This window comes from Polyodon spathula, unplaced genomic scaffold (genome assembly GCF_017654505.1).
Source record: "Polyodon spathula isolate WHYD16114869_AA unplaced genomic scaffold, ASM1765450v1 scaffolds_1417, whole genome shotgun sequence".
In the NCBI taxonomy this organism is placed as follows: Eukaryota; Metazoa; Chordata; class Actinopteri; order Acipenseriformes; family Polyodontidae; genus Polyodon; species Polyodon spathula.
The window spans coordinates 1-138,707 of record NW_024472897.1 but is presented as its reverse complement, the minus strand read 5'-3'; the positions used below and the strand labels follow the sequence as shown (position 1 = coordinate 138,707).

The window sequence follows — 138,707 nt, the reverse complement described above, 5'->3', positions numbered from 1 at the left end:
CCCCCAGCCACGCCCTTGTTCCCCAGGCATGTCCCGGGACCCTTGCCTTCCCCTGCAGGATGAGGAGGACTCGCCTCATTTCAGTTTCAGGCTTGTTTTTTTTAACGCTTTGTTTACACACACAACACTAACCTTGGCACCGATCTGGTTGCCGCACTGCCCAGCCTGCATGTGCACAATCTCCCTCATTCTCAGTTTTCCCGTGGAGTCGCGCTCGACAGCAGCTCGCCAGCGCCGGCCCTGCTATACCTCTCACACCGCCGCTGCAATCCTTATATACCGGCCGACAGCGCAGAGTGTTTGATTCTGGAGATCTGATTCGCCTACCCACCCGTCAAACAAAACTCTAAATCCCACAAATCCGACCTCTTATTGGTGAATGCGGCTGCCGCGTACCTGCCATTCTGGCAAATACTCTGATTGGCGGATTTGATGATTGGCGGGCGTTAACACCGCTGGAAGGTTTTCATTGGTAAACTTGTTCGATGACGTTTTCTTGCCCACGAGGGGGAGGGACCAAGTCGATTTGGTTTCCACTAGTTACCGCCTCCTCCTCCGATTCCTGTAAGTATTTACGCTGCATTCATACCGTAAAACCAACGAGGAGACGGTAGTGTTACGCTGATAACGCTATATAAAATGGTATCCTAGCAGCGTGGAGTTGATAAGATGAATAATTTTTCCCTGGTTTTACACAATTAAGTTTGGGCAGGTCTGACTGCGAAACTAAACAGCGGACATCAGATATAAGCAGAAAGCAATGTGTCCATCTGCGCAGTGACCCGGGGAGTTTGAAAACAAAACCGCACAGAAACTAACCAGGCTGATCACCACGGCTGCGGATTGGGTTAGGAGCGACATTTTAAAATTGCCGTGACAAATATCAACAGCAAGCGACAAGGCACTTATTATTATTATTATTATTATTATTATTATTATTATTATTATTATAAATGAGGTCCGGATTTACTAAGAGTTTGCTCCAGTATAAAATTAGCATCACTGTCTTTTTTCTTGAATAAATGTTAATTTATGGCCACAGAACTAAGGATTAGATCGTGCTGCATGCTGTATTTTGCAATGCGATGCAATTGTAGCCTACCAAATACTAGCGTGCATAGCTTGCATTTGTTCAACTGCATATCACTGAAACTGTACACTAGCACCTTTTCCGCAATGCTTGCAGCAGCTCACAATCTGCCAAACAGCAAAGTATGCTCTCTGTATCTGTGCAAAATACCGCACAGAATATGCACCTTGGAAGTAAAAATTAATTAATCTCCTTTAATTATTTTATCTAAATTGCATTTGGTTTTAAAGTAGCCAAAGGCATTATTATCAAATACTTGTTTTTAAAAAAAAAAAAAAAAAAAAAAAAAAAAAAAAAAAAAATCTTTGTTTTGTGAATGCTCACTGCAGTGTGACCCCCGCTGCCCTGGCTGTTGTGGTTGCCATGGGATTCAGGATGTGTTACCTGTCCCCGTTGTGAAGGTGTGACAGTCCTTTCTATGAGAGGAAGTGGATTGTTTTACCCCTCCTCCCTGTGTATAACTGAGAGATTTGCAGCTCATCAGGACTGCAGACTGCCGCTGGGCGGTTATTGTTTGCTGTGTGCTGTTACTGTGTAGGGTTAGTTAGGCCTCCACTGTCCCTCAAGCAGCCAGATAAACATCACAAGTTTTTGACAGCAGATTATAACCCCCACCACCACAATGTCATGAAGCAGCAGATTACAGTTTGTTATTGAGATCTTAGAAAACAGACTATAATGAAATAGTACCCACTTAAATCTCTTCAGCCTGCAAGTTCCCATATGAAAGCTTACCATAGTAAAAGCATAGCAAAAGGGAATGAAACACAGTGAAGCACAGGCAGGCATTGTACAGCTCAGAGAGGTATGGTAAACCATACTAAAAATCATGGAAACCAAAGTAAATTATGGAACTTTTCTTTTCCACTTACCTGAAGAAGGAACTTTTGCAGTCTCTCGAAAGCTAGTGCATATATTTTTTATACAAAAAAACCAAAACAAACCCCTTGTTCACACAACAAATGGACCAAATCAATGTTTCATCAGAACAGAAGAAAAAAGAACTATATAAACAGTATTATACCCAGCAAGAACAGGTTAGACTAAAAATACTTCAAATTGAATCTTAATTAAATAGAAGGCTATTCTTAACAAAATGTTGGTTTTCAATGTGATATGTCCAACTACTGAAAACAGAATAAAAACTAATCTTCCCTTAGCAATGTTATTAGGAACCGGTACTCAATTAATTTAAAGCAAGGTGCTTTGTCTGGGATGTGTTATCTATTCACTCTGGATACAAGCATCCTGGAAACCTCAACCACACCCTGGAAAGTAATGCAGCTGCATTTTTTTCCTTGTTCAAACAGATGAGGTTAAGGTGGTGCAGCAGGTTACTGCTTACCTTTCAGGGGTCTTAGCTCAAACCCAGTTCAGATCACAAGTGAAATGAGTTTGGTTTCTTCAGTGGATAGTATCACCAACTAAACCCACCACACAATTCATCAGAATAAGCACTGGGGAGATAATTCTAAAAGTCCAAGCACAGGACTGGCATGGAGGCTGCACTGGAGCTATACTGTACGATGCAATAGTGATGAAATCCTTATTTATGTATGTACCAGTTGTATATTCAATTTAGAGTAATGTGCTTAAATAACCTTGTTTATTAAAATGAAAACATTGACATTGCCTGTCTGCTTTATGCAAATAACTAAGCAGGGTGATGTAATCGCATACCTTGGGCATGTGACCACCAGCTTCTGGCCTCAAGCCTTAAATCAGCATAATGATCACTTTATTGCTGAAATGTACCACAGGAATACACAGCCAGCACATTCCCATGTAAAGCTGTTAATGCAGCATGAATCAGCAATGCTTCATTCAATTGAACCTTGAAATTCTGTTCTTAAAAGGCTTGGGTGGCATGTGTGTGTGTGTGTGTGTGTGTGGGGGGGGAGGAGATAAAGACACCTTCCCCATTACTTGGAGTGACAATTAATATATTTAGTGTGCCCTCATCCTCATAAAACTGACCCAGGATGAAACAACTAGAAAGTTAAATGCAGTTTTGTTTGCACTACTGACCTGAATGCCTGTAAATACAGGCAATACTGATTTGAGAGAAGCAGTTTCCTATTTAAAATAACCAATATCAAAATGCTGTATTAAACATCTCTAACCTTTCCTTACCCACCCCCCAATTTAAAGAGAACCTCAAATGTTTCAGGGTACCTAGTAAACTAATAGAACTGTTTGAAACTCGCTGTTGAACTATCCTGTCAATATAAAAACCATCTAGCTTGTTAACTGTGGTAGTCTTGACATACCATTAGACAATTAAAACCTCCTGATGGGCTAAATCACAGCAAACCACATTATAAAAAGAATAAACAAATCAGTTAGCAAAAATGCTTTTTATTGATGGGTTTCTTCTTTGAAGCATACAATATGAAAAGGAACACAGGGACAGATGACAGCAACAAACTGAAGGAACAAAAACAAGTTTCAAATGTATGTCACCAAAAGAGTTTGTACAGCTTTGAACATAAATTTACAGACAAAACAATCAGAACGCTTAAGCCAATTCCTCTTCTCCCTCCTCCTCAAACTCTCCCTCCTCCTCTGCAGTGGCATCTTGATACTGCTGGTATTCAGACACCAGGTCATTCATGTTGCTCTCTGCCTCAGTGAACTCCATCTCATCCATGCCCTCTCCGGTGTACCAATGCAGGAAAGCCTTGCGCCTGAACATGGCTGTGAACTGCTCGGAGATGCGCTTGAACAGCTCCTGGATAGCGGTGCTGTTGCCGATGAAGGTGGCAGACATCTTGAGGCCTCTCGGGGGAATGTCGCAGACAGCGGTCTTGACGTTGTTGGGGATCCATTCAACAAAGTAGCTGCTGTTCTTGTTCTGTACGTTCAGCATCTGCTCATCCACCTCCTTCATGGACATGCGGCCACGGAAGATAGCAGCCACAGTCAGGTAGCGCCCATGGCGAGGGTCGCAGGCCGCCATCATGTTCTTGGCGTCGAACATCTGCTGGGTGAGCTCAGGCACCGTGAGGGCACGGTACTGCTGGCTTCCTCTGCTGGTGAGAGGGGCAAACCCGGGCATGAAGAAATGGAGACGAGGGAAGGGGACCATGTTGACAGCCAGCTTGCGCAGATCAGCATTCAGCTGACCAGGGAAACGCAGGCAGGTGGTGACCCCGCTCATGGTGGCAGAAACCAGATGGTTGAGGTCGCCGTAAGTGGGGGTGGTCAGTTTGAGGGTGCGGAAACAGATATCGTACAGAGCCTCATTGTCAATGCAGTAGGTCTCATCTGTGTTCTCTACCAGCTGATGCACCGACAGTGTGGCATTGTAGGGCTCGACTACAGTGTCCGACACTTTGGGAGAGGGCACGACGCTGAAAGTGTTCATGATACGGTCGGGGTACTCCTCACGGATCTTGCTGATAAGCAGGGTGCCCATGCCGGAGCCAGTGCCTCCTCCCAGGGAGTGTGTGAGCTGGAATCCCTGCAGGCAGTCGCAGCTCTCAGCCTCTTTCCTCACCACATCAAGGACTGAGTCCACCAGCTCAGCTCCCTCTGTGTAGTGACCCTTGGCCCAGTTGTTACCGGCACCGCTCTGACCTGTGATCAAAAGAGGAAATGGATCAGGCCAGGCAATCTTAAGAAAAAGCATCCGTTACACAAACGCTGGTACCAGGGTCCAATAGACTGGGCAGCATTTTAAAACTGAGCCTAAAAACAAACCTAACTTACCAAAGACAAAGTTGTCTGGTCTGAAGATCTGCCCAAAAGGTCCGGATCGCACAGAGTCCATGGTGCCAGGCTCCAAGTCAACCAACACTGCACGTGGCACATACTTGCCACCTGGGAAAAAAACCCCACACATTTCAAAATGTGAACACAAGTAGACATGTTAGAACTGATGTATGGTTCAGTTAATCTTTAAAAAGACAAAGGACTCAAACTGAGCCAATGTAAGGCAGTATCAAGAAAGACAGCAGGGGGTGCAAAGGAGCTCTAGTCAGAACTGCATCATGATGTAGATCCTGATACATGCTTTTGTATTAAGGGGGGGTTCCCACTTACTCCAAGGTAAAGCTAGAAGGAAATCTACATAATAGGGCAGGGTTAACTGATACACAGACATCCAGTTCTAGTCAAGCTGGTTTTCATGGTTCCTCAAAGAAACTACACCACAGAGTTCAGACAAAGTTCATTTACAACACATACAGGCTTCATCTTGATCTTCAGATGATTAATTTATTTAAAAAGGGGCGTTGTTTTTGCTCACCACCCAAGACTCTACTGCAGTACCAGCCACAGGTAATGACTAAACCATTTCTGAAGGGCACAGAAAGTGTAAAAGACCAGACTTCAGCTTCAAAAATGCAACCGTCCCATATTGCAGAAATAAGAGATGTATTTGGGAATTGCGGTGCAACTCTTACCTGAAGCTTCATTGTAATAGACGTTGATTCTCTCCAGTTGGAGGTCGCTGTCTCCGTGGTAGGTACCGGTTGGGTCAATGCCGTGTTCATCGCTGATTACCTCCCAGAACTAAAATAAAAACAGCTTGGTCAAGTCTTGCTTAAATGTTTTCATGCAGAATTTGAACACTAGACACGACGGCACCCTTGTCATTCGCTTGAATGAAATGTTTATGGCCTTCATTAACACAGTGACGCACAACGAGAAAAACGACAAGAAAAAACAAAATATGAGTCGTTTAGTAAGAAGAGCCTAGTGGTGCTAACTATCCCGACCGAAAGCTATTTTTTATTCAATATTAAAGACCCTAGTTATGTCTGTCAACCACTGACGCTCTGAAACCCGGTTCAGATGTTATTACAATACTATTTAATAAGATATGAAATATTCCCGCCGCGCCGCAGCTCCCCCGCTCTTCATTGCTCCGTCGCCATTGGCCAGAATCCAACCGAAACGGATTTGAATTTTAAAGCCGAGTCCCCGCCCCTTTCGCGTGACGCGTTCCGAGTAACCGCCAGACACCGCCTCGAGGCGAGACAAGGGAGGGCGCGCCCGCGCTCGAGCCGGACCCCGGGACGCGAGCCAGCAAGAAACGACTCAAAATGAACACCGTGAAAGAGATTAAAATGAGGCGAATAAACCCAGTTAAAACACACTGCCGTACACCGGACACACTGCATCAAAAAGGACGACCCGTGAACGTTAGTAAACGCAGCTGAATATTTATATTTAAGTGTACCCCTTCCCCTGCATTGCGGCGTATTGTAAAAGCGCCGAGCCGGGTGGAGCCAGAAATCCCGTCACCACAAAAAAAAAAAAAAAAATTATGATCGATGCAGTTCTCTTATTGTCACCCTGCCGCCATCTTAATGACAGTGCTGCATATCTTTACAACCGCCGCCTCAAGCAGAACAGTGGGCGGTATTTTATTAACTTGTACAATTTAAAAAAATGCTGATACAATCGCACGATATTAATATACCATATTGATATGCCTATAATTTACCGCAGCTAATACAGTTACTCTTTCCAATAATTTACCAATCATTTTATTAAAGGCCTTATTGTACACGCTCCCGGTACTGATCTCTCCGTGTCATAAAAACCTGAGCCATTGTATATTAATACTTCCCCGATGAATCAATTGTACTTTCAAAATACTGACCTTAGCACCAATCTGGTTACCGCATTGTCCTGCTTGCAGATGAACGATTTCCCTCATTTTCGAGTTAAAATGGCAGACTGTGATTATAACAAACGACAAAATCACAAGCGCGACTAGCTTGAAACTGACTTCCAACCGTCACTGCCCTCCTTTATATACCAACTCGAGACCAGCGCTCAGCGTTCCAGCAGCTCCCAAATTTCTATTGGTCACTGCTCGAAAACCCGCCCACAATAGGCTTTGTATGAATTACTATTCGTTGAAGGTGGTCGTCAAGGGAAACATAAACTCCGCCTGCAAGTAATTTGTAGGTTTTTTATTTGGTCAACGGAGCTGCCACTCTTACTACACAATGACAGCAGTTTCTCAGGCGTCAGCGATTGGTTAATTTAAATGATTGATCTTCTTGCTGGTTTTTTTTTTCTCGAAAGCCTGAAGGGTGATTCTTATTGGCCGAACAAAATGTACGCCGCTGCGGCTCGTATTCCTGTGCATATCTGCGCTACTTTACCAGAGCAAACCAATTAACATAATACAGTGCTACGTTATTAAATGTACGTAAAGTGTATCTTAGCAGCCCCAAACATGTATGAGCTCAAAGTTAATGCCGGTCACTGATCTGTTTACACTTTAGGCTTCCCTTGGTTACAGTCATGTCGAGGCATGTTAGATTTAATAACTATACTGTGAAATAAAATGATGGACTGTTATTATAAACAACAAACCGTGTGTGTGTGGTAACAACGATACACTTTCCCCAGGCTGCAGTGTTATTGTTTCTCAGTTTGCGATTAATATTATAAACATGTTATTAACACCCTGCGCACAAAAGCTATTAAAATAATGCCGTTTACAAAATATTCCAAGACACTGTACAAAAACGCCCTGTGCTGGCGGAATCAATATATTTTACTCGGGTTATAGTAACCCTAAATTCATGACTGATTTGTTTGTCAAAGCTCCCGGTTACATTTTCTTTGGTAGTGATTATTGTGATGTAGTAAAGAAATGGAAAATATAGAAAAGACGATTCGCCAGTTTATGTGTGAAATTTAAAAACCTTTACCATCACCGGCGTGTGTCAGTTCCAACACTAATAATAAAGCCGGATTACTGGCAACAGAAACGTCTGACAACTCTATTTGGCTGATCTGTCAATGACAGTTTATCAGACGAACGACAGCCTAAAATAAAGATGCTTGTCGTTTTTTAAAGTTTAACTTTACAGCATGAAAAAAAGGGGTGCCCCAAATTGTCCTAGTGCACGTGTGAGTGCTTTGCGTCCTATATCGGGCAGTCAGCTGTCCTGCGCAATTCTGTAAACCAGATGGGGCTGGTGTGCATCACCATGCTGCAGCAAGCACTATAGCTCAGGGCGCGGTTCAGTAGCTTGGCAGCCTGGTACCTAGCTTGAAAAGGCATACGAGAGGCATTTGGCTTGAAACAGCGGCGAAGGTACCCGTTATACGCAGAGCTGTATGACTGTATAGCCTCTGTACACAATACACAAATGTTTTTTTTTAAGTCGTTGTCTGACCCACTGTATCATTGCTGCAGTTCAATTGAAAGAAAAACAAAACAACAACAAGTAAAGCACAACACAAAATCATTATGAAAGGAAACTGCATCGACAAAAGGCGATCCAACAAAGGCTGTATGTAACTGTAGACACATTGAGATCCTCCCCCTCTCGCCCCCCCCCCCCCCCCCCGTTGTTGGCGAATGACCGCAGCATGCTCCCCCCCGAGGGGGGCCCGCCCCCCGCCCCTACACTGAGCAATCGAAGAGCGATTAATATCCCACAGTCCAGCGGTAACAACAGCAGGCATTCGCTCCTGGACTCGTGGTTGCCATGGAGTCCGGGATAGTTCCCTGTGTCTTTGTGAAGGTGTGAGCCCTTGTTTTCCAGTCTGGAGGAATGGAGCACTGCTAATCCCCCCCCCCAGCCGTCCCTCGTGTTTCTGAGAGATCTGCTGCAGGGCGTTTACTGTTGACTGCATGCTGCTACTGTATGCACCTGAGTTATGCCTCAATTGACCTCCAGTTTTCCAGGTACTTTACATTCCAATCTCCTCATAGCATACATTTATATTTGATTTAATTCCACGTCCTTAATTACCATAAAAAAAAAAAATATATAATGCGTTTACCATTGTTTCCAGTAACACTTTACAATGCTTCCCTGTGCTTCATCATGCTTTCATTGTGCTTTATTACCCTTTGCTGTGCTTTCGCTATAGTGACCCTTATTGAGCAGAGCCACTGCAGAGATGCGCTGCATGCTTGGAATGAGACCGTCTGATGTTTTTACATGAACAATACCCTCAAGGGCAGGTTGTTTTACCAGGAGAGGTGAGGCTTGATAATCCCTCCAGGCTCTGTCTAATTGAGTTCCACTCCCTATAGAACAGGTGATCATGCAGACAGTCCCTGTGCTCTGTGTGCTGTGCTCCGTGTGCTGTGCTCTGTGTGCTGTGTGCCGTGTCAGCTGATGCTGCATTAGAATATTGGGGGTGCACTGTATTCCATTCCACTGAAGACAGGACCTTATCATATAGTCTAACATTAGCTGGAAATGAGCCATTATGAGTCAAACATTAGCCAAAGAGGAACTGTGCAGAGTTTGCCTAGAGCGAGGATTAGCTCAGCCAATGTTTTAATTTGCTAGTTTCTATTTCAAAGAAGCCTGCCCCTGTGGTGTCATGTCCAGTTATTTTTCATTTTGCTATAAGAGTACCCCAAACGCAACAGGCCTGTCTTTTACTAAAGGCATAAGCAGGCTCTGCAGAAGCAGGTCACCAAGGCAGTGATGCTCAAAGCAGGTCTCTCCTCCACAATCTTCCATGCTCAGTTAAGATGCTGGCCAAGTGTCTCGTGGGCAGCGCTTGCACTGTAGTCTCGTCAGCAAGTCTCACTGCTGAATTGATTCCTGATTGTTCTATTGTTCCTGTGGGTAACAGAAGAAAAATCTTTGCAGGCTTCTGTTTGGAGTGATGAACGCTACAGTGGTGGCTGAGCATTGACATTAATCACATGACTAACAGATCCAGTAAAGACTTTGTGGTTATATAAATATATTATATATATATATATATATATATATATATATATATATATATATATATATATATATATATATATATATATATATAACATACTGCTGTAGTTATGAACCATGGGGAGGGGGTTGGTAACATATTTAGGCATGGTTTTGTCTTATCTCTGGCAGAAAGATGTTTACTTTAATATAGCACAGCCTTTCACACAGGAGCTCCTCAAGGATAGACAACGAGGCAACAGCAGTGAGCAGAAGAACATTTCATTGTGCAATTGAATACGATGGGGAGGTTGCACTGACTAGCTAGTGTAGAAGCCACTGTGTGCTGGAATATGTTGCCACATGGATGAGCACACGCACACACACACACACAGTGACCTGGAGACCAATTAGATTAGCTTGCAGCGCCTCCCGGTCACCGTGGCGACAGTGAGACGCCTGCCACTGTGGGTATCTCCTATCTAGTGGAGGTATATACACTCTCATAGCAACTGGTTGGCGTGGAAACACTGCTGGCTATACAGAGACAGTGGATGTAAACAAACACTCCATTGTTTTAACTCTTTGTATATAGGCCTGTAAATATCCCGGGTTTAGATTACGGAGCGTGGCGAGTTGAAGGGGTTACAGCTGTTTCCGTAGTGACCAGTGCTGTAAACAGAAATGAAAGTTTGCACAGAGCTGTTCAGCTCCCTCAAGCACCCGTGTCAGTCAACAAACAAACTGAGCAAACACCAACCCAGCTGCTCTCTTCAAAGCAACGATCGAGAGAGCCATTTCCAGCCCAAGCTGCTTGCTTCATTGGTCTCTGAATCGGGTGGAACAGATACACACTCCACAATCGGTAACGTTTTCACTTGGGGATCGCTCATCACCTAATTGCACGCCTCGGTTTAATTAAATGATCAGAAGGCGATCATTAGCAGTCACTAAATCATTATCTAAAAACCCAATCCAGTGCAATGATGATCAGTGATCTGCAGTGTCGAGTGCTGCGCAGTTCAAATACCCGATCACATGGTGGTCAGTAGCGGACCCTGTCTCTCCCACATCTTGAATGAGGACAGCATTCGATTTCCAGTTCCTATGAATATATGTTCTCTTCCCATAGGCTTTTTAACAGGACAGTCCAGCATTAATTGGAGTTTTTACCCAGAATCTGGATAATTCCATCTTGTGACCTGCACACTGTGTCACATACTGGACCTCAGAGAACGACACCCTCACTCCCCTGTTACATACTATGGGGGGGGGGTATGTAGAAATGTTTGGGTTGGATACAGCAGCTGCGTTGGGGCGGGTAGCTGCTTGATCTCAGCTGTGTTTCTCAGGACAGACAGTACAGGAAGGAGTGGGGGGGGGGGGGGTATTTATAGTCCATTTCTGTGACAGTGTGGAATTCTGTAATCTGCTGTAACAGAAACTACTCTCTGGAGAGCGACGCTCCCTCACGGCCAGGAAGGAGTGGAAAATATATCTCCTTGAGTCACGGGGGGGGGGGGTATTTATAGTCCATTTCTGTGACAGTGTGGAATTCTGTAATCTGCTGTAACAGAAACTACTCTCTGGAGAGCGACGCTCCCTCACGGCCAGACAGGGGTTCCCCCTGTCCTCAAACTAGGAAAATATATCTCCTTGAGTCACGGTAGTTCAGAAAAGAGACCCAGAAAAAGAAAAAGAAGGGGGTTGCAGTGGAAGGAATTGGGGACTGTGTGGCCTAGTGGTTAGAGCTGAGGGACTGGGAGGCTGTGGGGCATTGTGATTAGATCTGAGGGACTGGGAGGCTGTGGGGCATTGTGATTAGAGCTGAGGGACTGGGAGGCTGTGGGGCATTGTGATTAGATCTGAGGGACTGGGAGGCTGTGGGGCATTGTGATTAGATCTGAGGGACTGGGAGGCTGTGGGGCATTGTGATTAGATCTGAGGGACTGGGAGGCCTGGTTGGTTCAGGTTTCAGGGCAGTTATTATACTCATACAAGAGGCAAAGTCGGCAAGACCAGCGCTCTCAAGACTTCTTCATTGCACCCTGAACGCACCTCTCTGTGCACAGAGCACCTGTCGTCTGTCCTGCAGAGTCCAGGCTGGTCCTCAAGGGTTTTCAGAGCTGTGCTGAGTAGGGTTTCACTTGAACTAACAGGAGTGGCGGGAGTTGGGATTGATGCGCTATGTGGGAAATATTTCTTATGGAAACGAAGCGGGATCGTGGAAGAGCCAGGGTGAGTGATCAGCTGTCTGTAACAGGTGGCAGCTGAGCCGGGCAGCGCCTGTGTGTGCCTGCAGGGAGATCTCTCGCATTCCACCAGGGTGAGACACTGACCCTGCAGGACCGTGCAGCTCAGCTGGGATCAAACCCTCCTCTTGTGCTTAGACACAGGGCAGGAGGCACTTAAACAGAGAGTTGGGATGGGACAGAACAGTTCAGCACGTTAATGATGCTCGGCCATTGGGCTCTAAATGTTTTTAAATCAATCAGCTACCAGGAGCAGAGCGAGCATTGCTTTCTTGCGCCTTCTTAGGGTCTTAGAAAGTCGCACGCTGACTCATTCTGGATTTCGAGGTGCTATTCCAAACACGAAAGGCACTAAGACACTGGAGAATGCAATCCTTGAGGAGCGAACAGGCACGCCCTCTCTCTCCTGCAGCCCGGGCCCCAATTGAACGCGCTGCCTGTGAATTCAGAACAAACCCCTTGCCAGCTGATCCTCTGGAAGGTAGGGGGAGCAGTGGAGGGGGAGGTGCTGTGATACTGCCGGGGACGCACTGAGGTTTAGACTGCAGAGCTGCTGCAGAACGAGAGCAGCTGGCAGCCTGATTCGCACACCCTCCCCCCTCCCGTTAGCGTATCAATAATGCAGGGAGCAGGGCGGGGCAGGAGGCTGGCTCAGATTGCACGCTGACATCAGCTCTTCTGATGCTGCATCATCTCCCCTCCACTTCTATTAAAAAAGATCAAAGACTGAGGATGGATGAAAGATCCCATTTTAAACACAAAGGAGACCCAGCTTTGTATTACTGTTATCTCACAGTTTCCAAAGGCTGGGTTAGAAGTAGCGCTGAGGCCAGCATGGGACAAGGGCTTCTCATGTTATTTCAAAATGCAAACTGATGTATTCTTTTACTGGGAGTTAGCCAGTAAAACAAAAGTATAATTCGGAACGATTTCTGCATGATATCATTTATATATTATTACTTGGCAGTGAAAACAAGGCACAGTGAACAAGACTTCTCCCCCCTAAGACTGTTTGCGTTAGATTTCATCCACACAGTTGCCATTAGAACGGTTATCCAAAACACTTGATTATACAGAAGAGGCTAATCACACCAGCACGTCCGATTAGGAGGATGAATGCAGGTGTAAGTGCCAGGGCTGCTGCGTTTGCTACTCGTACGGGCAGCCTGCCTCCACCTCCCTCCCCAGGCCAGCGCTGTTCATCTGGGCTCCACTCTCACAAGGAAGGAACTGTAGCTTCTATCCCTGCTCACCTCTCCCTCCGCTCCACTGAGGCCGTCAGTGAATCACTTAGCAGCCGATGCAAAGCCCGCTTACTGCAGACCGCCACCCCGGGGACAGAACCGTCTCTGAAGGGAACGGCGCAAGATCAGGGTCACTCAATCTCAGCAGCCTCTTTTAATATTCAGCACGCAATGGACTGCCCTGGATTCCCTCACTTTGATCTCCAGTGCAGAGGCATTGAAATTCATCCTGCCAGCCTGCTTCCCCCCCCCCCGCCCTGCTCTCTCAACGTCAGGCGGAAAGAATTCAGGCTTCAACCAGCGGGCAAGGTGACTCTGCAAATGCCTGCATGAAAATGCAACCAAATGAAACGAACGAGCCTGAAGCTCACACCAAGCCTTCCTGCTCCTGTGGCTGATTCAGCGGAATAAGTCTTTCCTAAAGGCGCGGTAGGGCACGGTAATGTGGTTCTGTGCTGCCCTCTGCTGGTAGTTTGTTGAACTTACAGTGTTAATATCCTCAGCTCAGCGAGCTGGTTGCTGTCATCCTCCCAATGGGATTTTTTCTGCACAGGGCTAGAGTTACAAAACTAGGTAGAAGCAACCTGAGTGCTGGTAGGAGCAGATAGTGCAGCACTGTTTCTCACTTCCTCTATATTCATCATACTTTATTTGGACAGGGGAATATTGCGCTTCAAGTGTAATTGTTTTTATTATTGAGTCCTGTGGGTAGATTTTATTATTTATAAATAATAAATATATATTTTTGTTTTTTTATTATTTATAATTTAATGGCCCTGCCAACAACTTTGACAAAAACAAATATATGCATTACAACACAGACACATAGCTAGGAAACTGAACAGGGTTCCAGTTGCACACAGAGTGACTGAAGGAGAGAAGCAATGGGTTTCAATGTGTTACATTACAAATAGAGGTTTAGATTAGATGAGGAAATCACACAGCTGCTATCACAGGGGTTTTGGAAGGGAAACAGGGAAACTGTGCTGTTTAAAACAAAGCCTGACAATGTGATCCTGGTCCGTGCTTCCTCAGCACACTCCCCGTCCTGCCTCTAGAGAACGCTCCCCTTGGGAAGCACGTTGTCCTGGAAGTAGCCTTCGTTGGCGATGTTTCCGGGGGGATCGTAGAACGCGACGGCGATGAACATTCCCTTTCCGTCCGTCGCCACTCCTGTTCCCACCTGCAACGAGGCCCTCCAGATCATCTGAGTGAAGTTCCCTGGGGAGAGACAGAGAACCGGTGCATAAGGAAAGGTATACATACTCTGTGTGTGTGTGTGAGTGTGTGTGCGAGTGTGTGTGTGGATCACACTGTTTGCATGTTTAGTTTGGATTTTAATGAAACCCTTGTTACTCATGTTTGCAGTGATAGACAGTGTCACACACAGTGCCTGCTTTGCTGCTGTGCAGTTCAGTGGTGCAGTTCTAAATCTCAGGGTTCTGGAACGCCACGAAAATAAAAGAGAAAATTCTGGATGGATGGTGCCCTGCTGTGCCTTACCTGCCCCGCTCGTGAAGCCTGGAGAGCTGAAATCATATTTGCTGCATTCTTTATACCAGGACTCTGCCACCTCCGTACCTGCAGAGAGAAAACAGCATTCAGCAACACAGGCTTTAAAGTGCAGTGCAAGTGCATGCTGTCTGTCACCTGTAGGGGGCACTGTGTGAGCAGCTCTGCAATACCATGCTGTTACCTGTAGGGGGCACTGTGTGAGAAGCACTGCAATACCATGCTGTTACCTGTAGGGGGCACTGTGTGAGCAGCACTGCAATACCATGCTGTTACCTGTAGGGGGCACTGTGTGAGAAGCACTGCAATACCATGCTGTTACCTGTAGGGGGCACTGTGTGAGAAGCACTGCAATACCATGCTGTTACCTGTAGCTGTCACCCTACTGCTGTTGTTAGGTCATGCTGTTATTATAGGAGGGTTGTGCTGGTGCTGTAATTCCATGTTGTTGCCTTTAGGAGGCACTGTCTTTTCTAATTCTGTGATGTTGCCTGTAGGGTCCCCTGTCCTGCTACTGTTATATCATGTGGTTACCTGTAGGGGGCGCTGTGCTGGAGGCCCAGCGGTACCAGAGGTTCTCTCCGTGCTCGGTGTCGCTGCTCTGCAGGGCTTTGATTTGCAGTAGGTGTTCCGCCCAATCCTGCGCCTCCTTGGAGAGGGCGGGGTTTCGTTTGAGGGGTCCCGCCCCGTGCTGCTTCCTGAACCGGTTCACTGTGTCCAGCAGAGAGAGAGAGAAGCGATCCAGCTCCTTTTCTGCAGGGTAGAGAGAGGATCAGCTGATCAGCAGGGGAGGAGGATACATGCAGTGCCTAGATCCACTGCTGTTTAAAATCATAAAGACAGAAGACGGTTTTGATTTGCCTGCTGCAGTGTTGAGGTGCTGGAGCTTACTGTATGAAGACACTTTGACTTATCATAACACCTCACAGTGGCTTACATAGCTTTCTATTCCAGGTTCACCTCTTTTTCCTATGATGTGGATAAGGATGGCTTTGTTTAGTACGCAGGTATATATAATAGCTGCTTGCTGCTTCTGCTCCAGCGGACACACGCAGTGCAGCTGCATCGCTGAGGGGTGAAAGGTCAAACCTGGTATGGGGGCGACGCTGCCGCCCACGGTCTTCTTCCCAACAGCCTCCTCTTCGGGCTGGTCGGTGACCTTCGACCCGGCGGGCAGGACGTTGCGCGCGTAGAACCCGGGGTTGGTGATGTTCCCGGGGGGCTGGAACTGCGCCACAACGATGACCGTGCCCTTCCCGTCCGAGGCACTGCCCACCCCCACCGTGCGAGACCCGCGCCACACCAGCTGGGTGAAGTGCCCTGAAGAGAGAGACCCAGACAGAGGGTTTAAAGTGCTCAGAGCAGGGCTTGGAACGCACACCTGCCCTGCACCCAGCCCTGCGCCTCAGAGCACCCCCAATAAGACTGAGAGCTCCGCTACCTGTTTTCTCCTGGTATCCCGGTTGGGAAAAGTCGTAGTTCTTCATTTCCTCATACCAGGTATCCACTACCTCCTGCCCTGTGGGAAGGGAATTCAGAATTAGTGCATTCCTTTAGCAGATGGACAGGCTGCAGGGATGAGATGCAGGATCTCATTTAGAAAAAGGAGTGACCCCTCAAATCTCCCCACCCCTTACTTCTAGCATGCAAAGTTTACCATACCCTCCCTAGTGCCCCACACTCCCTTTATCGTTTTAGGTCTTCAAAGCTGGGGTGAGGTTCAAGAATCAAGAACTAGGATCTGTTGTGCCCTACCTGTCAGCGTGGCGTCCGCCCCGCCCATTTTGGCCCAGATGTTCTCCCCGTGGGAGGTGGTGGAGTGCTTGAGCCTGTGCAGGGAGAGGAGGTGCCGGGCCCAGCTCTCCGCCCCCCTGCTGATCTCAGGGTTCTCGGTCAGGGGCTTGGCTCCGTGAGCAGACCGCCGCTCGTTACACGACTCTAGGAAGCCCTGCACAAAGCTGCCTGAGCCTAGACAGAGGGGACAGGCAACACACTATATCGTCTCTGTGATGTCAGCACCTGGTACGATACTCAATGCATATCCTAAAAGGCAATTTCTGACTGGATAAAGGAAGTCCTGCAGGTTCACTGAATGATACAAGTGTTATGAGAAGAATTCCACTGCTATCTGCACACTCAGGGAGACAATACTACACAGTGTTTCTGATTGCAGGTTCGGCAGACGTGAGGCAGAGAGGTGAGTTCAGAGCAGTTTCCTTTATTACCATACTGTAGCACCATTGCAACTAAACAAGATGCCCCCTGCCGCCATCCCATAATCAGCTAGTAGTTCATTCAGAATCATCTAAACTGCTGAGTGCTTTCTCACCTGCCACGCGGCTGTTCCCCGCTGAAGCTGCCCCATTCCCTTTCTGCTTTGGCTCTGGGTCCCCGCTGGCACCCCCTGCTGGCGGGGTACCCTTGGGCAGCACATTCTTCTCAAAGTACCCCGCGTTGGAGATGTTACCAGCCGGGTCGTAGCGAGCCACTGCGATCACCATTCCTTCACCGTCTGTCGCCTTGCCGATGCCCATCCTCTGCGAGCCTACCCAAACCACCTGGGTGAAGTGACCTGGGGAGACAGGGAGAGGCACATTGTTGTGTGTGCTTGGAGAACCCAGCTGGATCTGACACGCGTTCCTCTAGAACCCAATCGGAGGCACCTGTGTTGCTCTGGAAGCCTGGGTGTTTGAAATCGTAATCCTTGCTCTCGTTGTACCACGACTCCACAATCTCTTCACCTGAAAGAACAGATACAGAAATTCAGAAAGTAATAGTTTTGCCAAATTGGGTTTCTCATTTTTTTTAAATCAGGTCAACCCAAGACTTGAAAAAACTATTTCTTGCCTCGCAAACGAGAATTTTTTGTAATCTGTATGACTTGGGTGAACCCAATGTATCTGCCACCACACTGTAAATCAAGAAGTCCTCATTTCAGCTCTGTAATGACACCGTGCTTCTCGCAGGCGCTGTTCAGATCTCTGGGGTGGGCAGACAGTAGAGGTGGCTCATCTCTCACCTGTGGCATCTGTCTTGTTGGAGCTCCACTTGTACCAGATGTTCTCCCCGTAGCTGGTGTCGCTGTGCTGCAGGGCGCGGAGGCTGAGAAGATGATTGGCCCATTCCTGGCTCTCGCGGCACAGCCCCGCATCCAGGCGCAGCGGGGGGGCTCCGTGCTGCCGGCGGTAAGCGTTGTGAGCCTCCAACACCTCTGCCTTGAACCCAGAGCTCTGCCCCGCAGAGGGAGGGGGTCGGGCGGGGGCACTGCCTGGCTTCTTCAGGGCTGCAGCAGTGGGGGCCGTGCCACTGCTGGGCATCTCCTTGCCCACTGAAAGAGAAGGGAGCGCAGAGCTTACACACAGACAAGGAGAGGGCTGGAGTTAGAACAAGACTCCTTCAGTGAATCAGGACCGAACGTACACCCCTGTGGATCGCTCCCTCATGCATTGCCACGCCAGATTTCAAGTGGAATTCAGCGCTAGGGAATTCCACGTCCCCCACCATTCCATACCCTCAGGGATTCCCCCCTACCTGCACACAGCCTATGACACAGCAAGTGTTTCAGCTAGGTGGTGAGCCCCCTCTGGTCTCTTACCTGAGCTGCCCTTGGGCAGGACGTTCTCCTGGAAGTACCCAGGATTGGAGATGTTCCCAGGGGGGCTGTATCGCCCCACCACAAAGGTCATCTTCCCATCAGTGGCCTTCCCCACCCCCACCTCAGTGGAGCTCTTCCACACTACCTGGGTGAAGTGACCTGCAGGGAACAGAGGCACCTGAGCAGGGGGGTGGAGCTTCAGGGAGCAGCCCTGTATTATAAACCTGTTCTGGAATCTAGCTCTGTTTTCTAACCATTAAGTCTATTGTCATTGAAACACAGTGAAACGAGGATAACGTGAAGCGGCCGGGGTGACATTCGCTAACATGTTATATAGTAAGTAACAGTTATATACTGCACGCCTATATCATTGTGCTTAGTAACTGAACATATGCATTGAGAAATGTTCACTTGAGGCTTGCAAAATGCATGACTTGATTAAATGTTGCATCTCGCGCACTGACCTGTATTGAATCCAAATCCAGGTTTGCTGAAGTCGTAGTCCTTAATCTCGCTGTACCAGCAGCCCACAGCATCCTTCCCTGAAAGTAAACGCATCGGCAACGCGGTGAGATTGACTGAGGTCAGGGTCGCCCTCTAGCGGTCAAATTAATTAATTGAGCATCGTTTCCTATTTCACTTCCAGCAAGGCTGCCACCTAGTGGCGAAATATTATTTATTTATTTATTTTTTTCTATTTATTTATTTATTTATTTATTTATTTATTTATTAATAACTCGAGCCTTTTAGTCAATCCGTAATGTCCTTTTTGTAATGCCTGGACCAGAACTGAAGACAGTAGTCCAAATTCGGTCTCACCAGCACACAGTCCCTTGATTGTGGTTTCTGTTTTAAATTGTGTGTCTGAATACTCTCACACACACACATCAGCGCCTGGGACGCTTTTAAAACACTCAGCAGGGTAGTGAATTGCTTTGGATTGACACTCCATTGTAAACATGAGAGAAGGACAGCTTTTCGTGTTTGGAAACCCCCCCCCCCCTGCTGAGAAATACTCCTTCAAGGCAGTTGCGAGTACGAGGAACAGCACCCCCCTGTGGTTGATCTTCTCTAGCGTGTGCAGTTCATTCAGTGTAGTGCAGTCCCGTCAGTACCTGACACCTCCTTGGGCGTAGAGCTGCTGCCGAAGTACAGGTTCTCTCCTGTGGAGCCGTGCTTCAAGGCTCTGATCTTCAGCAGGTGCTCTGCCCATTCCTGCGCAGCCTCGCTGAGGTCACGGCTGAGCTTCAGGGCCGGGGCTCCATGCTGCTGACGGTAATCATTGTGCGCGGCCAGGAACTCCTTCTCAAACTGGGACCAGTATCCACCTGGGGGGGGGTTAAAGCGAGACAACAACTCTGCTTTCCTCTCGGCAACAGTAACCATAGTACCAGATCCATCCCATAATAAAGCACAGCAAAGTGTAATAAATATATGTGGCAAAGCAGGGCAAGCTGAGGTAAATGTTGTGTAACCACAGGGAAAGCATGCAGGGGAACTGCTAAAATACACTGTGGAAATACCATGATCGTTTTATATGAGGGATAAACCACAATAAAGAATTAGACAGCTTACTGAGAGTCATGATTCAGTGATTCTGGAGAGCTGGAAAAAACAAAAGAAAACACAAGTCATGTTAGTTTAACACAGGGGTCGAGAGAGAGAGAGAGAGAGAGAGAGAGAGAGAGAGAGAGAGAGAGAGAGAGAGAGAGAGAGAGAGAGAGAGAGAGAGAGAGAGAGAGAGAGAGAGAGAGAGAGAGAGAGAGAGAGAGAGAGAGAGAGAGAGAGAGAGAGAGAGAGAGAGAGAGAGAGAGAGAGACAGAGAGAGAGACAGAGCGAGAGAGAGAGAGAGAGAGACAGAGAGACAGAGAGAGAGACTGACTTTGTGTTCTTATTTATTTTTAGTGATCTCCTATACAGCTACACATACAACACCCTGAACAATCTTGCTGTGACTATTTTACTACTTTCTCAAGTTTCAAAGTGTTTCTCAAAGTTCAAGCTGTCGCTATTGTTTTTTAGCGCTACAGGCTGAACTGCTTTGAAAGGTAAGGTTCAGCCTCCTTCTGGTAAAGGATGCCTTATAATCAATAAACAAAAAAGATCAGATCTTACCAAAGCCTTTGCTTTTGTGAAAAGAAACAGCAGTGCTTCTCTAACGATCTGTCACACGAGTGATTTTCTTAGCAAGTAAGACGAGTTATTTACCTGTCCCTTCCTCGGGCTGCTGGCTCAGTAATAGCTCATTGCTGCTCTGTGCCTCGGTGTAGTGCAGGGTGTGGGCTAGGATAGTCTGAGTGTAATCTGAGTGCAAACCCATGCTGTACCGGCACAGCACACCAGCACTATTGTTATCTGAGTGAATTTGCAAATACTGTTCACACACATACAAAGATTACATCTGATTCCTGGCTGGGTGTACAAGGAAGCTGGAGATAGAAACAGACACAGCGACACAAACAGACACACACAGACACAGCGGCACAGACACAGAGACACCCCCCTACAATCTCAAGCAGGCACTTGCACAATTACTTTGCATGCATTAGTAACAATCCTGACTAATCATTTCAGTGGAGGGCTATGTCAACATTGCAATAAACTAAACTATAAACAAAGGAAACACTGCACAACAATTTTAATAAAAATGAAAAGAAACAAGGACTATTTTGCCCAAAGCTTTTGGTCTCTTACTTTAACATAGAAAAAACACACGTGCGCACGCACGCACGCACACACACACACACAGTAAGATTCCTGCACAGTACCCTTTTGTGGTGTGTTTCCCAGCGAGTCCCAGTCTGCACTGGTTCCCAGGAAGCCCCCTAGCCCTCCTGCCCCAGTGCAGAGCTAGCAGCACCCCCTCTCTCCTCTCTCTCTCTTGCTCATACACACCTAGATGGATACTGTGTGCTTCTCAGGGCTCTGCTGCAGCTCCTTGTCAGCTGACTGCGCTGGGGATGGAGGATGGTGATTTGTGTTCTGCAGGTCTAAATATTCTGCTCACCCGCCCCCTTCTGCTGGCTTTTGATGCAAACTCCCTCAAACCCCAGAGCGGGGTCCATCCATCTCTGACTAAATGAGCCTTTAGCAGGCTTCCTGATGCAATTAACTGAGCGTCTTAAGGATGGAGAGCCAGTTTATCAGCAGCCTCTGCCGCAGCGATTGTGTGCACAGATCTAGCAGAAAGGATAGAGATCCAGAGGCTGTACTGCTGCTAAAGGAGAGCGGGAGAGACACACACACCGGCTCTCTCAGTGAGGGAGATAGGGAGCACCTCACACATTAAATATTCCTCATACTATTCCCTGTGCACAGAATGGAGATTTATCTTCTCAGAAAGAGGCTGATAGGGTTATATTTGGATATACGGTGCTCTGTGAAAATGCGGTCTCTTTTATTGTTCAAGCTCCTGCATCTGTGTCTGAGTTGCACCATTGCAGAAGAGAAGTGCAAATGCGTTGGTTTACAACAGAGGATTATAAACCCGCCCCTATACGTGACTATCCAGTCATTTTAATGAACAATGCCAAGGGTGTTTCTGTACAGGTCTAGTTCCCTGTGCTATAGTTCCCTGATGGTTCGTCTGTCTTGTGTATTCATGAAAAGCTCACTGGACTATAAACACACACACAGATCGCTTTGAGAACAATTCACTTCTCTCTTATCTTTCTGATTCTTACATCACGTGGAAAGGCTTATCGAGTTTGATATTATAAAAGTTTCCCACAGTATTTCTGTGGTTTTCACTGTGGCTGTATTGTTCATTTTCCCTAGTTTATCTTGGTTTGCCATGTTTATTAATATGCTCTAGCATACCTCTCTATGCTTTACCATGCTTTCACTGTGCTTTCAATGCTTCCCTATGCTTTACCATACCTCTCTGTGCTTTACAATGCTTCCCTATGCTTTACCATACCTCTCTGTGCTTCACAATGCTTCCCTATGCTTTACCAGACCTCTCTGTGCTTTACAATGCTTCCCTATGCTTTACCAGACCTCTCTGTGCTTCACAATGCTTCCCTATGCTTTACCAGACCTCTCTGTGCTTTACAATGCTTCCCTATGCTTTACCAGACCTCTCTGTGCTTCACAATGCTTCCCTATGCTTTACCAGACCACTCTGTGCTTCACAATGCTTCCCTATGCTTTACCAGACCTCTCTGTGCTTTACAATGCTTCCCTATGCTTTGACGATGAGAAAAGGGATTCGAAGCAACATGTTTGTCTTACCTGAGATAAGAGAACGCATGTTGTGGAAGGCTGAAGCCCCCAGTCCTATTCCCAGTCCTGTTCAGAGGGGCTCTGTCTGTCCCCTCAGCGTTCAGGGAGGACGGAAGCCGGGATGGTTTGTTCGTTTTGAGACTGATTTTTCCTAAACTTCAGTTTGGGGACAGGGCGGGATTCTCCGTTCTCTTTCTAAGGGGGTGTACTGCAGTACACTTGTATTGGGGGGGGGTGTCAGAGGTGGGACAGTCCTGTCTGGCTCTGATAAGATAGAAGAGCTTCAGCAGCGGTGGGAGGGTCGATATCATGTGCAAAAAGGGAGGGGGTCATTCACGTGTACAGTAAAGGCAGACATCCCATAATGCACATACAGTCTATTTCACAAATACTTGTTTTTCTGGGTGCATGACTAGAGGCTTTTAGGTTTTAGTCCCTTAAATAATGTTCACTGCTCCCCTCATCATTGTGAAGCGGATCTTCTCCTCTGTAGGAAACACTCTTGATAGAAATCCACAGATCAGTAAATATCAAAAGCAAATGACCACATGTTCACTGACTTTTCATCGAATATTCAGAGAAGCAGCAAATACACCCGCTGTTGTCTGAGCGCTTTGCTTTGCCATCGTTACCAACGTTTCTTTGCAATTCGGGCTGTAAGCGATTCAAAACGGACGCCTGTCATTTACCAACGAAGGATCTTCAGCCTGGACCTCTCAATCGGACAGGAGAAAAGGCAGGAGAAGATGGGCTCCTGTGTAATTCTATAGAATTAAACACTTCTCCATTTCTTACATACTTTGCCACAGCTGGTGCCTGATCCACAGTTTCAGGGCAGGTAAGCTAACAGAACTGGAGAGCCAACATTCTGTGAATGTGTGTGTGTGTGGGGGGGGGGGGGTTTCTCAGACCCAATAAGAAACTATCATCTATGATTGCTGAGGAATACAAAACCATACTAATTAATTAAACATGTCTACTGGCGCCAGAATGTAATGCTGCTGGCGCTATATGAGGTACCCATATGTATATATAAATTGATTTTTTTAACAGGAGCAGCCGTGCATAACAGAAGCAGCTGTCTCTAATTCTCTAGTTTGTGGTTCTTTGTCTCGGCAAGGAATGGTGTCCTGCAGAACAGGTCTTTGAGAGCAGTGCTGTTTGTTTTCAACACCCCTCCCCTGAGTGCCCAGGCGTGTGGGTGTGTGAGTAAGTGCCCTGCATGGCATCAGCAGGCAGCTGCAGTTCCGTGAGTCTTGCGCTGGCAGTGCAACCCTGCAGTAGAGACATTGTGATGTACAAAAGGAGTTAACCCAATTCAGACTGTTTGCACAGGGTCTTTATCTTAGACACACAAAACTACAGCAGTGTGCCAATCATTTCTTTACCCGGGAAATCGGGAGAGTCACTTCAATTCCAGGCTGAGGAGGACGGGGGGTGGAGGGAGTTTAATAAGGACAGACGGTCCTGGATGCATTTGAATCAATTTCAACTCACACGGCTTCTGCTGCATCCAGCCATCTAAACAATGGGTTTGGCGTATGTTTGAATTTTGATTTAAAAAAACGGCAGAACCCCATCGCAGGGTCTGGTAAACTGCTGAAAATGTTGTACAGTCCCCTAATGCTGCAACCAGGACAGCCCTCAAACTGCGGGAGTTTCTTTTTAAATGGTATCTGTAAATAAATCCACTGCCAGGCCCATTGTGAAGCAGCTTGTGGAATTGAAAGTGCGTCGCTAGGGTAAGCCGCAGACCTCATTAGAATAACCTGTTTTGGAACTGCATTCCTCCAGAGTTTCAGGTGATCAGTCTTAGACACAAACTCAAAAAGGGCACCAATCAGCGCCGGGTTCTGTCCCAGTGGTCCCGGATCAGCGAGAGTCTGCTGCAGCTCCCCAAAACATTCTGACTCTTTTATTTCGTCGACTCTGATAATTACACAAGAATTGATTTATTCAAAATTTACAAAATGCTTCAAAACTAAAGCTAAGCAATTTTTATTACAAAAAACAAACAGATGTCAAGTTACTGCTGTGTCTTAAAATGTCTTTTTAATTTTTTGTTAAACCTAAAGCAATAACAGGGTGCAAGAATGAATCCCCATATTTTACTGTACAGATGCACTCTGATTGCACTGTGTACAGGACAGCAACACAATCCTTTCACACAACAATATATTAGCAGGAAGGGACCAGACATCACTTCCTGTAGCTACATGTGCTCCTAACTGTTCCAGTGCGATCAGTGAGCCCCTAGGCTGGGTTTCCTGAACAGAGACACACACACACCCACCCTGTACCACATGGATATAGATAGACACACAAACCCACACACACACACACACACAGTACCACATGGATACAGACACCCACACGTCATTTCCAATCTTGTGATAACAGGAAACCACTGGATTATTGCAGCAATGGCTCCTGGGAAATGTAGTTCCTCTACTCCTCAAACCATCCACAGTGAGAGGTGGACTTTGAATGGGGCAAACTGATCATCACGTCATCTTGAGCGGGCAATGCTACAAACCCAGCGTCAGCAAGCCGTGCCCCAGTCGGGGCTCAATGCACCCCCTTCACAAGCCATGTTTCACTGATCGAGCGGTGCACTAAAACAGTCAATACTGAGAATAGCAACAAAAAACATTTAAAAATAATAAAAACAAGCAGAACTGTTTTCTAAAGCTTAGGCAAGCAGAAGAAAGCTCTGGTCCCGTTCTCCAAGCAAATCAGAACATCACGCGGACAGCAGGACAGAAACGCCAGCCTGCATTCTGCCCACCACTACACCGACGCCAGGCCGAGGTCGAACTCTGCCCGTGAAGTTTGTCATTTGGTCTGGGAAAATATCTGCATTTTTTAAAATCTTGTAACTATTTAAAATCCCTGCCACGAGCCGACGTCATTAGTTCTGAGCCTAAAATGTATGGATTTATTTTTCAATCTGCATTGCTTTCCAGTGCACAAAAAAAACACAAAAAAGTACAAGTCTCTGACATTTTGTAGGATGTGGCGAATACAGAGGACCGCATGGCCATTCAGAATGAGGTTTCCTTTCACACAGGCAGCCCTGCAGTCGACTTTCAGTCCCACAGGGTCCATTGCACATCAGTCCTTTTTTGGCTCCACATTCCCCTGGTCAGTACGGCTCCTATGATAGCGAGGACAGTAGTTCTGCTTCCAAAGTGTCCTTCAGCCAGGGGTCAGGGAAGACACAAGCAAGCCCTACTCCTGACCTTTTACCCTTTAAAATAACATTCATATGCATGAAAACTAAATAATATTATTAATAAGATTACATCAAAATAATAATCATTAATTCCAAAACAAAATAAAAATGACTCCAGTGTGGGAGAGGAATAAAAAGAAACACACACACCCAAAAAAAGAAAACAGCAGTGCTTTACAAAATGAACCACAGGACCTCACAGACAAATCAAAGTACATAGCTTTTTTTTTTTTTTTTTTTTTTGGTGGAAGAATCTTGAGCGCTGGTTCAGTGAAAACTCAAACAATAATTCTGAGGAGGAGGAGGAGGAGGGAGGGACTGCTTGGGGTACCCCAGTCCTTGACTTCAGTTCTCTCTCTCAGAAAAAAAAAACAGGGATCATTTTTCACATCCGCTGTTGTCCAGGAAGGCGGCAAGTGGCACAGTCCCAGGGAGGGATGAGCTGTAGTGGGTTAGGGGGGGTTCCAGTACCCCTCTGGTGCTCTGTAGTGGGTTAGGGGGGGTCCCAGTACCCCTCTGGTGTTCTGTAGTGGGTTAGGGGGGCCCCAGTACCCCTCTGGTGCTCTGTAATGGGTTAGGGGGGTCCCAGTACCCCTCTGGTGCGCTGTAGTGGGTTAGGGGGGGTTCCAGTACCCCTCTAGTGCTCTGTAGTGGGTTAGGGGGGCTCCAGTATCCCTCGCCCCTGCAGAGTCCCGGCAGGGCTAGGCAATGTGCTCCTGTAGATGGCGATGCACCCTCTCGAAGCTGGGCCTGTCCTTGGTGTCACGGCTCCAGCAGCACAGCATGAGCTCAAAGAGAGCTGGGGGGCAGAGCGGGGGGGGCGACAGGAAGATCTGTGTGGAGAGAGGGGGGGTGGAGATAGGGGGGGCAGGAGAAAGAGAGAGTTATGTGTTGTTTGTGTGCTGGCAGCTTCACCTGTGTACATCATCTGCTCTGTGTCACTGCTTGGGGGCAGGTTGCAGTGTGTGGGAAAGCCCCCCCTCTACCTGTGTGCAGGAGAGCTCACCTGTCGGCCCTGGTTCCTGAAGAACTCCCCAGTGTTCTCAATGACTTGCTCGTCGGACAGCAGGCTGTAGGGCTGTTCCTTGCATAGGGTGAAGATCTCCCACAGCGTCACTCCAAATGCCCACACGTCGCTCGCTGTGGTGAACTTCCCCTGTGGGCGGCAACAGCAGGGTTACAGTGCAGAGCTGGACAAGCAACGCGACAGGACAGCCACGATGCACATGAAGAACAGTGTGACAAGCAGGGTTAAAGCCTCGCTCTTCTGCTTTCCTCCAGGGAACTGCTAACTGCGACCCGGACACATGCTCTAGATCAGGGGTCAACAATCTGTGGCTACAGATCTAGAACACCTGCTAATCTTGTCTAATTAAGCGAATAATTGGTGCAATTAAGTAACTGAGAACTGACCTAATAGCTCTCCAGGGCCGGGGTTGGAGACCCCTGCTCTAGACTGAAGATTGGAACCCTGCATAGGACACAGGCAGGCAGGCAGACAGAGAGAGAGGGAGGCAGGCAGGGATGGAGTTAATGGACATGGGAGGCAGGCAGCCAAGCAAGGAGGAAGGGGTGGGTGAAACGAGGGAGGCAGGCTGGCCGCGGGCTCACCAGCAGGATGCTCTCCCAGGCCATCCAGCGGATGGGCAGCACGGCGCGGCCCTGGATTCGGTAGTAGTCTCCGCTGTACAGGTTGCGGCTCATGCCGAAGTCGGCGATCTTGATGGTGAGCTGGTGATCGACCAGGCAGTTCCGCGTGGCAAGGTCGCGGTGCACGAAGTTCAGAGATGCCAGGTAACACATCCCCGATGAGATCTGAGCCGACATGTGCAGGAGGTTCGGGAGGCTGAGGGGAGACGGAGGCAGAGAGGAGCCTTCCATTATCTGGTCAGAACCAGGAGTCAATGTGGATTCAATGTGCTAGCGTAACGTTACTCAGTGGGTTTCATTTGACTTGATGAAGCAAAGCTTTGGGCTCTATCTGTACAGGCCGAGAGCCCTGCGTGGTCCAGGGGAGTGAGGGGGGGCGGGGGCTCCTCACCTGACAGAGGGGATGTTGTTGGCGTGGGTCAGCGTGCTCTCCTTCTCACGCTGGGACAGGAACTGGTTGAGGTCTCCGTTCTCCATGTACTCCGTGATCATGCAGAGAGGGTCCGCGCACACGCACACACCGAGCAGACGGACGATGTTGGGGTGCTTGAGCCGAGACATGATCTTGATCTCCTTCAGGAAGTCGTTCCTGGGGCGCGGGGGCAAAGACAGGAAGTGAGGAGCAGGCCAAGCAGCTTTGCCCTGGACCCAGTCCTGCATCATGAAGGGGGCGATCTTGTTTAAGCAATAATAATTCAGGAACATATTCTATTCCTGTACATGAATAAAACCTGGCTGTGTCGAATCAAAAACTCCCACTGTGGTAGAAATGATCCGTCCCGCCTCTGAACAGCCAGCTTTCGTACAATCATAATCCGTCCTCCAGAGAACTCTGAAACACTCAGAAGTGCCAGATTCACAAATCCGACAAGAAACGACAATCCAGCTGGAAGCCTTTCTCAACGTCTCCTTCCTTTGAAAGGTTTCGTTGTTGAATTTTAGTTTCTTTTAGCATTTCATAATCATATTTAGCCACAGTACGCATATCGAAGATATTTTCAGCATGTGTTTAGAACCTGACAATAACAAGAACATAACACAAAAAACACCTTGCTTTTCTCCTGTGAAAAACAGGGGTCTCTATAACCCCTGTGCCTCACACAGTCTGCTCTATAACCCCTGTGCCTCACATACACTGCTCTATAACCCCTGTGCCTCACACAGACTGCTCTATAACCCCTGTGCCTCACACACTGCTCTATAACCCCTGTGCCTCACACACTGCTCTATAACCCCTGTGCCTCACACACACTGCGCCAGGGTTCATGTACCTGGCGTTTTTGGAGGCGTCGGCTCTCAGTTTCTTGACAGCGACGAGCACGGGCCGTCCATCGGGGTCAGGGAGTGGGGCGTCCCCCACCAGGAACTCCTGCAGCCCCTCCGCCTCACACAGGTGAACCTGCGAAGACAGACCAGCATAAATACAAAAGAGAGCGAGTGAGAGAGACAGAGAGCGAGAAAGAGAGAGCGCGAGAGGTCCACATACTGGAAGATCAGGCAAGTCAGACTGAACTATAGAATAAACAGTTAAACACACAGCGATTGGTTTCTGGTGTGGATAAGGGCTTTGCAATGACGCTCATATGGTGCAGATTTTGGTGCAATGGGGGGGTGGGGTGGGGAGGGGGAACGCTATAATGAAAGCTACAGGGGCTAAAGCTAATACTCCCACACTGAAAAGTGTAAACATTACAGCGTCAGAAGGAAGGTTTTGTCAGACACACCCGCACGCACATGCACACGCAGATCAACGTGTTTAATTGCTCTGCTCACCTCTCCGAACTGCCCCTCCCCCAACTTCTCCCGGAAGTGCAACCGCTGCCGTGGGAACTCCCCGACGGAGATGTCCTTGCGAGTGAGCGAGTCGACGGTGAGTGCCGGCACGGCGTACATGTTGCTCCCGGTGACGCCCTGCAGGCTCACGATGTCCGTCTCGGCGTAGTGCGGCACGCTGCTCTGGAAACCCTGGTGAGGAGTGCACTGGGTGAGGTCCGGCTCTGCATAGTCACCACTGCACACTGAAACACAGTGAGACAGAGCACTGAAACACAGCTCACAGTCACCACTGCACACTGAAACACAGTGAGACACAGCACTGAAACACAGCTTACAGTCACCACTGCACACTGAAACACAGCTCACAGTCACCACTGCACACTGAAACACAGCTCACAGTCACCACTGCACACACTGAAACACAGAAACACAGCTCAGTCACCACTGCACACTGAAACACAGCTCACAGTCACCACTGCACACTGAAACACAGCGAGACACAGCACTGAAACACAGCTCAGTCACCACTGCACACTGAAACACAGCTCACAGTCACCACTGCACACTGAAACACAGCGAGACACAGCACTGAAACACAGCTCAGTCACCACTGCACACTGAAACACAGCTCACAGTCACCACTGCACAGTCACCACTGCACACTGAAACACAGCGAGACACAGCACTGAAACACAGCTCAGTCACCACTGCACACTGAAACACAGAAACACAGCGAGACACAGCACTGAAACACAGCTCACAGTCACCAGTCACCACTGCACACTGAAACACAGCACACTGAAACACAGCTCACAGTCACCACTGCACACTGAAACACAGCTCACAGTCACCACTGCACACTGAAACACAGCGAGACACAGCACTGAAACACAGCTCAGTCACCACTGCACACTGAAACACACAGACAGTCAGCACTGAACACACAGCACTGAAACACAGCTCACAGTCACCACTGCACACTGAAACACAGCTCACAGTCACCACTGCACACTGAAACACAGTGAGACACAGCACTGAAACACAGCTCACAGTCACCACTGCACACTGACAACACAGTCACCACTGCACACTGAAACACAGTCACCACTGCACACTGAAACACAGCTTGAGTCACCACTGCACACTGAAACACAGCAGTCACACTGAAACACAGCTCACAGTCACACTGCACACTGAAACACAGCACTGAAACACAGCTTACAGTCACCACTGCACACTGAAACACAGCTCACAGTCACCACTGCACACTGAAACACAGCTGCACACAGCACTGAAACACAGCAGCACAGTCACCACTGCACACTGAAACACAGCGAGAGATGTTTCCTGGTTCCTGTGACTGCTTGCAGTGCTCACTCTGGCTTACCACTCATGCTAATTGGTTTATTCTTCGTAGTATGCCAGCCAGTCAGAGGAAAGGAAGTAGGGATGAAAAGGTCATAGGCTGGGTTGCTAAGGATGAGAACTAGAGGGAAGGGAAGAAAAGAAAAGGAGAGAGAGGAGTGACGAAATGCAGCAGAAGGTGACACCTTGAAAGTTTAATAGATTTAGTAAAACTGAAAACTAAATAGTATTAAAAAAATGGAACAGAAGAGAAGGTAAGGCGGGTTGCTGGAGAGGGGAAGGGGAAAGGGAAGGACTAGGGAGGGATAGAGAGGGACGGCGAGGGGTGCAGCGCGTACCGGAGTCCTCCGCGCTCTGGGACAGCTCGGGGAGCTTGTGCAGCAGCAGGACAGGCTCCTGGTACTGTGGGTCCAGCAGGAAGACTGTCTCGTAGGTAGGGTTGCTCTGGGAGCTGTGAACCACCATGGTGTCACTGCAGGAAGAGAGCTGCCCCATCACCTCCTCATCCAGAATCTGGCAAGGGGCCTGAGAGAGAGAGAGAGAGAGAAACAGGTGTCTGTCCTGCACCTGCTGTCCCGCTCACTCCTGCAAGAACGGAGGCCCGTCTACCGGTCGGATTAAACTGACTTAAAATCAGGATTGCTCCTCCCCTTCCCTCTACCATCACTCACATTCACCGGATGTGTTTCACATCTATCTTTTCCTGTGCACAACCAGTAAAGTTTGAATCTGGCAAAGGGAACTGGCCTTAGAGGGTGTGTGTCAGCCCCATCACCACAGACAGCATAGCGTGCGTGAAGCAAAGAGAACGAAGGTAGAGGAGAGAGGACCGTACCTTCTCAAGCACCTTGCGCACGTACTGGCACCACAGGATGAGGACAATGATGACCAGCAGAAGCAGGATGATGGTCACCAAGCAGCCAATCAGGATGGAGGTGCTGACGTCGTCGGGGCGATCCACGGGCCAGCTCACCATGAAGGGGGGCGTGGTCTCTGAGGGAGGGAGGGGACAACAGTTACTGCGAGAACGAGCCCGGCACGCGAGAAGACGCGCAGAAGGAGAGACCCCCGCCCCCCTACCTTGGCTCTGAAGCGTGGTGGAAAGCTCTGGCTCAGGATTCTTGGTGCTCAGGGTGGAAGGCAGGCGGGTGTGGACTGGGACCACCCTGGACTTGAACACCTCCATGTCTGTGAAGCAAGAAAAGAGTTTGAAATGTAGCGTGATTCAGGAGTTATTTCAAACCGAGGAGGGTGGGGGGGGGGACTTCTATCTCAAAAGGGTTTGCAGGTATAGGAGCAGAAGAAGTTCTGCACTGTGCTTCCCTCTATCGCTGACTCTGCTTAGCTCTCGGCAGACAGACAGACAGGACAGTTCAAACGAATGCTACCCACTGGACTGGAAGGAGATCTCGCTGAACATCATCCAGGTGTCTGCGAAGGAGAACTGGCAGCGCAGCTCCTTGCCCACGCGGTTGCCCAGCGGCACGGTGACGAAGCGGGCGCTGGGGTTCTTGTCGTCCAGCACGGTGGTGATGCCCACGGGCTCGGGCTCCCAGTCGGAGATCAGCCGCGGCTTGAAGAGGCACGACACCTTCCTGAAGATCTTCACACCCCTGGAGAACATGTTGTTGCAATGCACCTGCCAGCAGAGGGCAGCAGAGTCAGGCGTGGCTTGTGCCAGCTCTAATTCTATTACAGCACACTGTTTAAATAGCTTCTCTGGCTCCATGCTGTGCCTGGGCACAATTCTCAGCTTCTATGTTGCAACTGCACGGGATTTAGGCAGGTCTTTAAGCTTACAGTTCACTATTTAAAAAATACAGGCTGAATCGTTATTATTTAGCTATGCCCTTACAAAACTTTACCATTGTAAAAGCAAAGTGAAAAGGGAAGGCATGGTAAAGCACAGGTAAGCATTGCAAAGCAAACAGCTGTATTCACGTGCTACAGAGCTCCGTCCATTCCCCTGTACGGAATTCACTCTCAAATTGACAGATACCTTCATGGAGCTGAAGTTCCTCTGCTTGTCAAAGAGGAAGTCCATCTCCACGTAGCCTGGGCCCAGGCTGTCGTTCCTCCAGCCCACGTAGTCGTAGCCCTGCCAGGTCCGGGTCTGGTGAGTCTGGAGGAAATCATCCATCCCCACGAGCCCGTCCGTCAGCTGCCCCAGCCCTCCGAACAGTAGCCTGGCCAGGGAGAGGAGCAGTGGTCAGCCCGGCCACAGGCCAGCTCCGGAGAGACTAATGCAAACCCAGAGGGCTTTAAACAACCCCCAGACCTTGGGCAGCCTTGTTTTAGAAGTGCTAGTCGCTGTACTCCCCCCTCCCCTTACCTGCGCTCCAGGAAGCCGTCGTAGGTGGAGTCGTTGAGGTAGGCGATGGGATACCCAGGCACTGCCATGATCTGACCTTCGGGGGCGCTGTAGGACAACAGCCCGTCTGGAGAGTCAGAGAGAGATAGACGATTTGCCATTTCAATTTTTCAAAGTAAAAAAATAATTACATGGTAACGGTTTAGACCTGGGATGGCCCAAGTTTTCTCTTCCGGTCCTGGTCTTTGTTCCCACCCTATTGCTAAATCTCAGACCCTGAAGCAGTTCATCATATCATTTTAGCTGTTAAACCTGGAGTGGAATGGCCTTCCAGAACCGTGACTGGACCCCCCTGGTTTAGAGCATGTTCTGGTTCTGTTCATTACAAGGTATAGCCACCAGTGGGCAGTATAACCCAAGGAAAAGCAGAGGCCTCGCTATAGATGAGGAACGAGAGAGACAGCTGTGTTTTTGTCGTTCTTGTTGCCATGGTAATTTAAAAAAAAAATCTGTTATTTGAAAAGATAACAAATCATACCTTCCCGGGATTTCTTAAAGATACAAACTTAAGACATGAATCTAAGAATGTTGTGGACTGAAGGAAACCTCCCACAATCATCCCTCAATCCAGCCTAGCCGCCACTCAGCGGTACAGCACATCAATCGGATTACTAGAGGTGCCATCAGCAGCAATAAGGGATCGACTGAGGCATCTCTACACTGTAGTCCGCGTGTCGGTTTTAATAAACCTATTTGAAAAGTTACAGTCTGAAAACAGAGATCTTTTACAAGCTACCATTTCTCATCACAAAACAGGTGTACAGGTAACAGGTTCCGATGTGTCTTATTAACCTCATAGTAAAAACGAGGAATGGCTCAAACTGCATTTTCCACCCTGGATTACTGGTTGCGTCGTGACGAGACACGTCTCTAGCAGGGAGGGGTGTGTCTCCAGCAGGGAGGGGCGTGTCTCCAGCAGGGAGGGGCGTGTCTCCCGTGACCTCACCATGCCAGCTGCAGCCGTAGAGCTCGATGCGCATGCACACAGTGCTGGTCAGCTCAGTGACAGGGATGACGCGCAGGTAACGGGCAATGACGGGCGGGCGCAGGTCCTTCAGAACCACGTCATAGACATTTCTGTTTCCTTGGATCACCTGATCAGGCCGGAGCGAGAGAGAGAGAGAGAGAGAGAGAGAAAGAGAGATGAAAACTCCAGTTCATACAGGGGACAGAGAAACAGCTTGGCTTAAAGATCAAACTAAAAGTGCAGATCTCACAAATGAAACACTTTGATCCATTCCTGGTTTTACTACGAGTTTAGTAAGACACACCCGAGCTTGTTACCTGTACACTGTGGCTAATCGAGCTGGCAGTAAAACCTGGAACGGGTGTAAATGGAGTTCTTATTTCCACTCTAGAGCCTTACTGGAAGTGTAACTAACTCAAATCACAAGGTGATTAAACTGCAATGCAATGGGGGAGTGACTAACATGCATGTTTAACAAATGAACTGATGACTTCTCACCTTCTGCCCAGTCTGGCTCTTCCAGGATATCCAGCGGTCTCCATCGCGGCTGTAGTCCAGCCGGTATCTCCTGACGAACTCCTTCCCTGCTCCCCCCCCACTCCGTCCCTGCGTCCCCACCAGAGTCACAAAGCACAGGCTGCGCAGGTCCACCTGCAAGAACTGCTCATCCGAGGGGTGGAGCGGGCCAGCTGGACACCAGGCACCGTCTGCTTCATCCCTGCCCAGCCTGGAGCGAGGGCGAGAGGAACTTCACTTAAAATCCCATTTGGAAATTTCATTGACTCATTATTTGCAGTATTATTAAAAATATATACAAGCATAATAATAGTAAATCCAATTGTTATAATCAATGATGTTAATGAAGCCTGGAGTTGAAGACTTGCTCACCTGGCGTACTTGGGCCCAGTCGACTCGTACCATTGGCTGGACGCGGTGAGGTCATCGTCTGCTATTGAGCCGTCCTGCATGCCCAGTGCATAGCGGCATTGTGCTGCACAGGGGCGGGGATCAGAGATCAGAGAGGTCAGAGAGCAGTCCCAACACTAACATGAGCTGCAACTTCCCCAACCATCTTGTCTATCGGCCTCTGGGCACACATCTCCTTAGAGGTGCAAGGACTGAGGCTTCCTGTTTACAAGCATTGCAGGAATGCCACTGATCAGGTAGGAACAGTTTTTCTCCAGCCTTGGTTTCCTTACCGGGGTCTGTCTGCGAGCGCGAATCTGCAGGGAGGAGCAGCAGCAAGAGGAACAGCATGGTGGAGAGGGGCAGCTCGCTGAGGGCGTCTGTCCGGAGATCGTCCGCGGGACTCGGCTTGGCGTCTACATCCCTGGGGGGGGGGGGGGGGGGGGGGGGGGGCGACAGAGGAATGTCTCCAAACTGCAACAAATACCTTCGGAGATCCCTTCAGCAAATCAGCACACTCACTCTCACTCACACGCCTGGGCCTTTTCTGTATTATTTATAACCTTGAAAACCCCTTGAAACTTGTTTTTGTGAAATGCAGTTTTAGAACTTGTGCTCCAGGCCACACTGCTTTCCTCCCAGTCCCTCTGCTCTAACCACTAGGCCACACTGCTTTCCTCCCAGTCCCTCTGCTCTAACCACTAGGCCACACTGCTTTCCTCCCAGTCCCTCTGCTCTAACCACTAGGCCACACTGCTTCCCTCCCAGTCCCTCTGCTCTAACCACTAGGCCACACTGCTTCCCTCCCAGTCCCTCTGCTCTAACCACTAGGCCACACTGCTTCCCTCCCAGTCCCTCTGCTCTAACCACTAGGCCACACTGCTTCCCTCCCAGTCCCTCCTCTAACCCTCCCAGTCCCTCCCAGTCCCTCAGCTCTAACCACTAGGCCACACTGCTTCCCTCCCAGTCCCTCTGCTCTAACCACTAGGCCACACTGCTTCCCTCCCAGTCCCTCTGCTCAGTGCAGTAAGCCACATTGTCCTCTCAGCTACTCTAAAATCTTGTAATTTTCCCTACTACACTAAAGGGTTAAATATGTTTGTGTGTGCAGAGAGAGAGAGACACTAATCACTCACAGCTGGTTTCATCCAGAGAAATCCTGTCAGAGAAAGAACGAGAGGGAGGGAGAGAGAAATCATGTTACTTCAGCTTAGAGAGAAGAGATGAAGTGAAATTATGACCAAAAAAACTAAATAAACGATGGCAGGGATTTTGCTGAAGCAGCTGTAATGTTAGAACGAGTGTAGCAGTGTGTGCAAATACACAACGAACAAGAGTGACAAGCAACTCAGTCACCTTGATGATAACGATCTATCCCACTGCGTGTGTGTGTGTGTGTGTGTATTGGGGGGGGGGGGGGGGGGGGGGGGGTTAGAATAAGAAATCTACATGGCGTGGGAGTCAAATGCACGCTTCTCATAAACATGTGTTTGCGTGTCACAGGCACGTTACAGCACTCTCTCTGGGACACAGGCCAACAGCACAGGGATAGAGAGAAAGAGCTGAGGGGTGGGGGAGAGAGAGAGCTGAGCCTCCCTTTCCCTTTCTATATCCTTCCTCTTTTCTCAACCCCTGCCCCCCTCCCCCTGAGACTAGGAGTCTGGCTCTCTGCCCAGACTCTGATTGGCGCTGTGCCAGGCTCTTTTCAAATCGCTGGAAGCTGAGCTAACCACAAACACAGAGCAGCTCTCACAGCGCGGAAACCAGAGCCTAAGTGGAGCCAGCGACCACGTCCAGGTGGAAGACTGGGTATCCATAGCAACTGCAAGACCAGTTACCTTCGGAAGCAGCTCCAAGAGAACCTGCTTCTACCCAAGACGGCATGCAGCATGTGGCTCAAGTCAACCCTGCATTAAACTAGGAGAGGAGAGAGAGAGAGAGAGCGAGAGAGCAACTCTGCTGTTTTATGTCATGTTTGACCTGGAAACAGCCCTGTTCAGATATCAAATTCCTTTCCAATTGCTCATATTAACAGAGGTATCACATGACACGCGAGGAACAATAACAGCAAACAGCAATCCAGAAAAAGAAGATTAGAACTGGGGGGGGGGGGGGGGGGGGATCACGCCTCACCCCACTGCAAAATGGACAGGCAGAAACGCACCATGAACAAGCCACTATGATGCAACTATTTCCAGTGTGGGTCAGAATGGATATTGTAAACACTATATGGAGCAATATTCTCATGTGACACTGCAATCCGGTATTTCAACATCAAGGGTATTACTAACCCTGCAAAGAGAACCACACAGCGCCACCTACTGCTGCAGCGGGTGAAGCAGCGTGTGCCCCCTATAGGTAGCCCACGATATGCATGAATTATTGAAAAGAGCTGATAAAACTAAGTAGTTATGGTCATCTAATAAGTATATTTTTACATTAATTTTTTTTCCCAGTGCAGCGGGAGCCAGCTCACACTCAGCAGAGCACAGCTGGGTGAATTCCCAGCTCCGTTTCAACTCTGCATTCCACGAGCACAATGCAAGCCTCCAGAGACTCAGTCAAGGGGCCACGGCTATCATCGCCTGCCTCCGACACACACCATTCTTACAGAGACGGGGAGAGAGAGAGAGAGAGAGAGAGAGAGAGAGGCTCCCTTGCTCAAAATGATCACGTTGGTATTCCTGTGTTCTGGACTCTCTAGATCAATTAAAAGAACAATTTTTGAAAATGATTCACGCCGCGGTTTTGACTAAATCATACCAATTTCGCCACTCTGAATTTAAGGCATGCTACACAAGGTTAATTGCTCCACGCATTTCCCCACACCCCCCTCTGGACTCTCGGGGCTGGCAGCTATGGGGTTAACACCACTCTCAGCTGAATCAGTAACACAGCTGGCTGTACAGTTCCACTTGGCAGAGGGGCAGTGAAACAGCACGCCCCTCAATCAGAGATTTTATAGCTGCCTGTTAAAGACACCTGACATGGGGGCAGGCTGGCCACACAGGGGGCACCGGGGGCTGGGACCCTAGCTTTGGGATGAAGGTGGAGAGAAAAGGGGCCTGAGAGTTGGGGGCTGGGGAGAGCACAGTGTGCAGTCCATCTGGTTTCCATTGTATAGGCTGCATGAGTTATGAGGACAGGTTCAAATTGAACTTAATCTCAACAGTCTAGAAGCAAAAAATTATAATCAGGTGAGGGCCCCTTTTACAGGGGGGGTGACGTATGGTAGTTTATAAAAGCAGTTTACAGGAAGCACTTATGCGAAGGCGTAGCTTAGCTAAATAAATAAATAAAAACGGGCACGCTTAACGAACAGAAAACACACAACCCTGGTGTGCAGCACAGACCAAACACCCTGCTGTCATTCTGGCCATGTGTTCTGTGCCAGTCTATTTCTACCTCCGCTACAAGTTGCATTCCAGGCCAGGTCAGCAACAGGCATATATCCCCTGCCAAAGATCCAGACAACACATCGCAGCTACTCTACATGGCACAGCTACGGTATGTACGCACTGAGACTGCAACACAATCAGGACGACGTGATGAGCTTCCCCACAACTGGGAGGGCAGCTCTCAAGATATGTCTAAAAGGTCTGTGTGCATGCGTGTGTGTTTGTGTGTGTGCGTGTGCGTGTGTACACACAGAAGTGCAGCTGGTTAAAGAATCTGAGAAAACAAAAACGCTCAAATCACCATTTACAGGGCTCTGCGGCTTGTGAGGTCACTTCCTGTTCTGTTCCACCACTCTAGCTGCTGGTGAGAAGAGGATGGGGGGAGAGAGAGAGATGAAAACTCCCAGCCTGGAGAACTACAACCTCTAACTTCCAGGACTAGGGATGGGGCACACAAAGAGTGAACAAAGGCTCTGGATCGTAGCCCTCCAAAGCCCTATGTTCACAAGCAAACATGTACCACACCAGCGACCCTTAAGCCCGTAGATATGAAGCTCTGCTAACCCCTTCTCAAAGATCACCATGGGATTTCTGCAAGGCAATTTTGCAGTTCTCCCCATGGATATTCTATGTGTGTACCATTGTCTATCATACCTCTCTGGGCATGTACAGTACGTTTGCCGACCCCCCCGCCCCTCTCTCTCCAGCAGGTGTCTTGAGCTCCAAATTACTCCCACTTTTGCGGCAAGTTTTCCTGCCCGTCATCGCCACAGGAAAGCCTCAAGCCTACTGTTTTTGGCACCAGGGGCAGCATTTAGAGCCAAGCCTGTCAACTATTCCCCGAGTCCCTGGGAACAGGTGATACAGAGGGGGCCTCACCACAAGAGAGCAGATGGGGAGAGCAAGAGAGAGGAGAGAGAGAGGGAGGTCTGACTAGCACAACAAAGACAGGTCCTCTACCACAGCCCAGCCCTGCAGGAGTCCCCCGGAGCTAAACGCTCTCTGACTAAGAGGTCCAGTCTTTCTGTTCCTCACCCAGTGAGTCCAGCCTGCTCTCTGGCCAGGATGTACACAGTTCCTGCTGAGCTGTTTCATCAGTAGTGTAATCTGAGCAGAGTAGCCTGTGTAACTTGCCACTGGTACAGCGCTCATGGAATCAGTTCCAGGTTCATCTGAGCTATTTCCAGACTCCTGTTTCTCACAGGATTGCTCGGCTTCTCTGCAATCACTAGCTTGGGTAGCAGCAGCCAGACATCAGCAAGTGCACCTGGGAAAAGTGGCTTCCTCCTCGTGAATCTCACACACACACACACACAAGCTGAAGTTAATGGAGCAGTGTGACCGAAGACAGGGGTCAAGGGTGATGTCCACAAACCAGATAGGGTTACAGAGCCTAACCCCATCCTGCTGACATCACAAAGCAACAATCACAGGGGGATGTGCGTGAGTGTACGTTTGAGTGACCAGGTTGTGTGCTGAAGCATGGAAAAACAGAAAGACAACGTTCCTGGCATTCGAAAGCTATGCAGCATGCACTTTATTAGAATCTGCACTTTATATGGGGCTGGGGCTCCATTTGCCCCGATCACAGCCTCAACACGACACAGAAGGTAGGAAGGGGTTTCAAGGGATGTGACTCACTCAGTATATTTCAAGCAGTGGGTGCAGAGAGGTAGACAGTAGGCTGCTTCGTTCAAGTTCAGAACTCGTAGTTCGGTTTGGTTCTAATGTAATGTTTAAACGGGGGCTGGCAGTATTGGGCTCCACTGGGAAGATGGACTGATCAGACCCCAAGCACGCCTCCAGCAAAGACCAGCAGACAGCCTTCTTTCACAAGTTTGCTTTTCACCATTGCGCTGCCCGTGTTTCTGTCCAGCACAACCGTTTGCTTCTGCATTTATTGCTTAAATAAAAAAGGAACAACGCAGAATTAAAATAAAAACCCAATTCTGTTTAAATTTGTAGCCGTGCTTAAAAAAAATAATAATTTGCACGACTTGATATTTTCTTTCGATTCTGGGCCCAGTTTTTCTTCTGGTTTTATGACAGGCCGATTGCCCAGGCTTAACCCTTTTAAAAGCTTGCCCGTTTTCCACAGATGCCGCATTGACTGAAATGTCATCGGATGCTCAAGTTTCTTTCAGCAAGCTGATCAGATTCGTGTCTGAATAACTTATCCTAGCTGAGCGTGTTTGTGTGTTGACATGCACAGGGGCAAGCGCGTTTTTATGTGTTTTCATGCATGTGTGGCCATGCTGTGCGTGCATACCGTGTGCACATGCGAGCCAGCGATAACGTGCGTGCATTGCGAATGCATTCCAGCACTGAAAAGAATAAAGAAGCGTGCTTTAAGACAGCGCCCCCCAGCGCGAAGAAAGACGCAGGGCAGGCAGCGGGTCGTGTCATTTATAATCGTACCTTCTAATTAGCAGCCCTCGAATCACGAGGCAGTTCCTGCACAACTTGAACCCCGCACTCGGGTCTGTGTACCGCTGCGTGAACAAAACGGGGAATCACTTTGATTAGCAAGAAGTCACAGTTTCCAGAAGCTCATAACAAAGCCGCCTGCTCGGTTCGGCGAGACCCTTCCAAATCGATCGTTTTATTTACTTTTTGCGTTTGTTTTTAAAACTTCAAAGCTCTGTTTATTGTCTCTGCGACGCTTCTGGAAAAGAAATACATTTAAAATTAAACTTTTGTTTTTTTAATGTTCAGTTATGGCGCCCAGCGCCTAACTCGAAACCCGCATTTCTTTACCACAAAACCTAATGAATACACGGGGCTCAAACAAAAGAAAGACAGCTTTTTACAACAACAAAAACCCGTCTTTACCTGCTGCGCAACTTCGCCGGTTTTCCAGCAACAATCCGTAAAAAGCCTTCTCTAGCACTTCTGTATTACCCGGTGGAAAACATAAACGGTGGATAAATCCGAGGTTCAGTACTGCGAATAATAACTGGATGTTTCACCCCGTTACAACGTCACAGAAGAAGGAAAAAAAAAGTTTCAGTGTGATTTTTACAACACATCCCCCTTCCGGCGACTCGAGGAGGGGGCGACTGATCATCGGTTTTGGGAAAGAAACCCCCCCCCTGTTCTCTCTTAAAGGAACAGGACTCCCATTGCCAGCTCTTGATCCGGCCGGGGCTGTGTAGCGCAGGGTGAAGAACGCGTTCTCTTTAACTCTAATACCGGCTCCTTTGTGTTTTAATTACCACCTGAACAGCGTTTCCATTGTGAAAAACTCAAGACCGTGCAGAACACGAACCCTTCCCCGTTTCCTTCTCTCACACCCCTTTCAGTCACTGATTGCACGGTTGTAATGTGTTGCGTTTCCTATGTATGTGTCTGTTTTATAATTCATATCTGGTTTTTTTTTTTTTTTTAAGTTGTCAGGGCAACTTCTCGAACTTCCAGAACCCTAACACCGCACCATGCGTTATATCGCGTGTAAGGGTTAAAGTGCTGTTCAACATTTAGCCAGTGGTGGCTCAATTTGCAATGCAAAAATCCCCAAAACATGTAGAAGGCTTTTCAAAACACAGAGTGCTGTTTTTGGCAATAGAAGCAACATCTGTCGCAGTTCTGAGAAAGTCCAGGATCCATGTCAACTGCATGCAAACCCCCCCCCCCCGGAACTCCCCGAGTACACCGTGTCCTCTAGAGATAAACATTGAGCATTGCATCAGCAACAGCTTGAGAAACGCGCTCCTATCTGGCGCGCATGCGTTTGTAACACACACTCCTGTATAAGAAGGTGAGAGGGTTTTCTTTTTGGGATCAAGAAATTCCTTAATGCGGTATTGCAATATTCGGTCACGGGGGGGGGGGGTCAATGCGTGCTGCATGTTCCAGATTTGCACCCCCTCCAGGATGACGCAGATCTGACCGCTCTTGGTTTCCAGCTGGCCAAAGGGAATCTGGCAGTCCCTGTCTTATAAAACTGTTACATTGATGAGTGTGGTTTTAATTCGGCTTTTAGTGATTTCAAATGTTTGAAAGCTTGAGGCGGAGCGCAGGGGAAACACATTTTGCAATCCGAGATGATTGGGTAATGCAGTGCCTCGCTAATGGCCCCCCCTGACTGTCTGTGTTGCTATATTTACCTACTTAATGATCGACGCTAACGGGGCACTATGTTATGCACTGCTTATTACTATAATAAAAGTGAAATAATTCGTCATGTCCAATTGAAAGGTAGTTAAAACAAAACAAAACAAAAAAAAACCCCAGCATTTTCTTTCTTGAAAAGGTCCCGCCCTTCGTTTAAACGGCGCCGTTTAGTTTAGTGCACGGAGTTTACAAATGTTTTTTGAACCTTACTCTTAATTGTACAATGCATCCGCTGGTTTATTCCCAGAGATCGATCACCAGCAGCAGTTTCACCCTAAACGATAAGCCGTGTTTTCATACGCGTCTAAATCTTTACCTTGAGATGGTGAAAGCAGCACCGTCCCGTTCAGGTCCTGCGCTTGCGCGCATCCTCTAATTGCTTATACACAGCGGCGGGAGGCGTGGTCCCAGATCACACGCAGCCGCACGCAACCGCTCAGTGTTCCTGCACTGCACCGCCACCTGCTGGTATTGCTGTGGTACTACAGTCACCTCGGTCTATTTCGTTATACGCTCGCTAATCCAAACCAGCTGGAACACTTTTTGTGATTTGTTTATAATCTGCGTCGTACAAAAAATGCATTTGTTTATTTAAAAAAAATATTTTTGATACTCAACTTTTATGTGATGAAAACACGAGTGATGCAGTTTTGGAAACGTGACTATGCTTTGTAGACAATCCCCACAAACACACACGCATCGAAACAGCTCTGTGGCAATGGCAGAGTGTGGACAGCAGGTGGCAGCACAGCACCACAGCAGCGCTGCGGCTGAAGACGCATTCAAACACAAGAAAGAGGATGTCGCTTCAAACTCATTTGTATAATTGATTTGGTGGTTCCTATCGCAATTATTCGTCTGCTAGATTGTCTGTTTGTTTTTATCAGCCTGTGTTTCCCTTGAGTTCCGGTACTGCTCCTCAGTTCTTGTTGTCTGCCAGAGTTACGTGTAACCCAGGCTGGATCAGCGAAGGCGCCCTTAAAGAAGCAAGAAGCAAGAAGCAAGCACCATTCATTATTATGAAGGTGCTCGTAATGACAGTGCTGAGAGTGTGTAGACTCGTGTTCATTATTGTGAAGGTGCTGGTAATGACACTGCTGAGAGTGTGTAGACTCGTGTTCATTATTGTGAAGGTGCTGGTAATGACACTGCTGAGAGTGTGTAGACTCGTGTTCATTATTGTGAAGGTGCTGGTAATGACACTGCTGAGAGTGTGTAGACTCGTGTTCATTATTCTGAAGGTGCTGGTAATTGCTGAGAGTGTGTAGACTAGTGTTCATTATTATGAAGGTGCTGGTAATGACACTGCTGAGAGTGTGTAGACTCGTGTTCATTATTGTGAAGGTGCTGGTAATGACACTGCTGAGAGTGTGTAGACTCATTATTGTGAAGGTGTGTTCATTATTGTGAAGGTGCTGGTAATGACACTGCTGAGAGTGTGTAGACTCGTGTTCATTATTGTGAAGGTGCTGGTAATGACACTGCTGAGAGTGTGTAGACTCGTGTTCATTATTGTGAAGGTGCTCGTAATGACACTGCTGAGAGTGTGTAGACTCGTGTTCATTATTGTGAAGGTGCTCGTAATGACACTGCTGAGAGTGTGTAGACTCGTGTTCATTATTATGAAGGTGCTGGTAATGACAGTGCTGAGAGTGTGTAGACTAGTGTTCATTATTATGAAGGTGCTGGTAATGACACTGCTGAGAGTGTGTAGACTAGTGTTCATTATTATGAAGGTGCTGGTAATGACACTGCTGAGAGTGTGTAGACTCGTGTTCATTATTATGAAGGTGCTCGTAATGACAGTGCTGAGAGTGTGTAGACTCGTGTTCATTATTGTGAAGGTGCTGGTAATGACACTGCTGAGAGTGTGTAGACTCGTGTTCATTATTGTGAAGGTGCTGGTAATGACACTGCTGAGAGTGTGTAGACTCGTGTTCATTATTGTGAAGGTGCTGGTAATGACACTGCTGAGAGTGTGTAGACTCGTGTTCATTATTGTGAAGGTGCTGGTAATGACACTGCTGAGAGTGTGTAGACTCGTGTTCATTATTGTGAAGGTGCTGGTAATGACACTGCTGAGAGTGTGTAGACTCGTGTTCATTATTGTGAAGGTGCTGGTAATGACACTGCTGAGAGTGTGTAGACTCGTGTTCATTATTATGAAGGTGCTCGTAATGAACTCACCATTGAGTACAAAGTTAAGTCTGCGTGTAGTGCTGAGAGTGTGTAGACTCGTGTTCATTATTATGAAGGTGCTGGTAATGACACTGCTGAGAGTGTGTAGACTCGTGTTCATTATTGTGAAGGTGCTGGTAATGACACTGCTGAGATTGTGTAGACTAGTGTTCATTATTATGAAGGTGCTCGTAATGACAGTGCTGAGAGTGTGTAGACTAGTGTTCATTATTATGAAGGTGTTGAAGATGCAATGGGCCCATCTGTGTATTCTAGTACAAACCTCCTCCCGTCCTTCCTACCACACAGACACACACACACACACCTGAGCGAAACAGACACGCTGCTAATCCAAACAATCCATTTAGAAACGCTGAAACAAATTCAATAACTGTGATGTTTCAGGGTCTTTATAAAGTTATTAAGGGAGACTTGAGCGAAGTCTTTCAAAGTCTTAGAATCAAACCGAGCCACTGCTTTAGGTGTGACAGATAAAGCAGGATCAGAGACACAGGCCGTGAAGTGGTGACAGACAGAGGCACAGGGAGGGGGGGGTGAGGGGGTGGCGAGGGGTACACTGCCACCTCGTTGATGCTGAATCATGATTGGGATCCTGTAAGACCTGACTTGACAAAGTTTGTGAAGACGTGGTCTCGCCTCTTACAACAACCAGAACAGTGTTCATCCATCAGCTTTCTCAAACTTTAAGATTTATAGCAACTGTACAAATAGATTTATAGCCTTGTTACTTTTTTGTTGAGGTGCAGGTAAGATCCTGATTTTTGGGGACCCATATACCTTACAAACCTTTACTACGCTACACAATCGCATGCCACCCTGTTTGCATGCCACCCTGGTAAGTATAGAAGGATCTCCAGTCTTGCGAAAGCATTAGGCGAAGCGATCATGACGCTGAGGAATCTGTCAAGCCTGATTTCACTGTATTGAATCACTTTACTGATGAAAAGGGGAAATCACAAATTCACTGGTGTTTCCTGAACGATTGCGACTTTAGTGGTTTTGAAAGTGAGCACACCAGGGTCAGAGTATACTGGAACACAGGACAGGAAGTGGTTTATCCTGATACAGTATGTGCTTGACAATGGAGGGAATGCTGCCCTTAAATATTGACACTGTGGGTTCCGAGTCTCAATTTCTACGAATAAATTCTTCTAAGCCTCATTTACATTAACAACTCAGACTTAAGCTGAAAACCAGTACTGTAAATGTACCTCCATTTTCTGGTAAATTCAGATTCCCAAGCTGGAGGGGGGTTAGGACCTTGCACCTATCCATGGACCCCCACCCTCAGGCATGTATGAAAAGTACACATCACCCATTCACGAAATAGTTGTTAGGAATTTCACTCTCGCTGTCACACCCTGAACCAATACCATATAACTAATTGCTGGCATGTTTATCTAGTGGTGCTGCACAAGTAGGTAAATCTGACTGCCTCACGACTGAGCAGAGTGACACAATCAAATCGAATGCCGAACATTTTTCAGTGCTTGTCAGACACTGATATGCAGGGTGCGATTGGCTTTGAAACCAGGAATGCCCTTGCTGGGCGTTAGCCCGGAGTCGGAGCTGCGTTGAGCAAGCGTTTGTCCGATAACGATCAATATTTCATCAGCACAGCGAGGGAAGGCTGTTGCACGAATCTTGGATGTGGGTTTGATGCATTTCTTTTGAAGGTTGAGAACATTTTGTTTTTTTTCTATTAAAAACAACAGATAAAGTCCAGGGTTGCTGTTTGGTCTCGCCCTCACGCTCAGTGAATTTGCACTGGAGATTTGATCCGGTCACACCCTGTTTCTCTTCTCCTCAGGGAGCACACCTGCAAGGCCTCACCCCACTGCACTGCTGCCACTTCAAAACACCCTGCACTTCTCCAGGCAACGGATTCCTTTGTGTTGGTTTTGAAAAGACTCGCCATCCTTTACCTCCCTCTGCCGCTGTGCAAGCCGGCTAGTGGAAAGCTCACAGAGGTTCTGGATATCTCGCGCGCTTGTAATTGTGTCTGTTGGCTCTTTCCCATTTCAGTGTCAAGGCAGATTAAGATTAAGGCACACAATAGCTACATTTCTTAAAGCTGCTCAACTCAATAAATATAAGTAATTAGAAGCAGACATATCTGTTGTAATTACGATGAATTTGAAGCAACTCAAACTTATTTAAAGTAGCAATAGTAATCACGCTACTACTAGTACATTGTTTGTAGTTTTCAAGTAATTCTAAGCCATTTCTTTGCTTGATTTTAACACCAATCTACAAAACTAAGGCTGGATGCTTCTGCACCCTGAACTGTGTCAAATTGAAAAGCTGGAACATTCTGGAGAACGGATTTGATCTCCCCCACCTTGAGCTATAGAGGCTGTAATCATTGAGGAATGACCACGTGTTTCTCCAGAACAATTCCAGTACCTTGATGCCCTGGCTATTCACCTTATTGACACTGCTATGGGAGGTCTTTCTATATTGTGTAATTATTTGTACAGTGTCGGAACTAAACAAAAACTAAACAGGAGTGTTCCGTTTCAGAACGGACTGTGACTGGGCACTGGGCCTGGCACGCCAGCCAGTCCTCTCCCTGTTCATTCCCAGTTTGAAGAGTGCCAGCGCTGAGGGAAGAAGGGAGGATAAGGGATATTATTTAATGACTGGCCTCCTCCCCTCCACACCCTGGTCCCTGCAAGATAGGACAGGCCCGTACTGCTCTCTCTCTCTCTCTCTCCCTCTCTCCCTCTGTTTCGGTGCTTTCCCAAGGTTCAGAGCTGAATTTCTGCAGTGTTCAGAATGTTGAGTCATTCCTTGCCATGCAAGGTTGGCTTGGAGACATAGGAATTCAAGAAAAACAGAGTGAGAGACAGAGAGAGAAAGAGAAAGAGAGAGAGGGGAGGGGAGAGGAAGAGACAGAAAATAACTCCAGCTCTCCTATTAAAGGGTTTCCCAAACTTTCTTGAATCTGTTTCCGGCCCCATTCCAGGGATCCCCGAGCCCCCAGTTCCTACAGCGATGCCATTATAATATCATTGTACAAAGAAGGGTTCATCACAAGGACACATTATACAAAGTGAAGCTAAACAACTTAGCTATTCCACATCGGTTGCTCTTAAAGTTGAAAAAAAGAAAGGGGTCTCCTGTAACATTACTAGAGACTCTGAGACAGAATTCCATAAGAGAAAAAAAAAAACACAGGACACGATGAGATCCATTCCGCTGTGCTGGTAATGTCTCTCCTATTAACACCATCCGTTATCGTGGGCTAGTTCCGATCATCACAAGACTAGTTCACATTCATTTTGTGAGGTTTGGGGGTGTTGTTATATGCAGTTGCCTAGGTTTCAGGACCCCACTGTTATCTAAAAGGACACCCAAGGTACAGCCGTTGGTATAAATGAAAAGCTGCAGCATTCCGGTATTGCAGAAATATTGCAGTCTGTGTGGAGTAGAGAAACCGGCCTCACATTTCTTGATTGAAGCTGATGGCTTAGTCTGGATTTCTTTCTTCTCCTCTCATTTCCAGTACTGAAGGTAATTAATCAATTAAAGATTAGATAAATAATGTACAGAGAGTCTATTCCGATATATATATATATATGCGCGCGCTAATGTAACATTATTCAACAGGTTTCATTCAACTTTTTGAAGCCAAATTAGGTAATTCTATAAGGTGATGCTAAACTTTTGGCCAGAGCTGTGTAATCTTTAGCAATGCTTCTCATGCTCATGTTAAGGCATGTTTCCGTGGCATTACATTAGTCTGATTTTAGCACATGGGTGACGTGTCTCTTCTGATTCTGCAGTTTTTCTGAGAATGGCTCGGTAACAGCCCAGGGTTCACACAAAAGGAATCCGGCACACAAAAGGAATTCAAGGTGTGTTTAGTAGCCTTGAAATGAATGGAACGGGCATCACAATGTATATAAAACCACAGAGTGACACACAGCTAAAATAGATTACATTGTTTTACTGTCACTTTGTCAGTATAGGTTTTGATGTTGGCAGATGAGATACATTCTTTCACTCTGATTTTAAATGTATTTATTTATTAAGTGGCTGTGACTAGGTGGAACTCCTAATAGGCAAACATTTGTTCAACAAAAAATAAGTTTTAACTTACTGACTTAAAAGCATACATGATTCTTATAATGTACAAACACACAGAAACACTCTCAATCACAGGCACACACATTGTATATGTACTATGATCTACCCACTGAAGAGTGAGTAGATACTAATAATAATAATAATAATAATAATAACAAGAAGACTTTGTCTGTCACTTTTGTGTTACATTATAAATAGTGTATGAGAAATCAGCTAATTGCCGCTCAGGGGTTATCAGAATTCCTGCACATCTTGTCCTGTGTACAGAGATCATTGTCTGCACAGAACGTACGTCTCAATTCTAAAGTGAATAAACAGCAACACTGAGAGACATTCTTTCACACAGTTACAGTTGCTTTTTGATCCACTCGCCCAAACTGCCCGACCTCTCTTTTACAATAACCTTCAACCCAACCCACAACGTATCGCTTTTTAAACCAAAAAAGTGCTACTGAATATCCTATGATTGATTGCTAATAGTATGCAATCCTTTTACATGTTATCACTGACCCACCCACAGAAACAGCGATTTAAATACTAGAAAGGAACTTGTATCCGTGAGCAAGCTAACCAGTGTAGGACTTTCTGAAACTGAGCTCAGTATCGCATTCAGAGCAGCATCGAGGCAATCGTCATTGTTCATTTTACATACTCCCACTGGACTACCACTGGTCATACTGGGTAGCTGGTCGGTAGAGCTGATCATGCTGGTTTTTAACTGGTCATACTGGGTAGACCATGGATGGGCAAAGTTAGCACTTCCAGTCACAAATTTAAAGGCGCTAAAGTAGGAACGTTAGAAAATGTACGGACCAGAGGAAGCCATTCTGGTCTTGAGAGCTCGTCCATTTCCTAGTAGCTGACTGGTCTCAAAACTAGAGAGCGAACGAGCAGGTACTCGTTTAACCCTGGAGCTGCACTTCACTGCGGGGCTCAGCAGCCTGCAGTATCAGCTCCAGCCTGGTGTTTTCTCTCTGGCTCGCTCTTTCTTTCTGTGTAGGTGCTGCTTGCATGACGGGGTTATTGTGAGTGTGGAGATCACAGCCCCGGTGTGTGAGCACTGCAGAGACGCTCTGCCACCGCGCTCTCTCAGCTCTGAGCTCCACAGCACAACGGCACACCAGCCCGGGCACCCCCCCCCCCCCCCCCCGCGCTTTCAACTAGCGCAGATCTCAACCGAGGGTTTTGCACCAGTTTCCTGATCTCAAAACCCACATTTCACTTAATGTTTCCAAGCTATAGATGCTGTATGCTAAGATTGAATTAGAAATTTAAAAAGCACAGGAAATGACCAAGCACGTTTACCATGATTTTTTTAAAGGAAGCAGTTTACTTTTCTTTTTTCATTTAAACACTTTATTATTCACTAAAGTTTGCACCATTTTTGCAAGGCTGAAACTATGCAAGCCATAGAAATGTGACCTCTGTTTGACTGACCCCTGACCCGAGGGTTAAGAGAGGAACATTAGCTTATCTAGCCACAGAGAGCCTTTAACTAGAGGGTTGCAGGCTGGCACTTGAGGAAGGTGTGTCTAAGCCAAGGGGCTAAACATATAAGATCTATACATACAGTGTATTCCTCACTTGTGCATACCTGTTTGATAGACATTGTTAAGATTCCTTATTTTGCACACACACTATATATAGATATATATGTAACTTGATCTAACTACTCAAGGTTGAAATAAACGTATGGAAAAGAAAAGCAAAGAAACCAGAAGTTATATTTAAACATGTTTTATTCATCAGCATTTTCATTTGTTCAAGTTGGAAATGCACAAACACTAAAATCATTATCATCTCAATATTATTATAATAAATATTAATAAATAACACAGTGCTGACAACAACAGTAGATACAGTTTGTATCCTTAAATAAATCTGCAATTAACAATAAATAGAACGATTAAGAATCCCTGAATGAATGAGTGCCAGCAGGGAGTCTTGCTTCTACACAATAAACCAGCAACACCAGTCCCTCCAACGCTGAGCAAGCAGTGTTGCCTTCAAGTATTAGTGTCTCTAGAATGGGAGAACTTAAGCAAAGCCACCTGAAGCTCTATTTCAAGGCTCTTTGCTTTAACAGTTCGAGTCAGTTGAAGTTCTATCTGTTCTCTGAACAGTTCTGGCAGGAGCTTCCTCCTCTGCTCCGAGGGTCTAGCTGCTCTCAGCTTGTTTCTGCCGGTTCTCTGTCTTGCACTCAGGCAGTAGCAGGATGGTACATGTCCAGACTGCCTGTCTTTCACAGCCTGCAGTAGACGAGGAGCACCATCATACTCCTGCTCTGGGAGCTCAAGGGAAGGGTCCTGGTGTACGGGTTAAGGCTTGGACAGGTGGTCTTGCAGCTTTGGGGCACTCTCTGCCTGCTGCTGCTGCTTAGCCTGCCCATCTGGACCTTCTTGTTGCCCCGAGGGGTGTATTTTCATCTCAGGGACCTCAGCGGAGAAGAAGGACAGGAGCTGGTACTCGGAGAAGGAGAGGTCTTCGGAGAGTGGGGCGCCGGTCGGGGCGGTCTCCACAGTGCCCGTCGGGGTCTCCTGGGTGGGATCCTCGGTGTAGATCTGCAGGAAGAGCACAACGCAGAGCACCAGGAACAGACGCTTGGCCGGGCTCTTCTCCCCCGGGGGCAGATACTTGCGCACCTTGGAAGGGTACATGACCCGGGCCGGTCTCCGCCTCGGCTTCCCCAGGGAGCTCCGGCGCACCTGCAGTGGAAGCTCCTCGAAGGTGAAGATTTCAGGCTCTTTCCTTCCATTCATGACCCTGCAGGACAGTGACTCCGGGAGAGCGGCAGGGGCAGGAATGGACAGGATCACGCTGTTAGATCTGGCGTACATTGTGTTGCTTGTGTTGGCTCGTTGTCTGGTAGGAGCAGCAGTAGTAGTGTTGGATATCTCTTTTCAGTCTGTTCTCTCTCTCTCTCTCTCTGCAGTTCTCTCTGTGCTTCTAGTGAATCTGCTCTCCCTCTCGCTCCACCTCTTCTATATATGCGGCTCTCAGGGGGAGTGAACGCTGACTCGTTAAACCGGATCTGTCTGCTTTCTCTCTCTGTTTATTATTTTAACTCTTTGCATGTCCAGAGTTGCTTAAAACAGGAAAGTTGCGCCTTCTGTTTTTTTTTTTTTTTTTTTTTTTTAAATCTCAACATAACAATTTCCGCTGATTGCAACATTGCTTCTGTTTATCTTGAAATTTTTCCCCCTGACAAGCAGTTTTACAACAGCTGCATCAAGTCAGCGTGCCGCTATGGACAGCGGTTTTGCATCACCTCGAAGTTTATGACTGAGTCACAGTTAAAAATAAATAAATAAATAAATAAACAGAATAAAAACCTATATGAACATAATTTAGATCTTTTATTTAACATAATGTATTCAAAGAAACTGCAAAATGAAATCGCAAAAGTCTACCGGCAACCATAACAGAGGTACAGTATTTCATGTTAGATTCTGAAATGTCACATTTTTCCAAGTATATGGAAAGTTACAAAGCAGTATTTAATTCAATATGTTAATGTAACGGCAGAGTTTATTTGACTTTATGCAGCATAATTAGTTCTTAGTAATTAGTTTAATTTTTGACCATAGCTGTACAATTCATTAATAACATCACTCAGTTATAACCTCAGATAAACGAAACAAGGTGATACAAGGGTTCATAGCGTGCTTCTAGTTTGAAATAAAACCCTCACCCTCAAACACAATCTCACGCACCTGAGAGACATCAAACCTTGTAGACTTCTTCAGCAAGTCTGAATAATTTCATATGAATAGCTCCTCAGGGCACGGATAAACTCCAATTATCAGTAATAACCGCTGGTGCACGCATGATAATTGTTAGAAGGTTCTTTGGTTTCAGAGGAAACAGTGAAAACAACCCACGGGCAGAAATGTATTTTCTACTTCTACACAATACACTTTTAATTGCATTCCGAGTTACAGACTTGTGGTCCGTCGCCGCTGTATTATCTGCTGTAGACCCGCCAGCCTTTCAATTGCTCTCTCACGCTTATAGCCACAAGGGATGCCAGGCAGAAAATAGAAGGTAAATAAATAAATACATTAATAAATAATAATAATAATAATAATAATAATAATAATAATAATAATAATAATAATAATAATAATACAGGAAGAGGTGGAACAAGTTTGGTTTCTTTATTCATTGATTTATGTATGTATTAATTTATTTATGAATTTGTTCGTTGACCATGAAAGAACATTTGAGACCCAATCCTCACCTACAAGAGACGACAGTAGTTTTTATACATCATTTAACACTGTACACAAAATCTCTGTCAAGACCTTCATTCAGTACAGCAAAGACTTGATGAGCAGTCCAGACAATCTGTTAACTCACACAACAGTAAGAACAGACGCTGGATAGGACTAGACTAGCAAAGCTGGCTCTGCTTTTACCCAAAAAAGGAAAAACAAACACGCAGGACTGCAGGATACACGCTACACGCCGGGCACCGTCTGGCGTCAGGCTGTGAGGGGACTGCGTCCTGCTGTCAGGGTCTTTTCACAGCGCTTTGCTATTTGAATTATTAAACCTCTGAAGGCTGTCCACTAGGCGGCACTAGCGTGCTGGTTTCGTAGCACAGTGGCAAAGCTCTTTGGAGCAGAGGAAGCTGGGGTGAGGGAATGGAGATTTATCATCGCTGTGATATCAGACCTGCTGTTGTGCTCGGCTTGAGATAGTTAACAAGGCCTCAGTGAAAACAAACGCGGCTTTAAAAGGTCAAACTGGTCGAAAACAACTGCAGGCTGTTGGGTAACTTCAGCTTGCACTAAACTAACATCATCCATCGGTTTTCTTTTCACCTGGCAAATTTGGCAGAGAAGCAAAAGCTTTTAACCGCTGTGCAACCACCTACACAACAAAACACACTCGTCAACTACAAACAAATGCTGCAGCTATCAGATGCTTGGTAATATGACCTGATTATTTTGTTCACCAGGACTTTTTAAATTCTGCGTTATTCCCTGTAACTACAAACCTAACCTTTTAAAAGAAAGTACTTATTTAGACAGATAATCTGGGTTGAGGAGACTCATAGCGTCACTTCAGGACCCGTGACTGAAAGAGATTGTTTCTACGGTGATGTCTTTTCTGACATTTCGCTGACGATGGTGTGGCAGGTTGCTATTAATAGCTTTTGCTTTTCTTTAATATTTGCATTCCACATTGTCACCAAGTCCTTCTCGGCCAATCAGAGGGCCCCAGACTTGTCATGAACATTCTGGGAGGCTGTTATCACCTGGCGCCACAAACACCCGCAACGGTCACATTTCAGTCAAAGCTGTCAAGTACCAGGTTTGAAAAATGTAATATTTTCAAACTGTCAAAATAACATGAGCTGGGTTGGGACCTATTTCCAAGAACTACTGGCTCTGTATGTTCCTCTTTGTTCTTTGAGATCACAAAATGCAGAACTCTTAGTTGTTCCAAAATCTTAATTCATCTGGAGCCGTTGCTTTTTGCTGTCGTGCTCCTCGTGTGTGGAATTCTACTCCGGTTGATTTTAGACAGGTTGAAACATTGGATTCTTTTAAGTCTAAATTGAAAAGGTCCTTTTTTTAACATGCTTTTGTCTAACTGGTTGTGGCGTACACATGAGCTCTCTACACAGCACTATGGGATGCCACGCTATATAAAATGTAATTATTGTATTGTATTGTATTGTATTGAATAAGATTCTCTGGTATTTTCTCTTACATCAGAGACATTACATTATCGCAAGATAAAGTGTCGTGAACAGACTCCGTCATTTAAAATCAGAGCAGGAGGGAAACTGTAAAGACAATATGAAGTTTGTGATGCCCCCCAGGTCCTCACAGCAGCACTGTGCCACGAAGCAGGACATGATATGTGACTCACACCCTGCTTGCACGCATTCAGCATTGTTTAATCTGCCCACTCAAACAGGCACAGTTTAATGCTGCAATTCGTACACAAAGACATTGAAAGTCACCCTGATAAGCTGAGAAGCCTCTGAAACTCGTTGCGTAGTTAACAGGTTACAAAATGTCAAAAATTCAGCCACAGGTGGTGTATTCTGGGAGTGCAATCAGGATATGAAACATTGACAGCCTGAGTACTATTCTCAGCAATCTCAGCGCACTGGTCTAGACTCTGCGATCAATAGAACAGTGTTCAGCCTCACCTGCTTTATTTTCATAACACCCCAAGAAGAATTCAAGCTATGTGCGCTATTGCAGATGAAACTCCAGAGAAGCATGCCACCTGCATGATGAGCATCATTAATCTTGGGAACCACATGAATCACTGGCATCCTTCACTGTCCTTCATAGCAGAGTCACTGTCTCTCATCCTTTCATCATCGACACATTCACTCCTGTTGAGACACAGGGACACGGCCAGGGTAGTTCCAAGCACACAGGAGTTGATGTTTTATTCGTAGGGTTACCAGGACATCCTGGGAAAACTGGGGTTGATGATACAAAAAATACAGACCACACATAGTATCGATAAGAACTGTGATGTTTATTGCATGTAAATTAAGACCAATATAAAATTAAACACAATAATATATACACTTAATAATTCAGTCCATAATCCAGTAGAAATGTAATATTCATATGCACAGAAGCATGGCCGAAGAAAAAATCATATCTTCAATATAATGAACCCATTTATTTTGTAATTCACTTGCACTTATTATTATTATTATTATTATTATTATTATTATTATTATTATTATTATTATTATTATTATTATTATTATTATGTGTGTGTTGTTATGTAACTTAAATTCTACATTTAAATCACGTAAAAATATTTTCTTTTTTTCTGTTCACTGTTGACTCTGTTATCAGTGCTTTCATTCATAAAAAAAAAAAAGAAAATCTGTAGAACAGAAATGACCTGAACTCGATCCTAGTGCCACAAAAAAAAGAGTGGGTGGGAGTTAAAACAAGTGCTTTGAAATGTTTCCTGTTTGTCATGGAATCAGTACACATACAAATGAACAAACTGCGCGCTGGCACGCGAGCCTGACCGCTTCACAGATTGAAATAATATTTACAAGCGCTAAACACACTCGGAATAATCCATGTGTGAGTCAGTGACGCTTTGTGTTTGTTTCCAAGAGTGGCAGGTTATCGCACAGTCACGGTGTGACTGAGTGGGTCTCAGTGAAGATCACTCAATGACCGTTGCTTTCCATTTCCTAGTGGAACACAAGCAACCCGTCACACGTAGATCTTTGTCTGTGGTTTAGTTTGCAGTTCTGTATTGGACACCCGTGCCCAGTTCAACCCTCTTGCCTGTAACGCACCTGGTCAACACCTATCCAGTTAAGCCAGTCCAGATCTCCACTTGTAGGACAGACTGGTCAGAAGATCCAAGGGGTAGCTGGAGGAGTTTGAAATGTCTCTGTGCGGGCGTATTACCTGGGAAGAGGCAATCATGTCCGTTTCTTTTGTATCAAACCTTTGAATCGTCATCTGCTGCTGCTGCTGCTGCTGCTGCTGGACTGGGATCCAAAACAGAGTTGGGTGAAGCTGGCAGCTTTCCGGCACGCCCCTCCTGTCTGGGACAAAGCACATCAGTCCATGGCTCTCCAAAGCCTCAAAGCTGGGCAGCTGCTCTTCCTTCATGGCTTCCTCGCTGCAGATCTGCAGGAAGACCACAGCGCACAGAACCAGGAGCCAGCGCTTGGCGAGGCTGCCCTTCTCTGTGCGGGGCAGGTACTTCCTCACCAGGCGGGGGTACATCACCTTCTGCGTCCTCCGACTCCTCAACCTGGGGTTCCGATGATCTGTCACTGCTGAGCTTGCTGGATGGGTGGCTGCAGGATTGGGCTGCACCCCTCCATCCCAGTTCTTCATCTTCTCCCCTTTGGACTGGATGAGTCCAGCACAGTGAAGGCGCATGGTAGTAGAATTAAAAAAAAAAAAAAACAACTCCTGAAACCATAAAAAAACTCCTGAAACCATATAAAAAACCTCCTGAAACCAATCTGAACTAGCAAGCCCTCCTTGCACACTTGGACAGGTTGGGTTCTTTTTCCGCTTCTCAGTTGCAAAGAAACAGCCGCTTACACTGCTCTGAGTTTGCAGGTAACCTGTTTGCTCAGTGGATCAGAGCTATCAGCTTTCTCCTTCTGCACACAATGGGTGGTTTGTAGATTCTGCAGTTCTGCCTCCCTCTCTCCCTCTCTCTCTCTCTGTCTCTGCAGTTATTTTGATGTCTCACCCTCCACCTGCTTCTCTCTGTCTGCTCTTCCCATCTTTAAATAGGTTGAGCTGAAAGCTGGGAGGGACTCCCTAGCCTGTGGGGAAAAACCCTCCCTTTCTCAGTACACCTCTCTGCCTTCCTGCCTGCTGTAGCACGCTTTGCAGTCCTTCTCAGTAAAGGAGATATAAATGACCTACTGGTCACCCAGTAGAGACCCAGCCCTCAACACTTCTGCTAGCTACATGAGCAGTAGTCTTAAAACTCTCCAGCACTGCCTTTACCCTGCACCTCAGTAATGAGCATTCATAAATCCTATGTTACCTTACCTGAGCTGCTAACTTAATTAGCATTATCTCTCCAAACTCATGTCTTTATTGCAACTAACTGATTGTTTTATTGATGCGGTTCTCGCTAGCTGGGGGGTATTTTGAAAGAGGTGTTTTAGCGATGACATCTTCTGTTTCTGTTGCTCCCCTCTTAATGACAGTGGTATAAATCAGGGAGCCTTCTAATCTTCTCCAGCAGTTTTTTTTTTTTTTAATACCATGTGTTGATGTTAAATATGCGGTTTGTGAAGACAAGATAATTGGATCCTTTCAAAAACGCTCTGCTCTTTAGACTCTCGGAGCTTGCTCAATAAATGACATCATCTGCAGCTGACCCTGTAAACTACACAGGGTAAGAATAGGTTAGAATAACTCGCGGAAAATGAAACAAACTTAACAGACGTGTCGTATCCTAATGGGAGAAATATTTATTTAAAAAAGCATATGTTATGATTGAATTATATATGGGTTTTTGATTATTGATTGAGTATCTGCTGCTAGAGTATCAGTGTCGGTTCTAAATTCACAGAGGTGCATTACTGGCACTGCTGTGATCGCCCCATGGTTCTGGTTTTCTCCAAGAGCGATCTGGCGACTTCGCTCACCGCAAGCAAGCGCCTTACCCGCTGTGCAGAAGAGCCGGGCTCGTCTGCGTTTGTCGTTATAGAGCCTTTAACCTCATCTCACCTCGCCGACAGGAGACAGAATCCTTTACACCCTAGCACTGCAGTGTAATCTCAATGGAATCTCAATCAGACGGCAGCTCTGAATCACTCGATGGAATGGAAAGGTTAATGTGGAGAATTCGTAAATAAACAAGGCAAGCTGTCCTCCTCTGTTTTGCTTATTTTCCCTTCCAAGGGGCTACCAATCATTCGAATTTAAAAAAAAAAAAAAAAAAAAAAAGAGAGTCTCCTGAGAGTTAAACACACACATTATTGTCAGACCCTTCGGAGGGCGTTCTGGAAGCAGCAGCATTCTTATTTCAAGGTTCCATGGCAACCCATGCTTTTCTCACTAAATATTTACACTAATGGAGAGGTTTGCAGAGTCAGAATAGATCCTACATCTGCAAGGACACATTAGTGAGGTGTTCAGCTAACCACACGTTTCAGACACCCGCCACGAAGGGAGGATGGGAGCTTTGTCCAGCCTAGTTTCCAGTCTTTGTTTTGGCCCGAAGTGCTGTGAGCCATTAAAATACTGCCAAGCTCATGGATTTATTACTCTGAAGAGCTTGGAATCCGATTTTTTCCCCCTTTTTATTGGAAAGGCCTGATTTATGGTACATCTGCGGAATTTCAGACCAGCTAAAAATATCTTGGCTGCAGAGACAACACGCTGTTTTGTTTGGGATTCAATCGATCTGGTTGATGGATCTGCTGGTTAATTTCTCGATCTTTCAGCGTAAACGGAGCAGAGACTAACATTAACGTAGCAGCGTTAACCAGTCTTCTTGACAGTCATTGTATCACAGTGACTTTTTGAACCTCTGAGAACTCTGAGCCCCAAACCCCCCCCCCCGTACAGTTCTGAGAATCATATCTGGTATCATATCTGGTTACATCTGGTAACCACTGCAACCTTTAAACACCCCCTCTTGCTCCTCAGTGGATATAAGAAACATCCCATTCATCCCACATCCCATACTGTGGTCACAGGAGACGCTTAAAACTCTCAATACCTAGCCAGCAGGTCACTGAGGGGTCATGTTCGCTGCTAGAGGCAGACGACTCAGCAGAGGGATGTGTCATTGCTTTTTAAATGTGCATTTCAGAGCGCTTACCTGCATGGAAACAAACTGTATCTATACCAACAGCACCATGTTTCTGCTCAGTATTTACAGTAATTACCAATCACAGTGACTTACCCACCGCAGGTGAAGATGTTAGCGGAACCCCGGGCTGGCTCACACCACCACCCTGGCAACTCAATAATCAAAGAGAGGAAACACTGTTTTAAGAATGGGGCTTTGCAGGAGCAGGATAGGTTGAGGACCAGCTATCAAATATCAAATATAACAAATATATTCTACGCTTGAAACCAACAAGGGTGTGTTAGTGGAGGAGGAAGGAGGGCTATAAGAAAGACGGATTTTATAAAAACACATTAAGATTTCAATTTTGTATCCTGGATACGCAGTTGGTTTTGAGAAATATTTAAAGTAGCCTTGATTATATGAGTATGTCTTTCCCTCATCTTGATCGCGGCTTCAGGATGTTTATATGAAAAATGCATCTCAATATGTCTCTTTTGTGTATATGTGTTAAAAGCGTGGTAGCCAATATTTAAAATCCCAGAATGCAGCTGTTTCAACAGTTTCGCGCTAGCATTTGAAATCAGATTTAAAGAAAATGATATAAAAGCGTTGCTTCATGCAGGTTGGACCGTGTGCCGCTGCAACACTTCGACAAAGACTTTGCAATGAAGTGACGAGAAAGGTATGCAGGAGTTTTGAAAGGAGTTTGTTTTGAGACGGTCACGTCTGCTGCCTTGGACAAGTTAAAGCATGCTGCAGGAACACTCTCACCTGGAGAGGAATGTGGGAGATACGCTGCGGAGATAAAAATATCCTTGCTAATTAAAAAGGGCTGCCTTCAGGGAGCCATGCCGTTCCTATGTCTGATCTGTTGGCTGAACAGAGGAGTCTTAATTGTACATGCATGCATGGCTGGGTTGGGTGGGGAGTATGCTTCAGAGGGGGTGTGAACTGAGTCACTGTGGACTCACAAAGGCTCGGGCCTTTTACAAAACTGCAATTCCACACTTCAATGCTTCCAAGGGCAATATCATCAAAGAACCTTGATTAGGGCATTACCTGCTGCCAGTTGACCGCATTTGGGAGTTACGAGGTAGGCTACCCTAGTCCTAATCCTGGTTTAATTGCGGGTTGGAACTGATAAACAATGGGCTTATTATTATCTGAAACATTACGAGTCTCTAATTTAAAGAATTTAAAGGTGTATTTTCCTTTTCAGTGTTCGGCCCTCCTGTTGTTTCGCTAGGCGTTCTGTCTGAACGTTCCGTGGTCAGCTGCAGTGTGGTAGTGCCCTGCAGCGAAGCCTCCTGATTGGTGGATGAAAGTTCTGAAGGTTTTAGTTCTAATTCTATCTGCCTGACGCTTTTTTTCTTGAATGAATGCATTCATGCTGTTGGAGTGTGCGTGTGTGCGACAGTGTAATGTATATCATTTACATCTCTTAACTACCCTCACCAAATAAGCTTCCATGGCAATTGAATATGAGCTCTGCAATGCAAGGCATCGAATCCGTGCTTAGGGGCAATGGCAGAAACAAGGGGATCTACAAAGACAAGGAAGCTGCCATTAGTAGAATATAAGAGCCTCTGTTGCCTGAATCAGCTTACTAATTATAATGATTGTTATTTATCATGCTGCTTTATAATTACTTCTCTGCTGTATGAAGGCGGTGAATGACATGATGAACTGTGAAAAATTGCATGACTCACCCTGGCCTATGGTTTATGTGAATTAGACAGTATTCAGATTAAATTCATTCCTTTTGTAGGTGGATTTGTTTGTAAAACAGAGTCATCTCCCTCTCCCTCTCCCTCTCTCTCTCTCTCTCTCTCTCTCTCTCTCTTTCATGCTATATATTTTTAAATATACTCCAAACAAACTATATATATATATATATATATATATATATATATATATATATATATATATATATATATATAAAACGAGAAAGGATCTTCCAGGTTGCTTCTCACCTTCTCATGCAGAGGTGATTTTATTTCACTAGCTGTGCAGTGTCGCCTGAGCTGCACCGGGGGGCGCTGTGACAGTGGTTATGTGCCAGGAAAGAATACAGAGCAAATGGAATGGTTTCACGCTCAGCTTCCGATTCCAGCACATTCCAAACATCTATTAACTGGAGTGCAGTAAATCAGCGAAAAGGGAAACTATTCAATCAGCAGTTGCTTCTGAAAAGACTCCTGAAGGCTGGGGGGTATTAACAGAGCACCGCACAACGCTAATAATCTCCGCCACTTCCCCAAAGTGAGTCTTTACGAGTCTTTCAGAAGCAATTCTTACTGCAGTAGTTAGTAAGCATGGGTGATAATGATCAGGAATAGCAAAAGAAAATCATACCGCACACACATAATAGGATTACAATGACAGATTACAATGGAATGCTAGGTCCCTGTACCTATATATATATATATATGTGATCATGGTGTTCTTGATAGAACCATCTGACTCTGAATCATCTTGTATTATACCATAGAAGACCAGGGAATTTAAACCAGAAGTTTACAGCTCTACTTGGTAATGTGTGCCCATTTCCCCCTGCCAGCTGTATATCTGTTGTAATGAAGTGCTGGATGCATGTTGGCTGCCGTACAGTGTTCAGTCTCCGCAGACGTTGTTTGAATGCCTCTCCGGCTCTGTCATTCGCGAGGTGGTAACAGTATACGAGGGTGTATGCCAATGTGAGATGTTGCACTGCACTGCTTTCCTCAAACATGTGAGCATTCACTCAGTTCAAGCTCACACCTCGTATGGGCTATTTTTCTTTTTCCTGTTGCGTTCGCTGTAAAAGGTGCTCGTGGGAGAACTGGTTGAGATCTCTCTGAAAGAAAAAAAGCAACATTCCACAGTTTTTGATTTCATTTATTTATTTAAATATTAAAACAATCATTAAAGAAAGCTGCATTTCTTTATTTACACTCGTCAAAGAAAACAAGTTAGTGCCTACTTCCAATTACATGAAATATCCCTAACCCTTTTCCTTTTAGCTGGTTTGTGCATATATAAACAAATACACCTGAGAGAAAGTGAGTAGGAGGGAGATACTGTAGCTGTCTTAAGATCTTGATTTAACCAGGAATGACACGAGCGCTTTAGTGCCATTAAACACGGCAGCGCTGGAATTATGAATTAATATAAACTGGAGCTGCACTCCATAGCCTGGCCACCAGCTCCTAGTGCTGACCTTCACTGTTCACATTGCAACACAGAACCAGACTGCAACTCTCTACATAGAAATGCCTGCCTCTGGAGGTGTAACCTCTGGAACTAGCTTTGGGAATGGTTCTGGTAAAGACAGGGGAGTTAGTCAAAGCAGAAACACATTTGTGTTGATCTACATCTTCCACTTCGTCCAATTAGATGTTTTAATCCGGTTATTTTAAGAGTGATGGGGTTGGTGAGACGAACCCCAATCCCCCCCACCATGCGGGATCTCCTCTTTTCCTTTTAGAATTGCTTCTTTTTATTCCCGAAACCTCCTGCGTGTCTATCCGCTTCAGCAAGATTCCTGATAATAGGCTGCAATGGTCCCGCTGGGGAGTCTGGGCAAGCAGGATGCAGGCAGGAGGAGGCATAATGATGTGGTTAAGGAATTTCCTGTTTGAAAGGGTCTGTTTTTTTTGGCACTCCTTTCAGTGCAGAAATTAAAACCCCTTGTCTCTTGACTCAATCATAAGAGGTTGACCTTAGCTACCACCTGCTTGCATCCGTTCATGGAATATTCTTTGTCCCCGGCCGTGTAGTAGGATATCTCCCCAGCCAGACGCTCAATGTGCGAGCTGTCGGGGTAGAAACCTTCTTGAGTCATCTCGTCCAGAAAGCAGTTCATGATGTGGGCCTTCTCCAGCAGGGAGAAGGGCACGATGTCTGCCTCCTTCCAGACAGGGTGGTACTTGGACAGGGAGGCCTTGAGCTGCTTCACCAGCTCATGGCTCCCCTTCTGCCTCCCGAAGGGGTCGCTGCTGGAGGAGTTCTGCAGGACGAACTTGGTGATCTCTCCTTGGCCGATGTTGCTGATAAGCACGTAGACCGCATTGAGGAACTCGTTGGTCTGGTTGGCCTGGAAGCAGCTGTGGAGTAAGTCCAGGATCTCCGTGTGCATGAACTCCACCTCGTCGAAGATGAAGACCGGGATCCTCTCCTCCGATTCTCCCTGGTTGACCATCTCCGTGATCCTGCCGGCTAAGTCCTGGGCGCACATCGTGGCCTTCTCCTCTAGGGGGCAGTGGTGCAGTACGAAGTACTGCAGCACCAGCTGGTCTCGCGTGACCGAACGGAAGTGACGCGCCAGGATGCGCCCCAAGTGGCTCTTCCCCACTCCGATGGGCCCGTTTAAGGAGAGCACCAGAGGCTTGTTGTGGACATAGGTGGAGAGGTAATCAGTCAGGAGCTCTATGATATTCTCCATGGCCGCCTTCTGCCCGAAGACCTCCCGTTTAAGAGTCTTCTCCAAGCCTTCCAGGTCGTACTTCTGGAGGTGGTCATCCAGGTTCTCTATGGCGTTGTAGACCTGGAGGAAGACTATGATGCTAAGCAAGAAGAGGCAGCTCTTGGCTCGGTTGCGCTCTTGGGCTGGCAGGTACTTCCGCCCGCTGTTGGGGAACATGACGCGAGATTTCTTCTTCTTTTTTCTGCAGATGCAGGGGCTGGCCGTGGTGCCAGCTGCGGCCGTCTCGAAGGTGAAGATCTCGGGTCCAGTGTTGCCGCGGTGCAGCATGGCAGCCCTGGACTGCTCCGCGGCGAGCTCAGCCCGGCGTGCCTTGAAGACCTGGTATTTGCGTTGAATCCGGACCATGGCCTGCAGCTTGGAGGTGAGGCTGGTCATCCGCGGCGTGGCCTTGTCCGTCTGGCTTTTGCCCTCCATCTCACTTCCAGCAGCATCCAGCTCTGCAGATTAGAATGCCACCCCCGCTAGGCAGCTGCAAGACCCTGCAAGATAAGGCCACTTCATTAGACTGCTGTGGTCTGGACTGTGCATCATTTAGGAATGCTTTTTTTTGGTTAATGAGTCTCTTCTATACAGATAAATACAAGGAACTGAGTTACATTTCAGTGAATTTTTATAAGGGTGAACATATGGCTTTCTCCACTCTGTACACCTCGCTTCTCACACACCTTGTCTCACTGTACACCCACCTACACATTTGGAAGAGCTTGTGATGGCTTCACACGGCCACTCTATTTAAGCCACAAAGCTTTCTCCCTTCGTTCTGCACTTAGAACTCAGCACAAATTCCCAGGAATGCAAATCTCTAATGCAAATCCCTCCACTGTGGCTACAGACAAACACAGCCTCCTGGCGCAGACAAATAGCAAACAGACAGACATACACTGAGTTTAACAGGAATACAGTAGTACATTACCAGCCCAAGAACAAAGAGAGACATCAAAGATTGTGTGATTGATATATATATAGATGAAATATGGAATAGATAGAGTAGTAAGCCATGACAGATCAAGGTTAAATCAGCACCAGTGGATCACTCAGAACAGGGTATTAAACACACAGCAGATGAGACACAACCCAACACAGCTGGCCCATACAGCTCTGGCTAAATGTTTTGCATCCCCCTGTTGAATGAACTAATCGTGCTTCATAAAGTCCAGTGAAACCTGTTGAATGATGTGCCACTAGCATATTGAATTACATGCCACTTTCCAGATACTTAACGAAAAACATTCAAAAATGTGACATTTCGAAATCTAACATGAAATACTGTACAACCTGTGTAAAAACTACCCCTTTCATCCACTGACGAACAACGAAACTTACAACTATATAAACAGGTGTGCCTTGGGTTAATAATAAAAAGAGCTTATTAATACTCCTACGCACACACACACACACACACACACAAAAATACCTTTAACATCTCCGAATCCTTTTCACTGCACTCCCAGTGTGTTTGCTGTACCAACTCCCTGACTCCACACACACACACACACACGCACACACACACACGCACACACATTCCTCACACACACACACACACACACACACACACACACACATTTCACACACACACACACACACACACACACACATTCCTCACACACACACACACACACACACACACACACACACTCCACGAACAATCCCTGCTTGAATTATTGAGTTCCAGCAGTCTCAACCGAGCACAGGAAAAACTGTGCAAACACTTTTTCTTTCTTTCTTTCTTTCTTTCTATCTTGCCCCCACCCCACTTCTTCAAGCTGCAAAAGGTCATTTTGTTTGAATTCAGTCCAAACGTTTGCATACTGGAGTCCAGAGATGCTCCAGAGCTGATGAGTCAGAGCGATGACCTCCCTGATCCTCACTTCGCTCTGCCATAGCATTTAAGAGGCTTCGCTACTTCATTCTCTTAAATACATTTTATAACTCCTCCCCGTACTGTTATAGATCTGAAGCTCTAACGCGCTCCACCTTTCATTTTTGCTCTGCAGTTGATACTGACTCTATACACACCGCCTATCTGTAACCAATCATGCAGAAAGAGCCCTTGGACCTTTTAAAATAAAAACATTTTATTTGAGTTCAAATAAGAAGCGCTCACAAAGATTGCAAACCTCATAAAAAAAGGAGAGTAGTGAGAAAATGCAATCAGCAGCAGCTTGCTCTTAGAAACAGCTGTGAAAGTGGCTCTGTGAAACAGAGCTGTGAAAGTGGCTCTGTGAAACAGAGCTGTGAAAGTGGCTATAAGAAACAGAGCTGTGAAATGAAACAGAGCTGTGAAAGTGGCTCTATGAAACAGAGCTGTGAAAGTGGCTCTATGAAACAGCTGTGAAAGTGGCTCTATGAAACAGAGCTGTGAAAGTGGCTCTAAGAAACAGAGCTGTGAAAGTGGTTCTTCGAAACAGAGCATGCCGCTCATTTGCATAGATACACACTTCAGGTCACTCGCTACTTTTTTTGCATTGGAACAGAAAAAGAAAAATCCCCTGACTGTTTGGAGATTGCAGCCCGCTTGCTGGTCGCTGTGGGTTTGTTCAAAGGGGAGAATCAGCCTCTCTCGGAGCGCTCCAGTGGGTTTTCATTGAGGAGAGCAGAGGTGACTTTGTTCTCTGGGTCGTGGTAAAACGCTGTGCCAGTTTTTTGGTTTTTTTGGTTTTTTTGCACGGTCATTAGCTTTATCAAGCTGCTCAGAGGTATGCACGTAGATGTCCAGTCACATCAGGCAAAATTCTGCGTTATTTCCAGGATGAATCATTTGAACTCTGTGACGGAGACTCAGAGCAGCATCTCACAAACCACAGCCATTGTACAATGACGTGCAATGACTCGAGGAGGGAGCTTCGAAGAACTGTGGCTCCCAGAGACTGGACAAAGTGTTAGAAAGACCTGCAGTGCAGTGTTCACCTCTAGTGTCACCACAATTAGAAGTGCTCCCACTTTGTTTTATTCCACTTTGCTGTGCTTTTATATTTTAGTAGGGAGGTGTTGTTTTTAAATAAATATTTACATTGTATAAGTCATAACTATAAACCCAGTCCTTCAAAAGAGGCCTACAGTCATTCCAAACATTCCAAGGAATTTCACTAGGACTGGAACATATTTTACTGAAGGATAATTGCTATAGCATGCTCCCTCTCTCCCTCTCTCTCTCTCTCGCTCTCTCTCTCTCTCTCTCTCTCTCTCTCTCTCTCTCTCTCTCTCTCTCTCTCTCTCTCTCTGCACAGAACCCATTTCAATAGACATCGCTGCATTTAAAACAGAAGTAACTGCATGACAGTAGCCGGCTGTTTCAGGTTATAAAGTCGAGCGGTTATGAGATGCATCATTTAAAGTATTGTCGTTATTAGGTCTCTGCTCTCTGCAAACAGAGAGGGAGAGAGGGGGAGAGAGAGAGGGAGAGATTCTCTTTAAAAGCATCGGCTTACCTTGGCAAGGGCTGAGTCTCAGGGCTCTGGCTGCTCTTGAAACCTCTGTACAGGATGACAGGCCTCACACACACTGAACAGCTAGCAGGGCCCAAGTGCTCAGTAGCTGCTAGCTCAAACAAATAAGTAGCTGAAAGTGTCGAAGATGCAAAGCAGTACTAACCTCTACTCCCCCCCCACCCCCCCTCAATCGCCACACCCCTCTCTCTCTCTCTCTCTCTCTCTCTAACCATCTATCTATCTAAAGCCATTTCAATCATCTTCAGAGTCAAATATTTGTTTTCCCATACCTGGCGTGACTCAGGTGCATTAGTGAGAGAATAGCGACACTGTGGCAGGCTGGCGAGTGGATAGAGGCCCAGAGACAGACTGCAGTTCAAAAAAATAACTATTTTATTATAAATAAACAAAAATAAAGTGCACAAGGGCAAAATAACAGATACTCAAACACAAATAAAGCAAAAACAAAACTCACAAAAATAAAGTTTCCAGGCTGGGCAATGCCTTCACTGGATTTAGAAAATTCAAAAACCACAAAACAAACACCAACCTGCTTCCTCAGCTCCCTCTCCCCAAATGAGAAGCAGAGGCCTCCTTTTATATCAGGTGGCTGGGCGCTGATTGATCGTTAATCAACCTAATCAACTAATCAACCCCAGCCACCTGAACATAATAAACCCAGGCAGGTAGGGGAAGTTAACCCCATCCCTGCCAATTTAAAGGGCAGAGCTTTGCTCTGCCACAGACACGTTAACATTTGACCTGTAGGATCCCACTCTTTACAGGGAGGTACATCAGGCTTGAACGAGAGCTGGTTCTGAAGGAGGATGAAACTCTGATCAACGTTTCAACCTTCAACACAAATCCTGTCCAGCCAGTGGGGCCGGCAGAGGCTGGCCAGGTTTCTGTCATCGATCCTGGCAGGATATATTCCATCCTGGCAATCTGGCTCACCCGGCTTCTCCAGCAGCAATTAGCCAGGATTAGAAAGTGTTTGATCTTTCATCAAATGTGGAATGAAAATGCTCTTGCAGAGCTGCATACTGTAACTGTCACTCCCTGTCAGGGTTACAAACCTAATCTTGTTTTTAAAAACAAAAAAGAAGGTTTTGAAGAGTATAGTTCAAGCAGTACAGTTTGAGTACGGTTTGTTTTTCGATTCTCCTTTGAAGAAAAAAAAAACTGAAACCAGGAATGTAAGTCGATACTTTGAACCTGCACCCCAGGCTCTGTTTGCATTATTACATTCTTGTACTGGGAGTTACACTTGTACAGTGCACCTTATTGCAAATAATACCAAGAATACTAGCATACAAGAACGCCTGGCAGCAAACGTGGGAAGCTAATGGATACCAAGGCTGAAATGATAGAGAAGCTGTGGAGAGGGGTCCCTCTGTCTACCACCACACCCTTTCACAGGAATGAGGAAGAATGAGAAGGGTCCATATTTGAACAAACCCTATATTTAGAGCATTTGAATGATCTCTCTCTCTCTCTCTCTCTCTCTCTCTCTCTCTTATCACTCAATGCCACGCTTCCTCTTGCACACAGGAACCGAACCGCTCTGTTTTTTATAAAGCAACTGTACCAGCCTACTTCCAAGTCCTTCTGTTCTAATCACCTGGCCACACCGCATCCCAGCCCCTGAGCTCTAACCACTAGGCCACCCCATCCCCCAGCCTCTCAGCTCTGACCACTAGACCAGGGGTAGGGAACCTCGGCATTTCATAGCAGACCTTGTTTCAAACAGGCCCCTAGCTGTAACTGCTAGGCCACTTCCACTCCCTCTACAACAATGTGATTGTATTATTAAATCTCTGAACAGCTAAAAAGAACAAGCTTGTTCAGCTACGACTTGCTCAATAAACCAACTAGATGCTGACCAGCCCAGGACAACTTTCCTTTTATTTTTGTTCTAGGAAATAGCCCCTCCTTCAATTATATTATCTACACAGTATAAACCAATGATCTTTATAGTACAGCTGCCAGGCAACATGCATCCACTGGTGCCCCTCCCCCCAAAAAAATCTCTTATGGGCCCCCATGGATTTAGCATTTGCAAATGTGTGCCCTCCCCAAGCTGTGAGTGTGCACTGTGTTTTAGTTTCCCAGCTGTGAGTGTGAGTGCTCTGTCTCATTGGATCACAGAACTGCTGCAGGAGTTTACTTCCACAGGGGATGTGAGCAAAAAAACAGTTCCTGTTTTAAATGTTTTAATTTCACTGTGTGGTGCTTTTTTTTTTTTTAACTTCAACTGACCCTGCCAGTAAAAACAATATCCCTTCACTTTGTACCTTTCCCTTGTCATCTCGCTGCACTGCCTTGCACATGAATATGAATATGACAGACTCAATGAACACCCCCCAGTCATAGCCTTCACTTTTTGTTCTAACTTGCATACTGTAAGCGCAGCTAAGTCTCTCTCTCTCTCTCTCTCTCTCTCTCTCTCTCTCTCTCTCTCTCTCTCTTATCAGTGATCCGGACCACCCTGGCTGCACAAACTCACATCCTGACAACGTGTAGTGCAAATGAAAAGCGCCCTCATTTGACATTTCACTTATTCTTCTAGAAGCAATGGAAGTATGACAAGTTTCATGAGAACAGCTTAAGCAAAATACAATGACTTACTCACCCTCTCTGAGTATGAACTGGCAGGGCTTCTGTTTCCTGAACACTGCATGCACAAATGTTTCCTCTGGCCGTGGTGTCAGGAATCTGTCTGTTCCTGTTTGAAGGGGGTCACGTACAAACTAGCTCTCTCTCTCTCTCTCTCTCTCTCTCTCTCTCTCTCTCTCTCTCTCTCTCTCTCTCTCTGAAATGCAACCTCTCTCTGAAATCTGCAGCTGTGTCTTTCTTCTAGTTAGATCTGCTAGCTGGCGGCTAATCCCAACTCAAAGGATTTTGGCAACTTTTCATAGAGGAATTAAACAATTGCAAATGGATCTGTTGCATTAAAACTACCACACTGTGCAGAGCTGCCACCGACTTCAGAAAACACTGCTGATATGCACACAGAGGAACTGTTTCGTAACTGTCGCAAAACATTCTCTCTGCCTGTATGAGTGACTAACCACCTGCTGCTTTTACCCAACCTATCTGATCTTGTCTTGTACCACAAGTGGAACGAGAGTGATGCTTCGAATGAGCGAAATCATCTCAGATTAAAATCGTTCATGTCAGTTCATTCTACAGGGTGATGCAAACAGCTGCACTGTGGGGGTGACCAATGAATAGCTTTCTTAAAGCAGAAACCCAGCAGTGTTTTCAGAGGCTTTCACTCTGATACTTCACGCTTACAGGAGTTCAGGTTTAACTAATAGCGTCCTGCTGTGGATTCGATTGTAGGCTGCAAATGGAACAGTGACAGTGCCAGTTTTATGAAGCTCAGAGATGGTTTTATAGGCAGGCGTTAATGCTTTCAAAGGCATTCGGTGCTTTGCATGGATATTACCACAGAACCTATATCCTGGAAGATGTACCTTGTTTGCATGCTGTACAAGTATGGCTGCGGTAACTAGGTCTTGTGTGTATTCAAAGCAGGTCATTCACTGGTCACTTTGATCTTATCTGCTGTCTTTCAATGCATTACCTCATATATACAATCTCCAGGAAATTGTAAACGAGATGCATTGTGCAAAACATTCCTTTGTAACAATGCAGGGTTGCGGTTATAGTTAACAGGAATGAATCATACTAAAAATAACCATTTGGAAGGAAGTTGAAAAAAGATAAGGGGAAAAAATTAACTTTTACTCTGCATATTGGTTTTTTTTAAGGATTTTTTAATTTATTTTTTAAACTGAAAACAGGATAGCAGACAGGGAAGCGGAATTTGATGTAACGCAGGTATTTAAAAGCCAGTGTGTTCTTTAAAAAAAAAAGGTGTTATATTCCTTCCATAGAGAAGCGCATGCAGTCTGTATCTAAATCTGTGTGCTCTCTTCCGCAACTGCTACTGTGAGGAACTCAATACTGCTTAAAACTAAACAACGAAAGGAAGTCCAGAATTATATGCCATCAGTGCGCTTTTCATTCACTTATTTATAGAAAATACATACGCAGTATGCAAGCAGTTCAACCCTCAGCAATGTCAAGTCTTGTTTCCAATCTTATCCGCAGAAGTGTAGTTCGTTGGAAGCCATACCAGGAACGAAGCACACCAGGATCATCATGTAAGAACTGTACAAGGAAGAAGCACAGAGAAGAAAGGACCGCATGCATGCCTTGCACAAGAAAAAAATGCCCTGGTCCTGCTTGGACACGAGGGAACTGCGAGATTTTAAAAGTGAGTGTAAGGATTAAGCAGGTTTTGTGCAGAGGTGTGCATGCAATCCTGCATCACCTTGCTTTAAGCGTGTTTGTTTAGGGAACTGTTTCATGGCCTGATTGTGTTTTCACAGCCTAACATCAGAAAGGCTGTGGACTGTATCGGGCGCTAGACTTTGCATGTTCTATAGGAGGCTGTAAGATTGATACTGGGGATGATCTAATTACAATTAGATCTAAAACTAATTCGAAGCAACGTAAGACGGCAGTGAAGCCCCTAAATGAAACGTCAGAGTCGGTTGCACCTGGTGACTGGTCACTGGGTGTGTGCTCGCTTTCGGGAAACAGCGTGGGACTGGAGATTTGGAGCAAAACGCTTTGAGAATCTAGTCTATAATGTTTCTTGCTTTTACACTGTTAACTAGACCTGTCCCCCCAGAAAGGGGGGGGGGTCCATTCGCACTTACACAGTCAGAAATTTGAGAAGGATGATTACAATCAAAACCTCAGCTTGGTAGACGTATGATAAGAGCATTGGGCGCTGACAGGAATGAGCTGTTTTGAGAATTGTTTCTTTTTTTTTTTACCCATTTGCTCTCTTTTGTCACTGTCAAACCAGCTGATGGTTTTTAGGCACAGCCAGGCAGTTCTGACTCACCGATCTAGATCACGGTTTACCCACTCCGGAAAACTACTCAAACTTGACCTACTGTTACAAGATCCTTTCTTTTACTCATGCCTGTGGAGAGCGTCTGGCTGTTAACTTCATTATGGGAAATGTGCATGAAGCAACTTAAAAAAAATGATGGTGATTAAGTAGATTAAAAAAAATGCACGAGAACTTTTCTTCAATCAGTTGCCAGGTTTATTGAAATATGCAGGGAGTCTGGTCCCAGGTACAGGACAAACAGAATACTCATCATTACAATGTTTGCATGACATTAAATACCCTTCTGTATAGATGGTCCACCTCCCCTTTCTCTGACACTTAACCAATGGTCAAGGTAATTTAATTTATTGTGTGAGTGTGTGTGTGTGTGTCTGTGTGTGTAGTCTAGTGTCACAACCTCTGAACTCAGTGCATTCTTCACACTCCTGGAGACAAAAGGTCCATACATCTGCCTTTTGTTATCTTCTTGCGACCCCCTTTGATCCTAGTGGCATTATCTCTTTTGATTTCTCTGAAGTCTTTAGAGTCTGTTTCCTTCTAGTCCACAGCATTGTTATCTCACTAGCTTGCAGTCATTGTTGGGCAGTTTATAGACGCAGCGTCTCTATCAGTGGTTAGCAGTACATGCAATTTGAACCAAACAGTCTGCTATCTGCAATATTAGTCTCTTTTCAGAAAAGAACACCAGTATAGCTCTGCCAGTCCACATGCGTAGCAAACTGCTAATCAATTCTCAATCCATGTTTTCCAACAGTGCATGATTCACAAAAGAGACTTTTGGGGCTTATAACCCTTCAGGAAGGTTTAGCGCACTGTACCTGCGCAGCCTAGCATGCTAACACGATGCGTTTGCACGTCTGCATGGTTGACAAGGGTGCTTTACAACACTGGGTTGTTTATCTGAGTTCAGATCTGTTCAGAGAGGGGGTGTTGTTGCTTCTCAGCTGCATTGCATGAAATGTTGTGCTTTGCAGTGGGGGTTGGGGTTGGGGGTGTCACATTGTTGTAGAGCAACTTCCACTTCAAACCTGCTGCATCATTTGTGGTTATGTTGCGGTCAGAGGAGGGAATTCTACAGAACTCTTAGAAAACTATTCCATCTCTTCTTTCTTCACCCTGTGGTTGAGAGTCAGATAAAGATAACGAACAACACTCCTACTCGATTCTTGTAACAAGTACTGCATTTTCAGTCTTCCACACTGCAGCCCAGCACTCTCACCACTGAGCTACTGAAACCAACTGCCTTCCACGCTGCAGCCCAGCACTCTAACCACTGAGCTACTCAAACCCACTGCCTACCACTAAAACCTGCTGCCCTTCACTCTAACCACTGCAGCCCAGCACTCAAACCCACTGCCTTCCACGCTGCAGCCCAGCACTCTCACCACTGAGCTACTAAAACCAACTGCCTTCCACACTGCAGCCCAGCACTCTCACCACTGAGCTACTGAAACCAACTGCCTTCCACACTGCAGCCCAGCACTCTCACCACTGAGCTACTGAAACCAACTGCCTTCCACACTGCAGCCCAGCACTCTAACCACTGAGCTACTCAAACCCACTGCCTTCCACACTGCAGCCCAGCACTACTCAAACCACTGAGCTACTGAAACCACCACTGCCTTCCACACTGCAGCCCAGCACTCTCACCACTGAGCTACTCAAACCCACTGCCTTCCACACTGCAGCCCAGCACTCTCACCACTGAGCTACTGAAACCAACTGCCTTCCACACTGCAGCCCAGCACTCTCACCACTGAGCTACTGAAACCAACTGCCTTCCACACTGCAGCCCAGCACTCTAACCACTGAGCTACTCAAACCCACTGCCTTCCACACTGCAGCCCAGCACTCTCACCACTGAGCTACTCAAACCCACTGCCTTCCACACTGCAGCCCAGCACTCTAACCACTGAGCTACTGAAACCAACTGCCTTCCACGCTGCAGCCCAGCACTCTCACCACTGAGCTACTCAAACCCACTGCCTTCCACACTGCAGCCCAGCACTCTCACCACTGAGCTACTCAAACACACTGCCTTCCACACTGCAGCCCAGCACTCTCACCACTGAGCTTCCACTGCAAACCAACTGCCTTCCACACTGCAGCCCAGCACTCTAACCACTGAGCTACTGAAACCAACTGCCTTCCACACTGCAGCCCAGCACTCTCACCACTGAGCTACTGAAACCAACTGCCTTCCACACTGCAGCCCAGCACTCTCACCACTGAGCTACTGAAACCAACTGCCTTCCACACTGCAGCCCAGCACTCTCACCACTGAGCTACTGAAACCAACTGCCTTCCACGCTGCAGCCCAGCACTCTCACCACTGAGCTACTGAAACCAACTGCCTTCCACACTGCAGCCCAGCACTCTCACCACTGAGCTACTGAAACCAACTGCCTTCCACACTGCAGCCCAGCACTCTCACCACTGAGCTACTGAAACCAACTGCCTTCCACACTGCAGCCCAGCACTCTCACCACTGAGCTACTGAAACCAACTGCCTTCCACACTGCAGCCCAGCACTCTCACCACTGAGCTACTGAAACCAACTGCCTTCCACACTGCAGCCCAGCACTCTCACCACTGAGCTACTGAAACCAACTGCCTTCCACACTGCAGCCCAGCACTCTAACCACTGAGCTACTGAAACCAACTGCCTTCCACGCTGCAGCCCAGCACTCTAACCACTGAGCTACTGAAACCAACTGCCTTCCACACTGCAGCCCAGCACTCTCACCACTGAGCTACTGAAACCAACTGCCTTCCACGCTGCAGCCCAGCACTCTCACCACTGAGCTACTGAAACCAACTGCCTTCCACACTGCAGCCCAGCACTCTCACCACTGAGCTACTGAAACCAACTGCCTTCCACACTGCAGCCCAGCACTCTCACCACTGAGCTACTGAAACCAACTGCCTTCCACACTGCAGCCCAGCACTCTCACCACTGAGCTACTGAAACCAACTGCCTTCCACACTGCAGCCCAGCACTCTCACCACTGAGCTACTGAAACCAACTGCCTTCCACACTGCAGCCCAGCACTCTCACCACTGAGCTACTGAAACCAACTGCCTTCCACACTGCAGCCCAGCACTCTCACCACTGAGCTACTGAAACCAACTGCCTTCCACACTGCAGCCCAGCACTCTCACCACTGAGCTACTGAAACCAACTGCCTTCCACACTGCAGCCCAGCACTCTCACCACTGAGTTTTTCAAATCCAATATATTCCAGCATTCTCTAAACTTTGCAAAGCGCATATCAAGCAAAACTAGTCAAAGCGCGGTTAAACACAGTGGCATTGTGAAACATGAGCGTTTATGCAATGGAAGAATCCCATGGCAGCTAACCCTTCTGAAGGCTGCCCTTCACCTCCATGCTGAATTCACTTTTTAAAGGTTTTCCTCTCTGATCCCCAGTGAAATGCCAAACAGCAGGGAAAACGTTTCAAGCATTCATTTTCTCCGCCAGCGCAAGAAGTTAGTCTTTTCACATCACTTTTATCGGCTGATTTATTCTGACGTAATGTTGCTTCTACAAAAAATCAACAGTCCTTGATACTGCTGCTTGCAACAGAAGTTGCCTGAAGCGTGTAGCTTGCACGTCACTTCCTCGTGTCCCCTCGGTTTTACATATTCCAGAATATTTGCACGGCCGGACAACCTTGCCTCCATTGGCTGTGCTCCGTCACATGCTCCTGGAAAGCATGCAGTTTGGCTCGAGTTCCACTGGGTGCATGTTCCATCCTCTGAGCCTTCCGTCTAAACCGGTGCCAATGCATCCCTCTGCTGGCTCTAAAGAGCAATGCACCCAACACGGCCCTCGGAATTACAACGTTCGGGTCGTGATGAAGCAATAATACTGCATTGAGAAATGACCCACCCACCGCCTTTTATCATTTTATTGCGCACGGGCACTATTCCCAAAACTTTCAACTCATGATGCAACAGACGTTGTGCAACACCCTCACGCAGCGTGTGTAAACACGACGAGCAGTGGAGAGGACTAACTCAGGCAAATAAATAAATAAATGCAGTCAGCTCTTGTTTGGACCAGAAGGGCTTTCTCCTGAGTCGCCCACTCTCTCCCCGTGACCACAGCAAGGAAGATGAAGGCAAACACAGCGGCGAGGTGCCAGATTCCGAGGCCGTGGTCTGGAGGAAATTTCCATCACAGAGATAAACAGAAGCAGCCGTGCAGTGCTTCAGAGGAGCACGAAAACCACCCGACCTCACCCCTGACTTCGTGAACTCATGCGCCCTGAAACAGCTTGCACCTGTATGGATCTGTCTGCGTGGGCAACACAGTCATACCGTAACGATGCATCACACGACGCCCTTCTGCTGGGGGTGTATCTGCCCCGTCCTGCCGAGGTGAGAGGATTACATCGAGGAGCGACTGCAAACACCGCGGGCTCCTGACAAAGCTTTAGCATGAGCTGTTTAAAGATTGTGTTTTATAAATAAAGTCAAATGTGACATCGCTGAAACCGTTCAGGGTTATTGGCGGGTTCAGTAACAGTGGCGTCAAGCAGTTTCATAAATGCCAAACTTGTTTTTTATTGATACATTACATCTTTAATCACTGTTTGATTTGCGGTGTGTTTTATGTTCTGTGATTTAATCTGTCCTGTACTGAAATGTCTTGCCTACTCTTCATTGTTTATGTTTTATATATATATATAACTTGTAATATACTATCTTAATCGCTTACAGCAACGTCTCATGTTGGAGCACAAGGATGTTAAGTGATCAGCGTTAAACGCAGCGACTGAGCTGGGATTTGAACCGGGTTCCTCCAGGTTCCAGCCCTTTTCTTTAACCACTGGATCACACAGCCTCGGTTTGCTCAGTTCTCTGCTGTATATCTCCTGGGGTGCTGTATGCAGGAGATGGTGCAGGCCTGGGCAGTCAGTCTCACCTCAGTGGCGTTCAGACACACAGTCCCCTCTCCTCGTCCTCAACGCAGAGCAGACAGAGCAGAGCTAATTCCACGCTGACTAACTCCCTTCTCCTGCCTCCTCTCACTGTTCCCACTGTGTCCACGCTGTCTCAGTGCGTTGGGCTAGTTCTTCAACCAGAAATGCAGACAAAACCAAACAAAACCTTTCCTGCCATTCTGTAAAAGAGTTCTGAACTTTATCGAGCGCGCTTTATTTGAAGAGAGCGGTTGATTAACTGTTCATGACGCGCTCAGGAAACGTTAGCGTTTGTGTTCAATAGTGTCTTGTCTCTAATTCGAAGGCTTCATTTAGCAAGCAACTCAAACAGAACTGCCATATCCGGTAGAGTCCAGACTGTTTCTCTGCCGACAGCGTTAATAACTTCCCCAGACCTCCCACAGTACAGATATTAGTCACAACTGTGAAACTGCATGAGCGAAGAGCACCGTAATACCCCAGACAGAAAGAGAGCGATACACAGTGCATCACTGTATGCCTGCATACGGGAAATGGGTAGAGTTTCTGGTGTCCTGCAGCAGGTTTATTAAAGGGACACTTATTGATGTTTCTGCTGAGGTCAGCTCATTAAGATGGGTCTGTTTTAAAGACGGGGGGTGGAAGTCACAGCTGCACACCCCCTAGCACTCAGGTTTGCATTGCTAGGAAAATGCCGATGCTAGCTCATAAAGGATCTCTTTAGGAGACCTTTCAGACTGTTTGGATTGCACTTTTCTGGGATCCGTCTAGACCAGCCTGCAGGTGCGTTAAGTCACCGAGCGGCTCACAGTGAGAATTCTTCCGCTCTGATTACTGATGGAATCTGGCTCAGCTCAGTGGGAGTTCCGCGCTCCACTGCAGTGATGTCGTACTCGCGATGACACCAGGGAGAACATTCACACGGGAACTCAGGCCTGCCACGCCATGACAGCGGCCGGTGGCATTGTTCCTTTAATCTCCGCGAACCCGAGCAAGCCTCTGAGACAGGCCTCTCCACATGTTTCAAAGATGAGTCGCTGAGAAAGCCACAGCAGGTATGAATGATGGCTAGGGATGCTACTGTGGAATAGGCTCAGTGCTGCGCACAGTAGGCAACACGTTGCATCCACTGAGTCATGCTTCAGTAATCATTCTCACATACGAGTAATTACAGGTTGGGGCGAAACTGACTCAACCTGAATCGAAGACAAGTTCAGAAGTTCAGGAGGGAGCGAGCGATCAGCACTGGAAACCATCAGTGCAGCCCCTTGAGGAGTTTCAGACGGGGCTGTGTTCAGAGCAGGAGTTTGCACGTTCTTATTGAAGAGGGTGGATTGAAGCAGCCAATGTTGTGAATTCAGAAGACATTTTGACGGGAAGACCCTGAAGTGATGTGACGGGAAAATAACGAGTCACATTTATGACCAGGGATGTGTTAATAAAAAATATCGATATTCTGTGGCCGGGTCTGAGCCCCTTCATTAGAGCTGAGGCTTTTTTAACTTCCCCCCTCTTGTAGATCTCCACTCTGTTCTACCTGGCTTCAACTGAGTTTGAAGAGCAGTCATTCGGCTCACCTGGTCACACAAAGGCAAGGGTCACGAGTTCCAAACCACAGCGGGAAAATCCGCTTCTCCACTCTGGTATCTCATCTCAAGCAGCAGGTTTTGGGTGATACTTACCGCACAGTGTGTCAGTGCTGTTATTACCTGTACCAGACTACATGAGATGACAGAGTGCCCTGAGGAATCCGAATGCACATTTCAATACAATGGCATGCTCAAGTTTGGGGATGCTTATGGTATCAGTTCAATCCCTCACATTCGCTGGTTCTACAGCTATTTGTCCTTTTCTGCTTTCACCTCCGAATTCTCCTCCAAGCCTGGCCCGGAACACTTAAGAAACACAAGAGCAGTTCAAAGACTGTAAGCAGCCTCTAACTGACGCTGACAAGCGCAATCCTTAATCTGCAGTCAGAGATCACTGCCTGGCATCCTGCCAGCGCCTGTGTGCAGCAGGCAGGGATAAACTGGTACACAGCCACTTCAAGCAAAGACAGGCCTGCTTACCTGCAGGAACCCCTATGCCTTACACCGTGCGTTTCCTATAGTGTGTGTTTAAAAATAGCATTAACATCACAGTGATGTCACTGACCTCTATTTAAATATATCTGGGGGGTGATTTTGGATGAATATTAGGGGTTTTAATCTTGACCTGTTCTATCGATCGATTAATCGTCCAATACAAAGTATTAACACAGTCCGGTTTACTGCAAAATGTTCATAATTCTCAGCTAATGTTTAATGTACAGGTGTTTGTTTACATGTGCTTTGACAGTTTGAGAATATTTGCTTACCTGTAATTGGAAGCTAGCCAGTTCAGGTAGACAAGATTAATCGATCGATTATTTTTTACACAATCAAAGCCCACAGGTGTGATTAATCAATTAGTCACGAAAATAATTAATTTTTTGTAGTTTCGGTGTTGCTAAGCAGCAGAATACTTGTCTAGTGATGACAACCCCCTTACCTCATCCACAGCACTGGTGCCCCCACGCAGTCACCAGTGCAGTCACCTGGGAGCAATCGTTACATTATTATCTATGATATAGATTGTTACATCATTAACTGTGTAGTCAATGACATGACAAGCACATCATAGATTTAAATAGAAATAAGTAAGTGTGGTTACCAGCTTTATAGCTAAGGAGAATCTTCATGAGAGCCCTCATTCAGTCACTAGCAAAACTTAATGAAGGAGAAAAGTAAATGATAAGCTGAAAACCCACTATTTTAATATACAAGTAATTTTCACCGGACCCTGGAATGTGGATATGTGTTTTGCATATCAGTGGCCCCTGGCGGTCATTTGGGGTACTGCAGTTAACCGCCAGTATGTGTGGAATGGTTCAATGTACCGTACATTATTAAAGCTTACAGTGCCATCTGCTGGTTGTATAACGTACCTGCCCTGTAAAGTGATTACATGTGACATTATCAAAAGTTGGATTACACAGCAAAAGAAATTGTATTATTTGTAATTTTTACAAGAATACTGTCAATCAAGCCTTGCCTATGTAAATCCATTTAAATGAACAAGTTCTGTTCATATATTCAGTCTTATTTCATTTAAGGAAATTGTTGACCAAAAGATCAGAAAAGGTCCGTCTCCACCTTAAATCTGATAGCTTTCTGGGCCCTTTAATAGGCTATTTATAACCCCCCAACTGCTGCAAGTAGTAAAAGGAGCATACATGGATTTTATGTCTGTAACAAATACATTTTTCTTTGAAAAAATCTGAACGCAAGCTGCAATTCGATACGTTACATTTAGACAAAATGAGAGTAAGTTAGTATAACGATATAGTGAAAGAGATCATTAAAATAACAGGTAGATACAGGGTGGTTAAACATGCTTCAGCAAAATGAGAAAGTAGCCTGCCTATATATCTCTATAAAAAACAATGCTGTTTGTACAGAAGAAGAATAGCATAACCTCACCTAAAAAAATTAAAAATAAACATTGTTTTGAAACATAACCTATCCGTGCATTAGCATTAATAATGTGCAATTCAAACAGGTTCTAGAATACAGCAATAGCTATTTTGGCAAATTAAATCCAGCAGGATGCTTTAAATCTATTAGGTCTCGACAGCCTTACGGTGCATCCCCTTGGCACAGCCCCCACCCCCACCCCCACCCGCCTGCTTTAAAGCAAGGTGGAGGTGAGGAGGAGGAGGAAGCATACAAAGAGGGGCCTCAAATCTGTCCGCAGCTGCATTTGCAAGGTGTTGCCCTACTGGCTTCTGGAATGAGGCAGGGTTCTAATTGCAGTGTCCCGGTCCTGACTGCCTGTTTTCCGGGCTTCCTTCTACTTCCCCAGGAGACAGGTGTGTGGACAGTCTGGTTTACTTGGTAGTGTAATGTCAAGAGCAGCGCTCGCTCTACAGATCGGCTCAGAGGTAGCTTCAGGGATTATACACTTGCCAGCTAATGAAGTTGATTGAGAGAGGAATGGGAATTTGCTTTACAGTTTCTCTCAGTTCTTACACAATCTTACCTGAGGTGGTGTTACACTGTTACCATGGCAATGCAGTGGTTCTGTACTTAAGGGGGGGGGGGGGGGGGGGGGGTTGCAGCAACAAAAGACCAACTTTTTTTTTTCGATAGACGTAAAATTGGTTATTGCAACAGTATGAATTTCAGTACCAGACAGATATACCGTTTGCTAACAGCTTTCCTCATGGGACTGTGATAGGATCCCATCTCCCCATGAAGTTGCCTACGGGCTTTTCTTGGTAGCATATGGCATGACCAGAATGATGCAGCAGATGAGCAGGACCAAGGTCACCACCACAGACAATATGAGGAAAGTGCGACAGCAGGGTCGGCTGGTGAGCCGCAGGCAGCCGCTGGTCTGGGAGGAACCCTGCGAGTCCTGGCTGGCCGGCAGCCCCACGTCCAGGCTGTGGCTGACCGTGCAGAGGGGGGGCAGCGGCGAGGAGTCGGGGGGCTGCTTCACCAGCAGCCGGCCCTTGCTGCGGTTGAAGCGGATGCTGTAGACACGCTGCATGGCCTCGGGGAGGTAGGACAGGATGGTCGGGTTGTTGTCCAGTTTGGGGAGACCCAGGACAGGCAGGGTGGTGAGGTCCCGGCACAGCGGGCACAGGATGGTGTCTGGGGCCAAGGACTTGATGTTCATGCGCGCCAGGCACTCCAGGCAGAAGGTGTGCTTGCAGTGCAGCATCTTGGGAGCCCGGAAGATGTTGTTGAACTGGCTGAAGCAGATGGCACACTCCAGGTCTGGACCTTCCACCTCCTCCTGGGGTCTGGGAGGATCGCACTCCATAGTCAGAGCCGTCAGAACCGCAACGCTGCACTGTAGAGACAACAGGGAAACGATGCTGCATTTCATGTGCTTGGTCTGTTATACTGTTATTATTATTATTATTATTATTATTATTATTATTATTATTATTATTATTATTAGTAGTAGTAGTAGTAGTCGTAACACAGCTGTGGTCAAAAGTTTTGCATCAGCTACAATTTTGGGATTGAGAAAAAAAAAAACTTGATATGAAGATAATTTAGATCTTGTATTTAACATCATGTAATCAAGGAAACTATAACATGATATTGCAAAAATCTACCAAGATGCCATAACAGAAGCACAGTATTTCATGTTAGATTTCGAACATGGACAACTGCAAGGCGGTGTGTAATTCAATTTGATAACATAACATTATTCAGCAGGTTTCATTCCACTTGATGAAGCAACATTAATTAATTCTATAGGGTGATGGAAAACTTCTGGCCGTCGCTGTACAAGTATTTATGTGAAATTCATGCCCGAAAAAATAGTAACAACAAGGCCAGCACTTCTGTTTCAGAGCTGATCTGGATCAACAGTATTTATTTTTCAAGTACTCCTTGCTTTGCTTTTACTGTCCTCTTCTACCGGTACATATCCCAGGAGAAACAATCTCAAAGCTGGATCAAGAGGTCACTGCAGCTGTGTGCACTTTGATTGGGTTGATGTGGAAAGTCAGCCACAAGCCTGCTTCTTGCATCTCAGTGTGACTGTGTGATCAGGAGCCACAAAGCATGAAGCAAAACCCACAGGAGAGATGCTGGTTTTGGGCAGAGGAAAGCCGTGCAAAGCAGGCTCACCTTGCACTCCCAGTGCTCTCTGAGGCTCTGGATATGTGAATCTCATAGTGCTGAAATACTGACCGGAGCCATCTCAAAGCATTGGGGCAGGGAGTCTTCAATCAGCAGGTACCTGTCCCTGTGCTGTGATATATATGATTTGTGTGTGTGTGTGTGTGTGTGTGTGTGTGTGTGTGTGTGTGTGTGTGTGTGTGTATATTCTCCACAGGGTTGTATAAGTAACAAGCTCGGGCGTGTATTATTAAACTCATAGATAAACCAGGAATGGATCAGACTGCTATGCAAGGGGAGTCTTATTGCCGTCCCTGTAATAAGATCGCTAGTGGGTCATTTTGGGGGTTATATGACATCATGTCAGCTGATTCCATTCATTGGGCAGTCCAGCGAGGGGACTATAAGTCACAACCACTCAGGTATACAGTTTAAAAACACTGTGAAAAAGCAAAGGGAAACAGCCTTCATATATCTAGACAGGGTATCTATTGAATAACGTTTTTAAATCTAGTTACTCTTTAAAAGATTAATTAATAATTGATTCCTGTTTTCTTTGTTATAACAGCAAGCATGAAGAGAAGGCACGGCTGTACAGTGCAACATTCGCAACAAGCTGCTTTAAATGTTAAATGTCAGAGCGCAGGGCTCGGAGAAAAGAGGAAATAAGCCTCTCCGTGGTGTTGTACTGCACTGTGAAGCATTTGCATGCTTCAGTTACTGAACAATACAATGTCTGTGTTAGACTCCAGACCAGAGTGATTTGACTTTCAGCTGCCATTCTAATCTGAACTTTCCTCTTGCAATACTCTAACTGGACTGGGGGGGGCAGCATCACTGCTTCCTCCCCTTTGCTGTGGCACACCATGACAAAAGCAGTGCGTCGGATAATCTATTATACTGCAGAGTGTAGAATATGCTGTTAATATTTCTACATACCCGCCACGCACATGTCTGGACCATAGTTTACTTTTGCCATGCATTCATGTATGAAGTGTCAAAGCGGACAGAAATATGTATTTGAACCCCATTTCAGAGCTGTGTACAGTTTTATTAGATCATTACTTTATCGTGGACAGTGGTATGTTTCTTTATAGATGGTGCTGCTGTGGGTGCTAGCCTGCTAGCCTGAATCTTAGACCACAGAAAACAGCTGAGACTATTATTATTATTATTATTATTATTTATTATTATTATTATTATTAGTAGTAGTAGTAGCAGTAGCAGTAGCAGTAGTGGTGTTAGTCTTAGCAGTATCCTTATTGTTCTTGAATACCCATCAGTAATCGTTGTGCATTGCCAGCTGCAGTGTACTCACCCCCTGATGGAGATCTGTCTCCTCCACTCTCTGATCCGGACAGGTGGAGGTCCTGGTGCCAGCAGGCAGGTGAGGTCTGTTACTGCCAGAGACAGCGGTGAGCTCTGAGACGAACGAGAAGCGGCACCTTCCCTCCCTTTCTCTACCACCACCCGGGCAAAACAGAGCCAGCTCTTCTCTTCCATTTGAATACTGCCAGCATTTAAGGAAACATAAACAGCTTAGGCAAATGAGTGTCAGTGACGTGAGCTGGTACAGTATAAACTAACACAGTGTGCTCTGAGATACCATCCCCTTCAGCATCTAATAGGAACTCTCGCAATGCCAGCACCATTTACTTACAATACCCGAATTCATTGTGAATGTGTAGCCATTTAACAAAGATCTCCGGGGCAGAAAAATCGATTGGCAATAACAACCAAACAAGTGTTATTCAGATGTTACTCACATGCAATCCTGCAGAAGATGCATCTGTGCTACCGACAGCATATTTATGGTTATCGAAGACCCGGTCATAATAGCAAATAGATTTGAAAGTTAGATTTAAACAGAGCCCAGGGTCTGAATATCTTTTAATATCTGCTGTGCCGGGCTGCAAAAATCCTCCCCACTAGGGCATTCATTTTTACTTCATGCTTGCATTTCTTTGGTCTTTTTAGAGAGTGGCATCCATCTGCAAAGAGGGTCAAATGTTGGACTGAAGGGCTCTGCGGGAACGGGTCTGTGGGTTTTAGGAAACTGTCTTGTCATCGTGACTGTCGTGGATGACAAGGATGCTGTGTGTAATACATTCAAATCATGTTTATAAAGAAGACAATACAGCAGTTATGGTCCGGCACTGTGGAACAAAACACATGACAAATATAGTCAAGGAAGCATGCATTGACCACGCTGTACCGTGCAGGATTGGAGTGAGGGGGTCTATTAAAATAAATAGGGGCTGCAGCATGAACCTTATTCCATAAGCAGGGCTGGCAGTGGATTCGTTTTCAGCCAGTAGCATGAGTGAAATAACCATAACCATTTCTGCATCAGGTAGTGATGGAAATGGTGCCAAGTTAAAGATTGAGTTTACATGACAGCCATCAGTTGCACAGTTCTGCTGCTCTCAAGTACTGGAGGTCCCGAATACATTTGAGGAGGGGGGAGAGTGGACATTTTTTTGTAGTGCACTTCACCCTGAAAGAACCACAATGGGACAATAAGCCTGCCATTGGGACAACGGTACCCCAGGGGAAACATTCGGCTGGGATCACAATTGTATTGACAGCCAATAAACACTGCAGTTAATGCTAGCATGGCAGCCCCCAGACAGGACTCGCTGTGCAATATTTGCTCTAGATCCATTGCGTTGCCATTGCAGGCACTGCTGTGGTCTGCTAATGGCTTTTTGATCTAGGATTATAATGGGAGCCGAATTAAGATTTCGTAGGTATTACTTCTTGTGCATAATGCCAGGCGCACAGTATTTGCTGAGTGTATGCAGAGTGCAGATTGAAAGTGAAAGGTGCAATGCGGTTTACAAAAGGTCACAGATTACTTATTTGGCATAGTTAACAGCTATTGATTTTATAGGCGTTCTGTTATCAATATGCAGGGTGCGTACATTGGAGTTGAGGGTGTGTGGTTGCTATGTAGGAATGAGATACTGCACACTGGATATGCCACGTGGAGTGAGAATGAGAGAGCAAAGAGTGAGTAAAGAAAGCAAGCAGGGGGAGAGAGCGAGAAAGAGGAGGGTGGTTGAAAGGCAAGATTCTGTGTTGTATAATGGTTACCAAGCAAACAGCTCTCGAACAGCTGAAGTGTGAAAGGAAACAATGAGTCTGTTTAAAAGAGTGAACTCCAGCTCTGAGTGGACAGGACGACAGGACTCTCGGCACATGAGGGGACCGGGACAGATTCTCCAGCAGGGACCCTGAACCTCAGAATCAAGACCGGCAGAGCGACCTCTTCCCATCTGGGGACATCTCTTTTTCATTCACTGGTCTGCTTTACTCTGCTTTAGAAGTAACTGAGTTACCCTGCCTCCTGTGTTCAGCACAACACAACAACAAAACAAGGATTGAATAACTAGAGCAAGACTTCCATGCAGTGGACTGCTTCTCAGGATGGCTCATTGATTTACCCAAGCCGTCTTTGGTCTGCACTCTCAGCTGTCCTGGACTCAATCACTTACTGGGAGAAACGGGGGGTGGGGGGTGGGGGGTCTGATTTCCCAGTACCAGAGATGAACAGCTACTGAAATCCCAACTGGAAACTCAGAGAATACCCTGAAACCCCCAGAACAGGACTGATCAACACACAACCTGGCTTGTCGGGTCTAAATCCATTGACAGAGCAAGGAAATGACATGCATTTAATACAAGCCTGACTGTGCAGAAATCGAGTGCAAATCTGATTCAAGCAGCAACTAATTATGAACAGAGAAAAATACACAAGGTGAAAAGGCCGAGCCGACTGGACAGTAGGCAGCAGCACGCGAAGGAAAAGCCAAGCCCCATTTTGAAGCAGTTATGAAAAAAAGAGAAAGTAGCTGGTGAGTGACTGTGTGAGAGGAAAGAGGTGAGCCGCCCTGTTTATAAGAGCTGCCTGGGAGACCTGACCCCTTGTTACTCCTGTTTACCAAATCCAGTTTCAAACTCACAGCAGAACAATGGCTGCTGTAACTCCTGGTTACAAGATGAGTTTACTGTAAATACATACCGGCTTTGCAGCTTTACCACACACACAGACAGCATACAAGGAAGTGACTCTAACACTGTGTGCACAAGTGCATTAAGACACACATAGACTGGTTGTTGAATTGGAATTACGGGCGCCCTGGGAGACGAGATGAAATGATGGAACATGTAGTTATTTAGACATTTTCATCCCATCTCCAAGTTCCTCTTGTTTAATTTGGAGCAGAGCCATTTCACAGCCAGCACTTTTAACTGCAGCTTTGACATTGGGAATCAGCAGCAATCCAGTGGAAAGAGAGGAATAATCACCATCCGTTCACCTTCTCCTCCTCCCAACCCAGCGAGGGGGAGGGGGGCTCTCTGTTTGAGATGGCTGAACTCTGGCCACCTAACTTCGAGTGTCCCATCTGCTTCGCCCCCTATGACAACGCCTTCAAGACTCCCCTCAAGCTACCCGCCTGCTCCCACACCTTCTGCCTGGAGTGCCTGTCTCAGATGTGCCTCTTCCTCAAGCCCTTGCAGATCTTCCACTGCCCCCTCTGCAGGGCCCCCGTCCCCGTGCCCCCTGGCGGGGCCCCGAGCATGCCGCCCAACATGGAGGTGGTGTCCCAGCTGCCCCCCTCCCAGCGCGGGCCCCTGCGGAGGGTCTGGCTCCAGGGGTCCGAGCTCTGCTACTGGAAGCTGCAGCCCCCCTACAGCGAAGGGCAGGAGGAAATCGGGCAGGACGCGGTAGTCCGGCTCCAGCTGATCCAAGCTCCCCTGGGCCAGCCGAGCCCCCCCAGGCAGGCAGACCTCATCCCAGTGAGAGCTCAGAGCAGGCAGCTCTTCAGACAGGCCTGCCGCAACTTCTGGTGTCTGGGTGCGGTGCTCCTGCTCTCCACCATCATGCTGTTCTCAGCCATCTTCTTCCCCGTTTACATGAACTGGCATTGGAATTAGAACCCAGGCAGGCCGGGCTGAAAGTGACAAGGGTAAGGGAGGTGGGGAGGGGGTACGTCTTGGGCTTGAGTTTTAAATGATAAAGGGGGGTGGGTTCAGATTTGGATGGTTTCAGTTCTGCATGGCTCTCAGATGACAATGCCAATGTGTTTTAGTGGGGGTTTTTTTGTATATTATACAGTACAAGAACATTATCTGAAAGTAGAAATAAGTAATATTATTTAAAAAATCTTGGGAAAAAATCCTTTGTCCTTAGAGTAAAACATACATTTGTAGCGGCCAATTAGAAACACTAAAATATGAAACTTAACGCATTCAGTGATTTTCGTGAAATCTGAACTGTTTGGCATTTAATTTTTGTCCCAAGCACATATGGAGGGTGATGATGACCGAGGCTCTGGCACTGTGTAAGGACTAGCTTGGGCTGTGGTTTTGCTTGTTAGGAGACTCACTGTGACAGGCTGTTGTTCCCAGCTCGGCGTGTGAACTCTACTCTAGCAGAGTGCCTGCAGACATGCCCTGGCTTGCTATGGACAACATGTATACAACAAGCTATTACAAGAGATTAGGAAACAACTTGAGTGAACTCGCTGGTCTTGGAACTGTGCTTCTCACTGACCATGTTTTCAGTGATCTTGTTAAAGGACGGTTATTTTTTCTGTTTTGAATGAATAAATGTTTGTAAAACTTTTCAAGACTTTTGTCAAGTTATTGAGATAAAATACGTCGTTCTCTATGGCACAGTTTAATGCCCAGCGTGTATGTGTGTTTTCTTGGGGCACATTTGTGTTTCTGCGCATTAAAAAAATAAAAAATAAAATAAATATATATATATATATATATATTTTTTTTTTTTGTTAAAGACAATCTTAATTTATTGTCATCAGATATTAGTCCAAAACAGAAAGGAATTACAAAAGTGCAATTCTAAGAGCGTGTTTCTCATTTCAATCATCTATCACACATTCATTCTCAGCAGCAAATTCCAAAAGCACTGGCCAGGAGAGAAGTGGCGGTACGGCACAGTAAAGGAAATAGACCAGCTGGCAAACTGCATTCTTGCGTTGATTCAAGGTTACGATGACTATTCTCTTGCTCTAAAGCGTGATGGATTTTAACGCCACTCTGCTACAACTACTATCAGTGATAATAACAAAGAGGCTTCCGAATGATCCCTGAGGCTGAACCCCAGCGAGAACACAAGTGAAGGGGTGATTGTATTCTGAAATCAGCTGCAGTTTAGATCAGTAAAACAGAGCTCTATTCCTGCATCATTTCCTTTTGAACATTACCAGCTGTCTTCCTTCTTTTTCAGTGTCCTTCTTTATTCATCGTGTATTTTTACAACTAGCCTGAGCACCGCGCTGTCCTACTTTGTTCAGGGGTCGTAGGGATCCTTCAAGAAGCTGCTTGATGAGATTTTGGGATCAATAAGCTACTAACAACCAAACGAGCAAGATGGGCCGAATGGCCTCCTCTCGTTTGTAAACTTTCTTATGTTCTTATGTTCTTATGTTTCCAAACAGCTAATACCAAGATCCGTACTGAACACAGACTGCTAGTTCAGCACTCGCACCGTTAGGGAAACTGGCAGTGTTACAAAACTCCTGGGAAAACAGCTGGGAAGGTTTATTTAAGGACTGTCAAGTTTCTTACTGGTGTGTTTTCATTTTACAAGAATGGATCGCTCTTCCATTAAGAGTTTCTGTTACAGCTTCTCTCATAGCAAACCAGATTGTTTTTTTTTATTCTCCTTTGTTAGTTTCACATTTAATAGATGCAGTCAGATAAACTAGGAATGTATTTGTATACTGGACAGGAAACAACACCCACTGTGACCGCAGGGAGATTCAGGATCAAGGGAAGTGAATAGCTAGTTTTAAAACAAAGATTATTTTTGGCATCTATTTTCCAAAGTTCATGATCACAGTCCTTTTAACCCTGAGGTAAGGTGTTGTCCTGAAGTGGCTTTACCAGAAGCGCCCCCTACAGCTGGAGCACTTGACTGCATCTCCATCCCAAATGCTGGTAGATGAAGCTATGCCTTGCTCACACTAATCATCTGCAGTCCCGATGGATGTTTGAGAGTCCCTGAGGTTCTGCTGTAGCCGTGCCTCTGTCCTCCTCCCCCCGGGACACAGGCTGTCCCTCAGAATCCAGCCACCTCCCTCAGCTCCAGCCCCCCGGAGCTTGTTACCCTGAGCAGGTGGATCCCGGTGTTGAAACTGGCACAGAGCAGGCTGGAGGCGTCTCCGGCTGCTAGAGAGGATAGGGGCCCCGAGCCGTCTAGGGATAGCGTCGCCAAGCAGGCTGGAAGAGAGGAGGAGGAGAAGGATGAGGAGAAGAAAACAGCCTGGGAACAAACTTGTCTTTATTCGTTGCTGTCGTTGTTGTGCACGATACAAACCAACACACAAACATTAAAGGAAGTGGCACAGAAATGTCATTTCTTATCGGTTCATTATCCCAGTCATCGTTTTCTACCCTCCCAGATATTTGGCATGTTTAATAAAGTCAGCAGCATATCTGACCCGGGGCACAGGCTCTGAGAAAGACTGCTGGAATAGGGGTGTGCCAGTAATTTACTCCTTGAAACTGTGATTTACACTGGAAAACTGTTTCAGCACCCCAGCGGAATGCCTTGGAGCAAGGTGCTTTTCTGGATGCCAACCCATTGAAACTAAGTATTAATCAATGATAAGCTCTCCCCAGTCCTTTCTCTCCAGCAGGTTGAGAGAGCTGGGTACCTGCAGTATCCCGGTTCCAGATCTTCACACGGCAGTCGTGGGAGGAGGTGCCGATCAGGGGGGGTGCGGTGAGGGTGGAGGGCAGGAAGAGGCAGCAGGCCGTGCTCTGCTGGTGACCCCGATATTCGCACACCATCCTGCCAGTCTGACGCAGGTCCCAGAGCTGCCAGACAAAACAAACAGTAAGACACAATGAGGTCAACAGGATCACACTCGCTAAGCAATGTCACTTATCAATACCGCAATGCGCAGAGCCCACCGCGCTGGCATAGAAATACAGCAAGTGATTCACATAGATATGAAGTTTCAATCTCACCGTGGCCTCGCAGCCCTGGCCCCCGAAGCCATTGCTGCTGGTCAGGCAGTAGTGCCCGTCCTGGCTCACGTCACAGTGCATCTGGATGTAATTCTTAGGAGGAAAGGTGTGCGCAACCTGGAGATCCCGACTGTCCCAAATTCTGCAAGAAAAATGCAGTGCAAAGACTAATAACCTTCAAATACACAGACACCTGCAAGAACAGCCTTTTCTGTTCACCGATTCACAGCACGCACTGCACTGCACCTGATCATTTTATCTTCCGATGTCTGGACGATGCACCTGTCCTCAGGTATCCAGCACAGGTGTGTGACCTGCAGTATAGAATATAGAATATAGTATAGAATGTATAGCAGGTAACTGTATTTTAGAAGTTTACCAAGTGGCCTTTTGCATCTGAATGACTGGATCTAACATTGTACAACAGCTGGTTAAAGGAATTTTGCACAATGGATACATCTCATTTGATCTCTTTTTTTTTCCAAGAATGAATTGAATCAACATATCTACTATGTCGTTGATTTTTCTGCTCAGTTAACTGAAAGCTGCACATTAAAGTGTACAGACAAGCACTGATTGCAATGTGCAGGTTGAATGCAGCACCTGCCCTTCTCGTGAAGGGCACTCTTACCAGGTTCCTGGAGATGGAGGTTTTCTGCAGACACTCTCCGGTCTCCACGTCCCAAAGACACAGGGAGTTGTCCCGGGAACCTGTGCAGAGCAGGGACCCATCTGCAGCACAAACAGAGGAACAGAAGCACACTAAAGCAGGGTCTAAACAGAAGCGACAAGGTCTGAGCAACTCAGATCCAATAGTCAAAGTGCGTGTTATTTTTTAACAAATTTAGTACGGGATCATTTTCCAGTTCATAAATAACGATGAGATTTTAGATAATGATGGAAATGCATGCTTGTCCCTCTTATAGCACCGCACTTCCCTCTGGGTGAGCTGGGAAGGTAATCCTATCTCTGCTGTGCCCCACCTGGACTGACTGCGAGTCCGTTCACCACCAGGTCGTGGCCGCTGAATCTCTGTACTGGTGTGGCATCACTGTCCAGAGTCCACATCAGGGCTGTCTTATCCCGGGAGGCACTGAACAGCGCTCTGGAGTTACAGCTGCACGCTACCTGAATCAAACCACAAGCACTTAGCAAGCCACAGGGCTGCAGGCTAGCCACTGCACTGCGGGGCAAGAAATCCTTTGTTTTTCTAGTCTATACAGCATTAAAAAAACGATAGGACAGGTGCTTCTAATCCTTGTTTCTCTGGGGTTTTTATGGACAGGTGCTTCTAATCCTTGTTTCTCTGGGGTTTTTATCACCCAGAAACAAAGAATCTAAAGTTCTGGTAAGACATGAAATTGTTTTATTCTTACTCTTTTTGTAGATAATCAATCCTTAATTTAGCTGCTGGATCTCTAGTGCGTGCTTGCACACACACACACACACAATGCCACTGCACTAGGAATGAGGATCCCTCTAAGAAAAGGTTACCTTGGTTACGTCTCGAGTGTGACCCTGAAAGGTTTGCTGCAGACAGCCGGATTTCCAGTTATAGACCACCACTGTCTGAATGAGAGAGAAAACAAGGAGAGAGTGAGAGACTATCGGAGTCAAGCTCTCTGAAAGCTGCACTCTCCCATAATTACGTTCTTCCCTGTTAGCTGAACTCACCTACCCCTCATTAGCAGATTCGTGTTCGTACGTCACAGGAAATATTGGGCAGTAATCTACAATAACCGAAGCCTTGAGAAGACTTATTCACAATCAAGAAGCAGAATAAATGTGTCCAGTCTTCACACACCACTGGAAACACGCATGTGCTGGTACTATATTGCAATGTGTGTGCGGCTCAAAACAGAGCACCTGGGTCATTCATCGATCAGGGAGTGTTTGACTGATGCATGAAAAATAAAAAACGATCAACAATCCATTTTAATTGCTGCTATAAAAAGGTTAGAATTAATAAATTAACAAGAGCCTGTCCTTCTTTGAGAGCCTCAGATTGAAATGAGTAAAACTGGCTTCATTGGGAGCTGGGGAGGGGATCTGCAGATCTTTACAAAGAGCTTGTTGGAAGGGGGAACCCTGCAGTAAATAAAGGGATTTTATTCCTACCTTATCCAATCCTCCGGACACGCACAGCTCAGAGTTCAGGGTGGCTACAGAGGTCACAGCATCGCTGTGAGCGGCGCTGTAGCGCACCACCTTCTGGCCAGGGGCGCTTTCCTCCACAGCCGAAACCGCCCTGGAAGAACAGAGTTGAAAGACATTTCAGCGCGCCCACTGCTTAATTAAATGCATGGCGATCAATAATAAAGCAATCACTCTTTGCATCTCTAGAAGGTAGCGAGGCACCCCTACCTGTACATGGATGTGCTGCGTCTGGCCTTGCTCTGTAGCTTCCCCATGGCTGAGAGAGAGAGTCTAGAAAGGCACTGGCGGAAGAGTTCAGGTACAACTGTGTGCAGGCTGCAGGGGACACAGCTCAGCACAGCAACCAGCAGCAGCCCAGCTCAGCACCCACTGACCCGACAACCCAGGAACACACACACCTGTTCAACTAAAACAGCAGGGAAAAATGAAGCTGCTGATGAAATCAGTGTATACTGGAAGTAGAGGTTTATTTCAGCTTGCTCCAGTCCAGGCAGCACAAGGCTCAAAGGACCAAGGTGTCAGTCTGAGTATTTGCATGCCATCTCTGTACTGTCTTTTAAGGAATTGCATTTATAACTGATACATACTGACTTTCAGAGTTCCTGAGATTTAGAAGCACAGACAGGTTGCTGCTTGATGCTAACCCCTGCAAATCCTATCCAAGCTGTTTACAGGCGCATGCACGGCAGATTAGAGAACCTGGCACTACAAAAAAAAAAAAAAAAAAAAAAAAAGCAGCGTAAAAACACACACCCTAGTCCCAAAGATTACTTTTGATATTCAAAAAAATCAATACCTTTAAGTATATGAAACGTCAAAATAAAAAACAAAACTAATGTCACATCACATTTATATATATATATATATATATATATATATATATATATATATATATATATATATATATATATATATTAAAGTTTTAAAATAAAACAATAACTGTTGCATACATAACAGGAAAACAAAACAAGACAAAAAAAACCTACAAATTCACATTTGCAAACCTCAGCGGTTCACTTTTTCCAGTGCAGTTTGTATTTTAAATAATGTGGCTCGTTAAAATCTAATCCTATAGTACTCTTAAAGCCACAGGAACGCCCCGCTGAATACACAATGTAATTACACTGTGGAGAACACCATTCTCATCAAAGACTCTCTCACCCAGCAGGGAAGGAAGATGCCGCTGTCAGACCACCCTGCATGGATAACAGATCTGATCTTATTCGTGCATCGTCTTTGTTTTTAGTTGTTTTTTTTTTTTGCACATACAGGAAAGTAATTTCATTTTATTTTATTACACATTTGTTATTTATTTATATTCACGCTGTGTTATTCCAGCCCCCTCCTAACGCTCGGGTCCATTTCCTTAGCGACGCTTTTGTAGTAACCAGGGGGCGGGTCGTCTAATCCTTTACGTCATGCGGCGCCTCGGAGAAACGGCTAACTCGTCACATGACGGGGGCCAGCGCTGTAGAGTAATTGCAAGAAAAGAGCATGAGATTATATTAAAAAATACAAACAAAAAAAAACAACAACTGTTGTACAAATTCTCTATTTTGCGCACAGAGCATTTAGACATGGCACGGTCCGCAATGGCTTCACGCAGCATGTGTCACCCTTTTAGACGTCCCCTCCTTTTCCTGCAGTCGCCGCTGCGAGGTTTTGGTCTGGGTGGAGGGGAGGACATAGACGCGGACCACGATAATAAGAAAGATCCCGTCAGAGATTCACCCAGATTGCACAGGCAGACTGGCGGGGTGAGTTCGAGCAGCAGTGCCTGCTGGAAGAATGCAGCGTTAGCATTTACACATGCCCTGCAGCCAAAGGAAACATTAACGAAACGAGCGGGTGCCACTCGGAATCCGGACGCACCGACCCCATCATATTAGATATGCTGACAGCAGTCGTTCTGCTACACTCCTGCACCACTAGCGAAAGATAATAATATTAATCTGTGTATGGTGGTTTATTTGAGACAGGGTCCGAAACGTTTGTAAATGAACGCTGCGCTGGTGCACTGCTTTTGTATTTCCGGGAATAAGGCGCTGTTGTTCACATCATAATACTCAGGAATGCAATGTATTTTTATTTCTTTGCATGCAAGTAGAGCTGACCAAGCCCCGAGTTGTTCGTGGGTTATTTGATTGTTTCATGTATTTACAGTATTGTATCCACATGGCCCGCCTCCTCGTGTAACAGTACTTTTCAGTGTACTGTTCGGTCGGGTTTGCACTGTTTTTGGTGGTGCGACACTGCCAGTGTGTTTGTAGCAAGCTGATTTCTGTGTGTTGTCTCGATTGAGATGCGCACGACTGACCGCTCAGTGCTACAGCCAGCCCATGAGAAGATGCGCGTAACGGGAATGCAGGGTTCACCAGGACACGTGCAATTCCTTGCGTTTTTGCTGTTCTGCTAATGCCGCTAGAAACAACTGCCAGGGGCACTTTTGTCTTTTAATCCAGATGAAACCCAGAACCCAAGTAATGCCCATTAGGAATCTGCCCTGGCTACTGTATCATGCAAATATTTAGGTTTTAAACAGAGTCGATTTCACACCCAGTGTCTCACGAGTGTGTGACGTGTTGTCTCTTGGATTTGAACAGCTTCATACACGGGCGCAGGCTGTTTGAAAGTGCTGGAGGTGGAAGTTCACTGTAGTTTATCAATAGAAGCAGAGGCTGAGGCCAGCTGAGCTAAAACACTTGAGTGCAAAGGAGTGCCCAGCTTTAATCTACCTGTTTGCTCTGCTTGTAAGAGCTGCAAACAGCCAGGCTGTGTTTCAAAGCCAGGAGCATGTCTAGGTCAGTTACCATGCTTTTTAACCAATACTGTAACTTTGAGATTCCCTTCCCTCAATTTTAAACAAGGGCTTTTCAGTAATTTACCAGCCCTGTTGTACTGCTAGCTCCCCAGCTCTCTAAATGCATGGCTTGCTGATGACGTTTTACCCTGTCAATACCTTCTAAAAGGTTTTGACAATGTGTTTTGTTGACCTCCTTCAGAACATGGCAGGACACCTGCTGTTTGGAAAACAATGCAATCATGCAGAAATGACAAACCAGGCATCGCCCTGGCTTTCCACAAGTACCTTGTGAAACAGCAGCGAGTTGAGGGGTGAAAGTGAAGATGCAAGTCTGTCTGTTAGGAAAGGGTGTGTGTGTTTGGGGGCACGTTGGTGCAGAGTCTCTCCCAGCTGGCTGCAATGCTGCTCGAATTGAGGCAGGGCGCGTGCCTCTATTGTCTTCCTAATTGGAATGCATTCGAATAACAAAAGCCGGCATCAAGCCAGCAATCTGTGCCTCAGTGTGCCCCCACCCCAGGACTGAAGCGTGGAACGCACTCCTCAAGCAGTAATATGCCCCCCACCCTGGTATTGAGCGATCACATTCCACCCCAGAGTCCCGCTCGACAGACGCTCGCTTTGCTTCACGCACCCCAAGCTCACAGACCCCTGAGCAGATGTCGCGGAGCGATGCTTTTGACAAGCCCTAGCTCAGATCAGAGCAGATCAAGCCGTTGATATCGGGGGCCCTCGGGCCTTTTGGTTTCCGATTTCCCCTTCCATCTGCCCCCCTGATCTGATGTCCGTCTCTCCTTCTGTTCGTTTCAGTGGACATGAGGATTGCTGTTTATAAACCAGGCGCAGTAGAATACAGAGGAGCCTTTGTACAGCAGACCATGGAAATGTGCATTTTGAGGGTCGGTCTCATTAGCCTGTATCACCGCCTGGGTAACGTGGGTTTTATTGTAGTGTTTTCAGCACTCGAAATTGCATCCACCATCCACAGTTGTCCTAGGATTACCCCTAATGATAGACGGTTCATGATTTTAAAGCACTTGCTTGACAGAAAAACCCAGAAAAGAACTCTTAATCATTGAACAGGCGTGGCAGTTGTTTTTCACAAGTACAATAGGACTTTATAAGCATGCTTTCTGATTCATGACTGGGATGAAACACTGCGCCTCTTTAAAGCCGTCCTGATCTGAGAGCAGAGAGCAGGAGTAAAAACATGGATAGGTGTAGATTTAAACTGGAGATTAGGGGTCGATAATTGAAGGTATTGGAGACCCCCCGTATTCACACAGGGAAGCTGAGCTGAGCTGGGGAGGCTTGGCTTGGCCTGGGGGGCTGTGGCAGCTGGCTTGTGTTGTGTGCAGGCTTCGCTTCACATGCTGCTTGGGGCAGGGGCCTGGGGCATTGTTAACTTTAGCAGTTCACTTGGCCAGTTACAATGACCTTGTGCTCTTTTTCTGGGCAGCATGCGTTTGTAGGGAGACAAGCACGCAACAAGCCGCGACTGCAGAGACTCCTTTTTGAAGTCTCAGGAGGGCTGTGTTCTTTAGCTGCGTGTTTTCAGCGTCATGCTGCGTGTGTAGTACAGTCCGTTTTCCAGCTCGCAGTCAGATGCAGTATAAAACACGCATGCTGGTCAGCTTCTTGCGCCAAGTTCCTGGAATATTTTTTTATGATCCAGCAATGGTTGCTAAAAAATGTAGCATGGTCCCAAATATTTTTCTTTTCTTTTTTTTTTTAAAACATAGCACTATGTGTCTTATTTGATCCCCCTGCAGGGATGGGGCAGACCTTTCTTGCCCTGCATGCATTGAACGCTGGTTGGGATATTTTCAGTGTCATATACAGCAGGTATGCGAGTGACACCAGAGCAGGACTTCTCAAACTCGGTCCTGGGGACCCCCTGTGGCTGCTGGTTTTCATTCCAACCAAGCTCTTAAACAGTTGCAGTTCAAGGTACTTATAAAATGTTATAGCTAACTTGAAATATGCAACTGTTCTAGAGCTGAAAAGAAGTAAAAATGTGTAATTAAGCAAGTTATTTGTTCAGTTATGGGTCTAGTTAAGTAATTAAGAGCTCGGTTGGAATGAAAACCAGGAGCCTCAAAACCGAGTTTGAGAAGCCCTGCTCCAGATGCCAATTCTAGGTCTGCTGAGGGTAATTACAGGGAATTTCCACCAGAGAGCAGCAGAGTACAGTCGAAGGGCCAGTGTTTCTCAGCGCTGGTTGACCGGGATAGTGCAATCTGATGGGGGGGCTCCCAGCCAAGAACCTCCCACTGTGATAGTGGAGAAAGAGAAGCAGCCGACTCCAGAGCTAAGAAAACAGCCTGTGGCTGAGCAGAAAAGTTCTCTCTGTTCCAGCTGGCTCACAGCCCCAGTCTCTGGCTGCCATTCCCAGAGAGAGAGAGAGAGACGCTGAGACTGGGCCAAGTGTGTGCTTGTGGGATTATGTGAGGCCACCGAGGGGGGGGACACACGGCGGAGTTGAGGGGGGGTGCCAGACACCCAATCCCTCAACCCCCCAACTCACCTGTACCATTGTGAGTCTGGACAATACTGCAGTACAAAGGGGCTCCATTTAGTGTAACCTTTCAGTAGATAGTATTACACATCACCAGTGTCTGCACTGTGATGAATCCTGATCTCTCTATATCTATAGCTATGTGCCATGGTAATGTGTGGGCTCCAGTGCCTGAGCAGAGGACCTCCCTGGTGCTGTGGTCTCTATTTTCCACTGTGGTCTAATGATAAGACATGACTTACTCAAGTTAGTGAAAAGCTGACGCTGTAATCATGCAGTTTTCATGTTGCGTGATATAGAGGCTGGACGAGGGGGCATTTTCAGCATGGTGTAATAAAGGAAAGCAAGTGGAAAAGGCCAGACACTCATGGCTGCTAGCGAATGTGTGAGTAATTAATCTCTGTAAAACTTGGAATGGATTCAGCCAGGCTGAGGGTTTTCCACGCAAAACCTGAAGCAAGCGAAGCAGGCCCGCGTTTCTGCCGAGGCGGTTCAGAACACTTCAGTGCACGTGGCTCTGGAGAGGTGCCGTGCATCATCTGGCCAGTTTCTGATGCTGCTGTCCCTCTCTCTTCTCTCCCAGACTCTGCAGTCGAGGGCTGCTCCAGAGGCGCTGTCGGGGTTTGAGAAATCGAAAGCAGGATGAGCACGGGACCTGAGCCTGAGGGTGAGCATGGTTTTTATGGGGGGTTTATTTTCAGTCGCTATGTATAAGAATATGGCCGTTAACATTAGCATTGCACACGGTCCCTCGCACGCACCATCCTGTCGTGTAAACAGTCGTTTCAGATGGAGCTTCTTCAATGCACAGTGGAGAAGGCAGCAGCTGAAATGTTCCTGTACTGTGCTGAATGGAGTTTGCTCTAGTTTAAGCTCGGGAGGAGAGCACACTAGATCAGAAGGCATGCTGTAAATGAATTGACCTGCTCTGACTGAAGCGTGCTGTGTGCCGCTGTCTAGCTGTCTTGCTTAGGAAGGAAGGAGGCTGTGAGCGCAGCTGGAGGGGCTGAGGATTGAGGAACGTTTTTTGGGATAAGACGAGGAAATAACACTTTTTTTTTTTTAAAACACTCTTTCAGACAGCAGACGTGACATTTGTTTCATTGTTTTACTTGAGGGTGGAATTTGATATCTTCACCAAAAGTAAAAGCAGGAGGAAGGTTGGGGAGCACGACACAAGCTAGCCATTTCAAACGTCTTCTCTTTGCTGTCTCTCATCCCCTCTCCTGTCACTCAGTTAGTGGAAACAGACAGCCCTAACCCTCACCCTCACCTCTCCTCATCGAGCTGTTTGTGTTCTGCATTTTGGGGTATTACTGAGGCTTTTTCTAATCTGTAGCCTCCCTCCCTTTCACTGCATGGTACTAATCTCCAGTGGAACCCTGTGTTTGAATATGGCTTGGTTGATTATCCTATACTCTGCCTCAGAAAAGCAGCTGCTGGATTTTGAGCACTGGGAAATTGCCCTGGATTGCATCAACCACCTATCCCTGGTTAAAATAAATGTTGTAATCCAGGTTGATTCTGTGGTGCAGCAAAACGCGTAAATACCAGCAATTATCCAAATAGGACTAGAGGGGGCGGGGGGGGGTTGTATTGCCCCCCCCCCCCCCCCCCCCTCCCCTCCCCCTTTGCTTTGCAGTTGTTTTGCTGCCTGATGTATTGATAAGCACTGCTGCCTGGAAATGCTTGCAGGCTAACAGGAAGAGGAGCTCCTTGCCAGCGCTTCCTCCCAGCGCCTGAGAGAGTCTGGGCCTGGGAACCAAGGTGGAGAAGCTGCTAGCATTCAGGAGGGGTGTGTGTGTCTGTCTGTGCATGTGTGTGTCAAGGTCCATGCTCACCTCTGCTCTGTGTGTCCAGGTTATATGTCCCTTTTGGGGTTACCCTGTAGTGACCACATGGATCCAGTTTGGATTGACCTGTGCCTAAGTGCTGTGCGCAGCGCTGGCATGCCCAGTACACATTGTCTGCTGTTCACAACCCCTCCGAACAAGGGGCTCTACGTAGGCTCTGATGCACAGGGGGAGTGGAACGCAGGGCTGCCTTGCAAAGGAAGGTTACCGGAGTTCAGAATGACCAAAAAGTATCGCTCTTTCCTGGGGATTTCCGAGGCAAACACAGAGCTCTTGAAAAACAGGAGAACGAAGGGGGTTAGAGGGAGCTTGAGCGCAGAATGAGGCAGGCCTGAACAGATGGGTCTGCTCAAGGAAGTTTGTTTAGTTTGGCTCTTCTCCCCATCGCTTTCCTTTCATCCCAAAAGCCCCTCACACAGCCCCCCTCCCATCCCAATCTGTGCTCCCTTCTTGGATCAAAACAGCAGGATTTGATCGGAGCCAACACAAACACATACAAAACAACCCCCCCCCCACACACACACACACACACTTATCTCCCTAACTACTTGTACAGACTGAGGAAAGGAGAGCTCCTTTCTCTCTGTGCGTGCAGCCGCTATCCTCTGTGTGAGTGTCGGGTCGCTACGCACCGTAATGTATAGATAACCGGACCCCCCGTCTACGTACAGGGGGATTAGCAAATCATGTGGAGGCTTTGAGCTGCCGCTGCGGGGCGAGTTAAGGGTGCCCTTCTTCAATAAGTGATTTGTGTCCCTCTTTGAATGTCAGTGGGCAATGGAGGATCTCCTCAAGACCATTGACGGCTGTATCAAGCCCTGATGCTTACAGGTGTCTGCTGCAGTGCGCTCTGCGGCACATGGTGGCAGATTGCAGACGCCTTCACCCCACCTCATTGCATGAGAGCTGCGAGCATGCAGCTGAGCATTGCGTGAGAGCTGCGAGCGTGCAGCTGAGCATTGCGTGAGAGCTGCGAGCGTGCAGCTGAGCATTGCGTGAGAGCTGCGAGCGTGCAGCTGAGCATTTTGTGAGAGCTGCGAGCGGGCAGCTGAGCATTGCATGAGAGCTGCGAGCGTGCAGCTGAGCATTGCATGAGAGCTGCGAGCATGCAGCTGAGCATTGCATGAGAGCTGCGAGCGTGCAGCTGAGCATTGCATGAGAAACACTGTGAAGAAGCAGTCTGCTTTCCAGCTCTCCCCTCCCTTTCCCTGCTGCTCCTCTGATTTTCATTAGCTGCCACGGTGAAGTAGGGAGCAAATGTGTTTTCTATTAGTCACCAGGTCACAGCCACACAAGGGCTTTCCTTCTTGAAAAAAATGTTTATAAAAAAAAATCTCTAAATGGTGTGATAAAGGGGGTTGACCGCAGACAATGTGCTCTTAATAACAATAGTCTGCAGACACGCTGCGCTTCTGTCTGCTTTTTAGACAGGGTTTACAGGTTCCAAGGGAGAGCAGGGTGTTCTCTCTCTCTGTCTCTCTCTCTTAGACTGGGTACAGGAGATTCAGTCTCAACGCTGTGCAGTTATGTCGGACCTCGTGCGGAATGAGTGTGGTTTTTAAATCGATAAATAAAACAAATCCTTCTGTCTCTCCCTCTCCTTCTCTTTCTCTAGGCGTTGACCCTCTCCAGTTTTGGGATTCCCTTGCTGCCCGCTGGGCAAGGAAAGAGATTGATGAGGTACGGAAGTCTGCAGTGAGATTTTCAAGGAATGTTTAATTAGATCTATCGAGTCCAAAACGATTAATTTCAAAATAAAACTTTCAGTGCATGAAATGATATTTGCTTTAGCCCCGATGAGTCTAGATCAGCAAATATGTGTGTGTGTCTGTGTCTGTGTCTGTGTGTGTGTGTGTGTGTGTCTGTCTGTCTCAGTGTGTGTGTCTCAGTGTGTGTGTGCATGGATACTATGTCTAGCTGCTGCGGTCCTGTACATGTCTGTGTGCATGTATGTGTGTGCATCCCTCTGCCAGCTGTGTGATAGCTGGATCGATGTCTCCTCCCCTGGCAGGTGCGTGTGGAGGCTCGGGAGGGCTTCTCTGCTCTGCGGGACCCCCTGGAGGGGCTGCTGGTGGTGTTGGAGTGCTGTCCGGAGGCGATGAAGTCGAAGGGGGGCTCACTGGGGCACTGCGTCCTTTTTGAGTTCCAGCTCTGGCTCAAGGAGCGGCCTCACCTCCACCTGCAGCAGAGGGAGCCCGGGGCCAGGCTGCGCAGACTCCAGGTCCAGGCTTTGAGCCTCCTCACGGAGAAGCAGCCCAGCTTCCTCGAACCCCTGATCGATATCTACCAGCTGGGCACCCTGGAGCGAAGCGTCCTTCTGGGGCACGTGGGCTACCTCCTGCACCGGGGCAGCTACAGGGAGGTGAGAAAGGGGTCGGGGCAATAGAATTGGCAGAGTTACCATAGAAATGGAATGCTTTAGAATTGTATTTTTCCAGATATTGGACTGTTCTTCTTGATACCCAAATGCAAACAGTTCCCTTGTTTTATTTGCACAATCGAATGGGATTCAAGATGACTCGCGTCAAAAGATTGATGGTTGATAGGTTCAAAGCACAGTAGATACAGGCTTGTGCAGTTCTAGAGTGTGAATCGTCTGCTTCTAGCTGTAACCTGAGACTTGAGGAACCCACTGTCTGTTTTCTGCAGGCGGTGCTGATGAGTATAAAACTGAAGCTGCAGCCAGACCTGGACGTGGAGAAGGTGAGAGGAATAAAACGATCACAGCTTAGTTTGCAGGAATGAGCTCATTTAATAGCATTCTAATTATTTTGTAACTCCTTTTTTAGGGTGCTCCTTCAGAGTGGGTCATGTCAGCTGCTTGCTTAGATTTTTCTATTAGTAGTAGTAGGCTTGTGAGGTTCCGCTGTGTGCGTGCGTGCGTGCGTGCGTGCGTGCGTGCGCTGTTCAGGTCCAGTCCTAGTGCTCTTCTCACGTTTCTGTCTTCGCTTCCAGGTGTGCATTCCCCTGGTCCTCCAGGACAGGCTCCAGCTGGCAGAGGCCTTTGTGTCTGATTACCAGGACCTGCAGAACAGGCTGGTCAGGCTGCTGGACTCCTGGTGCAGCCCGGGCTTCGATCCCACACCTCTGCTCAGGTGAGGACACGGAACAGAATTCCTCAATTGAATTTTAATAACCTGCGGCTTGTTTGCTGTACGACGTTCGAGCGAAGGGTCTAGCTGTTTTTTTTTTGTGTGTTCCAGCCACTACCCTGGGATTCCAGAGTTCCACCAGAAAAGTGGCAGGCTGGCTCCTAAAGTCCTGAGCAAGCAGGTGTTTCGACTGATGGAGCTGTACGGGGTAGACCCAGGTACAGCCCAGAGACAGGGCGGCTTTGAGTTTCAGCGAGACGTCACTGGCTCACAGTAGGCGTGGTCTGTCTTCCCAGGTTTTCCACAGGGAAGGGACAGCACAAGCAAACGACTTTGCGATCCCTTTAAAAAAGTTTACCATAGTAAGAGCACAGCAGTAAAGCATGTTGAAAGCATGGTGAAGCCCAGAGAGGTCTGGTAGTACACAGTGGAAGTGATTCTCTTCATCTTCGTTTGTGTTAGCAGAATCAAAGTATGTGCCTCTGAAGTTTGAATGGCACAGTGTTGCTGCAGTTGCAGGAGATGTACAGCAGGGGGCAGTGTCTGCATAGGGTTTACAATGGAGACTCGTGCGTGTGTGGGGGGGGTGTGTGCTGACTCTCTTATCTTTTCCAGCTCTGTGCCCCAATGTTGTCACCCAGAGAAGACTGGCCTCCCTCAAGTTTCTCATGTATAAACGGTTTGTGGAGGTAGGTCTAATGGAGGCTTTAAGAAATAAACCCTTGTCATGCTGTTCTCTTGCCTGCAATGTTGTACCTGCATCTGTGTAATGCGCTAAATCATTAAACTTGTGAGAACTAAAAATAAATCAATCAGCCAACAATGGGTGTGTCACACGCAGGAGGCGCTGTGATTGAGTCAGTTGGCTTGGCAGCATTGTCACTGCTCCAGGTAACACATTCCAGGGCAGGCAGGGTTAACCAGTCCCCAGCCTTGCTTTTAAACTCACACTGTAACAAACTGGCTTTATTTTTTCTCCCCCCCAGAAAAATATGTCTGAAGAAAACTGGGCAGACCATGTTCAGGTAGGTTAGCAGTTATGGGCCCAACAAAACCAACCGTGAATCTCAATCTCCTCTCGTTCCCAGTGTCAAACTGGGGCTGCAGCCGGGTCCACCTGCAGTCTACAATCCAGACTTCAGAATTAGACATGCTGAAATGTTGAGTAGAAAACAGATTTTCCTTTCGCCTGATCGGTCAATTTGAGGTCCCTAATCTCTGGTAAAGGACTTGAATGTTACCTTTCCAACTATGTTTAATCTCTGTTCCAAATCAGTCCGCCAAAATGCTCCGTTCAAAGTGCTTTGTGATGGTGGTCCATTAGGAAAGGCGCTATATAAAATAAAGATTGATTGATTGATTGATTGATAGTACTGCATGCCCTGTGAACAATGCCTGTCAGTGTAGAAGACTGCTTAGGGTTTAATATTAACACCTGTTTGACATTGGTTAAATATTCATTAACATCTCCTGTGTTGTGTGTGCTGCATCTAACAGCACCCCGGTATACTCTGTTAAAATTACCAATAATATTACCAAATAGTTCTTCTTCCCGAGCGGCAGCGAAGATCCACTGAAGTTCTGCGTCTCCAAACTGCGTTTGTGATGAGTTTACTGCTGTTGCATCTCAGTTAGAGTCATTACAGTGATGAGCAGTAATCAGGCTGAGCACAGTGACAGTGCGGTTCTGTGTGTGTTCTGTGTTCCAGGCCACTGTAGGGGAGAGCGTGGACCTTCAGGTGGAGCTGATATTTATGCTGGTAAAACACAGCGGACTGGACAGCGCTGCCCGCTGGGCACTGCGATACAGCGTCCCCACAGACCGGCTTCCCATCGGAGTGGGGGATCGGCGGGAGACCATCCTGGCGAAGTCAGTGTAAGAATCGCCAGCTTTTACCTTAGCCAGGGCTGGCCAAAGTTGTCCCTTCCACTCCTGGTCTTTGTTCCAACCCTGTTCTGAAAAGCCCCATTTAAACGCGGTGATCCTTTGCTACATTCACGCTCAGTTTTCCTTTGTTTTCTGTTTTGTTTTTTTTATCCAGCGACCCCTGTATTGTGAGCGTCCCAGCCAAAGCCCTGCCCAGCCTTTTCCAAATACTGTACTCAAATATTGACTTCTCCGCACAGGCAGACGTGCCAGGCGTGTTGAGCAGTGTTTGCTGAGCTCCCAGTTGCACTGGCAGCACTGCCCCCTCCCGCATTCAGTGCTATGAGGCTCGGGGGTTCCTCACGGGCACGCTGTGCAGAGCCAGCGTGGAAAGAAGCAGTTGTCGTTAGCCCTGCACCCAGTCATTTTGCTCTTCTGATCTTAACTAGAAAGAACTTTCCCTAAGGCCTCCCTGGCTGAGATTGCTCAACTTTTCAGTTTAGTTATAAAAAAAAAAAAGAGAGATTTTGCCACGCATTTAATGAACCAAATCGGCCTACCCCCCCAGTCCCTTGCTTAACTTTCCTTCTAGTTCCTTAATTGCTACCACTGGGCCACGCAGCTTCCCTCCCAGTCCCTCAGCTTTTGTCACACACCGACCCTGGGTTCGATTCCTCCTGCAGCTCGCAGACAGAGTGTCCTGCAGGCACAGGAGAACCCTGGGAGCCCTCGGAGGAGAGCAGGAGGACTTACTACCAGCTCCCTATCCCCATGGAGAACGTCCACCTCCTGGACACACCGGAGGGGCTGAGGCAGTGCCGGGAGGCTGTGCTCAAGGTACCTGTGTGTGGATTCTTCACATTCTTCAAGCTAAGCTCACTCCAGTGTCACTCAGCCTCTTTGGTCAGTTTTTAGTATAAACATGCTTTAATGATGATCACATTATCAGCCCACACATGGGAACAAAAATGAGGTCTAAGGTCATCAACCTCCCCATGTGGGGTCATGAGCTGGACAGCATCACACACACACACACACACAGCGCTTGCACCATTTTCTCAGCCCATGTGCTTTGTGCATCATCATTACCATCAGCCACAAATGGAGGAAACATCTCTCTGAATCGTGTCTGCTACACAGATAAATACATACCCTAGATTATTATGTCTGTATACAAGATCAGTTCTAAAAAAAAAAAAAAAAAAAAATCTTACATTTTTTATATTCTGTTGCTAAGTTTGTCAACTTAGGAAAAGTCATAACGTTATTTCTGTAGTGACATGTAAGATCGCTGGTTATATAGACCCGAGACATAAGCGATGAGCTGAAACACTACGCTGCTCCCATTTTCATAGACAGCTGAATAACCCGTGTGAACACATCCCTTCCTGCTTGTCCTGGCAGCCTGGTGCCCTGCTGGGAGTGGACATGGAGTGGAGGCCCGCGTTCGGCTCGGTGGGGAAGCCTCGCGTGGCCCTGATCCAGCTGGCGGTCCGATCCTCTGTGTACCTGCTGGACCTGACGGAGCGCGGGGGCCCAGAGCAGGACCAGGAGCTCCGACACTTCATCAGGGACGTGTTCTCCGACCCTGCTGTCACCAAGCTGGGTGAGGACGCACTAGACATGCTGTCTGTCCACTCCTCCCTCCCCCCCCTTCTCTACTGATGTCTCTCATAGACTAATTATTACATTGAATTATCATTAATAAAACGCTCTGTTTTCAGAGTTGTCAATGACTTTTTTTCTTCGTTTTGTATTTCTAGTGATTGGTGAGTATTCTGTTGGATCCTGATTCTTCTTAGAAATACAGCTGTTTGTTCTCTCTTTCTCTCTCTGGCTAACGATACAATATCATAACAATATCTACTGTATTATACTCTTCTGTTTATGAAACGGGACACCATTTCTTGTACCCCCCAACCAGGATTGTTTCATACAGAATTTCAGGGACTCCCATTGCACAGCAGCTTGATCCATTCCTGGTTTTACTGTCAGTTTAATTGCCTGTACACACTGTGGCTAATCACAGTAAAACCTGGAATGGTAGAAAGTGCTATGTGATAGGACTCTTAATTTCACCCCTGTGTAATACACCAAATGGGCATTAAATCTTCACACACCACCTGTGACATAAGGCAGCTATCCCCTCCTGCCTTCACTCTCCTCCCTCCACCTCTCGCTATCTCTTATACGATGTAAAGGCTCCAGAGTTGAATTTCTCTCAACACTCGCTGGTCGCATCACGAGCCCGTCTCCCAGCGGCAGGCTGAATTATGAGCCAGTGTTTGGGCTGCAGTCCCCTCCTCCCTGCACTGGTTTTGCTGGGCTGTCTGCAGTGCTCAGAGTTTCTCTGTCTCGTCCGTGTCGCTGTGCAGGTTACGGGATGGCTGGTGATCTCAGCAGCCTGGCTGCCACGTGGCCCCAGTTCCTGGAGGAGCCCCTGAAGCCTGCTGGGATACTGGATCTGCTATCGGTGCACAAACAGGTGCCAGATATTCAGATACTAATACAGTGGCCTCCCCCTTAATAAGGAGGCTCTTTACGTCGTGGATACAGTTGTAAGCTGTCATGGGTGTGTCCTCGCTTTGTCCCACTGTGCCATTTCACTAGCATTCTTGTTATAAGGCAGAACACTTTCATAAAATTGCAATATAATTACGGCTCCTGGCTACAGCGTTATAAAGGGATGGGACTGTACCTGTTTGCTTTGGCCCTGTGGTACAGTATCAAGGAATTGCTGTTGATTTCGTTGGTGTCAGACCAACAAGCTCGTCTTTCTCTCTAGTCACCCACACAGAGAGCTGTTTACAAAGGAAGTGTGACACGGGCTTGATGTGAATGCTCCGTGGTGTAACCGCCTTCTTGCTGTCCCCTCCGCGGCCCTGCAGATCCAGAAGGCTCATATTCCCCAGGGGGTCAGGGGTTCCAGGTCACCGGACGGGCTCAAGGGCTCTGCGGAGAAGGGGCTGAGTCTGCTGGTGCAGCTGGTCTTGGGGAAGCCTCTGGACAAGACCGAGCAGCTATCAAACTGGGAGAGACGCCCACTGAGACCCAGCCAGGTCTACTATGCAGGTGAGACTGTGGAGGGGGCAGTACATAGAGCCGAGGGACTGGGTGGGAGGCTGTGTGGACTAGTGACTAGAACCAAGTCTGGAGATTACAGCTAAAAGACTGCGAGGGAGGCAGTGAGGTCTAGTCTTTTTTTTTTTTTTTAGTTTAGTCTGGAACAATAGCTGTTACAGGAGCTCTAGTTGTTTTTAGCTCCTAGGTAAATTAACCCCCCCCCCCCGCGTCTCTCTCTCTCTATCTCTCTCTCTCTCTCTCCTCCAGCTGTTGATGCCTACTGCCTGCTGGACGTGCACCACTCTCTGACCCAGGATCCCGGGCGCTTCGGGCTGGCACCAGGTCTCAGCAACGCCCTTGGAGGCCAACAAGTGAAGTGCGAGGAGAAAGGGACGCGCAGGCCGAGGACTCGAAAAGCACAAGTCAGCGGGCAGGAGCACTTTGTGAGTACGCTAGCGGCGAGCGTGTGCGTGGAGGGTGACCGCTAGAGCGCTGTGACCCCCTGCCTAGCAGAGACGGAGCGTCTGGCGAGCCTTTAGAAGGGGGCTCTTCAGTGCCAAACCCACAAAAACAACGATGGGAGCTGGAGATGAAGTGGATCACTCCATACTGTATATGTGCATGAATGTGTGCATGTTTCTCTCTCTGATGTAACTGTCTCTCCCCTCCAGGACCCCTGCCTAGCCGCGGAGGAGGAGAAGAAGCCCCAGCCCCCTCCTGCTCTCCCTGGGGTGTCCCGGGAGGCCCTGTCCCCTCAGCAGTTCCGGGTGGTGTGTGACAACATGCTGCAGGGGCTGGGCCGCTACCTGCGCTGCGTAGGGGTGGACGTGAGGATGCTGGACAATGCTGATGACCACAGGAGGGCGGCCGAGGTCAGCACCCTTTTTCGGAAGGTCAAACTAAATTGAGACCCTCTTGCAGTAACTGTGTCCGTCTGGCACAGTCTACATGGAGAATAGCTGCCTTTGCATCACCAGTTGATTTTGTACCAAACTTTTATCATACACCGCTAGCATTTCTCATTGCATTTGGCTGTAGTTTGATGATCTCTCAAAAAGGGTTGACCGTGTATATAGAAGCACCATGGTCAATTTGAGCACTTTTAATAGCAAACCTGGCTTGGTTGAGATCAAATCACCCACCATGCCCTGCCGTAGACATCACAGACGGGACGTCCCAGTGACGCTGTGGCCAAAACTCTGCTTCCCCAATTAAACCAGACCAAGTGTGAGTTGCGGGGGGGGGTGTTAGGTCTCTTTGATTTCTGCCTCAGTAAATACAGAGGTGAGTGGGATCTCCTGTCTTTGAGATGGTGTTCTGTCTTTATTTTGCCGGGATATGTATCTCATTGCGGTTCAGTTGTCATTCTGCATGTCGTTTCCAGTTGTTGGATTGGATTGTATAGTTCAGTACAGCAATGGGTATTGCATGATGTCATTATTGTTTTTTGTTGAAACCACCAATGCCGGTTACCGGTTTGCTGAGCAATTGCCTGAAATAGAAAAAAAAAAACCTATTATCTAAAAATCTTTCTTTTTTTTTTTTGGCATTTTGATTCCCTTCCACAGATAGCGAGGGAGGAGAGTCGTGTTATCCTGACCTGCGGGCTGCCCTTTCAGACGGTGAGCTATGCCACTCTATTAGTGCCTCCACAGACAAGGTCTTTAATCTGACCAGGGCTGGACATATTGCAAATACAGATTGCTGCTGGGCCCCCCACCCATGTGGGTTTGCAAGGATTTCATTTTTTGGACACCTTGTTTTGCAGCGATTGTTCTGGACCTTAGTGGAAGGTCTATTAGACGTGACGGCCAAAAATGAAAAACGTGCAATGTGTTTCCCCTTTAATGAACTACCACATATTTGCAGAACATTTTCTCTGGCCATGTTCTGTATATTCACATGTGCATCCTATGTAGGTCCACTCATGCAAGTAGTTCATGCTTTTTTAAATTGTGAGCCTCATCTCTGAACAGCTTCAGTAAGATGACGCTGTACGGTTACGAGATGGGAACCATATTAAAACACGATGGTGTTTGAAGATAGCGCGCACTATAAATAACGGTGCACGTGTGAGCTAGTGCTGTAGGTGGTTCCGGGGGAAACCATGAAAAGCAGGGCCGCCCTGCTGCAGTTTGGACTTTGACGTCCCTCTCTCCCCGTCTCTCCGTCCCTCAGTTGAAATCCCAGGTGGGGGAAGGACGCTGCTTGGCAGTGGATTGCTCGGAGAAGGCACGGGACCAGGCACTGCGGGTTCTCAAGCATTTCAACATCACCGTCACTCCCGCTGACATATTCAGCCGCTGTCAGGTAAGGCCCCCACAAACCCCGAACCTGCTGTCTTTAAAACACTGACACTGCCGTGGGTCAGACTGGGCAAATGAGTCCGTGCGCCCTGGTGATTGTGTGCCAAAAACAATACAGGTGGCTTGAATTCCTGGACTATTCCGAGCTAAGCTGTGTGCTGGCACTGGGAATTGTCTGGATGCTGGAACATTTAGTAAAGTCAGTAAGGTGTGATGGGGACTTGTAGAAAGGATTTTGAGAAATGTGTGTGTGCATTGTACAGGATTACAGGACTTTTCTTTGCTGATTTAGAGTGGAATTCCCTGGGTTAATGCATATTGTGTTTAAATTGCTTTGTTTAGGGGATTGTTATGCTTTGAGGGCAGATGGAGGAGTTCACCGAGAGTCCTCCAGTGCTCTCTCTACGTGACCTGGCGAGTCTGGGTTCACTAGAAACAATACAGTCATTTCAGTTCGTGTTTTTGCATTAGTCGGCAAAACTAATATTTCAAATGATCTGTGATATTTCATAGGAAAAGATTAGGACTAAATGATCTGGAACGGCTGTGCCATGGGGGTTTGCGTGACACTCCCAGTCCACGCTCTGCAGTGGCACGTAGGCTCACTGGAGCAGCAGCTGCAATGTTTCTGTGCCGCATTTTTGGGGAAATCAGCCGCTGGGAGGTATTGATTTCACAGAATTTCAAAATGTTGGAATTATTGTTACGCTGTGTCTAGTTGTTCCCCAATGCACCCCAGCATAGTGAACCTGTACCAAAAACTGCACAAGGACTTCCACTGAGAGTCTCTGCTCCGTTTCAGTGGTAAAACGGGTAGGAAAGTGTAGTAAAGCATCGCAAAAGCACAGTGCAAGCATGGGAAATCAACTATAGGAATGCAACAAAAAAATTAAAGGTGAACCATGGAACAGCACAAGGAATGCACAGAGTAGGCATGAAAAACTAAAAGGCTAAATCAAATCATTGTTAAATGCAATCACTGTGATAAGAAACCCTTGGCAGCTTTCCCAAGTTCAGGGACGGCCACTCTGGCTCAACACTCTTTTGTATTCACACAAGCTTTCTATAATAAATATTTTGTCAGATGTTATGTGCTCAAGTCACGCGTGCCTGCTTGCTGTAAACGGTTTCTATTCGCTCGTCTTTTCAGGAGGTGCAAACTTGGAAACACGCGTCTCTTAATTGCTGCGCACTGACTGTCCCGGCTTGACGTGGCGATGACAGTGAGCTGTGAGCAGTCATGGCCATCGTCCCCTGTCCTTTTATAAGAACGCGTGCTGAGCGGTCAGCTGGCCTGAAGCCTTGCTGGACTCGTGATGCCCAGCCTCCGTCCCAGTCCTCCCCAGTGTCCCCTCACCTGTCCTTCATGTCCACCGACTCCCTGAAGATCCCGAGACAGGAGGGGCTGTGGGTTTAAGAGTGGGGGAGACGGTGCTCTGGGGTCTCGGTGGAAACAGTAATTAAGGTCAGTGTAGGAACTTGCTGGCCTGGTTCTGAACCTAGTCTCACAGCACTGCAATGGAGATGGGCAGAGTGGACTGAACTGAGAGGCAGTTGCCTGGCGTTCAGAACTGGGGCTGGGAGGAAGGCAGTGTGGCATAGTCGTTAGTGCTGAGGGACAAGGAGGAAGGTAGTGGTCAGGGCTGCAGGACTGAATGTATAGAATGCGGGTTTGATGTATAGAATGCGCTGCACGATCTGGTCTCAAAGACTTGCAACAAGCACTATATGCATGCATTGATTTAGAACACAACCAGCATGATCTGATCGTATGAAGGTATTGTGGGAGGGTGTGCCGTTGCTGAGCTGCCCAGGCTGTGGAGTTCCTGTCCAGGGAGAGCTTTGTAATGGAGCTGCAATCCTCTCGCTCCGAGAGTGCATTTCTTTCTCTCTCGTCACAAGGATCAGATCCCTGTTTTGAAAAGAATCACTGAGGGCACGTTTGCATTGTTACTTTTCGTCTGTGTTTTTCCAAGAGGGCACGCTAGACAAAATACAATGCAATAAAAAAAATATATAAAAAGAGCTGGTTTTGTTTTGTGTGCATGTGTTTTTAGAGACCAGTGATCCAAATTGTCAAACAACTTTAAAATCTGAATGCTCTTGTTTTTATTTTTTGTCTTTCTAGATTCATAACATGTGCATGTTCAGTCTGAAAACCCATACCCTTAAGTTTTTACCGCTGTGGTTTTGCACTTTTCTCATGCTTTACCCCTTGTTCTACTGTAGATGCACTGTAGTCACCTTGTTTCTGAACATGTTTTACCTGTCTGGGTTTTTTACAAAGCTTTGCTATTCTTTGATGATGGGGGCGTTCCGGACTGTCAAAAAGTTTGATAGTTTTCCTATAGTGTTCAAAACAAGTTCCGATTACATGTGCAATCTCAGGCCTTGTACTAAAATCAGAAGGCATGATGGGTATGTGAAAGGAAATGGCATGCCGGCATTGCAGCCTCCAAGCTTTTAAAATCCCCTCTGAGGGTACGTCTTCTCTGGGCTTTGTCTCGTTAGCAAAAGGTAATGAGTAATGCACACAGTGAGTCGCGCACCCTGGCCTCTGTTGATGGCAGGATATTCCCACTGTCCACTGTGACTGGGGGTCTTCCCTGAGGCCCGGGACAGAGAGCCCTCTCGTGCGGAGTTAACCCTTTGTGATTCAGCGGGCTGTAAAGCCCTGCCCTGGTGTGGGTGGGAGGGAAGGTTAGATCTGTGTGGGGGGCCCCCTTTTCTCTCTGTTCCTCTCCGGCCCACATTACAAGGGCTTTCTTTGACTCAGACAAAGACAGAAAGGAATTCTTCAGCTGTGATCTGTCCCCCCCCCCCCCCCCCCCCCCCCCCCCCCCCCCACTGTATTGTATCAGTCATTGATGGATTCAGGACGATTATTAACCCCACGGCTGGCTCTTTACAAGCCCCTCTAATATCCTGTGGAAACTGACACTCTATAAAATCAATTCACATGGGAAGCGTTTCATTCTCCCAGCAGCAGGAATTCCTTAACCTTTCTTTTTCTCTTCTCCTTTACCCATTTCCCCCTCTCGGGAACACAAACCCCTCTGTGTTGGTCGTAGAGCTGTTGGTAGCATCTGAGCAACACCTTCCTGGAAAGGGTTCTGTTGAAGGTCCTCACGCTAACCCATTACGCACCATGGCCTCTTTAACTGTATTGTTTTTACTTACTTTGTCGACCGCAAAAGTTAAGTCTAAATGTAATATGTCAAATTACATGAATAAATACGGCTTTTGTTCAGATTTTTTTGCAAAGGTTTGTGCCACCCAATTTTCTTTGTCCCTCTCCCCCTCAGCCCGTATCACCAGTCACAGTACCTGGCATTGGTGAAACTGCTGTGCAATGGGAATCTGATTGCCATCCCTGGAATTCTGTTTGGGTGCTGCTACAGCTTCCTCGGGGAAGTGCTGCCTCAGTCAAAGTGACCACGTGTTTTTAAACTTCAGCATCGTAATGAGTCCACTTAGATCCGTGCAGACATTCCAATCTCTCATAATAAATAGCATCCTGTCCAAACAGCTGTGTGTGTTTCAGATGCGGAGAAGGGGCCCCCTGGGCACGGCTCCTGGTTCCCACAGTGGCAGAGTCACAAGGTTATCTCTGACATTCTCAAATAGAAAATAACACTGACTGTTTTCCTGCCAGAGAGAGAGAGAGAGATGGATGCATGCAATCTGCCTGTGCCAGGAGCGGATAGCAGTTCTCTTTTTTGACTTCACTTATGTTTCTGTGTATTTTAAGCCATCAGTGGAAGTATGTGTCACTTTGAGTTGGCAGAAAGTCTTATAGTAAAATTGCAGTGTTTTTCGAACTGAATAATGAACACTGGAAATAGCTCCCCCTGCCTTATTTAAAAAGCTGTGATCTTTGATCTCCTTTGTTGTGCACTGGTTTGCAGGCGTGTGTGAGAAATAAGGTTGTTGTGTGTTTTAATGGGCGACCACAAAGAAAACACAAGCTGGAAATAAAACGACTGAATAAGTTTAATGAATAAAGGCAAGGTCTGGGGTTCACTCTAGCAAGGACAAAGGAGATGGGGGTTACTGCCTGTCTGCATGTCTGTCTGTCTGCCTGCATGTCTGTCTGCCTGCCTGCCTGCCTCCCTGCCTCCCTCCCTCCCTTCCTGCCTGCCTCCCTGCCCACCTTGCCTCCTGGAATGCCTGTGTTTGTGTATAAATGAAGGGAGGCAGGGCTGTGGGGGTGTTGTAAATAAAGGCTTGTCATTTTCATTGGCAGCTCTGTAATTGTTGAGTGCGTGTACCACCCCCCCACCTCTTACCTGCCTATTGTGATGCTAATCCACTGGAAGTTGGATCTCACGGAGGTTTAAATCGGAACGCTTCTTTCTAGGTGACGGGTTTCCCTTTGGGAATAGAGGGGAGGGATTTCCACAGGAACACCAAAGCATTCCAAAGGAAACAATCCGAAGGATTTCTCTGGGTGGGGTGGGGGTGGGGGTGCTGGCCCTGTTGTTGGCTCGGTTTACGGGGTGAGGTGTGAGCACAGTAAGCAGTGGTAAAGTGAGCCCCCACACCCCCACAGAGTTGCAGGGTGGCAGGCTGCCTCACTGCAGTCTGAAAACAACACATTCTCCTGGCACAGGAATCAACACGGCCACTCTCAAACACAGGCCTGTGCCGGCAGGTTTCCTTTTGATTGTCTGTTTGTTTTGCATCTGAAACTTCCCTTATGAAAGTTTCCCACAGCAGAGGGTAACCAAGCATAGTGAAAGCACGGGAAAGCACGGGTTAGCATGGGAAAGACCAGAAAGGCACTGTAAAGCATTTTAAACAGGGCAGACTGTGCTAAATGCATAGCATAACCATGAGGAAAAAGCTTTGCTACATGCTCCATAAACAAAGCTGCATGCAAAAGAGCATTTTCTTTGTCTTTGACCTTTTGTGGTTTCTTCAGTATAAGGTTAAGAGGGCAGGTGGAGAAATGAACTCTACAGACAGGCAGCTATTCCTCTGTCTCCACTGCTGGTTATGTGATGAGCCTGTGGAATGTCTCCCCCCTGGGGATTTCAAGCCTTTGACCTACTCAGGGGTTTTGCTACCGCTGGTCCTGGAGAGCCACGATCCAGCAGGCTTTGTAGTTAACCCTTAATGATCAGTTTCCGAAGAATGTAAGTTGTTGGTCAAGTTAATTTGTTCAGTTAAATCAGCCGTGGTCAGCCCTGGTTCAGGAGAGCTGCAGGATGTTTTGTTTCAAATGATCTCTAAATGACTTAATCGAACACATTACTACTTGCATTGAAAAAAACAACTCCTTGACTAGTCAAAATGAAATTGTTCCAAGTTTTTAGAAATTGACGATTAAGGGTGACCTGTAAGACCTGCCGGGACCAGGGTTGCCCCGTCCGTCCGTCCGTCCTGTAGCTTTAAAAACCTCCTGTGACCTTTTTTGGGTTGTTCCAAATTCCTTTCTCAGGTTTTTTGTTTGCAGATTATTTCTTGTTTTTTGTAAGAGGAAGAAAAAAAAAAAAAAAAGTCATTCTGTTTGTGAAATATGCTGCCTGACCGGTTTCCTGCCCCTTGTGCAGAGAATTCGAAAACCTGGATTCCTTCTTTTCTTTTCTTTGCTCGCAGTCTGATTGGAGCCCTTGAGTAACAGTTTCTCACACCTCTGATAAGGGCTCGTCTGGTTACTTGGGATTCACGGTGTCTGTGGCCAGGTGCTTTAACGCTGAGGCCAAGGGATGGGGCGTTTGCTTGCGTTAAATTCCAGCAGGGCCATGAAATGCGTTTTTCTAGTTCAGTGTAAAGTATGCAAACCCGTGCCGACACATACAGCAGGTCATCGTAATCAATCGTGTGTCAGGATTGCTTTATTTATGCAGTTTATTTGATACCTTCGCATGTGACGCTTCAGTTCTGTGCCTGCCGTTGCTTGCCTGCAAGGCTTGGGTAACTGGAGGTTGCACAGTTTAAGCAGTTTCCCAGGAGAAGGCAGTCGAGATCATTCACAACAGAGACAATTATGAGTGTCGTCCAGTAAGTACAGCCTGCAGCGACTAAACACGCTGGAAGAGACAAAAGCTGCTAATTTGAACTGCGTCTCTAGGGCCAGTTATCTGCTGCTGAGAATTTGAGTCAGTGTCTTCCACTATAAGAATGCTGTGACCATGGAGGGTGCCAGTTAGAGAGAATTACTTCACCCAGCAGATGGTAGAGTGCAAAAAGGGTTTTATCTGCGTTTTAGAGTACTGAATGTAGGCTACTGCTACAACTTTGATAGATCTACGGTAGAGGTTTGTCTGTCTTTTTATGTGTCAGAAAACACAGAAGGGGGGAGTTTAACGATTTGTGCGCAATCGATCGTTCGCGCACTCGGCTTAAAAGAAACGTCAAGGTTAAGTAAACCACGGTGGCTTTGCGCTGCCGTGGGCATCGCGTCACATGATCAGCCTAATTTGCATCTCTGAATCCGATTGGGCAGCCAGGTCAGTGTTGTTTTCTGTTTTGCTTGCGGTGTTTGATGTACCCTATTGTCTGTGAGCCGCTGGGTTTCTGTCTGCATTTTCCTGCCTGCGTTGCCTCCCCCCGGGACACCTCGCGCAGCAGATGGTGATCTCAGTGGGTCTTTTCCGACTGGTATTAACAATGAATATAAAACACGTCATTTCCTCCACTCCCTTCCCAGTGTCGGAACCAGCGGCACTCCCTAGATGCGGGGCGTGTTACAGTACTGCTCCAGAACAGAATGAGACGAGAACAGCGAGGGTGCTCATAATCCTCCTTTACAGGGCTGTAGCCAGATGCAAACCCTGAAAAGTATACGGGAGGCTAGGCGAGTGGGGTGAAAGCTCGGCGGAGATCGGTGCAAAATCAAGGCGGTTATCGAGTTCACTGTATAGAGTGCAACAGACGCTATCAGCGCTCAAGGGTCCCCCTATTTTGACCCCCCCCCCCCCCCCCCCCCCAAAAGTGCAGAAAGTTCCAATTAAACTTAACAGAATAATTCTGTATATATATATATATCTATCAGCTGAGCCACATGTCTCTGCGCTGGAAGGGTTAAATATTTTCTCTGGTAGCGGCAGTGGTTAGCTGAGCGAGCGAGAGAGAGAGAGAGCGCTTCCTCGTCTGTGTAAACAGTTTTGAAATGTTTCTCGCTTGGGACCCGCGGCGCATTCCTTCAGTGATGGTGATGTCATGAGAACAGCCCTAGGGGCAGACAGAGCTGTTTATGCTCTCCGGAGCAGGAACTCAGAGCGGAGGGAGGGGGGGGGCGACTCTGCAGGCATTTAATGAGGGACAATAAGAGGGAGAGAGAGGGAGAGGAGGAAAATATGGAGAAGGGGAGAGAGTTGAGAGAAGAAGGTAGAAGGAGATGAACAAGAGCTAGAACAGATTCCAAGGTCTGTAGGTCCCTGAATCACTCACACACAGTTTGATCCATTCCTGGTTTTGCTATGAGTTTAACAAGACAAACCAAGGGTTTGTTCACACATACACTGTGGCAAGTAATGCTTGTAGTTAAACCTGGAATGGATGAAAGAGCTGTGCAGTAGGAGTCTTATTACCATCCCTGTGGTATGTGCAGGTCCCTTCCCTCCCTGTGTCCTGCGTATGTGTGTTTGTCTGTGTGAATGTCTGCGTGTTTGTGAGTGTCCGCGTATGTGTGAGTGTGTGTGTGTGTGTGTGTTTTTCTGCGCGAGTGTCTGCTTGTTTGTGAGTGTGCGCGTGTGTGAGTGTGTTTTTCTGCGCGAGTGTCTGCTTGTTTGTGAGTGTGCGCGTGTGTGTGAGTGTGTGCGTGTGTGAGTGTGTGCGTGTGTGTGTGTGTTTTTCTGCGCGAGTGTCTGCTTGTTTGTGAGTGTGCGCGTGTGTGTGAGTGTGTGCGTGTGTGTGTGTGTTTTTCTGCGCGAGTGTCTGCGTGTTTGTGTGTGTGAGGGTGTCCGCAGGGGAGAGGAAAGTGCAGTTTAAACACAAACACTTCCACAGACAGCTGCCGGGCTCAGAGACACCAGACACCGGGCTGCCAGACAGATCAGCCGGAGAGACTCCTCGCTTCCTCTCTTCATGGCTGGAACAAAGAGAGTGTGATTCCAGGGAGAGGAGGGTAGAGACAGGGATCGCCTGTGACTGTAACTCAGTGCGTTGGTTCAATTGTAAAGCACTCAATGGCAGAATATGTGGTACTAAAAGAAAGTCATTATTATTTATCTACAGCAATTAGAGAGCATGCCTGGGAAGGGGAGAGCAGACTGTGACAGCATCTCTCTCCTGCGAGCGTAGGCAGCACAGCTGCCCTTTCCAGCACCAAAAAAAGTAGTCTTGTGATATAAGTTGCCTCGTGTGTTTTTCGTGCCTCTTATTAGAGAGAACGTCTACTATGAAACCAAAAAAATTAAATCTTGTTTTTTTTTTTTAACTGTGTGTTGCGCGCGTGGGTTGACATCTGTACACAGGATAAGACGTGCTGGAATCTTGCTGAACCCTGTTTTCTCAAACACTCACCTTCAGTTAAGAGAACTTGGAAGCTTTAGCGTTCTGGACACTAGCAGGTTCCATTCTATAGAGACTATGGAGATGTAAGAGCCTGTAGCCGAGTTGTGTGGCGGAACCCTTTGATGGACCAGCTGCCCTGTTCGTGTGCCTGTCAGGTCTGTGGGGGGTTCGGAGAGGAGTGGGCTGGGGTTCCCGTTGGGGAATGTGTCTGCGAGGCTGTCCGGACTCATTCCTGGAATCCCCGGCCACACTATTGAGTCCCAGCCCAGCACAAGTTGCTCAGCCCTCTCTCCCCTCTGATATGGGGTGTAAAGGGGGTGGGGAGAGCCTGGCTTCTTTTTCATCAGGCTGGTGCGGGTTGCATGAGTGCCGGAAATGCTGGTTTAGAGAAGCTCACGGGCACGGAGCACAGACCAGGGATAAGGGAGGGGTGGAGGGGGGGTGCGCTGAGATAAAACTGGGCCGAGAGTTACAGAATGCATGCTGACTGCCCTGCCCAGAATCGTAGGCATCTCCGCTAGCTTCTTCTCAGGGGTGGGATTGGGTTTTAACAGTTTACATTTGTTGGAGGAGTTGCAATTTGATTGCGGAGCTGGCATTGAGTGTGAAATAAATGTCCCCTCACTAACTTGAATAAGGGTGTTAAAGAACCGAAGTTTCTTAAAATGCTTAAGTAGCAAACGCTGATTAGTAGATTTGGTTTTCATTATGTAGTCGCACTGAAAGAAGTGTTTGTGTTTTATAGGTTCCTAGAGAACATTTCAAAAGTATTTCAAACAGAACCATCGCTGAAAACGTGTGTGGTATAGAATTCAAAGATCGACTGCTGTATTGCACAGAGGGGTCAAAGGAATGGCCTGTAGTGTGTTCAAATGCACCAGCGTTATCTGGATAACAGCAAGTAAACAGAGGCCACTTTCTTCTCTCTTTCCCTCGCTTCTTCCCCTCCCGCTCTCAGCTGCCTGACCGCAGTGTCTTATCGGCATCGAGGGAGCCGTAGCGACAGATAAAGACACAATTCCGTTGCGTCAAGCTGGAATTTGACCTCCTCTATCATGACTGCAAGACTAAGTTACAGGACTGTCCTACCTGGGAGCTGTAATCCATCAGAGGGACTTGTCTGGGAGGGGAGTGTCCCGATGAAGCGCGAGAATGAGCGCCACTGTGGCTTGAAAGAAAAGAAAGACAGTATCCGTCTGGATTCCATTCCCAGTCTGCTACGTCAAAAGATTGCTTTTAGACATTACTGTACAGGGCTGGATTTTCCACCTTGTACGTTTATGTTGACAATACTATGACATTTCATTGTGGTTAAATATTAGGAGAACGTGAAGCAGGTGTAATTGCAGAAAGGGTGATTTTAGCCTCTTGTTTGTACTCCTACTGAAATAAATAAGCCATGCCTTGGGTTGCATCACAGTGGAGAAGGGGTGCCGCAATCCCACCAGGGCTGGAAGTAAGACTCCTATTGCAGAGCAGTCTCGCCCATTCCAGGTTTTGCTACGAGCTTGAGCAGCCACAGTGTGTTTAGGTTACAAGCTCAGGTGTGTCTTAATAAACCTGTAGTAAAACCAGGAATGGCTCAAACTGCTACGAAACAGGAGTCTGATTTCTATCCCTGTCCCTTCAGTGTTTGTTCTACGACAGATGATTCAACAGGGTTTGCATGATTTCAAGTTTCAGGGAGCTATAAAAATGAAAGACAATCCTACAGGAATCCTACAGTACTGAGCAATGGCTGTAGACAGTGGATATACGTTACTGAAACAGAGCAGACTGAGTGAGCAGCGTCCGCAGTGAAATATTGCTCCACGCTCACTGTCTTTACTGCATTGCATGAGAATAAAGTAAACCTTAATTGAGGCGAAAGGCTTCTTGCAATCTCTGTGAAGACACACTGAGCCCTCCCCCTCACACTCACACACACACACTTCCTTGCGCTTTTCCCCTGGAGCGCTGCTATCAGACCTCGGCTGCAGAAATGCTAATTGGCGGATTAAGCAGTCGTTAAATTGCCAGGGCCGGCTCTCGTGAGATTGCTGGGTTTATCTTGCCGCTGCTCCCAGGACCTCTGAGATTAGAGCTTAGAGACTGAGCTATCCCAGCAGCCTCCTCTGTGAGAGAGTGAGCGCGACAGACTGAAGGAATTAAAGGTCTATGGAAGGAGGTGGGGTGGGGTAGTGCACGCCGCAGACTCCCAGCGGGTTCCGCTCTGAAAAGTATTATTTAATGCCAGTGGCCTGAAGCAACCCCCGAACCGGGCTGGAATATGGCAGAACCTGACTTTGATACTTAGACTCCGCTGTTGCCGGGGCTGCAGAAAGTTTGATTGATGTGTTTCCTGTTGCCCCCCAGGGACCCCCTTGAAATGAGACGCTGCTGTTTTTTTGTTGTTTTTTTTTTTTACCCTTGGTGCGAAAATAAAAATGCATTTTTCGAAGGCCGCAAGAAAATGCTCGCCCAGTCACAAAACTGCTTAAAACAACCGTCAGGGGCCTTCAGCGCCAGATCTTCATACAGCATGCTGGGGGTTTAGCAGTGCCTGGGGAGGGTACGTCAGATAAGGGCTGTCCATTGAGAGGCTTTTGAAATCCTCTCTTCGCTGGTTAGGCTTTTAAGGTGTTTCAAAAAGGAATAGAAGGAACATTCTCTGTCTTCGGTGGACGCCAAAACAGAAAGCAGCATCTCCCTTTCGTCTCATTTCTTTGCTACTGCACTGTAGTAAAGTGTCAGTAAACTGAACCTGTGTAGGTCTGCAGTCTTCACATTGTATTCAGGTTGTGTGTTTTTTTTTTTTTCTGATTGTTTAGGCTCTTTCAGCTGAGAGGTTTGCACAGCTGTGCCAGGTCCATGCAGGAAGGCTCGGGTTGGTTTTGTTACTCCCCGTTGAGTGTAGCATCTCATTTGGGGCAGTCCCACAGAGTGAATCCCTCATTAGGTAAATTGTTATGGGAACAAAGTAAAGAAACAGTCGGGACAGTCAGCACAGAAATTTGAAGCTGTGTATCCCTTACCAATCTCTTTCTCTGCTCTAAACTTTTTGGTGATTGTAAGGTGGAGTCTGGTGTGAGGGTTTGGGAGATTGCACTCCCCCCCCCCCCCCCCCCCCCCCCCCCCCCCCCCCCGCAAGGTTACCTGCTACGTCCGCAGGACTGCTGCATTGTATTGTTCCGATTGTCTGTGCAAGATAGAAGAGGCTTTCTGAGCCCACTGTCTGAAGAATTCACTTGTGTTTATTTAAAGGGTGATCCTGGAAATGTGCTACTCTTTTTTTGAATGTTTGGTATTCAGAGTGTAAAGAATGTAGATACACATTCTGTTTTTCTGCACTCTGCTTTAGGGCAGGGTGAGAGATATCACAGGGCAGGGAGGTCTGATCTCCAAAACCAAATTCCATTGAGAATTCAGACAGAATAACTCAACAGCTTGGAGACCTCGGCACTGTGGAGCTGAGCTCCAGATAATTCAATACAGTATAGAGAACTCAGTGCTGTGGATCTGAGAGCCAGCACATTCAATACAGTATAGAGAACTCAGTGCTGTGGATCTGAGAGCAGCACATTCAATACAGTATAGAGAACTCAGTGCTGTGGATCTGAGAGCAGCACATTCAATACAGTATAGAGAACTCAGTGCTGTGGATCTGAGAGCAGCACATTCAATACAGTATAGAGAACTCAGTGCTGGGGATCTGAGAGCCAGCACATTCAATACAGTATAGAGAACTCAGTGCTGTGGATCTGAGAGCAGCACATTCAATACAGTATAGAGAACTCAGTGCTGTGGATCTGAGAGCCAGCACATTCAATACAGTATAGAGAACTCAGTGCTGTGGATCTGAGAGCAGCACATTCAATACAGTACAGTATAGAGAACTCAGTGCTGTGGATCTGAGAGCAGCACATTCAATACAGTACAGTATAGAGAACTCAGTGCTGTGGATCTGAGAGCAGCACATTCAATACAGTATAGAGAACTCAGTGCTGTGGATCTGAGAGCAGCACATTCAATACAGTATAGAGAACTCAGTGCTGTGGATCTGAGAGCCAGCACATTCAATACAGTATAGAGAACTCAGCGCTGTGGATCTGAGAGCCAGCACATTCAATACAGTACAGTATAGAGAACTCAGCGCTGTGGATCTGAGAGCCAGCACATTCAATACAGTATAGAGAACTCAGTGCTGTGGATCTGAGAGCAGCACATTCAATACAGTACAGTATAGAGAACTCAGTGCTGTGGATCTGAGAGCAGCACATTCAATACAGTACAGTATAGAGAACTCAGTGCTGTGGATCTGAGAGCAGCACATTCAATACAGTACAGTATAGAGAACTCAGTGCTGTGGATCTGAGAGCAGCACATTCAATACAGTACAGTATAGAGAACTCAGTGCTGTGGATCTGAGAGCAGCACATTCAATACAGTACAGTATAGAGAACTCAGTGCTGTGGATCTGAGAGCAGCACATTCAATACAGTACAGTATAGAGAACTCAGTACTGTGGATCTGAGAGCAGCACATTCAATACAGTACAGTATAGAGAACTCAGTGGCTGTGGATCTGAGAGCAGCAGCATTCAATACAGTACAGTATAGAGAACTCAGTGCTGTGGATCTGAGAGCCAGCACATTCAATACAGTACAGTATAGAGAACTCAGTGCTGTGGATCTGAGAGCAGCACATTCAATACAGTATAGAGAACTCAGTGCTGTGGATCTGAGAGCAGCACATTCAATACAGTATAGAGAACTCAGTGCTGTGGATCTGAGAGCAGCACATTCAATACAGTACAGTATAGAGAACTCAGTGCTGTGGATCTGAGAGCAGCACATTCAATACAGTATAGAGAACTCAGTGCTGTGGATCTGAGAGCAGCACATTCAATACAGTATAGAGAACTCAGTGCTGTGGATCTGAGAGCAGCACATTCAATACAGTACAGTATAGAGAACTCAGTGCTGTGGATCTGAGAGCAGCACATTCAATACAGTATAGAGAACTCAGCGCTGTGGATCTGAGAGCCAGCACATTCAATACAGTATAGAGAACTCAGTGCTGGGGATCTGAGAGCAGCACATTCAATACAGTATAGAGAACTCAGTGCTGTGGATCTGAGAGCAGCACATTCAATACAGTATAGAGAACTCAGTGCTGTGGATCTGAGAGCAGCACATTCAATACAGTATAGAGAACTCAGTGCTGGGGATCTGAGAGCAGCACATTCAATACAGTATAGAGAACTCAGTGCTGGGGATCTGAGAGCAGCACATTCAATACAGTATAGAGAACTCAGTGCTGTGGATCTGAGAGCCAGCACATTCAGAAAGCTAAGCTGTGGACAGCAGTGAGTTAAATAAAGTCTGAAATGCATTTCCGTTGCTGGGTGATGTTCTGGGGCGAGTGATGCTATCGGGGTCGCTGTGTGTTTGTTTTGGGAGTGCTGGGCAGTCATGGCTGGAAAAGGGCGCCCAGAGCCCCCCTCTTGGGACTTGGGGGGGAGGGGAGAGCCTGGGAGGGGGGCACTAGGGAGGTCAGAAATGTCATTTTCAGGAGGCTGGGAGAGCCAGCCCAGCAAATCCACGGATAAAAATGGAATGGAAAAATAGCCGGGGTTTAAAAATACAAGAAGAGCGTCGACCTTCCCAAAACGCTTTCTCACAGAAACGGCACGGCCACGTTTAACTCTATAAACAGCGGAGAAGAGAACAGAAATCACATCAACATCTCTGCAGGACGTCCCGCGGTTTAAACACACAGCTGAGGCTCTGCTGTTTTGGGGGGTCGGGCGCTGAACCTGGGTTACTGACTTCGGTTTCTGTGTAAAAGGTGGATGATCAACCTTTGCAGTCCACCGCGAAATCCAATGTATGTAGTAGAATTGCTTGCTTGATTGACTGACAGATTGATTGATTGACAGGTGCTTGTGTAACTAATATTGAATTAGATCCACTTTGCTTCTCTCTCTGTCTGCGTGTCTCTAGACCTGCAGTAAGTTCCCACAGTGTCGTTCCCATGCCTATCAGAGCTGCGCAGCGAGATAGCGGGCTCACTCTGAGGGGGGGGGGGGGAGAGCCCTCTCTCCCCCCCCTCTCTGTGAGACGGGGGTGAGAATACTCTGTGACCCAGTTTATCCTACTGGTGCGGGGACTTGCCTCTGGGGGGCGCCCCCTGGGGGGAGCGTGGCCTGGGGGGGTGGGGGGACATGACACAGGAACTCTCCAAGCCTTTTATTCTGTTGCTACCTCATTGCTTTCATACTAGAGGTGACCCTCCCCCCTCCCTTTCTTCTTCATTTTTAATCCCTTTCTCTCTCCTCTGCTGTTTCTCATAAAGGTCACCAGGCTGCCCTTCTCCCCTCATTGGCACCATTTTCCTGGGAGGCTTTGAAGTCAAGCCCCAGGCCTCTTTACTTTGCAATGGCTGTTTCATCCTTTTTTCTTTTCCACTGCTTTTTCTCACTTCCTGATATTCTCTCTTTCCCTTTCCCCACCTGAAACTATGTCCTCCCATCCTCAACTCTCAGTGTGTGCCTCTCTCTGTTCAGCATCCTTTTAACACACTGACTGGTCCCTAAGAATCTCCTAGATGGGGGGGGGGGGGGGGGGACAGTCCGGGAATGCCAGGCTGGCAGGCACCATGATAGACTCCAAGTACGTGTTACATCAGTGTGACGAACGAATGAGTTGAAATCTGCTGTAATCTTAGCATCCAGAATTCACATTCATGAGCCACAGAGTGACTGATGAGAGGAGCTTGTCAGTTTCGCGTGAGAAAAATCTCTCTCTCTCTCTTTCGCCTCTACTGTTTCTCTCAGATACATATTCCTTATCTGGAAGCGATAAACTGCGTTATCCAGACACCCTGTTTTCCTTTTTGGTCAGAGAGAGAAAAAAAAGAAAGAAAAAAAAGAAAGCCATTTTCTCACATCATTTATTTCTGATCTGTTATCTTCGATAAACAATGCACCGCTCCAGAAATGCACGCTCTCAGTGATTGTGCTAACTGTTCCCAGGGCACAAAGCAGAAGTTGTCCTTTTAGTCTTGCCAGGCAAGGGGAGGGGAGGGGTGGCTTTGGGCAGCAAGTGCAGCCAGTGCAGATCGCTCCTGTACGATGACTCTCCAATAATCTCTAGTTAACTGAGGATCACATTTAGGTGCAACAGGGTATTGCCAGCGCTGGAGAGCTGAGAATGAAGTGTAGAGACTAGTGCTCAGTACTGTTAAGGTGCAGGGTAACGACAGCGCTGGAGAGCTGAGAATGAAGTGTTTAGACCATGTTCACACACCCACACACACACACATAGAGTGATAGCCTGTATCAGGCTTGTGTGAGAGGGCTCCTGTCTGCTGGGCCGCACACCCTGGTAACACAGGAGAGAGTCTTATTTTTCTGGGGCGTTGTGTTCCTTCACAGGCATTGTTGTGGCATGTCTTCTAGGAGTGCAGTGAACCGCAGCGCAGTTGCCTGTAGGTGAATGCTCTGATAACCCAGTGCTTTTGCAGGGTTCAGTTTGGGTTTCCCCAGTGTTAATATCGAGAGCCTTGTGGTTTCAAGTGAACTTCCTGTAAACTTCAGAAACCTGAAACAAACAGAAAAGACCGCTTGATGTCTGACAGACCTTTCTGCATGGGAAACGAGCCCAGCTTTGTGAGTCCAGCCTCGACACACAGACACGCTTGCAAACATGGGCTAGTGTTTCAGCACTTGCTTAGACGAGCCCTTGTTGTGGCAACCTGTCTGGGTTGAATGATTCACTTCTGTGAAATTGCACTTAACCCTTTAATCAGGGCCAGAAACTCTCAGTAGCCCTGCTGCACCCAGTCCTGGGTTTCAAAGCGTCCTGTCTTTAGTGTTAATATTGCAATGACCATGTGAATTGAGCAATCAGGGCCCTGGTGAATCTGCTCCGAGCTGATTCTCATCGGAGTGTGTGGGTTTACTATTATGAGTTGTTCATGCAGCTATAAGGGAGGAACCCTTTAACCCAGGGTAGTTCTGGAACCCAGGACCTGGTGATGAACTAGTGTGAATTTCTAACCCTGTCTAATGGCAGCTCACAATGTGTAGCAAATCAATCAAATGAAGACATCAGTGCTCAGTGCTGTTAGTCTCTAGTGAGCTGCAGTGTGCTCAGTGCTGTTAGTCTCTAGTGAGCTGCAGTGTGCTCAGTGCTGTTAGTCTCTAGTGAGCTGCAGTGTGCTCAGTGCTGTTAGTCTCTAGTGAGCTGCAGTGTGCTCAGTGCTGTTAGTCTCTAGTGAGCTGCAGTGTGCTCAGTGCTGTTAGTCTCTAGTGAGCTGCAGTGTGCTCAGTGCTGTTAGTCTCTAGTGAGCTGCAGTGTGCTCAGTGCTGTTAGTCTCTAGTGAGCTGCAGTGTGCTCAGTGCTGTTAGTCTCTAGTGAGCTGCAGTGTGCTCAGTCCTGTTAGTCTCTAGTGAGCTGCAGTGTGCTCAGTGCTGTTAGTCTCTAGTGAGCTGCAGTGTGCTCAGTCTTGGCCGCTCTGTCCCGCTGGCAGGATCCCAGTTCCCATGCTGGGAGACATTCTCTATGGGGAGGGAGGAGGGAGGGTGAAGGAAGGAATTCCTGGAGGGGCTATCACAACCGGAGCAGTTAGTAACAAATGAGTTATTTCCTAAGGATCTCGCAGTCCTCCGTATCGCACACATCGCTGGCAGTGTTTCCTCTTGAACCAAAAACAAACAGGAGAAGTACGAGACTCTGGCTCTCCTCTTTTTTCCATTTTATTTCCTTTCACTTTCTCCCTCCCTGTTCTCCCACCCCTTTTCTTTCTCTCTTTCTTTCTTGTCCAAACCACTTATAAACTCACTCTGTCCCCATCTCTCTCTCTCTCTCTCTCTCTCTCCTCTCTCTCTCTCTCTCTCTGTCTCCCTGCCTGCTTCTCTATGTTTTCCCACTCCACTGCTGCCTGTGACTAAGTGAGCGTGCGACCCGTCCTGCCTGCCCATCCCCCTGCTTTCCCACACTGCTCAGCAATCAGCAGGTTCTCACAGCGCTGTCCCAGAGACAGGACTGTCCGTCTGGGAACTGCAGCGCTCTGTCTCTCCCTCTCTCCCTCTCTCTCTCTCTCTCTCTCTCTCTCTCTCTCTCTCTCTCTCCCCCTTTCTCCCACACCCATCTCTTCTATTCCTCTTTGCCTTTCTCACTCTCTCTGGTTTATTAACACCATTGCCCCCTTTCTCTCACTCTCTCTCTGGTTTATTTTAATATGATAGAAACACCACAATCCTTTAACTCTGCATAAAGCATAGTGTTTCCCCCTCCAGGTAGGATTTATTGTCCCGACTTTTTAACATCCTGGAAAGCAATACAAATACCTGTGGAAAGAGGTCGGCCCTTACGAGTTGCAGACGATCAAATTCCTTTGCACAGCTTAGGTCGTTTTGTTCTTTCACCTGCAACCTGTAGTGGAAAATACTGACTTTTTTCCACCTGGAAAAGGGTGGCCAATAAAAGGTTGTAAGGAGGTTGTAGGCTTTTGTTTTTTTTCTTTGTCAGTTTGCTAGGAGCGGGTCTTTGTCGTGAGAGGGGAGAGATAAAGGGAGCCCATCCTCCAGGAGGTGGGGACTGAGAGCGTTCTCTCCTCTCTAACAGGGGATTCCTTTGTCTGCTGGGACCCTGAGAGCTTTAGTGTGGGTGGTCCGCAGGTATGGGCTTGAGCACAGCACTGTGTGTGTGAAAGAGAGAGACGGAGAGAGAGTGTGTGTGTGTGCAGACCGATTTGACCTTAGTTTAGACCAGTGCAAAGAAATATTTTTTTTTTAGTTGCAATAAATTTAAATTAACATCCAATTACACTATGTAACACAATTTTTGTTCCTGGGTAGTAAGTGTTATTTCCTAATTGCTTATGCCTCAAAAGTATAGAAAATGGCTATTATTCCCCACAAACTTTGCTTTTGTGACCAGGACAGTGATATTTCAAAATATCACTATTTCCAATGGGAAAACGGGCAAATGTGTGTCTTTTCGTAAATACAGTATAATCGTAAATCTCGAAAAACTACTCACTTCTAAATCTTTTGTAGTCATTTTTGTATTATTTTAGTATAAATACATGTTAATTTGGATTCATATGTTGTTTTTTTCTGACTTTATGTGAACGAAAAGATACACATTTGCCCGTTTTCCCATTGGAAATAGTGATATTTTGAAATATCACTGTCCTGGTCACAAAAGCAAAGTTTGTGGGGAATAATAGCCATTTTCTATACTTTTGAGGCATAAGCAATTAGGAAATAACACTTACTACCCAGGAACAAAAAAAAAAAACTGGTTGCACGGTGTTATCTGAGGGTTAGTGCAGGTGAATACTCAGTGGGGTGTGGAAGCAAAACCATTTATTACCTTTGTGAGCTTGTATGCACAGGCTCTGTGCTGCAGACATTGCAACATGCAAATGAAAGGGGGGCTGCAAAGCGATGGTTGAGCTTCATTCGGTTAGAGAGACATCGCTGGATGTCAGTTTCTCATTAGAACAAAGCTCCCCTGCACCTCTCTGCTGTCAAATAGGTGTTCCCGTGTCTGCCTGGTTCCCACACCTATCCCAGGAACTAAACTCATGCCCAGAATTTCAAAAGTCAATATGGATAGTCGGGGCTGAATCACGAAGCATTACAATAACATTCCCCAAATACTTGTGTGTGCTTGTGAAAATATATTGTTCATTACGCAATGCGGCTTGGCGCCTCTCCCAGAGGTGGGTGTAGAACCTGTCTCGGAGAGGGAGAGATAGAGATGGTTGGGATCAGGATGTAAACATCCGTATGGCACATGGCCTCCCTCCCAGTCCCTCAGCTCTAACCGCTAGGGCACACGGCCTCCCTCCCAGTCCCTCAGCTCTAACCGCTAGGGCACACGGCCTCCCTCCCAGTCCCTCAGCTCTAACCGCTAGGGCACACGGCCTCCCTCCCAGTCCCTCAGCTCTAACCGCTAGGGCACACGGCCTCCCTCCCAGTCCCTCAGCTCTAACCGCTAGGGCACACGGCCTGTTTCCCAGACGTTGTGCCCCTCTAGGTGCTGCGGGCAGCCTTGCCGGTGTTCCACAGAGCCGGTTTATTGAGCTAGTCCCTGGGGAGCGGATCTCGCTGTTGATTGCCAGGTTAGAGATTGCCAGCGCTGTGGATTGGGCAATAAACACGGATAAGATTACATTAGGAAGGTCAAGTGCTTGTTGTGTGCTCTTTAAAGTATACTGTTTACCTTTCATCCCAGCCAGGTTACTCAACAAGGGAGGAGTTATTGGTAACACAGTCTACTGAAAACAGCCATGCACCTTTTTTTTTTTTTTTTTTTTTTTTTAACCAACAATCTAAAGCTAAGCAAGGTTTTGAAATCCAAACGGAATGTGAAGTGGCTAATGAAGCATATCTTAATTTAGACTGTGACTCGAAGGGTACAGAATACGGTTGCTAGCATGCAAGGCAGATATTCAGCCAAGGTGTTCAGGTGTTGCCATTAAAGCAAACACACCAGAGGCAAGAAACTGTTAGTGGACTTTATCCGACATCCTGAGATTAAGCTGCTGTCTGTCCTGCAGGCTCCGTGAGTCAGGGTATATACAGCGTAATTGCAATGCCTTTGTTTAACTTGTACATTTTGTATTGAAGCACTTTTGTTCTTTCTAGCAGTCAGACTTCACAGCCCTCCTCCTCCTCACACCTCCCTCTAAATGATAGAGCAGTGGTATTCCCAGCCTCCAGAGGCATCGACGCCTGGCCCTTTCCCAGCTACCAGCGTGCGGAGAGTGGCACCTGCCCTGGAGCAGGGGGAGCCCCCCTCAGTGCTAACAACAGAGGACCAGGAAGAACACCAACGTTTTCTGCAATGCTTTTCTCTTTTACTGTATTTGGAGGGATCTTTCATTACAGTTTATTTGAGTGATGCGTGGCCCAGCGGTTGGAGCTGGGGGACTGGGAGGCTGTGTGGCAGAGACTGGGGACGCAGGCAGACTGGCAGTGTGGTTTTCAAACGTAGTGCAAGCGTTGTTTTCTGCAGGCTGCAGTAGTTATGTTGACGTGCACAAGGGATCGGATTTCGCTGCATATTTAGATTAAAAAGCACTTCAGTGGGTTCTTCTTATTCCATTGTTTTATTTCAAACACGAAAGCAAGCAGAAGCACAGCATGCTTTTAGAGGGGCAGTCAACAGGGAAAGGGCAGCTCTCTGTGCCTCCCAAGTAAAGCCACATTAGTAGAATCATGCATTGCTTGATTAAATCACATTCAAATCTTTCCAGATTAGCTCCGGAAGCCCTTCCCACCTTAACAGATTGGGAAGATCTTTTGTGTCCTCAGCCTCAATCTGACACATGTGTTCACACGTTCAACTCTTTAGTCTTCTAGGTTACTGTTATTACTGGTGTCGGCTACCTCTCTCTAATTGAGTGGCTCATCCTGTGTCTCCACTCCTTCACCTGTTCAGTGTGCAGGCATGCTCCCCGGAGTCTCTTTGAAACGGGGGCTTTCAGGCGCTCGCGTCCATCATGCTGCCCACTTGCCAGTGACGTGTCAAACTGCATTCACACCCGGGCAGGTCCCCCTTCTGCACGGCTGATCACACTGACTCCAGGGTTGGGCTGAATCTGTGATCCCAGAGCTCAAAGGGTTATTGCAGAGGGTCTGGGAAGAAGGGAGACGTTCCTCTGAGCAGAGGTGTCAACAGGCCTTCACACCTCCACTGCCCAGAGGGGATTAGCAAAACAGCCAGCTAGTGTAGCACCTGTATGTCTGATCTTGCGTCCGTCTGTCTGGTCACATGGCCCATTCTACCATGAACACCCAGTTGAATACGTGATTGCGTTGTTAGTCAGCATATCTAAAGGTCTCCAGTAGTCTCAGTAAAGAAGTTTTCTCGATGCGTGCATGTCATTGCTGTGTGTGCTCATGTGTGCACGTGGCATGCTGTTTCAGGTCTTTTTTGCTTCTTGCTTTCTGAAGTGTTCTCAAGGCATCGATTTTATGACCTGCCCGATTTATTCAGGAAGGAGACTGTTTGCTGATCGCACCTCTGATAGCAGTACAAGATGTGAGCGTGGGAAGCAGATGAGAAGATCAGTGGAGAGACAGCCACCCTTCTTGGCACGCCTTCGCTGCAGTTGTGTGCAGCTAGAACATGTATTTAATGCAGAATAACCATGTTTGATCCTGCCAGCGCGCGTTCAAGCTCTGTGAAGGAGCGAGGGCATATGGCAAACAAATGGGACATTTAGGGGGAAACTTACTGACTACATGAGGAGTTCAGGGGAAAAATTGATTCACCAAGAAAGGGTTCAGAAGTTCCAGACAGCCAGTTCCAGGCAGCATAACCCCCATATAAAGTTAATGAATACATGGAAAGTATTCTTCGTAGTGCTGTTATTGCTGCCCTTTTGAAACCAGACCGGGATGAAACTCCAGACCCTGGGAAGCGTGTTCCCGTTGTGAGGAGTCAGCAGTGATAAGGAATAGAAAGTCTCACGCTTTGACCCCTCCAGTAAGGCTTTGTTTAACTCGCGATTGTGCCGCGGCGCGCTGGGAGCCAGGGTTGAGAAGGGGCAGGGTGCTTCTCCTCACTGCGTTCTCTCTGTTGCTGACCAGGTTTCAATGTCATTCATGAAGCAAGCTACTGTTCTTTCAGTCTAATCGTTTGGGTTTATTTTTTAGTTTTCTTCTCTTCAGTCTGGTTTAGGATGATCATGTTTAACAGTGTGAACTACATCGATGTCTAGAATCCCCAGAGAGACATAGCCAGACTGAACTGTGCAGCATTTTCAAAGGCTCTTCTCCTAGTCAGACACTGTAAATCATGTCATTTCTCTGGATAGCTGATGATTGAAATTCTTGCAGCCGGGCGATTTTTCCAAATCAGCTGTTCAAACTGTGGCATGATCACTTATTCTGTTTTTATTGTTTTCAACAACAACAAAAAAAATGGTCTTGTTCACGTCAAAATGTTGAGGAGAGACTTTTGTGTTTTGTTTATTTGAATGTAAATTGCTGTTAAGTAAAGTAGAAGGGGCTGGTTTACTGCGGCCTGTGGGGGTCAGTTTCTCAGATTCTCTTTTTATTATCCTCTAATTGAGTGTCTAACCCAGGAAGAATCTTCTTCCTCTGAACTTCATCAAATATCCTCGCTCAGTCCTTTTCTCCCCTCTCTCCCAGGCTTCTCTTTGAAAAGGTGTCACTTGCTCGTCGCACGGCTGTGCAGATTGCTTTCTTACTCTTCCTGTGGTGTTCAGGGAAGATCTGCAATCCATCCTTTTGTTTGCAATCTCACCCCTCTCTCTCTCTGCTGTCTCTTACAGTGTGCTCCCCCCACTCCTCCCTGTGGGAATCCCCACAGACCCCAGCCTGGGATATTAGGGGTCCCCTCTCCCTATACACCGCACCTGTCTCGCACGCAGGGGGGGCACTAAGTGCACAGCCTCATTTCCAGTTGATGTGAGGATTAAGAGGAGAAGACAATGACCATTTTGGCTTTCTTTGACAAAGTCCAGGAAGTCACCCAAGCTGTTCCCATGACCCTGAGCTGGTTACACAGGCTGGCCACTTTTACCCCAATAAAAGAAATCCACAGAGCTCCCGTTTCTGACTCAAATTCAATGAAAAAAACAAATCGATCTGTAAATCATTTGATGCTCCTTAAATGTTGGCGGATACTCCTAACGGAGCCCTGAAAACTTTTTTTTCAGCTTTCGAGTTGAACGGTACAGGGCTGAGATCAGACCTTTAGAATTGCTAATAAAAAAAAAAATCTGAACCATTCTAACAGAGCGATATTATGATGTTAAAACATTGACGATTGTTTTGCAGTTGAATGAATTCATGCAAGCTTGCGGTTGTTAACCCTTTTCCAACTGTGTTATTTATTTATTTTATTTTTTTTCATTTTTACAAAGCACTGTTTTACCTTCGAGAATCTTTCTGAAGGGTCTTTAAAGTGGCGTGAACACGGTGTGTCTTTTATTGCAGTGCAGCCGGGGCCCAGGCAGCTACAGGGTGAGGATGAGAGCTGCAGGCCCTTTAATTGCTGTTTCCCAGGGCCTGCTCTATTCTGTGCCAGGGCAGAGCCCTGTGGAGTGTGAGAACCAGCGTGCAGCTAGCTCTCGTTCCCAGGCCTGGGGCAGCCCGCCCCCTTCTACACAGCCAGGTAGAGCAGCGGCTAGGGTCACCCGGGACACCAAGCAGTATCAGATGCAGCTGCCTGCTCCTTTACATCCCCTGAAAATGAGCGAGAGAAAACGCTAAATGTATATAGAGAGAAAAAGGTTAGAAAAATCAGAAAAAGAAAGAAAATCGTTTTCGACACGAGAAAAGACAGACAGAAAGAAAGCGAGTCTTGCTGTCTAGCCAGATTTGAAGAGGATTTGCGCTGCCAGTCACGTTGCTGGAGCGCACTAGGGGGTGGGTTCGTGCATTTCATGCTGCTGAATTGTGTCCTGACTTCCCCATCAGATAGCAGAGCTGCAGTGAGCACCGTGGGTCAAGAGGAACGAGTCTCCTGCAATAAGAGGGCAGGAGTGTACTGATTTTACATCGACGTGCACTTTAACCTCTAATCATGTAGGGCTCGCATTTCGAAGGGGGCTGCCCCGAGGATCCTTCATCGGAGGCATGCATTCAGTGATACAGCGATGGTGCGAGGAGGGAGTATTGGAATGCACAGGGATAAGAGAAGCTGGGAGCTGTTGAGTCTGTTGTGTAATAAGTTAAAGAGAGCATATTGTGTACCTGCTGCAGGTTGTTTTTTTGGTTGTGCATCATTGTACCTGGTTAGTGGAAAGTGTCTTGTGTAATTGTAGGTGAAGCTAGCGGGTAAGAGCTTCTGTAAAACAGGCCAGAATGCAGAGGTATTCCTGGCCTGGGGTGCAGTGTTAAGTATTGGCCATGTTGCAGAGAGAGAGAGAGAGCAAGCACGCAAGTCAAGCAAGCTGCCCCCCTCCTCCCCCAGTGGGAATGCAGCGCTAATGGGTGGTTGATTGATGTGTTAATCCCTTGGGCACAGACAATACAGTGCAGAGAGAAGAGGCCAGTGAATTATTACTCTGTTTAACAGCAGGATGTAGCACTTTGAATATTCACGAGAGAGAGAGAGAGAGAGAGAGAGAGAGAGAGAGAGAGAGAGAGAGAGAGAGAGAGAGACTGTCATTTCTGTTCTTGGAAAGGTCGTCTTATGTCTGCTTGCTCACCTCGTAAACTTAAGGTATATTCAATTTTATTATATCCATGTTAAAAAAAAGAACAGGATCTCACTTGATTTCCCTCTTCTTGAGAGAGCATTCAGCTCTGGGGTGCCCTGGTGTTTTTGATGTGCTGCATTTGCATCGCGCCCTGGAGTTGCGGTGCCAGGAACATGCAGCCGGGTAAACTCACTGTGACGGAGATCCTGCTGCTGTAGATTTGCATATTGCGCTGGAAGAGAATTGGCATTGTTTTAAGAATTCGCAGAGAGAGCGAGCGCGCCCCTCGCCCCCCCTGGCTTTAGGGCTGTGCTAACAAGAGAGGATGGGGTAACACCAGGGCGTGCGTGGAAAGAGGCTCTTCATAGTCGCATTGTTGAAATATCTAACGAGAAACGGGGGAGCAGAGGCACTGTACAGCACAGAGTAAACCTCTTGTTTCAGGAGAGGTCTGTGTGTTTGCTTCAGATAGGCTTTCCTCCTGTTCCATTTAATAAAGGCAACGAGGATGTCAAACAGCGGTTTAATATCAAACTAAAGAAGGAAAAAAAAGCCTTCTCAAATCACGTGTTCACGTTTATTATTATTATTATAATTTAGACAGGAAAACTTTTTTGTTTGTTTGCAAAAAAACATCCATCCTGCATGCATGTCAGCAGCACCAATATTGATGTTAATATTGAAATTAAGAACTGGGCTTAAGATAAATGATTTGCTGAAGAATTGATAAGACGGCACTGGTCTGTGACGTGGCCAGTGTTGTTCCTGTAGCTTTGAGCCCCCTCTGTTTTAACCCCTCGTGTCTGTGCTGGGAAACAAACACACCACAGTCTACCTCACTGCAACCCTGTTCAGAGATCGAAGGGAGACTCCTATTGCATAGCAGTTTCACCCATTCCAGGTTTTTATACGAGCTTGATTAGCCACAAGCTCAGTTGTGTCTTATTAAACTCCTAGCAAAACCATTGTTGTATCAAACGGTGCTATGCATCGGGAGCCTTATTTCCATCCCTGCTGTTTCTAACCACTTTGTGGCAGCCCAAGGTGTGCTGCTGCAGAATGGGGCCAGTCACCCAAGGGGAGCAACACTATGTTTTAAAAAAAAATATATGTATAAAATCTCAGAAATGAAATCATTGAAGACAGTAGTTATTTCAGTGGAGCACCTGTCTTGAGATGCCAGCGTGGTGTGACAATGGCTTTGTTATCTGGCTGAACTGGTGGGGCAGTGTCGGAGCAGCCTGGAGGTCAGGTCTCTTGAAGGGAGCTCTCTGTGTCCAGCAGCGAGCTGATGGGCTCACAGGTTAGCCCCTGTCACCCCACTCAGAAGTGACAGCTGTTCAGCGCCACGCAGAGCAGGCAGCCCTTGCGAAGCTGTCCGTGTTTGCGAGGCCGCTGCTTCACGCGGAGCTGGAGGCAGTGTTGGGTTCACAGGGCCCCGTGAGTAAGCAGTGAGTAAGGTGTGTGGAAGGTGCGTTGGCAGCTCTGTAGGTATGTGTGGTGGGAACAGCAAGGTGTGGTTTCGTGAGAAACTGCAGTGACTGGAGCCGTGGCAGAATGCCAGTCCCTATTTGTGAACCGCTGGAAAAACGAATTAAATCATGAAATTATCCTTAAGTTAAAGGATAAAGGGGGTTGTTCAAGGCTACACACACTGAAAGAAGGGTGGGGGGGGGGGGGGACAGAAAGCTTGTGTTTACCGTTTCCCCTTTCACCTTAAAAAAAAAAAAAAAAAAATTGTAGTTTCTTTAAACCGATTCCCACGCTGCTCTGTCCCTCTGTACACCTGACACCACTCTCTGTTTGAATCAAATCACTCTCGCGTCATTGGCTAGTGGCCTGACCATGTGACCTGGCAGTTGCAACCCCACCCCCCCCCCCCCCCCCCCCCAAGGAAAAGCCATGGGCCTGGGATTGACAGTCTGCTTCCCAGGGAAAGACTCACTGTAAACCTCTCTGCTTGAGACAAGAGAACTGTGGCCTCGATGTCACTGCGCTATAGCTCTGGGGACTCTGTGCTTAATAATAGTAATAATAATAATAATAATAATAATAATCATCATCATCATCATCACTTTATTTATTGTAGTACCAGGGGTTTAATTGGAGTGTTGTATCACCACTTAGTTATCACGCTGAGATCACTTTTCTTAATTCACTAAATCCATCTTCTTATTTATCTGTATACTGTTGTAACCCATTGAGTGCTATTGCCCTCAGAGGACACGCTACTTTTGTCATTGTTTGGAGCATTTGTAAATGCCATCTACCTGCTATTTGAATGTTCTCTAACTGTATTGCTATGATAGCTTACTCTATCAGCGAACGTTAACCCGAAATGCAATGTGTCCAGTTACATGCATACAGCTTGTGTCTTCAAAGAAAAAGTAACTTGGTGCTTAAAGGGTCAGTAAGAGCTGAAGATGAGAAACACACTTTATCAAGAGCGTATCCGATTCGCACAAGATTCAGTCTCTAGATACTGAATATGGATCGCAGTAGTAAATCTAATCAGTTAACTCCTGTACAGTCCTTTTCGCTCTCTTGTGATTAGCAGGGAGCGGGCATCACGAGATCCTGCTAGACAGAGCTGTCGTTGTTTTAAAAGATGCGCCGTGTGGGAAAGCCCTTGAGACGAGACAGAACGGAAAGATGAACAGATTGGGAGATGGAAGGAGATACCCGCTGAAACAAACTGAACGATGCAGCTGAACGAGGAGATAGAGACCGAGATAAAGAATGCTCTGCGCTCCCAGCCCCGAGCAGTCAAACATTCTTTGAGCTTTGAGATTTAGCACTTGAGTTACACTTGGAGGTGTGTGTGTGTGTGTCAATGGGGGTGTGTGTCAGTGTGTGTGTGTAAGTTTCCTCTGTGAAGCACACACACACACACACACCCTCGTTCTCTAGGCGTTTTTGCAGTTGCTATTTTCTCTTTTTTAGATGTACGTTTGTAAGCGTTCCCTGGCCATCACTGATCACGTTGAGAGCGTGTTTCTCACGCACTGTTGTAAGTGTCAGGCGGGTTTGTCAGTAATTACAGGCAGCCACCGAACACTATTACAAACATGTCAGAATTCATTCAGTGACACGTTCAGTCTGCATTGTATAAAGCTGGTGCAGTAATGCGTTGTGTCGTAACCGTTTCGAATGTTTCATTGTTGACCTTCAGAGTGCCAGGTCTGCTATTGCTGACACATTCGAATGGGGACGTGGCTTCTGATAAATAACACTGCTGCCTCCCCCCTTGTTTCAGGTTTGCAATGGGGACCAGTACCTGAAGGTGCCCAGGCAGGAGATGGAGCGACTGATGAAGATCAGAGGTTAGTAATCCAACACCCACAGGAGTCTGCCTTCAGGAGGATCTGTTCTATACCAGCTGAGTTACCTGCTGCAAAGACGCTCCCTCCTTCCATCCCCAACAGAGCTATTCCAGGCATTTTCCTTCCTTCAGTATGAGCCTGCATTCTTGCGCCTCTCCCCATGTCTGTCTGTAATTACAATGCAGACCGAGACTCGAAATCTTAATGCATTCTGCGGGTTTGTATTAGTAGACACTCTGGGTGGTTGTAATAATTGACTGCTTTCCCTTTGCAGATGTGTCCAAAACACAAAGAGGTAGTCTTGATTCATGAGGGCGAGTCTTGATTCATGGGCTGGGATTTTGAACCCTGATTCCCCTGGTTTTCGAGTTGCTTGCTGCTCCCGTTGGCCCGTGCAGCAGTCTCCTAAACTTGCATGTAGGCGTGCAAGAGTTAATCCCGGAAGAAGCTGATTGGAGCCGGTAGACGTGGGAATGGCTTTGCATTATAAAAAGCCCAGCTCCCTTGTAAACCCTTGTAAAGGTCGGTCACCTGCCCTCCTGATGCATTCTCGCTCTGCGGGCCCCTGAGAGGGAGTCTGTGTTGCCTGATCAACCCTCTTTATGTTCTACAGCCCGTGGGAAAGCCTCCACTGCCCTTTTTGCTCTTGGGGATTGGAAACTCTATCTGGTGACGGCAGGAGAAGCCACAATGCCACATGAAACAGAAGGAAAAACCAGCCCTCTGTTTACTGTTACAAT

General features: G+C 47.0%; 10 protein-coding genes across 29 annotated transcripts in view; 2 read left to right on the top strand and 8 right to left on the bottom strand.

Annotated features, from left to right (window-relative positions):
• LOC121309629 (tubulin beta-4B chain-like) overlaps window positions 1-236 on the bottom strand; it is a 2,870-nt gene extending 2,634 nt beyond the window's left edge. The window contains exon 1 of the mRNA XM_041242659.1: window positions 133-236. Within this exon, the coding sequence (XP_041098593.1) occupies window positions 133-189 (57 nt within the window). The 5' untranslated portion in view covers window positions 190-236. The remainder of the gene's footprint in view (window positions 1-132) is intronic.
• Window positions 237-3,432: 3,196 nt separating this feature from the next.
• Window positions 3,433-6,831, bottom strand: LOC121309628 (tubulin beta-4B chain). The gene is made up of 4 exons (XM_041242658.1): window positions 6,702-6,831; window positions 5,497-5,605; window positions 4,802-4,912; window positions 3,433-4,669 (listed from the first exon to the last, which is right to left on the bottom strand). Exons 1-4 carry the CDS (start codon window positions 6,756-6,758, stop codon window positions 3,609-3,611), a joined length of 1,338 nt encoding a protein of 445 aa, XP_041098592.1. The 5' UTR covers window positions 6,759-6,831; the 3' UTR covers window positions 3,433-3,608.
• A 7,151-nt stretch (window positions 6,832-13,982) lies between these two features.
• Window positions 13,983-22,707, bottom strand: LOC121309627. 5 transcript variants are annotated; one of them, XM_041242656.1, is made up of 15 exons: window positions 22,575-22,707; window positions 21,237-21,295; window positions 19,917-19,946; window positions 19,457-19,669; window positions 18,806-18,883; window positions 18,342-18,500; window positions 17,766-18,074; window positions 17,410-17,487; window positions 17,076-17,318; window positions 16,502-16,714; window positions 16,188-16,265; window positions 15,836-16,066; window positions 15,281-15,499; window positions 14,738-14,815; window positions 13,983-14,455 (listed from the first exon to the last, which is right to left on the bottom strand). In XM_041242656.1, the coding sequence occupies exons 3-15, from the start codon at window positions 19,924-19,926 to the stop codon at window positions 14,289-14,291; spliced, it is 2,076 nt and encodes a 691-aa protein (XP_041098590.1). In that variant the 5' UTR covers window positions 19,927-19,946; window positions 21,237-21,295; window positions 22,575-22,707; the 3' UTR covers window positions 13,983-14,288. The 5 variants fall into 5 exon arrangements, with proteins under 5 accessions (XP_041098590.1, XP_041098591.1, XP_041098587.1 ...); XM_041242657.1 differs by having other exon boundaries at window positions 21,237-21,290; XM_041242653.1 differs by lacking the exon at window positions 21,237-21,295.
• Window positions 22,708-24,595: 1,888 nt separating this feature from the next.
• ddr2l (discoidin domain receptor family, member 2, like) lies at window positions 24,596-42,730 on the bottom strand. 12 transcript variants are annotated; one of them, XM_041242644.1, is made up of 21 exons: window positions 41,066-41,307; window positions 40,652-40,725; window positions 39,875-40,136; window positions 35,972-35,994; window positions 35,129-35,259; window positions 34,818-34,920; window positions 34,428-34,656; window positions 33,909-34,056; window positions 32,924-33,029; window positions 32,591-32,777; window positions 31,984-32,230; window positions 31,672-31,779; window positions 31,427-31,584; window positions 30,930-31,116; window positions 30,614-30,712; window positions 29,224-29,468; window positions 28,722-28,849; window positions 27,842-28,039; window positions 27,412-27,646; window positions 26,807-26,956; window positions 24,596-26,633 (listed from the first exon to the last, which is right to left on the bottom strand). In XM_041242644.1, the coding sequence occupies exons 5-21, from the start codon at window positions 35,184-35,186 to the stop codon at window positions 26,502-26,504; spliced, it is 2,718 nt and encodes a 905-aa protein (XP_041098578.1). In that variant the 5' UTR covers window positions 35,187-35,259; window positions 35,972-35,994; window positions 39,875-40,136; window positions 40,652-40,725; window positions 41,066-41,307; the 3' UTR covers window positions 24,596-26,501. The 12 variants fall into 12 exon arrangements, with proteins under 12 accessions (XP_041098578.1, XP_041098583.1, XP_041098577.1 ...); XM_041242649.1 differs by lacking the exon at window positions 35,972-35,994; XM_041242643.1 differs by lacking the exon at window positions 39,875-40,136.
• Window positions 42,731-50,358: 7,628 nt separating this feature from the next.
• Window positions 50,359-51,604, bottom strand: ier3 (immediate early response 3). Its single transcript, XM_041242629.1, has one exon. The coding sequence runs from the start codon at window positions 51,472-51,474 to the stop codon at window positions 50,956-50,958; it is 519 nt and encodes a 172-aa protein (XP_041098563.1). The 5' UTR covers window positions 51,475-51,604; the 3' UTR covers window positions 50,359-50,955.
• A 10,883-nt stretch (window positions 51,605-62,487) lies between these two features.
• Window positions 62,488-69,886, bottom strand: LOC121309624 (torsin-4A-like). 3 transcript variants are annotated; one of them, XM_041242637.1, is made up of 2 exons: window positions 69,453-69,886; window positions 62,488-63,871 (listed from the first exon to the last, which is right to left on the bottom strand). In XM_041242637.1, exon 2 carries the CDS (start codon window positions 63,804-63,806, stop codon window positions 62,613-62,615), a length of 1,194 nt encoding a protein of 397 aa, XP_041098571.1. In that variant the 5' UTR covers window positions 63,807-63,871; window positions 69,453-69,886; the 3' UTR covers window positions 62,488-62,612. The 3 variants fall into 3 exon arrangements, with proteins under 3 accessions (XP_041098571.1, XP_041098573.1, XP_041098572.1); XM_041242639.1 differs by lacking the exon at window positions 69,453-69,886 and adding an exon at window positions 66,821-66,950; XM_041242638.1 differs by lacking the exon at window positions 69,453-69,886 and adding an exon at window positions 64,807-64,913.
• A 7,451-nt stretch (window positions 69,887-77,337) lies between these two features.
• On the bottom strand, window positions 77,338-85,762 carry LOC121309618 (RING finger protein 225). The gene is made up of 2 exons (XM_041242631.1): window positions 83,664-85,762; window positions 77,338-81,563 (listed from the first exon to the last, which is right to left on the bottom strand). The coding sequence occupies exon 2, from the start codon at window positions 81,531-81,533 to the stop codon at window positions 80,967-80,969; it is 567 nt and encodes a 188-aa protein (XP_041098565.1). The 5' UTR covers window positions 81,534-81,563; window positions 83,664-85,762; the 3' UTR covers window positions 77,338-80,966.
• Window positions 85,763-85,924: 162 nt separating this feature from the next.
• On the top strand, window positions 85,925-88,006 carry LOC121309617 (RING finger protein 223-like). The gene has a single exon (XM_041242630.1). The coding sequence runs from the start codon at window positions 86,717-86,719 to the stop codon at window positions 87,284-87,286; it is 570 nt and encodes a 189-aa protein (XP_041098564.1). The 5' UTR covers window positions 85,925-86,716; the 3' UTR covers window positions 87,287-88,006.
• Window positions 88,007-88,225: 219 nt separating this feature from the next.
• wdr31 (WD repeat domain 31) lies at window positions 88,226-92,760 on the bottom strand. The gene is made up of 9 exons (XM_041242632.1): window positions 92,714-92,760; window positions 92,468-92,597; window positions 91,844-91,918; window positions 91,333-91,477; window positions 90,981-91,081; window positions 90,596-90,663; window positions 90,350-90,491; window positions 90,034-90,196; window positions 88,226-89,596 (listed from the first exon to the last, which is right to left on the bottom strand). The coding sequence occupies exons 1-9, from the start codon at window positions 92,758-92,760 to the stop codon at window positions 89,436-89,438; spliced, it is 1,032 nt and encodes a 343-aa protein (XP_041098566.1). The 3' UTR covers window positions 88,226-89,435.
• Window positions 92,761-93,675: 915 nt separating this feature from the next.
• On the top strand, window positions 93,676-138,700 carry exd3 (exonuclease 3'-5' domain containing 3). Of its 3 annotated transcripts, XR_005948649.1 has the most exons (20): window positions 93,676-94,263; window positions 98,408-98,491; window positions 101,293-101,357; window positions 101,689-102,039; window positions 102,327-102,380; window positions 102,633-102,772; window positions 102,881-102,987; window positions 103,385-103,458; window positions 103,756-103,794; window positions 104,479-104,645; window positions 105,320-105,473; window positions 106,041-106,242; window positions 107,012-107,121; window positions 107,525-107,708; window positions 107,967-108,142; window positions 108,371-108,571; window positions 109,268-109,321; window positions 109,878-110,009; window positions 137,901-138,489; window positions 138,581-138,699. XR_005948649.1 is itself a non-coding variant. In XM_041242635.1 (19 exons), the coding sequence occupies exons 2-19, from the start codon at window positions 98,467-98,469 to the stop codon at window positions 137,970-137,972; spliced, it is 2,307 nt and encodes a 768-aa protein (XP_041098569.1). In that variant the 5' UTR covers window positions 93,676-94,263; window positions 98,408-98,466; the 3' UTR covers window positions 137,973-138,700. The 3 variants fall into 3 exon arrangements, 2 of the variants coding, with proteins under 2 accessions (XP_041098569.1, XP_041098570.1); XM_041242635.1 differs by having other exon boundaries at window positions 137,901-138,700; XM_041242636.1 differs by lacking the exon at window positions 103,756-103,794 and having other exon boundaries at window positions 137,901-138,700.
• The last annotated feature ends 7 nt before the right edge of the window (window positions 138,701-138,707 follow it).

Excerpts from the sequence above, each read along its gene's own strand:
- LOC121309628 (XM_041242658.1), bottom strand. The coding sequence starts at position 6,758 with ATGAGGGAAATCGTTCATCTGCAAGCAGGACAATGCGGTAACCAGATT. Across the intron at positions 5,606-6,701 it reads GTAACCAGATTGGTGCTAAG|TTCTGGGAGGTAATCAGCGA; the intron begins GTCAGTATTTTG and ends TTTTTATTTTAG. Across the intron at positions 4,913-5,496 it reads CTATTACAATGAAGCTTCAG|GTGGCAAGTATGTGCCACGT; the intron begins GTAAGAGTTGCA and ends TTTTTTTCCCAG.
- LOC121309627 (XM_041242656.1), bottom strand. Across the intron at positions 16,067-16,187 it reads GGGATACCAGGAGAAAACAG|GGCACTTCACCCAGCTGGTG; the intron begins GTAGCGGAGCTC and ends CTCTCTCTTCAG. Across the intron at positions 14,456-14,737 it reads AGGCTTCACGAGCGGGGCAG|GGAACTTCACTCAGATGATC; the intron begins GTAAGGCACAGC and ends GTCTCTCCCCAG.
- ddr2l (XM_041242640.1), bottom strand. The coding sequence starts at position 42,715 with ATGCGCGCAAGCGCAGGACCTGAACGGGACGGTGCTGCTTTCACCATC. Across the intron at positions 33,030-33,908 it reads CTACGGCTGCAGCTGGCATG|ACGGGCTGTTGTCCTACAGC; the intron begins GTGAGGTCACGG and ends CTGACTCTCCAG. Across the intron at positions 28,040-28,721 it reads GACGCCTCCAAAAACGCCAG|GAACGACTTCCTGAAGGAGA; the intron begins GTACATGAACCC and ends CCCGCGCCCCAG.
- ier3 (XM_041242629.1), bottom strand. The coding sequence starts at position 51,474 with ATGTACGCCAGATCTAACAGCGTGATCCTGTCCATTCCTGCCCCTGCC.
- LOC121309624 (XM_041242637.1), bottom strand. The coding sequence starts at position 63,806 with ATGGAGGGCAAAAGCCAGACGGACAAGGCCACGCCGCGGATGACCAGC.
- LOC121309618 (XM_041242631.1), bottom strand. The coding sequence starts at position 81,533 with ATGGAGTGCGATCCTCCCAGACCCCAGGAGGAGGTGGAAGGTCCAGAC.
- LOC121309617 (XM_041242630.1), top strand. The coding sequence starts at position 86,717 with ATGGCTGAACTCTGGCCACCTAACTTCGAGTGTCCCATCTGCTTCGCC.
- wdr31 (XM_041242632.1), bottom strand. The coding sequence starts at position 92,760 with ATGGGGAAGCTACAGAGCAAGGCCAGACGCAGCACATCCATGTACAG. Across the intron at positions 91,478-91,843 it reads ACACTCGAGACGTAACCAAG|GTAGCGTGCAGCTGTAACTC; the intron begins GTAACCTTTTCT and ends GGTTTGATTCAG. Across the intron at positions 90,197-90,349 it reads GCCAGGGCTGCGAGGCCACG|CTCTGGGACCTGCGTCAGAC; the intron begins GTGAGATTGAAA and ends TTTGTCTGGCAG.
- exd3 (XM_041242635.1), top strand. The coding sequence starts at position 98,467 with ATGAGCACGGGACCTGAGCCTGAGG. Across the intron at positions 102,773-102,880 it reads GATCCCACACCTCTGCTCAG|CCACTACCCTGGGATTCCAG; the intron begins GTGAGGACACGG and ends TGTGTGTTCCAG. Across the intron at positions 106,243-107,011 it reads CCCTGCTGTCACCAAGCTGG|GTTACGGGATGGCTGGTGAT; the intron begins GTGAGGACGCAC and ends GTCGCTGTGCAG.